General features: G+C 37.1%; 1 protein-coding gene across 4 annotated transcripts; it reads right to left on the minus strand.

The window, feature by feature from the left end:
* Positions 1-632: 632 nt before the first annotated feature.
* Positions 633-84229, minus strand: LOC149789194 (ubiquitin carboxyl-terminal hydrolase 15-like). Of its 4 annotated transcripts, none has more exons than XM_089975345.1 (23): positions 84125-84229; positions 79356-79483; positions 75096-75223; positions 66815-66959; positions 58262-58407; positions 55741-55796; positions 51447-51479; positions 46142-46286; positions 42488-42661; positions 41384-41542; positions 38317-38541; positions 37460-37543; positions 35010-35104; positions 30611-30682; positions 29052-29174; positions 27547-27737; positions 26555-26812; positions 24784-24854; positions 23293-23408; positions 21408-21557; positions 20227-20330; positions 10611-10699; positions 633-5907 (listed from the first exon to the last, which is right to left on the minus strand). In XM_089975345.1, exons 1-23 carry the CDS (start codon positions 84211-84213, stop codon positions 5761-5763), a joined length of 2928 nt encoding a protein of 975 aa, XP_089831471.1. In that variant the 5' UTR covers positions 84214-84229; the 3' UTR covers positions 633-5760. The 4 variants fall into 4 exon arrangements, with proteins under 4 accessions (XP_089831471.1, XP_089831473.1, XP_089831470.1 ...); XM_089975347.1 differs by lacking the exon at positions 66815-66959 and adding an exon at positions 71784-71928 and having other exon boundaries at positions 26555-26806; XM_089975344.1 differs by lacking the exon at positions 66815-66959 and adding an exon at positions 71784-71928.
* Positions 84230-130430: the final 46201 nt, after the last annotated feature.

Here is a 130430-nt window from a genome sequence, read left to right on the forward strand (position 1 = left end):
ACGATTTAACAGGTTCTATTTATGCAGTGTAATATATATTTTTACCATACAGAAAGACCATCTGTTTGTCGCTTGTGTATGATCGTGCTATGCATGTTTGACTGTATATGTATGTGTAATCTGAATACTGCAGCAGTCCAGCAATTCACATATAAACTGAAGAATATCTCCACTTACACATACTCTTACATGCATACACGGCTCAAAATATGGCCAGAAAATCACAACTAAATATAAGGTGTGCTATGGTCGCAAAAATGTATTCATTTCCACTTATTTTTAAAGCTGAATGACTTCATGACTTGAAATAACGTTTTTTAATAAAAATTGTTGAGACTTGTTCTTTGAAGTCAATAGATTAATTATCTTTCTATAGTAGGAATACACAATGAATTCTACACAGACTAAAAAAACACAATTACAACATGTTTTGAAACCCACTAGAAAACTTTTGTAATTCACTTTTTACCTGTTCAAATATTTCAGTCATCTAGAGGTTAAATATAGTCTGGGTCCCTGTAAATTTTTGTACAAGACATGCTTCCACACTCAAGCCCACTACTATCAATTTATATGCTATTTAAGCTTGCCTTTGTTTCCAAAGAACCAGACAAAATTTTGAATACAGAAAATTCCAAGTACCGAAATGATCTTTAATCAACTTGCTTTACATGTGTGCTGACCTTGGCTGAACTAGCCAAAACAGTACTCCACAAACTGGAGGTAAGCATTAAGGATACAAAAGATACATACATACATACAATTATCAAATCTGTGATGACTCATTCAACGGTACAAAGTCCAATAGCAATTTACATATATCAAACTAGAGTGAAATAAATACTGCAACAATAAATGATATACACATACATATTTTTATACATATACCCTAGCAAGCAGAAAAAAGCTAAGAACTCGCTTGATGAATTGTGTATCACATGCATATTAAATCAAAATTTCTTCATTTCTTGAAATACATATTTTCAAACTGCACTTCCACTCAACTATCATACTGATCATCATCATTCTAACCAATATTTTGGAATATACATCTAATCTCAGAAAATATTTTGTACCTATACAATATCATCTTGAGTTTGTATGAGACATCAGCAAATCTCAGTTTATCTCAATTTAAATTGTGACTACTGGTGGTAGGATCAGAATGCACTCCAATCAACATACCATACAGATTGTTCTTTTATTATGTACCTGTAAAGAATAATTCTTTTCAATTCATTGTCGGAACTACTTTTTACAGCCTAAGGTAATTAATAGGTGACAAGGCAAAACATATAATGTACAGATACGCTATTTTAGTTCTGAATGCACAATGTGTATTTTCATATGTTTACGTTTGATTTACTTGGAATCAGTGTCTGTGGTTTGAAACCTGTCGTTGCAGAGAATTTTGCTGACACAAGAGGTTGATAATGCTGTTGTAATTTATCATTTTTGTGCACCAGAGCATTTCACCACTTTCACCATTCAAAGTGGATACAGACAACATCAAACTGATAGATGGTCTAGATTCCCACAAACTGGTCTATAGTTCAGAATGCTTTTAAACAATGCCAAACAACTTTAGTTGCTGCACAAGTTTTGAAACTATGCATTTGAATAATATTGTTTTCAATCTATAATTAATCTCAACTTTATAACGACTTAGCAGGATATCAGGTTATTTTTGTGACAAAATAAAGTCGTTCCAGATTTTTGGATTGTGTGATAAGGAATCAAAAAATGCAAGCAGATGATACCAATCTCTTGAACAGATTGTTGGAAAATAATTAGTTGGAACCACGTATCATTTACAGGTACATAATAAAAATGAATTACAACCTAGTTTGTTAATAACAAAACCTTTTCCTGGTTATAAATTCATCCTTGATACTATTCTGTCCATAAATGTACATAAGGGTTCTGTGACTGATTCATTGTCTCATTATATATAGCAATGAAAAAGTACACATTCATTAATTCATACCGTAAACTGCTATTAATAGGTAATCATCAAGTGCACATGTTACATTCTATCGGAATATGCATATTTATAATATTACATGAATATAAAATCAAGAAGGCCATGTAAGGACTAAAAAGGCAATATTATATGCGAGGCTTCATTGCGTGTATGTATATACAATTCAGATCAACTATGCTGAAGTTAAAGAAAGTGCAAAAGTAGAACATCTTTTTTATTATTACCCAATTTTCCCATCGTAAAGCAAGTTTATTCCCTGCTTCCCCCCCCCCCCCCCAAACAATTTTACAGATTTTTTTTTGGACCTATCAATAGAATACATTTCAAGCAAGATTCACAAATTACGAGTAACAATTATTATTAAAAATGTTTAGCAAAGTTTAATGACAAAGGAGTGTACAGATTTTCAGCACCACATGAATCTAAAGTAGTTACAAAAATGTCTCAACTGATGTTATACTAGGTTCTCGTTAAGTTCTGTCAAGATCTAAAGCTGACTAAAACAAGTGCTCATTACTGGAAGGTGTTTAACAAGATACAAAATATCCTCCCGAGTGTAATATTTATACAATATTGTGAATGGTATGACAATCAGTTAGTTCACTGACACCATTTACTTTACAGCATCAGACATGTCGATTTACCCAATACCCTACAAACAGCATATGGGATGCAAAACAGAAGCTTACTTTGTCATTAAAGGTGCTGTTCTGAGTATTTGAAATTTACATTACGATTCCACAGAACCAAATTGGTAAACTGCATCTAACAAATAACAGACACAGATCTGCTGTTGTATTATGCAATGGCAGATCAGAATTTATGTTGTTAATTATTCTCTTTATTATACAATGGCAAATCAGGGTTGATGCAATGGTAGATCAGAGTTCATATTGTTCATTCTACTCATTCACCGAGTGATGATAGATTGGAAATCATGCTGTTCCGTCTACTCATTCAAAGAGTGACGGTAGATCTTAGTTCATGTAGTTTAGTCTAATTCACAGAGTGATGATAGATTGGAGATCATGCTGTTCCGTCTACTCAAAGAGTGACAGTAAATCTTAGTTAATGTAGTTAAGTCTAATTCACTGAGTGACGTTAGATCTTACTTTATGTAGTTTAGTCTAACTAAGTGATGGTAGATCTTATTTCATGTAGTTTAGTCTAATTCACTGAGTGATGGTAGATCTTAGTTCATGTAGTTTAGTCTAATTCACTGAGTGACAGTAGATCTTAGTTCATGTAGTTTAGTCTAATTCACTGAGTGACGTTAGATCTTACTTTATGTAGTTTAGTCTAACTAAGTGATGGTAGATCTTAGTTCATGTAGTTTAGTCTAATTCATTGAGTGACGGTAGATCTTAGTTCATGTAGTTTAGTCTAACTAAGTGATGGTAGATCTTAGTTCATGTAGTTTAGTCTAATTCACTGAGTGACGTTAGATCTTACTTTATGTAGTTTAGTCTAACTAAGTGATGGTAGATCTTAGTTCATGTAGTTTAGTCTAATTCACTGAGTGACGGTACATCTTGGTTCATGTAGTTAAGTCTAATTCACTGAGTGATGGTAGATCTTATTTCATGTAGTTTAGTCTAAGTAAGTGATGGTAGATCTTATTTCATGTAGTTTAGTCTAATTCACTGAGTGACGGTACATCTTGGTTCATGTAGTTTAGTCTAATTCAGTGAGTGACGGCAGATCTTATTTCATGTAGTTTAGTCTAATTCACTGAGTGATGGTAGATTTTAGTTCATGTAGTTTAGTCTAATTCACTGAGTGATGGTAGATCTTATTTCATGTAGTTTAGTCTAATTCACTGAGTGACGGTAGATCTTATTTCATGTAGTTTAGTCTAATTCACTGAGTGATGGTAGATTTTAGTTCATGTAGTTTAGTCTAATTCACTGAGTGACAGTAGATCTTAGTTCATGAAGTTTAGTCTAATTCACTGAGTGATGATAGATCCGAGTTCGTCATCTAATGAGCAATAGTGGAACCAAGTTCATGTTGTCCAGTCTACTACTTCGTTGGTAGATCATGGTTTATGGTAGATCGTGGTTTATCTGACGGTAGACCAAGGTTTATATGATAGCAGATCATGGTTTTTATCATGAATGAGTAGACGGAACAGCATGATTTCCAATCTACCATAATTTTAATTAATTTTTAATGTATTTGCTGTAAAAAAGATCTTTATGGTGTGCCAATCTAAAGTTGGGATATTGTTTAAATCATATGTAATGATACATTGGCCCCTCCATCATAAAAAACTTACTCAAACATTTTAAAAACTGTTATTCCCAACTTGAAAAATCTTGCTCAATATTGACAAAAGCTGCCTTTTGATTGGTCAGAAAGTTTTATGACAAAGAGGCCTGCCTGGAGTGTTTTGGCTTCTGCTGCTTCTATCAGTGGGATTCACTGGTGAATAAGCTTTTGATTGGTCAGAAATTCAAGTTTTATGACAAGGAGGCCTGGTGGGCTAAGCTTTGCTGCTTGTGTAAGACTGGTTCACTGGTGAATAAACTTTTGATTGGTCAGACATTCAAGTTTTATGACAAGGAGGCCTGGTGGGATAAGCTTTGCTGCTTGTGTAAGACTGGTTCACTGGTGAATAAACTTTTGACTAGTGAGTAATTCAAGTTTTATGACAGGTGTGGAGTGTTTACCTCTGCTGCTTCTGTCAGACTGGTTCATCAGTGAACAAGGTTTTGATTGGTCAGAAATTTAAGTTTCATGACAAACAAGCATGGAGTGCTAAGTTTTGCTGCTTCTGTCAGAATGGTTCATTTGTGAATATGCACCAAGGTATCACAAATTAAGAGGCCTTGAGTTCTTAGATTTGTTGCTCTTGTCAGTGTTGTTCATTGGTGGATAAACATTCAGGTGTTATTATTTACAGTAAAAAAGATCATCTTTATGATGTACCAACCTTACCTATTTTACTAGACAAGATGTAGGTAAAATATTTCACATTAAGGTTAATCCTAGGTGTGAGAAAAAAAAGGGGAAAAAAACCCCAACAAAACAAAGTAACAATGCATGCATGAATGTTCAAACAGTAAGGACAAAGAGAAATAATCCATGTCGTCTTTTTTGTTAATGATAATGACATTTACAACAATCATGCGTAACATTTTTACACCTACTTTTGACAGACATGTCGATATAAATTCTGAACAGTAATCTAATATATAAACAATTCTTTTTAATACAACTCCCAACCAGAAAGTGGAAGTGGAGTAAAAAAAAAAATCCAAGTTTATGTATCACAGAGACCTAGTTTGTAAAATTACCACAGAAAATATTCATGTCGACTTAACAGAATAAAATGCATTTTTTAAATTAATGTAACATCCAAAATACATCTCCAGTATAGTAGAGATGCATGTGATATTCTGAAATGTGTCAGCTACCAACTAGTTTTCAAATTAAATTCAAAGTTTCAAAAATATAAAACCCAAAAAGAACTGCTAACTTGCAGAAATCCAGTCAAGTGAAAAATGCAAAAAGGATTTCAAAAAACCATGGGAATTAACTTTACATATGTTTATCACAATAAATAAGGTACAGCCTTTAAACACACACAAAAGTTAACAAAATGATCAATTTCAAGAATAAGATTTTGGATAAATTTAAATACTATTTTCATCCTCTGTTAGAATTTTAGTCGTTCACCCCAATCAACTCAGGTGGTATTATCAGGAACATCCATTCTATCTCTTGTGGATGAGGAAGCTGAGATGGGTTTATGCTGTGAATAAGGTACACTGTTAATTGGTATCCATTTCCTCTTCAACTTTGACTCCATTTTGCCTGTCCGTTGTCTCAGGATTGGGTGCAGTGGCCATGGGAATCTGTTTGTTCAAATGTGGTTGTATGTTTTGTTTCATGTAAACCAGTACATATGCTGCTTTAGTCTGTAATTAAAATGATTTGGATAAAAAAAAAGTAATACAGTATCTCAAAATGTTCAGAAACCATACACACATTTTGTACTTATAAATCACAGTGTAATCTATAGAACCTTTTGTCTCAAATGTTTAAGACATTATAATAACAAACATGAGATGCCAGAAAGTTTGGTATACCTTGGTAGATAACTTTAGATTTATAGTTGTTTGTTGTTGGTATGGTTTGAACACCATTTTTCAGCACAGGACAGGCTATACATTGCATCCAGTATATCTGGTGGAGGAAGAACCCAGGAGAGCCCTGGGAAGAACCGTCGACTCACAGGATGCTACTGGCAAGCCTTTCATATGCCCATGTAGACTGAGCCCAAGACTAGAACCAGGCAGACAGGCGAGATGTCAGTGACATAAAAAGGTCAGCACTTTAGACCACTTGGCCATTTGGGGACCCTAGACTTGTAGAAATACTACAAAGTTTCTGTTGAATAAACCAACTGACACAGAAGATGTACACAAAAGATTCATGAAGCAGCTGACACAAACACTGATGAGAAAAGATGCTGATGTCTAACTGTTCATGAATAAAACAAACTTGATGTGTTACATCTGTCTCAAAATATGTACCAAAAGAAGCAAAACAAACAATATAAATAAAACCAACAAGCTTTTTATTTCTTTACAATACAAAGCAAAATTTCAAAAGACTCTTATGGTATTGTGAATTAATACCAAATATATCCAAGAAGTGCCCTATCACGTGTACAAAAATGAAGTGTTCTGAATGAATTCCAATAATTTCGAAAAACGTTATATAACACAATGATGCAATGCAGAATGCCTTTGAATGAGTTGACAATAATACAAAATAGTGAGTTGATCCAATAGTCATGAGCACTTTAATGATTCCAATAATTCCTCTCAAATTATATCTGAATACAACTGCAAATTATTATCATAGATTCCCCCAAAGTGATATCGCACAAGAATGAATTATTATCATATCGCTATTTATGCACATTTTCACCTGACCTATAATATAATAGAATGTAACGATTTCCAACCAAAAAAACCTAGTCAAACTGTAAATGAGACTAATCTTGAACTCTTACTACATATGGGGGTGCTCACCAGTTATTATGTACTTTTGAGAGAGTGACGTATGTAAGGTGAAGTTGTTTGCATTTGAAACATGCACAGTGGAGAGAATGTTGGCATATCTCTACGCTACTTTGATGTAATGTGGCTGACAATTCTTTGGATATTGTACTTATGGAAATTGTACGTGATCTAAACACACCGGTAACTAAAATGACTGCTCCCTGATGCTAAAAAGATCAGCTGGAATTAGTCTAAAGTACACTATCTTTAGCACCTATTAAAATAGGGAAAATGAATTTTTCCCAACTATACAATACCAGATTCTGAAAGTGCAATGTATGAATTACTACATATATAAAATGTCAAAAAAGTTACTTTTTTTTTTATTATACAATTTACCTCCAAAGTCCAGGAAGTGAAAATGACCAAGCAGAGCTAGCAGTTTCAGAAAGATGCACATCTGGAGTAAGGCCAAGCTGTATACTCTATAATACATATTATGTCCATCAATCATACACCAAAATAAAAGGAATTAAAGGCTCTTTGAACAATACCGAAGATATAAAAGGTCTTTTTACAATAGCCAGCATAACCAGTGAGGAAACAAGGGGAAATTCTTTCTCTTTAACCCTATGCAAAATAAGAAACTGTAGAGCGCCACCTAAACATGTTGTTTACAGCTTACAACCATGGACAAAAGTTACGCACACAATACATTTTAAATACACACAACACACGCATCAAAAAAAGTGTACTCTTCAGGTTAGAAAAGTTTTCAAAAAGGACCCATGTACAAATGCTTCAGATAATGACAACTACAGCATCAAGGCCTAATTATGCTACAAATACAGCAACTGTGAGTTCAAAAAGGACCCATGTTCAAATGCTTCAGATAATGACAACTACAGCATCAAGGCCTAATTATGATACAAATACAGCAACTGTGAGTTCAAAAAGGACCCATGTACAAATGCTTCAGATAATGACAACTACAGCATCATGGCCTAATTATGATACAAATACAGCAACTGTGAGTTCAAAAAGGACCCATGTACAAATGCTTCAGATAATGACAACTACAGCATCAAGGCCTAAGTATGCTACAAATACTGCAACTGTGAGTTCAAAAGGACCCATGTATAAATGCTTCAGATAATGAAAACTACAGCATCAAGGCCTAATTATGCTACAAATACAGCAACTGTGAGTTCAAAAAGGATCCATGTACAAATACAGAAACTGTGAGTTCAAAAAGGACCCATGTACAAATGCTTCAGATAATGACAATTACAGCATCAAGGCCTAATTATGCTACAAATACAGCAACTGTGAGTCCAAAAAGGACCCATGTACAAATGCTTCAGATAATGACAACTACAGCATCAAGGCCTAATTATGCTACAAATACAGCAGCTGTGAGTTCAACCTGACTGATCAATAGTACAAGATATGCAATATTAGACCAAGTGGCATTGCACTGTCAAGGGACTGCTCCAGTGGCCTAGTGGTTAGAGAGTCCACTTCAGAAGCGGGAGGTCCTGGGTTCAAACCCCAGCCAAGTCATACCTAGCACTTACAAAAAATGGTACAAACAGCTGCCTCGCTTGGCATTCAGCATTAAGAGATTAGTGTTAGGATTGGTCGGCCTGGTGTCAGGATAATGTGGCTGGGTGGGACATCATGCTACATGTCTGTGACATGATGCCCCAGTGCTAGACATCACCATAAACTGCCACACTGCAGACATCATAGTGATATGACTGAAAAATTGTTAAAGCTATGTTAAAAATCCTAATCACACACACACTATCAAGTACTACATACAACATGGTCAAATGCAGCAAAGTCTAAGCAGTCCTATCAGGTACAGCATGTACTGTCTCAATACAGTCATTGCTATCTCTGTAAACTTGTTAGGATGTAGTAATTAGATCAAGCTGTACAGCCTCAGAGTTTTCCAGGACTTCCAAAAGTGTTAGAGGAGTACTGTTTCTTACAGAAACATAAATTTCTCCATATTTTAATATGTTAACCACTGCATAAATTTGTACAAAAGCAGAAGAAGAAGAAGAAGAAGAAGAAGAAGAAAAAAAAAACGATCAAAAATCCAATTAGCATGCCAATTTATCTGGTAACTATTCTTGATACGAGTCATTTGAACCATCCAATTTTAGCCCATTATACTTATTTTTTACAAAGACATTAAAAAATTTAGAAGTTCCTAAATCATAAAGTCACATTTTACTCAGATTTACATTCTACAATAAATTCAAGAAGTTTTGGTAAGAATCCTAGTTTTATGTTTGCTTTGTTTTTTAAAAAGTCAAGGTCTTTTTAAGGATAAATTCAACTCTTTCTGAACTCAAGGAGTTTTCAAGACAAACAATCACATCGAAGATTTTGGAAGGTTATAAACAATGTAAATATAAGGAAACAACAAGATCACCAAGCAGAGATGATGCCAAATATGTTCTTATGATGGAGCTTCCTCACATCTACCTGCAGTGGGAAATAATAGAATCCCATGATCCAAATCTGCCAACCCTAATGAGAGAATCAAATTCAGGCAGTGAACATTTTTGTTCAAGCTAGATCAATTTTCATTAAGGTGTTATGAAATGGAAAATAAACATTTAATAAGTTCAGAAGTGTGATTTAAGAATCATGCAGCAGATACAAACATTATGTTCAATTAAAATTTTAAAAGTATACTTAGACCTTAATTATCTCTAATACACTTTCATAAAAATGCAGTTCCAAATCATATGGAATTCAATGGCTACTTGCTAGATCTCACAACTAGATGTAATCTTTCATTGGATTTTTTCACTTTCATGTGACAATGGCAACCATCTCTCTTGCCACAATATACATACAAAACAACACAAAACATGATGCCGAATAAACAGCTGTTGTCTTTCCTGTTGTCTTTTCTTTCTTTCAAGAATCGGGACATTTCTTTACATTTCTCTGCAGATTGTTGACACATTTTAAGAGGCTTATTATCACTTGTCTTTAACATGTTTCTGTTTCTTGGACAAAATTTCTAGACAATACTTTAAGCAACAGCTTAATCATGCAGGCAATCTGCATGATAAATATGGGTATTTTAAAACACCTGATGCACCCCTGTAAAGTTAGTCTGATTTCATAAAAGAAAAACGAAACAAATCCAGATCAAATATGGCAAGCCGGTCTCCAGATTTGACTGCAACAATTGTATTTTTATTGCTATTACTCCATTAGTCTACAATTAGAAGATCATTTAAAGGAGACTTTAAAGTAAAATCGCAAGGTTAGCAGGTTTGTCTGATCCCGTGACCTGGTAACATGTCGGACCAAGTCATCCCTTTTACTAGTTTAGTTACAGGTCCAACAATTCTCAGTCTTTAAGGTAATCCATGGAACCTGATGTCTTAACATGCAATCAATTCAATTCTTTACCACTCACACTGTGTATGACATGTTAAAAAGGCTTGTAAACAAAACTAAGAAAGAACCTTAATTTTTGTTCAGATGGAAAAGTGATACCCATATTTTATTTTCTGGTTAACACAGGTTCAATGATTTCATTTTATACAAACCAATAAGTCATTCTGTCTGATACTTACGACAGAACTTTCATCAGTTGCCTCGGAGACACTTGAGTCATCAAAGTAGTACCATTTGCCATCCTCACAGTTTTTTCCATAGGCTGTATCTAAAATGCAAAGATAATTCTGTAATTTGATATCTTAGAACAATCCACCAGCTGTATCTCAAATATTACCAAAGATAATTTCATAATGTAATGCTTTAGTACAAGGTATCAAATGAAGTCGATTTCATTTACAAATAGCACATTATTAAGTACCATATAAACCCAAGCAAACAGAGAACACAACAGTAAATGGCAAAATGCAGTTCTGACCGTGCATGATACCCTGACAAAAAATGGGTCTATAATGATCACTTGAAAATCATTAGTAGAATTACAAGTAAAGACTGGGTGTCAGGATAATGTGACTGGGTGGGACATCATGCTACATGTCTATGGCATGATGCCCCAGTGCTAGACATCACTATAAACTGCCACACTGCAGACATCATAGCGATATGTCTGAAACATTGTTGTTGTTGTTGTTGTTGTAGGGTTTAACGCCATTTTTCAGCACACAATAGGCTATATATGGCGGCCAGTATTAATGGTGGAGGAAGAACCCAGGAAAACCCCGGAAAGAACCACCGACCCATGAGAAGCTACTGGCAAGCATTCTCACATACCCACATTAGCCGAATCCGAGACTCGAACCAACGCAGATAGAGGTGAGATGGCAGTGATCCGTAACGGAGAGTGCTTTAGACCACTCAGCCACTCGGGGCCCCCTGAAACATTGTTAAAGCTACATTAAAAATCCAAATCACAAATCACAAGTAAAGACTGACCTGCCAATACATCACATGCTACCAGATCTGAGTCCATACTGCTCACTTAACTGAACAGCATATACCCTGATCAGCAAGCACATCATGCCCCACCAGATTGGAATCCATGCTGTTCACTTAAGATCATCAATGAACTAAACAGCATAGACCCTGATCGGCAAGCACATCATGCCCTACCAGATCGGAATCCATGCTGTTCACTTAAGATCATCAGTGACCTAAATGGCATAGACCCTGATCTGCAAGCACATCATGCCCCACCAGATTGGAATCCATACTGTTCATATGAAATCATCAGCAGAATTAACAAGATACCCTACTTTGCCAAAACATCACACCCTACCAGATCTGAGTCCATACTGCTCATTTAACTGAACAGAATAGACACTGATCTACAAGCGGATCATGTCCAACCAGATCTGAATCAATTCTGCTCACTTGAAATCATCAGCAAAACTACCCTACTCTGCCAAAATATCACTCTCTACCAGATCCATGTCCTTAATGTCCACTTGAAAATCATCGGCAGAATTAATAGGATACAGGTATTTCATTCTTCATGCTAGGTGCTAATATTAATAATTTTCCATATCTGACTAAAGGATAAAAGAACATTAACACCATATTATATGCAAAGAGTAATAACCATGCATTTAAGAACCATACATTTTACACACATCCTTAGTGATTCCTACCATGAACTTACAAAACATATATTAGATATAACCTACTTACTACAAATTTTACACTATTAGATTCATATAAATGTGAATCTCCCGACCATGTACCTAAAGGATGGGTCAAAATGCTTTTTTAAAAAAAGAAAATTTTTAGTAAATTATGTTTCTTCGAGAATATTTACCCGATCACATTAATGTTAGGGATATAAGCCTGCTACCTCTCGAATCCAGCCCTACTAAAAGACAAAAATTTGTCTTTTCTGTCTATCTCATATAGACCAAAGGGCAATAACTCTTGCCCCTTACCTCCCCTTGCCACCACCAGGTCTCACTAGTTTTTTAAGCTGAGCGATATATATTATATGAGGATACTCGCATAGCGGGGTGGTTGGGAGGGTTTTTAAGTAATGTGATCGGGTGAGTATTCTCGGAGAAACATAATTTACTAAAAATTTGCTTTCTCCTTCAAATACGTTCCCCGATCACATTAATGTTAGGAGAATAAGTAATAGGAGGAGGGAATGCTGAGAATCCTACCTCCACCCCGGGTACCTTCTAGGGAATGATGGCTGGATTCCCCATTTGAACGATAACCCGTTCTCCTAATTTCATCAGCAACACAGCCTAGGGTCCCGTGATATGTGACCATTATATACAGTTAAGAAGATAGTTATTGAAATCTTCTTACCTTCGAAATATCACTGGCGAATCCAGTGAAGCTGACAGGCTGTGCTGACTGTTTTAAATGGGTCTGGTGGTCATCTGGGCTGCCGACACCGGACCTACCAGATTCAAGGTTTGCCTCTGCGAAGCCAAATCTCCGAGATAAAAACTGGAGAAGGTTGACTCTGCATGCCAGCCAACAGCTTCTATTATATCTCGGATCGAAACATTGCGTTCGATCGCCAGGCTCGCTGAGATTGCTCTAATCTCATGAGCCGTAATCTTCATGAGGCGACTCTTATCTTGTGAGACCTCAGAGTACGCTGAGCGTATAACCCACTTCATCCATGAAGCAAGGGCTTGAGGGGTGATATCCCGTTTACCAGCTTTGACCGGAAGAAAGAGGCGCTTACGTGTGTCCCGACACGCCTCTGTGCATTTTAAATAGTGCTTGAGTGCACGAACAGCATCTTGCATGGCTGCTGCTCTTGACTTATCTATGGAAGAGAGTAAGCGAATGACAATTCTTTGATTGCCAATGGATGGTAACCTATTTTTGGCTACAAAGCCTGGTTGCATCAGGAGGACCACCGAACCATCTGATCTGAACTGAAGAAAGTTCGGGTCACTGGAAAGGGCATGTAACTCGCTCGCCCTGCATGCTGAAGCTAAGGCTCTCAAGAAACATGTTTTGTATGATAGTAGCTCTAACGAAGTATGGGCTAAAGGTTCAAATTTGTCTGAATTGAGCCATGTTAAAACCCAGGACAGATTCCATTTTGGAAACAGGGCGAGGGATTTTGGTCGATTGAAATCAAAATTGGCTAAAAGATCTGATACATCTTTGTTATGCCCAATATCACATCTACCATGATGGCGGAATGTGTCTGATATCATGGAGCGGTAGCGTTTGATAGTAATTGGGGCCAACTGTTTCTCCTCGAAAAGCCAGAGAAAAAAGTCGGTCACTTGAGGGATTGAGACACTCAAAGGGATGATGTTATTGATATGGCACCAGTCCCTGAAAACAAGCCACTTTCCCTTGTAAGCCTTCAGAGTGGAGGGCCTTCTTGCTCTTGAGATTCTCTCCACAATTGAAGGTTTAAACTGTTTGTCTCGCAAGGCTGCCCGGACAAGAGCCAAGCGTGAAGAAGAAGACAGTCCGGGCAGGGGTGGAACACCTGTGACCGCGGTTGTTTGAGAAGATTTGGGATGCTTGGAATCTTCCTGGGTAGATCTATCGCTAGATCGAGTAGATCGGTGACCCAGGACTTGTTCCATCTGAGAGGAGCAATCAGAATCATCCGACAGTTCTGGCCCCTCAACCTCTGGATTATTTTCGGTACCAAAACCGTGGGTGGGTAGGCGAATGCCAACAACCCCTCCCAGGTGATTGACAGAGCGTCCACGGCCCAAGCCTCTGGGTCTGGAACCGGAGAGACAAAGGTGGGCAACTTGCGATTTCTTTGTCGCAAAAAGATCGATCACCGGACGCCCCCAAAGTGTGCAAATCCGAAGCAAGACTGATTGATGGAGTGACCATTCCGTGTGAATGACTTGACCTTTCCTAGACAGAGTGTCGGCCAAGACATTGAGTCTGCCGGGAATGTGTCTGATTTGTATGTTGATGTGGAGGTTGTCGCACCAACGTATAAACTGCCAGATCAGAATGCACAGGTCTGGTGATTTGGTGCCCCCTTGTTTGAGGAGGTAAGTCACCACCACAGAGTTGTCTGACATAATGAGGACAGTTTTTCCTGAGAGTTGATCCTTCCAGAAATGAAAGGCATTGATGACAGCCCTCATTTCTAAAAGGTTGATGTGGAGAGGCCTCTCCCCTGGCTCCCACGTGCCGCTGACTGTAGCAAAGTCCGGCAACAGGTGGGCATCCCAACCATAGGTACTGGCGTCGGTACATACCGTTATCTCCACTTGGGGCATCTCCAGAGGAATCCCCATGGACAGCCAACCGGGGTTGTGCCACTGACGCAGGAACGATCATATCTCGGGTGTGATCATTATTGTTTGATTGAGGGGACTTGAAAAGGGGTGCATAAAAAGACGGCCAAGCGGGATCAAGTCCGCCGCCACATTGAATAATCCGAGGAGTTGAAAGAATTCTCTTGCTGAAATCCACGTCCTGTTGGAAATGGACTCGACGACCCGGATTACACGAGCATGAGGAAGCTGTACCAGATTCAGATCGGTGAGAAACTCCATACCCAGATGGACAAAACGCTGGGATGGACGGAGATCAGACTTTTTCCAGTTCACGAGAAAGCCTAGATGATCTAAAAGTGCTAAAAGATTGTTTCTGCCTTTGAGCAGAATAGAACTTACCATATGTTTCTGGAGGATGTCGTCCAAGTACACTGCCATCCCTGTAGATGAAGTCGAGCGGAACAGGGTGACGACGCAATCCATAACCTTGGTAAAAGCCCAAGGGCTGATGTTGAGGCCAAAGGGTAGGACCTGGAACTGATAAACTGCATCGCGGTAAGCGAATCGGAGAAATTTCCATGACACGGGGTGGATAGGGACGTGAAAATATGTGTCAGTCATATCTAGACTGACGGCATACTCGTCCCGCCGGATGGAAAGATGGATTGATCTCGCCATTTCCATCTTGAATTTCAGTGGTAAAATGTATTGGTTGAGGCGACTCAGGTCGATGATCGGCCTCAACTTGCCTTTTGCCTTCTGGATAAGAAACAGCCTAGAATAAAACCTCGGCGATTGCCTTTTTTTTTCACAATCTCCACTGCCCGTTTTTCTATGAGCGACCGTATCTCCTGTTGTAGAAGGGTATCCTTCTCCCGATCGGACGGTACGTCCGTGAAGAGGGGAGAGGAGGACAGGGGAGGGGGTTGGATCAATGAAATCCGAAGTCCCTCCGAAATGACCTGGATCACCCAATCATTCTGAGGAAAAAAGGTGGTCCAGTGGTCCTGAAATTGCAGGAGGCAGTGGTCCTTAAATTGCAGGAGGCGGCAGCCCACAGGTAGGCTGTCCGCGGGTGGTGGAGAGGGTATGTCAATTTTTAGAGTTAGGAGGCTTTAAGACGGAGAAGCTTTGTTTCTTACCGCCTCTGTATGGTAGCCTCCTAGCTTGATTAGACTGTTGTCTCCTGGCATTGGGTTGGGATCTATACTGCACATTTGATTGTAAGGACCCCTTGTCCCTGGTCTGCCAATCATCCCTCCGCTGTGGCCGGGGCTGACTTTTTCTAAACGCCTGTGAGGGTTGGGCGGCGAGTTGGAGGGGCAGTTCCTGACCTGCCTGCTTCCGAACTTCTTCAATTTTTCCTCCAAAGAGTAAAGGCGACCCACATGGAGTCATCCGTAAAGCCAGAGTATGATGGGGCTTGAGCGGCGTGGACCGCAGACATGCGTCACGTCGTATCAGGTCTAAGTTGGCAGAAGCAGTCAACGCATTAGCCATGGAATGGTGAGCTGCCCTGTTAATAACTCTAGCAATCCGGGCCGTCACTTCACAAGCATGGTCATTGTCGGATTTTTCTGGGAGTCGGAAAATGGCTAATGAAGCCAAGTCTAACATTGAAGACGTAGCGACTACGTTCCGGACTAGCTTTGACGTGGCATGGAACACATTTTTGTCCACTTTGTAAAACAGTGGAGCGGACATGTGAACTGCTGCCATATTTTTGTACAGGGCCGGAAGATCCGTACTGAAGGCGTCTGAATGAGTTTTGTACCAGCGACACGAGAACGTCGCTGGTACTTGGCTTTCTGAAAAGAATGCCTTAGCATTCCCCGGATCACCTATTCGTCCTGATAGACGATCATTGATCTCCTTAATTTTTGCCTACTGGGGAAGGAGCCGGAAGGACGGCATCTCTTCCTCCCTGTCAAGATCTACAGATGCCTTAACTTTGTAGTCTTGAGTGGCGGTAGGAGGTGAAGGGCATTCTGAAGTTGCCAACACCCTATAAATTTCTTCCACTGCCGCCTTGAAGCCAAACTCAGTCCGTTCCACGGTTGGATCTGTGTATGGCTGATTTGCAGGAGTTTCGTCACCCTCACTGTGTGCAGAGTCGTGTTCTGGAAAAGCTTGCATTTCTGGATAGAGCATACTAGGTGGCATAGATGACGCGATTCCGTCATCCTTAACACTGTCACTAACTCTCCCTTGTGGATAAGCCGTGAACATATGGACGGCTGGTTTGTCTGGCTTGTGGTCAGCCTGAATGTTGGTGACGTCCTGCTATCACCAGTACCGGCTGCTCCAATGGCCTGGCTGGACGGACAGACTTCTCACTAAAATCTCCGCCACAGTATTGGTATGTTGCCAGCGGTACAGCCTGATGGACGGATTTATCACTAAAATCCCCGTAAATCATATCTGGTCGGACCGTTTTAGCAATAGGGTCCCCATGCTGGGACAGCTGGATGGCCAGTGACGTAGAGGTTGTATAATGAAATGGATCCGATGGATCCGGTAAAAACCCCATGCGTCCTGACTTACAGGCCCGAAGGCCATGTTCGGACATGCGGGGGGACTTAACGCCCACTGGGCAGCCTAAAATTGGGGGAACATTTCCCCAAAGAGTCAGAAAAAGCTGTGGAAGCGAGCGAGGGAAATAAGGGTAATATCTGGCCTGATGTCAATAGCTGCGTCATCGTTTCCTGGACCAACCAACGCATCTGTTCCAAGGTGGACTGTTGTACCCTGTAAACATTATTTTCCTCCATTGCCGCCGATGTTACTGTGGCTGATGGTTGCAAACGATGAACTTTAGGAGGGGGGACCCCAACATCCCCCACAAGGCTCGCAATGGAGGCTGTCTTCGGATGTATACTGAGGGCATCAATGCTATCTTTCTTCGACTTATTCCGTCTATCCCTCCCTTTTGCTGCCTTCTGGACTACATCAGCCCACGTTCGCTCTGTCCAAGTATTACACACGCTGCATGGTATAGATGATGTACACTTGGTACATAAATACAAGAATCATGGTTGTCTTCTTTTGCTTTGAACTTTTTGCATTTCATGCATTTGGTTGACATTTCTACTGAAACGACACAAGAAAAGAAAAACAAAGCGCAAATTGGCAATTCAGCATGTTATTAATTCGCTAATACCACAACCGTTACTAATGGAGTAAGCGAAATTAGTCAGTGTCGTGTTAACTCTTAATTGACAACACGAGTTCAGCGATAACGTGTGTAACATGGTCTTCAGTAGACAAAATCCATAAGGGTGACAAAGTCACTCAATTTTGAAAAAAAATTGTTAAAATAATGTATACAACCTGTAGAAGAATGATTGTCCAACGCAATAAATCCAAATTTAACTTCGGATGGTCCAATTTAACGCTAAGATGGCTTGGATTGTTTGGAGGTATAATGTACGTGTTATCAGTACAAGCGAAGCTTAAAAACTAGTGACACCTGGCGGTGGCAAGGGGAGGTAAGGGGCAAGAGTTATTGCCCTTTGGTCTATATGCGATAGACAGAAAAGACGAATTTTCGTCTTTTAGTAGGGCTGGATTCGAGAGGTAGCAGGCTTATATCCCTAACATTAATGTGATCGGGGAACGTATTTGAAGGAGAAACACCAATTGTCCACATCCACAGACTACTTCAAATCACATCCCAATGTTAAAGTCTCTACATTGAATGATGCACGATGAATACTACAAACACATGCATCATAACATGGGAAGTATAACATAATCTCTTCTACATCTTCAAAATGGGTATAGCTACCACTGATTCACGACAATGTACCTATCAGACTTTCTAATTATGAAGCATGACTCGAGCTGCGGACATCTAAGCTTTGTGTACAAACAATATGATATAGAATTCACTATGGTATTTTGGTCTAAAATAGTCTACAAACACTGACTGGCTGTTACATACAAAACAAACACTCAAACAATTTATTCCTTCCAAATTCTGAAAATGCTAGAACATCCATTTCTCCCTACTTCTGACACAGTTGAGATTTGTAATCCCTAGAAATTTCCAACATTGCAATATACTGTACAATACCTAGATCCACTTAAATAAAACAATGAACTTTTGTCCCCTTTATAAAATTTTGTTAATTCAAATTCAAATTTTAAGGTCCGCATCTCGATTTTATTTCTTACAATGGCTCCTCAAAGGGTCTGACACTCTACTGGGTGAAAAGAATTTCCAGTAATTTAAGGTAAGACCATGTCATCCATTTAACTCTTGAAAATTTCAACTATCTCTGATATTCTTCAGCAATAGCAAGAAATCAGCTACTGTGATGGACATAGTGGATGTGATTGGCAACATGAGTTTATTTTTTAAAGGCCAAGCAGGCATCGTTCTTTTGGTGAATGTCAACATGACCGTCCATTCAGGGAAGTAGCAACAGCAAAATTTTCAAGACAGCTACTGTGTCAGTTATATTGGATATAAGATTGGAACCAATTTCTTTTAGGGGCAACTACATATCATAACAAATCTACCTCCACGCTGACATGACCATCCAACTACATATAACAAATCTACCTCCATGGTGACATGATCATCCAACTACATATCATAACAATTCTACCTCCATGCTGACATGACCATCCAACTACATATCATAACAATTCTACCTCCATGCTGACATGACCATCCAACTACATATCATAACAAATCTACCTCCATGCTGACATGACCATCTAACTACATATCATAACAAATCTACTTCCATGGTGACATGACCATCAAACTACATATAACAAATCTACCTCCAAGCTGACAAGACCATCCAACTACATATAACAATTCTACCTCCATGCTGACATGACCATCCAACTACACATCATAACAATTCTACCTCCATGCTGACATGACCATCCAACTACATAACAATTATACCCCCATGGTGACATGACCATCCATTCATGAGCAGTACCATAAGGTTTTCAAGATGACACCTGTGGTGGCCATATTAGATGTCTGAGTAGCACCTACCTCACTTAAAACACAAAAGATACCTCATACATAAGAATCTTATCAGACAACCACAAGAACAACATCCTATTAATGATGCCATTTGTGGCAAGTATGTATTTCCACTTATAATTTATGTGTTGTTGAACTGTGACAAAAGTCACATGACTAGATATTCATCATGACCAAATCAACCATTCTGAATGAGCAGTCACATCCAACTTATTCCTTGATGGAACCCCATAATTCAAAATGGTACCAGAAGGTAGAGTTGTGTTATTCCTTGTGGATTTATAAGATGTCAAACAACATATCTGATTGGGAAATATGTAGTACAGACTGATGCAAGACCCCTCTTAGTGACCATAACGTAAAAGCCATAAGAAATAACTTCAAGTGCCAAACACCTATCTATATGTGCATGCAAGTTTCACAAACCGCCAACATACCAATGGACGTTTTGGGGATGATTTCTTGGATTAAATGCCAATGAATAATGCAAAACAGCACTGTACTTACAATGTCCCCCACCAAGTCCACCAAAATGGTTGGCTACAGCTATCAGGTCATACAATAGTGGACCACTGTTGTCACCTATCACATATTTCCTCATGTCCAGGCCTCTGTAAAAGAATGCCAATAATTAACAAACTGTGTATGCTTCCTTTACTGTAAATGGTAAATGTTTGTATGCAGCAAATTATGTACGATTCCTTTATGGCAAATGTTAATATACAGCAAACTATGTATGATTCCTTCATGGTAAATGGCAAATATTTATATACAACAGACAATATATGATATCTTTGCTGCAAATTATGTATGATTCCTTTATGGTAAATGTTAGTGTACAGCAAATTATGTGTGATTCCTTTATGGTATATGTCAGTGTACAGCAAATTATGTACGATTCCTTTATGGCAAATGTTAGTGTACAGCAAACTATGTATGATTCCTTCATGGTAAATGGCAAATATTTATATACAACAGACAATATATGATATCTTTGCAGCAAATTATGTATGATTCCTTTATGGTAAATGTTAGTGTACAGCAAATTATGTGTGATTCCTTTATGGTATATGTCAGTGTACAGCAAATTATGTACGATTCCTTTATGGCAAATGTTAGTGTACAGCAAACTATGTATGATTCCTTCATGGTAAATGGCAAATATTTATATACAACAGACAATATATGATATCTTTGCAGCAAATTATGTATGATTCCTTTATGATACATGTTAGTGTACAGCAAATTATGTATGATTCCTTTATGGTATATGTTAATGTACAGTAAATTATGTATGATTCCTTTATGATACATGTTTAAACACAGCAAACTAGATATGAATCCTTTATGGTAAATGTTTGTCTATGGCAAACTACGATTCATTTATGGTCAATATCTGTATAAAACTGTATGATTCCTTTACAGCAAACCATGTATGATTACTTTATGGCAAATGTATACAACAAACTGTATGATTCATATATAGCAAACTATGTATGAATCCTTTACGTCAAATGTTTGTATATAGTAAACTGTGTACAATTCCTTTAAGGTAAATAACTGTATACAGAAAATTGTCTGATTCCTTTATGACAAATGTATGTGTTCAGCAAACTATGTATGATTCTTTGTGGCAAATGTTTGCATACAGCAAACTACATATGATTCCTTTATAACACCCTTCTTACCTGGTGGGGAATTCCACAAGGGTGTCTATTTTGTCCCGCCAGTATCTGTCATAGGAGAACCTCTTCAGATGGATAATAAGAATATTAGGAAGTGACCAGATGTCAAACTTCTTTGTGGCCTGCTGATGTTTTTCACATTTAGGGCAGTACCTTTTAAGAAAGATCAGACTTAATGATTCTAAATATAGAATATTGTACATATCTACTTTGAAAGAGAATTTAACTCCATGTAGCAGTCATATAAGGATCAATATCTACCTTATTCTCAGTGCTCTGGCAACACTTACAATGCTTGTGCTATAAAAGCAGGACAAAATTTAAAGAAATAAATTATTCCTAGGAAAATGTTTTTTCAAGAATACTTACCCAATCATAATACCTTCAGAAAACTACTACTAAGTTATTATGATAGGGTAATGTATTTGAAGAAGAAACCAATTTTTCCTAGTAAGATGTGTTTCTTCAAGAATACTTTAATAGTAGTTCTCCTAAGGTACTATGACTGGGTAATGTATCTGAAGAAGAAAGATGCATTAGGAGGTCAAGGCTGGCTCTCTATATTATGGCATGATTGATAAAACCCTGAATCAAGATGCCACAGCAAAGTAAACAAATCAGGAGTCATAGCCCAATCAAATGTAAATTAATGCATGCAAGGAATGATTGTCCCTCGACAATGTCCTAAATGTAAAGCTTAACCTGGACAAGTGTAACGCCATATGCCCATTCCATGTATAGTTGGACAAGTATAACACAATATGGGGGGGCCCCGAGTGGCCGAGTGGTCTAAAGCGCTCTTCGTTACGGATCACTGCCATCTCACCTCTGTCTGCGGCGGTTCGAGTCTAGGATTCAGCCAATGTGGGTATGTGAGAAAGCTTGCCAGTAGCTTCTCAAGGGTCAGTGGTTCTTTCCGGGGTTTTCCCGGGTTCTTCCTCCACCATTAATACTGGCCGCCATGTATAGCCAATCGTGTGCTGAAAAATGGCGTTAAACCCCACAAAAACAAACAAACAAACAAAATAACACAATATGCCCCTTCCCTTTGGTGGTTCAGATAGATGCAAGAAATGCCTTGACACAGTTTCATGAACATACCTACAGCTGGAGATATGTCTGGAACACAAAACTTTAATAATTGGGGTAACCCATGAATAACAAAGACTGTGACCTTTCATGTACTGGAGTTCCTTTCAAACAAAAACCAAAAATCATTTGCATAAAAAACATGAGACCTTTTTGTCAAGCCCACCTTGTAATTAGTGTGAAGGTAAAACAGCATTAACATGGAGAATCTAAAAACTTTAACATGACCTTAATCTAGGGACAAATGGATATATCGTAAAACAGACATGCATAGGGATGCCAAAGTCATCACTATATCAAGCCTCTGCCAAGATGAAATTGACAAAAAATATCTCTCTGTTCTACTTTTCTTAAGACGTGTCATAAAGATGTGAGAAAAACATTAATCAGGTTCCACTAAGAAAGGCAGCAGTAGTGGCAGTATATGAAAACTTGTACACAATTAACCAGACTGTGAATGATGCCAAAAATGCCTATGATGCTGAAACCACTGGCAACAAAGGTATATGGCATAAGCTCTCCATGTATACTTTGTACAGGTGAGGTAAACAAGGTGAAAACTGAATTTTACAAAGGTCATCTTGATATTAATGCTATATCAAATTTGGTTTAGATTCAGGAAGGTGTTTTACAAACAGGACTCCACATAATACAGAGTGCTGTGTAGGAATAAAGTACACTAAAAATATTTTTAAAAACACTACCCTAAAAATCAACACCCTATCCTAGCATCTGCTGCATATGGAAACCAATCAACAACATTCTTCTACTGTGCAACAGCAAACTATGTACAACTTACCAAGGATCCTTCTCCCCTAGTTTCTCAGTTGTTGTGAAGAGTTCAAGGCAGTCATTTATTTGTATCACCTGTTTCTTCTGGGGTTTCATTTTCATCGTCTCATGTTGTATGAATCCCTTAAAAATAACGAAGTAGGCACTGAAGCTTTGAAAGCATTTAACGATGAATGGATATCTTTTCTATAACTAATGATTATTTGATAGCAATACTGACTTTTGATTGGTAATTTCTGAACAATATGACTGATAAATAACACATTTAATCCTGGCATAGTGAAACAAACAATGCAAGAATAACTTCATCTACAATATATACTCTCTCATCTAATCAAGTTCAAATTCAAAATGCACAGACCCATAATGCAGACCACTGTATAATACAGTGGCAGATCCATTCATATGCAATTTGTTAGGAATAATTAGTAAAACAAACACTTTCGACTCTGGTCTTCCAGTGCATCATGCAACAGCAGATCATGGTATATGTTGCAGTTGGATTCCACTTATAATAAAATTATTAATATGAGAAAGGTTTGTCCCTCTGGTTCTATTCTAGGTTATAAAACAGAGGGTTTCATGCAATGTCTTCAAACTTGGGCTACATCCCTTCACAATGTTTCATGGTTCCAGGCACAACAGTACATATACTGTGTCAAGAAAACCTATTTTGTCACGAACTAGTAATATATCAAATGTAGGTCCCAGTGACCTTTTTTCTGTAAAGGTGGCATTAGTAAGCATCTAGTTTGATGATTCTAGCATGAACGTTGATATATTTTAATGGAATCAGTAAGTTTTCTATCTAGTATAAACTTACTCATTCCAATGAAGACAATCAAAGGACTCTCACAACAATATATAAAACAATCCTGAACTACTCATATTAGTGCTATGCCTAGCAGCACAATGTATTGCATGTAGATTTAAGTGAATGACTGGAATTAGTGAATTTCAGTAAAATAATATCCAGCTGGGGTGAGAATCAGAACTAGGACATACACAAAGGGAGATATTTATTCTACATTTTCACACAACTGCAAGAATTGAAACAACATTTTACCTCTCTACCTACTGTAAAATTATAATCTATTTTTCTCTTTCCGTGTTTGGTTAGGGTTGTATCCTCACTTGAGAGAAACATCCCACAAATTTACTCTGGGCTACAAACCTGACCCAAGATTAAATCAGATGCACTAATTAAAATTATTACATCATTAATAGTCCTATATCACACTAAATATCTCATGGTGTCAAAGGTACATATTAGTCGCACATACACAGGCACACAAGAACATATCTTATTCCCTCAGATTAGCTTTCCCTATCCACCCCAAATACATGGGGATGATTTTACAGATGTTTTAACATAATGCAGTCATCCTATGTGAAAACTGGCAATTCAACATTACTTGAATTTCATCTTTAACATCTCAAATGTGGGATGCAAAGAGCATTTCTAATCTGATCAAAGCTGAAATTACTCTTAAATTACCTCTGCTGCACCTTCATTGTAAAATCTTTTTCGAGCTACTGGGTGCCAGTCCACTGCAACATAGGATCGACCTGAAAATAATTGATGCAGGTCTCACATATAACATAATATTAAAAATATCTATAAGATACGTTTCATCTGTTTGTGTGTGTGTGTGTGTGTGTGCGCGCGCATGTGTTTGTGGTGTGTACGTGTGTCTACCACAATAACGAGAGAAACAAATCAGAGTTTGATGATGTATCATCTCGAGATTATCCAGCATGATATACAGTATCCGACAGTTCTGTATCTCCATTTTACTTTTTGAAAATTATGCATATTTGATAACAGTAAGGTGTACTGATTAGTATTTTCATATACATTCGTGCATAAATCAAAAGATTTTATAAATATAACAAACAAACAAGCTAACAACCATTATGTTTTGTTTAATGGAAAAAAACGTGGTTAAAAGGTCATGTTTCATGTCATCAAAGTACTGAGAATACTGCTATTCATGGTTCTGCTCTATATAAAAATTATAATACTTCCTAAATTGTCTTTTCTTTACATGTCACAAAAAACGTCAACTTTTGAAACCTTATTTGAAAATATTTGTAATATCCTGTTAAAAGCACTTTTTATTATATTTTTTGTATAATACCATCAGAACAATAGCCAAGGGAGATAACTACTTACAAGTATAATTATTTACCTAAATCTGAGTTGCATCCATTACATATAAAATTAACACAAAAAGACAAGAGGTTCCATAATTTGATGCTAACTTTAGAAAGAACCTAATATTTCTGAGTCAAGGATATCAGTTCTCCAGTTACTATAAATATGGTTCAATGTTAATGTATTAACGAAACAAGTTTTCAATGGACTTAGTGTCTCACCTGCACCCATGTGCTGATGTGTCCCAATCATCGTATCTCACTTGTAAAAACTTTAATCAAACTTTAATGCACAAATTTAACACTACTGCTAACACTTATGCCAATGCCAAGTGGTAAGTGATACGTGTCACAATGTTAACACAAGTGAGGCAAAAACCAGACAGGGTCTCACGATTCTTGCAGATGAAAGAACAATGGTGCTCCAAATATACCCTTGATTTTTAAACACAAGAAAGCTAGTTTAACCCAATATTCTTCAAAAAATATCCTTCCCAATATAATTCAAAACATCCAAGTTTACAATTTGTATGTTAATTTGTTAGCGACTGAAAACATTTAGTATTGCTGCAATGTGTTTGGGCAGTTTATGTTGGATGGAGTGGCAGCATGAAAACAGGCTCTGAAGATTTACTTGTTGTTGTTGTTGTTGGGTTTAACGCCATTTTTCAGCACACGATAGGCTATACATGGCAGCCAGTATTAATGGTGGAGGAAGAACCTGGGAAAACCCCAGAAAGGACCACCAAACCATGAGAAGCTACAGGCAAGCTTTCTCACATACCCACAATGGCTGAATCCGAGACTCGAACTGCCATAGAGAGAGAGGTGAGATGGCAGTGATCCATAATGGAGAGCGCTTTAGACCAATCGGCCACATGGGACCCCCCTCTGAAGATTTATAATGCAAAAACTGCTTTAATATTGGAATAAAAGGTTGTATACCATGCACAGGTGAATTCAGAACTGAAGACAAAAATCTCACTTCAACTTCATCTTTGCATCAGCCCTGGCATGCCTGACCAGCTGAAAGATACTGTAATTTCTATTATTGCAAAACTTTAATTTATATCCAACAACATAAGAAAAGTCAGAACAAGCGCAATTCTTACTGTTTAATTTCAATGGCTTTCCGTCATCATTCAATTTGTAATCCATATCTGCATTTCCATAGGAATTAACGAGAGTAAATTTGAATAACCGTAGCGGTTTGGAATTGTCTGTCCTAACACAGTCCTCTGAATTCTCTGAAGTTTGATCAGATCCATTGATGGAATCAGAGCCTTTCTCTTCGTCGGTGACATTGTTACTAGAGTCTTCACCATTACTTACTTCCATACCAGTGTCAGATGTACTGGGTTCATCTGAAACTAGAACATGCATATCCACATCAACTGAAAACTAATTTTATATCCCTGTGCATAGCTAATAGTAAAAGAAATAAAGAAAAACACAATTTTTAAATGGAAGAAGCAATAACATTTAGCCATCTTCTGTCAGTGATGATGTTAACACAGGCAGCAATTCAATGATTGAAGAAAATGAACATTTTTTAAAATTTTCACTAAATGATGTTGCAGAACATTGAAAATCAACTTTATTCAAGATCTGATCAATATAAAGCCGCATGCCAGATCTGAATGAAATCCAGCACACCTAAATTAATCAGATACAAATTAAACAAAGATGATCGGGGAACATTAACTCCTGAATATGATACTGGAAATCAAAACTTGTTTAAGATATCATCAATACAAAGCCTTGTAATAAATTTTGCTGAAATCCAACAAGCTTTGGTAGAGTTATGGAGCAGAACTAAAGTCAAAGGAATGGATCATAGGAAGCTAAAACTGTTGTTAACAATGTGAATGAATGTTAAAAAATAAATCAATTTAATGTCTTATGAATACAAAGTTGAATGTCAGATTTGGCTGAAATCCTTGATTTAGTGTTGCAATCAAATTTTAAAGGACTGGCAATAATGGGGTCATAACTCCTGTAAATGATGTTGTGGAGCACTGGAAATTAAATTCATTCAAAGTTTAATCATATAAATGGATGAAATCCAACAAACCTTGGTAAAGTTATGCAGCATATATATTACCTTGGTTGCTTGTTTCCTCTTCTATCTTTGTCTCTGCAGAATTTGAGTTGTTACCCTCGCTGTCCTCACTCCCACTCCCATTAGCAATTGTGGCCTGAGTGCCTTCCTCTTCAACACGGTTTTTACTAGTGGTAGGAATCTTCTCATCTATCCACCATTTGTCTGTCTCTGGAGGCACGTGCACAAATCTCCTGTAGATGTATGTGGTACATATACTCCTCTTGCGAAAAGATGGTACAAAAGCAAGAACCCAACTTGTCCAAAAATGATCACAATAACATAGAACAAAAGCCTCACAAAATGTTGTCTCAAGCCATATGATTAAACAGAGCACAAAGAACTAACCCATTCTGATTTCACTTCTGATAAATGCTGCTGCCATGCATGTAACATAAATTCTTGTGCAAACACCGTGGCCAACAACAATAGTATAGGACTATAGAATAGTAGTTGGCCTATGATGCACCTGCAGACTAGTGTGTATCCTTGTTCACAACTAAGCATGCATAATAAACAAGAAAATCTAGTCCCTAGTTTACGCTTGCCTAGTCAAGTAAATCTAGTCCTTAGTCAATGCTTGCCCAGACATGTAAATTTAGTCCGAAGTCAATCCCTGCCCTGACCAGTAAATCTAGTCCCTAGTCAATGCTTGCCAAGACATGTAAATTTAGTCCATAATCTATCCATGCCTTTACCAGTAAATCTAGTCCCTAGTCTATGCTTGCCCAGACATGTAAATTTAGTCCATAATCTATCCATGCCTTTACCAGTAAATCTAGTCCCTAGTCTATGCTTGCCCAGACATGTAAACTTAGTCCATAGTCTATCCATGCCTTTACCAGTAAATCTAGTCCCTAGTCTATGCAAGTCCACACAAGTAATCTAGTCCCTAGTATATCCCTGCTCACACAAGTAAATCTTGTCTCTAGACTGTCCCTACCCACACAAGTAAATCTAGTCATCTGGACTATACCTGCCCACACAAGTAAATTAAGTCCCTTGTCTATCCCTGCCTAAACTGTAGATACAAAGACAAACTGGCACTTGTTAGGATGGAAATAAAATGATTCAGTTACACATTAAGGAACTTTTTCCATTAAATAGTTACAAGTATATTTTATCTACAGAAAAGTCAATACATCATTAAACTTAAGACAAAATGGTGTCTGTGATATCATCAAGAACATTATGATCAATTCTAAACTGAAATTTCATTCCTGAAATGGAAGGGGGGGGGGTATTCTGTTTACAATAAATTATGCATTGTCATCTGAGTCATCATATTCATATTTTAATGAATCTTTCTCAAGTCTTTTCAAGCACCTTAGGATTTTAGTCCTTTTATTTATTTAACTTCATTTTTTACCCCAAGCTTAGTGGGATTTATATTACACAGTGTAATGAACAACATGCAGCAGGCCAGGTATCTGATGATAAAAGTTACTGTATGATTGACAACTGATTTTTATTTGAAAGCTACAACTGTCAACAAACACTACACTTACTGCAATCTCTGGAGTACTAGGTTGTACAGCTGATTATAGGAACAGTTCTTTTTTGGCACAGTCAACAGCAAAGGTTGTCCAAACAGCTGGTATGATTGGTACTGCTGGTAGTTGCTCTTACTCCTGTCAATATTTAACACACATCACAGTTTTCCTGCATGTCTTTGGATGGCAAAAAATAATTACTTTTTCTCTACCAAAAAACATCTTAAAATATTACTGACAGTGACCAAAACCAAATGAACGAGTTATATGCATGATTTAAGTTGTCAAAATGTTGGAATAACCACATCTGACTCACTGAAACTGATAAAATGAATGAACAAAATTTGTTCACAACTATATTACTTAACAATACATACAAAATCTCTGGTAAAACAAGAAAAATATGGCACACTTCACTAAAGATGGAAACAAAGTGAAAATTGTCATCTAGATAAATTTAACACCTACACTGTGGATAAGACTAGAACCTGTGCTCGGTCACGTTCAGGCCAATGCACCCCGGCTGCAAAACTTTCATAAGACTAATAGGAAACCAAAATACAATAAAATATAAAAAAATAATAATATAAGAAACAAGAAAAGGATGGGTTTTTTTTTAACCACTAATTTAAAAAATATCTACTGAAATCAAATTCCTCTATATGCGACCAGTACATAACTGGGTGTAGGTTATGGTATTATCCACAATGGAGATATTAAAGAAACTCCTCAGTATAAAGGATTTCATTTTAATGCTTATTTCTTTTCACAAAAAAGTGAGTCTTCTTATGATAGATCTGTTTTATCAACAGGTGAATGATTTAGTTCTAAACACATCATCTGTTATATCAAAGTTGGCAGGATAATAATACTGAAATGTGCTTCTAAACTTTTTTGACAATCTGGATCATACATATAACTTGTCAAGGCTCTTTCTGATGACAAGCAAGAAATTCCCAAACTTTCTGAAAGTGGTTTTTGGGTATCTAATCTGCACTGTTGTCTGAAAACTTAAGCAATTGAATTAACTCTTTAAATGATACCCAAACATTACAATGCAAGAAAATAATATTGTGGCCAAAAAATATTGTGACCTTAAATAAACGGTTTCAGAAGTCATACAGAAAATACAGCGTCATAAACAACTGTAGTCACATATATAAGCGATGCCTTTGTAATTATAATTACAAAATCCCACTTCCAAAGAAGGGTTTATCATTTGTTTATCTGAGTCCCATCTGTAATTTTAGCCACCTGTTGGAACTGTGAACTCCTAAAACAAATCATTGGTTATGTTCACTTCTAATTAGACCATATTAATCCATGATCACATATCTCATTTTATTGATAGTACATGACAGCAATTCATTACAAATCCAAATATCAGGGACCTGACATATTTTGGTTCAAATAATGCTGTTCTAATACTGAATTAACAATTTACCTCTTTATACCTATCACATTTATAAAACAAAACTTTTTACCAAAAGTGTCTTGTTTAGAAAATTTTGGAAGTGTATGTTTAGATAGCAGTAAAGTAAGAGGATGGTAAAAGGCCTAGCCTAAGTCCTCACCTCTGTTCTCGTAGGTAGATTGGAAGGATCAAGTGGTCTGAATCATCAGCACTGGTAACAGGTACTTGATAACTGCAAAATGATGAAAATTATGAAATGACAAATATTCTTTCCTTGTATCACTGTTCTGATTTTGCTTTAAGTCTATTATAATTAATTATGACTAACAGGTTTTGAATAATGCAAAAACACATGAAAAGTTAAACCATGCAAAAAGCAATATACCTTGCCCAGAGACGATAGTTGTTGGAGTAAAAGATGTTTCTTCCATAAGAATTACCTTAGGAGTTTGAATGGTACCTTACAATTCCAGCAATAAAAAATGCTAAAGGTTGAAAGCCTTAGAGTTTAATTGATCACCAATACCACACAAAAGCTCATCACTGATTGCCTAATTCTAGCCAACTGGGGAAAGAGCCAGAAGGACAGTGTCTCTTCCTCCTTGTAGAGACCTACCAATTCTTTAGCTATATTGTCTTTAGTAGCAATAAGGGGTGGAGAGCATTCAAAGTAGCCAACAATCTATAAAAGTCCTTGATGGTGGCTTTAAAATGAAAATTCAACATAGAAGATGCTCCAGCTATAACCAGTACCGGCTGCTCCATGGGCCTGGCTGGCTGGACAGATTTTTCACTGAAATCTCTGTCATAGTAAGGGTATGTTGCCAAAGGTATGGTTAAATGTATTGAGCTGTCACTAAAATATCCATAAATCATACATGGCTAGACCGTTTGAATGAACAGGTTCCCATGCTGAGATGGCTTCGAAGGCCAGTGACAGCTGTCAACTGTGCAGTTTTTTTTTATATCCAGTACAAACCCCATGCATCCTGACTTAAATGCCCTAATACCATCCTTGGATGTGTGTGTGTGTGTGTGTGTGTGTGTGTATGGGACTTATGCCTACTCCCATGATGGTTGGATGGCCAGTAATAGTGTGGTGGTATAATGAGTTGGATCCAATGGATAAAGTGCAAATCCCATGCATCCTGACCTACAGGCCCAATGGCCATGTGTGGACACACAGGAGGATTTACACCCACTGGGCTGTCTAAAATTGGGGAACACTCTCTCAATGAATCAGAATTGCCAACAACAAATTTTAGGTTGTCTTCCTTGTCTTATTCCATCTCTCCTTCCCTGAACTTTGCATTTCATGCATTTAGCAGACATTTCTCATGAAATGACACAACATTCATGTTTTGGCCCTTTGTGATCTCTGGTATATGGCCTTGGCTGTTTGCAATGGAAATAACCATCCATGTGGGGAAGATATTATTAAGATCATCAGTTTGGGATGGGTTATGGGATGTTTGAGCCATGTGACCTGTGAATATGTCTGGTGAGTGAAAGAGAAGTTAGCTTTTTGTTTAGCTCTTTCCCTCACTGTTCTGCAACAGGAATTGAATCAAACCCCAAGGAGAAAAGTTAGAGGGAATTGCAAATAATGCTGAGTCCTGTGATGGTGACTTGGGTGATGGATCTGTTTTAGATTGTGTCAATGTCTGGTGTTTCAGGGCCCAAGGGTAAAAGTTGATTTATCTCCCTTGTCCACCAGAAATTCTCACTGTAAGAAAAGTATAAACCTGTGTGCCTGCACATTTGATGTTTAAATATGGCATGGATGCAGAGCTATACCAAATGATGGTTACCTGGAAAAAAGTGATAGACCATCTCAATTACAATACTACCTGTAAGGAAGGTCAAGGATGGCATGTACAGGTAGAATCATTGATGCATGGCATTCCAAGGCAAAGGATGCCATGGTAAACAAAACTCATCTGTATGTACGAAAAATGACGGAATAAGACCTACATAAAGAGTTTCTTAAGGACATAAAGACATGCACGGATATAAATATTGTAGCCCAAACCTATCTTGTGATGTCAAATAGGTGACTCATGCAAGTGACTCAATGCTTTTTAAATATAATGGAATGCTTGTGCAGAAAAGCATCATTCAAGTGTTTATATAGAAACATGCATGAGCAAGATGCAACAGAGTAAACTGTGTATACAAGGCCAACCTGTCTGTCTGACCAGAGCAGAAGCAATACAGAAATGTACACGTGTCTACATTACACACAAAAACCATCACATCAAAAGGGAATTGAGGCACCATTATAGATACTTACAAAGTACGTATTAGGCAATTAATTGTAGGGAACAAGGCCCACATACTGAATGTACAAGTAAAATCAATGAAGTGAGCACCCGGACTGCAATTGCCTTGGAATAGAAACTCACCAATATGTACACATTCGATATCGAATAACACATATATTAGGAGTTTTTATAAGCACAAAATAATTATAGCCCAAACTGAATGTGAAGTTGCTTAGGTTCCCAATGCAAGTACCTAATGTGAATGACAACAAAAGTAAGCAAATCGTAAAGGCAGAACTTTGTCAGCAAAGGAAAAGTCTGAAATACAGATGGAGTAGACTTTTCTTAGTAGTGAAAAAAAAAAAACACCTTCAATTTGTAATGGTCTCTCTTCTGAATATTCTAACTTTCATGACAAGACCATGTTTCTTGGAACAAGTGGAAGAAGTAACTGAAAGGTTCTCAGCATGCTGCCAATTCTTATCCTAAGGGGAGATCACTCTTCCCAACTGCCAGTTGGCAGACAACTTTTAGCTTCCTTTAACTAAAAGTAGTATATGGGAGGGCTGGATTTGCAATTTAGTAGTAGTTCTCCTATGGTATTATGATTGGGTAATGTATTTAAAAAACTTCGGATAGTGTAAGTGAAACTTGCCAAGAGTGATGAATAACCATACAAAAAGTCCATTCTGACTAATACAATAATAAGACAAGTGAACCATCTATAGTCCTAGCACAGTATTGCTTATAAAGAAATAGCTGAAGCATATATATATATATATATATATATATATATATATATATATATATATATATATATATATATATATATATATATATGTAAAACAGGGGAGAGGCAGGCTGTCAACTAGTTCATGACTAATCAAAGTTAACAATACATGCTTACCTGTGCTGAAATAACTAGAAATCTGATTATGGACACTTACATTATTGTAATAAACATTTTATCATGTGTTCAAAAATGAAACTTACATTACATTTGAATACACCTCTTCATCAACAACTTGTTCACAATGGGATTCAAAAAATATAGACCACACTATAAGCGAGGGACCCCCATAACAATATGAAATGATACCATTCTTGCTCTACATTAAGAAAACCGCATGGTGGTGGGGGAGGGGTCAATATATCCAACCACTGAGATATCGTTAACATTATTCCAGCTGGTTTCAACAACCATCGTATGTATGTGAAAAACCTGTGTATTACATCACTGTTCTATGTTGTTCTTGAACAGTCTGGTTCCCTAACCAGTCTGCTCCCTGCTCTTACTCTCTATTCTTGTGGAATGCAATGCAAGGAGCATACTAATCAGGGAACCAGTGAAAATCTCAATCAAAACAAGATTTATTTTATTTTAAAAAACAGAGCAGTTTATGAAACAGCCAGCATCATCGAAAGTCAATTTTTAAATAAAAATGTTCTGTAGTAAAATACTGATGCCGTGATTTCATTGCAAGTAATAGTGAAACTTCTCATCCATGAGGAAATCTCCAAGATACAATTCAGGAATTACAAATTAACTACAAATTTTGAAACTAACTGTTCATTAATAAAAATGCATCTGTGTCCGAAGTACCCATTTTGATCGTGTTATCTTCATATTCAAATTTCTTGTACTTTCTAGTAAAAGAAATGGGGTTCCACGCACGCTACAGGCGGGTTCACGAGTTATCATTGCACGGGTTATTGAGGAGTGTAGTATCTGGTTAACCTCAAATAGACTGCACCTTGGTGTTTTTTGTTCCAAACTTTAGTGGTGCAACATTTTCTATCAGTATTATAGATACCCAATTTTTCTGGATTGCGTTTTTTTTTCAAAATAAAAAAGCATCAATTACAAATTGCGTATTTGCATAAATTTTGTCTCTCCTGTCATAATTTCAACCTCAAAATAAAACAAATTTTTGTTGCTGTAGGTGTGACTTTAATTTCAAAAATATATTACATTGGCGATCATCAGAGACTTTACATTACATCTCTGACAACTAGCACAAACCTTATATGTTTTCATTGCCAGATATATTGTTTAAAATGGACATCAACTGTAATCTTACAGTTTTAATCACTGTTATTGACTTTAGATATTGCTATTGTCAAACAGACATGGATGGACATTAATTCAATTTTTTTTCCCAATGAAAAATCTGCTCAGTGGGGCATGCATGTCAAGATGTGTGGGACAGATCACACAAACTTGTGGGGAAACCTACATTCCCAAACTGAAGGTGTAACACTAAAAAATGGCAAATGATTTTAAATTACACTCACATAAATATATCATCTCTGTCCATGATGTGGCTCAAGGATTCATCCCTTGCAAAAAACTTGTGAAATCTGAAGCTGTAAACATCTGTGACCACCATCTGGAAAAACACACCATTCAAGCCCGACATTAAATCTTGAATCATAAACAGATGCCAACATGTCAGAATAAATGTTCCATTTAGGAATTCAAGACTAAAACCAAACAGAATTAAAACTGATTCCAGTTACTACTTGATTTATCATGTTCCATTGTTTTGTAGTAATGTCCTTAACATAAGTATAGAACTTAAATACTTGCAGAAGTAAAGATCACTACCTCCAAGAAGATATACTTTAATATTACTAAATTTATAAACATGAATAGATATCAATTGGATTCACACAATTATAAGGTAGATCTCAATATTATCATTTAAAGGGGCTACATTTACAAAAAGTCCAGGGACATACGCCTTTCTCTCACTGCTGTTGTACCCAAAGCACTCTAAAACTTTTCTTACAGACAGGAAAATTAGCCGAAAGTACGATTACTGTTCTCACACTGTCCTTCTGGATAATACAATGTTCCAGTTATGCGATGCTGCAAATACTAAATGGATTGTTCCATTATTTAGACTAGACGTGTGTTCATGGAACATGGAAGTCCCACCACAAAGCATGAAATGGAATGATGGATAGAAAAACATACAGGCAGATAAGGGAACATCTCGAAGCTGATAAAAATCCAAATCACACACACACACACATTGAGTATTCAGTAGGTATCATCTTCACCCAGTATTCATTAATTATCATCTTCAATGACTGAGTACCATCTTCACTGACTGAGTATTCAGTTTTATAAATTCCATTATCCTTCAAGCTCTTAATGCTGCATTTGTCTGCCTATTTTTTAATGTAGCTTTAAGAATTTTTCAGTCATATTGCTATGTCATCTGCAGTGTGGCAGTTTACCGTGATGTCTAGCACCGGGGCATCATGCCGCAGACATGTAGCATGATGTCCCAACCAGTCACATTATCCTGACACCAGGTCAACCAGTCCTAAAACTAACCTCTTAATGCTGAGCGCCAAGCGAGGCTACTGCAAGTACCATTTTTGTAAGTCTTTGGTATGACTCGTCTGGGGCTCAAACCCATGACCTCCTGCATCCAAGGCAGACGTTCTAACCTCAAGGCCACCGGAGCGGTTCTGAATACTCAGTGATGATACACCTATCAAATACTCTGTAAAGATACCTACTTAATATACCTGTTGAATACTCTGTGAAGATACCTTACCTACTGAATACTTAATCATGAAGATGGTATCTACTCAATACTCAGTGCAGCTGATACCCACTGAATACTCAGTGCAGATGATACCTATTGAATACTCAGTGAAGATGATACCTATTGAATACTCAGTAAAGAGGATACCTACTGAATACTCGGTGAAGATGATACCTATTGAATACTCAGTGAAGATGATACCTACTGAATACTGAGTGACGATGATACCTATTGAATACTCGGTGGAGATGATACCTATTGAATACTCAGTAAAGATGATAACTACTCAATTCTCAGTAAAGATGATACCTATTGAATACTCATTGAAGATGATACCTACTGAATACTCTGTGAAGATGATACCTATTGAATACTTGGTGAAGATGATACCTATTGAATACTCAGTGAAGATGATACCTACTGCATACTCAATGACTTAACTATGTCCATGTAGTGCAAGTTATAACTTTACAACTTACTTCTTTCGTTTACAACAGGGTGTTCTCATTACCAAGATTCTGCTTGACCCTACATCTAGCCATGGACTAGACTACAACTAAGCTGAGCACTAGACCCTACATCTAAGTCATTTAATAGACCCAACATCTAGGCAGTGTAATAAGCTGACCATCTGAGAAGTGTACTAGACCCTACATCCAAGCATATGTATTAGATCCCATGTGTAAGCAACGAAATAAACCCTACATATAAGTAATGTACTAGACCCTAACTTTATGTCATCTAAGCAGTTTAACAGAAACCAACCAGAATGCAAAAGCTATCCAAGAGATACAGACAAACAAAAAGAGTTATCACTCCAAATAAAGTCTTATAATTCAAGAAAGGCTTAAAGATGACACCACTTTAGTAACCCATAGTTAAAAAAACATGGAACACAAATACCGTTGTGTTAAGAAGCTGTTGGTCAGAAGCTTTAAATAACTGACCTCAGCATCCTGTTTTAGCAGTAATATTAATAAATTTGAAAGTATGGGAACCTACAGTATATAGCACCCTATTCCCATTCTTCAGTAAGCTGGAATCATTTTAAGTTAATACCATGTTATTTGACTTAAGCAAGGTGGAATCATTTTAAGCTGATACCATTTTATTTAAACACTTTCTATGTACACATAATTAACCTGAAATATGGAAACTGATTTTACTTATGATCATACGTACATATTCTGGTTTGATGTTAACATATTCTGCAAGTACAATGCACATATCTGCAATACATCCCATCTTTGGCACTGTTAATTTGAACTGGAGAAGAAAATTATTTCCATTATGCATAAGTGTGTATGTGTTTGTGTGTGTGTGCATGCACACACACTCAAGCACATGCTTGTTTATATGTATTAGGGTCCATGAATTTTATTACAACTCAGACTAGAATATAAACCTTCCTGAAAATCTAATTTTGCGTAATTGGATTAAAAATGAATGGAAGTTCACCCTATTCTTCAAGTTTCATGTATAAATTTAAGGAGGAAACTCGCAAATTGAAATTTTCTTGCTGAAAACAATAATTTTCAGTTGACATAACAGTTAATCTAAGCACAAAATGTCATGTTCCAACTGTTTTGTGATGCTCATTGAACGGGGAAAAAAGGCAAAAGAGTGTGCCAATTTAAAGTTAAATTTGGTTTGAAATGTAACCATTATATATAATACCATTATCTGTACAAAACTTCTTGCATCGTCATTTAACAATAATAGAAAATTACCAAAGAAAGAAAATGTCTGCATATCAAGACACTAATCTTAATTTAAAATCAGATAAGTTGCAAATGAATCTACCTTAGGCAAAGGATTATATTAGTCATGAATAAACAATACAAAATCAATAAATAAAAGCAACACATTCAATCTTAAAACATCATAGATATATAATTAGGTATACAGTACAATGAGAAGTTAAAAATGGTACCTTGTATTTTAGATAAGGAGACACATTTTCCAAGATATGTTGGAAACAATAAGAAATCTTGTGAATCTTGCAACTATCAATAGACAAAAAGAGACCATCACCATACCTGGACTGGCTTTTCTAAAGGATTCAAGGGGACCCAAAATACATCTATCTGTCTCTCCTTTTTCACTGGCAAAGGTAAAGATAGGTAACAGAATGGATCAAAAGTTACTGAGATTTTTGAACACTCTGGACAGTGCACTGTGGACTTGTACAATCCATGGAAAATATCCACTATGATAGAATCATTTCTCTGTTTGTAATTGCTCCATGCCTCATCTGCCACCACCTAAAAATTTAATTAAAAATGTACAAATTAAATAGAAATATGAAGGATAGTACACTGGTAAATGTACATACTTTTCATCTCTGAGTTTCCGAGTTCAATTCTTGGTTAGAGTATATGTGAATACTTATCCAAGGTATGAGGTTTCCTCCAGGTTCTCTGGTTTCTTATACAAGAACACCCCAAGACAGCTAATCCACAGGGAGTGTGACTTTTTAGTATTTGTGGAAAAAATGTGTCAAGTTCAGAAACATGGATTTGTTGGCAGTAAAATGTTCTATACTTTAAATAATGTGTCATCCACTTATTCAAAACTATATAAATACAGATGATGTTATCTAATTCATATGAATACCTGCTAGTTTTAAGTCCTGAAATACAAGTTGAATTGCCTACTTAAGCAGACACTTCAATATAAAGAATACCTGCTTAAACAAGACAATATTTATAAACCCCTTCTTTACTAAAACTCTATATTTCACCTCAATAAAAAGGACACCTGTCCACAAAAAACAAACTTTATGTGTTTCCATGAATGGCCTATATAGACATGTCCAAATGTACTCATTTCAGTGAATAGACCATCCACAGGAAAATAACAGGAAATCAAATAAATTCAGGAACTCAATCTCTTGATGAGTCTTACAGTGATAACACCAACAGTTTGGCTCTAGAATAATACAATGTTGCACCAAGAATCCTAACGGCAATGGATACCATGTCATCCTTTCCTCCAACACACAACTTCAAAAGGATAATGAAATATACTAGACACTGCTTAACGCATTAGTTGTACTTAAAAACATACCCAGACACAATCTTACTTGCTCTCTTAGTCTTAGTGTTGCCATCTGAATGTTGCTATCTTTACTGCACTATCATCTTTATCTTCTACACTTATATTATTGTTAATAATGTTGATCAAGCACTCATGAAACAAACACAAACATTTACCTCTTTCAGGATCGGGTTTGCATGAAAAAAGCCCCAAAGTGGAATTTTCCATTCCAAATCTTGCTCTTAGTTAACTTTAATTTTCCATTAATCATCTACCAACATTTATTGTAACAATTTACACTTTTTCTGCATTACTTTTCTTTTCAAACCAACAACACATCAATTAAATGCCCTATAGTTTATTTCTGCAAGCCCTCTCCCTCACCTAATTTCTTTGTGTCATTAATTCAACCTCGATAATAAATTACACTGACCACTCCGGTGGCCTAGTGGTTAGAGCGTCCACCTTCGATGTGGGAGGTCATGGGTTACAACCCGGCCCAGTCATACCAAAGCGATGTGACTGAAAAATTGTTAAAGCTACGCTAAAAATCTAAATCACACACACACACAAATTACACTAGCATCACCTAGTGATTCTACACTGCAACTCAGCAGGCTAATACAAACCTTTGATGTTCTTATTGCCAAAAATGTTGTTTTAAAATGGAAATTTAACTACCATATACTATATTTATTTGCCTCAAGTGTCTGTGGCCATTGCAAAAACTAACATGTATGTGCATACATGCCAACCACCTAAGAGGTATAAGTGTAATTAGTGCTACTGTAAGTGGGCATACAAAAATGTAATCAATATATTACATGCCGGAATTACAAAACATAATTCTACAATGACTATGATCATATGCTCAGCATAATGTATTACATTACTCTCATACTCTTCTAGAGTTTATAAAACAGTGTTGATTTGTCCTTTTTTCTGATCTGACATGTTTTGAAGTTTGAAAATATCTATCTTCTCTAACAGTTTCCATCATATAACATCCACAACTTGCACTATATTTAGCATTTCGCTTAACATTTGGCACCATTTTCTTTAAAAATGTAGACTGGTTCACTAACTAGTTTATCAATAAAATGAAGTTGTGAGCAAAGTTCAAATGTGAAGAAACCCATCTGTTTTTTTTTAAAATGGGTCACATACAGTTGCTATAATAGCAAATAAGGAAAGTACTCTTATGCTATTCTTACAAAGCAGTTATCTTTTTAAAAAGAGAATAAAACGTAAATTGGTGTAAAAAAGCTTAATGATTATTCCTAAAGCATAATGGTTGACATGTATGTATATGGACAGATGTACACTTAAGAAAAAAAGGTTGATTTTCTGTTTACAGGGCATAAAATTCTGAGAAACTGAAAATCTCACATTGAAGATGCAACACTGCATTCACAATTCTAACAACCACTAGAATGTGTAAATGTGAATGCCATATATACCAACATGTCCTTCATTATACTTGGATAAAATACATCAAGGAATAGTCTTATTAAATTTCATAGCCTTTTCCATTATTGATGTTTTTGGCATTGTGCAGTTCATATTATTAAGTTCATGCCATATCAGTAAACATTTGTAAAAAAATGCATCTATAAACAACAAATTTCAATACTAAAAAAGTTAGAATGATTTTAATATAAATAAATTTAACTATTTGTTATAATAATCTAATGAAAATCCATAAAATGTGATTATATTCAAATGAAAAACCATAAAATCAGCACTTTATGTAACTTCACAATGACAAAATGTCTTTTTAACTATGAGTAATTTCATGTCCTAGCTGCACTTATCTCCCCTGACAAAACTATTGGCAATCCACAATCTATAGTACTGATGAAAATAGTCAATTATTACTAATAAAATCATTGACCACATAAGTATTATATTTCATAAACTTTTAGTCAATACATTATGTTTTCAAGATACAAGCTTCCGCAAATCGTTTGCATCTGAAATGAATACAATAATTAATCAAATAACCATCAGTAAATGAAAGGAAGGTATTTATGCATGTTTACAGACATGAAAACTATCTGAAAATACCTGATCAGGTCTTCCATCTGCATCTTTCATCTCTACATAGGGCTTCTGTCGAATCCGGTTTAGGTCTTCATGGAGACCGTCTAAAAGGAAAGCCATCAATTCCTGACAGTCATGTTGCTGATAGCCAGAGAACTGTGGTGCAAAACGGCCTACCGCATACTACAAAACAAAGATAACCTTTCAATAAGGTGAAACATGTACATATTTTTCCAAATGATCTGCAGTGCAACCTCTCTCAAGCAGACTGCAGAATAAGTCTCAAGCAACCTGAAAGAAAGTCGTGAGTAATCTGTAAAACAAGTCTCAAGTAATCTGCAGAACAATTCTCAAGTAATCTGCAAAACAAGTCTCAAGTAATCTGCAGAACAAGTCTCAAGTAATCTGCAAAACAAGTCTCAAGTAATCTGCAGAACAAGTCTCAAGAAATCTGCAGAATAAGTCTCAAGTAATCTGCAAAGCAAGTCTCAAGTAATCTGCAGAACAAGTCTCATGCAGTTTGCTGTTAAATATTGGGACAGAACTCTACTGTCTGTAAAGAATTTCCAGATACACAAGATAAGACATTTCTCATTTTTACAACTAGATGTTGAAATTATTGCTGATATTCTTGAGCAATACGATATTCAAATCAGCTGGTGTGGCTGCAGTATCAGATGTAACATCACCAGTTTTCATTTTGGACAAACTAAATATCATTAAGTGGTAGTAAGGTTATATCTATCATATACTTCATTATAAGCAAGTTCAAAATAAGGTGGTACACTATACAGCTCCTTTATGCTTCTGATTTGGTATTTTATTGTGCAGCAAAAAGTAGGTTATACTGAAAATGCAATTAGAGTAAAGTGACTTGCCTAAGGACCCAACAAAGAAACTGAGCCTGGCTAATCAAATGGTAGGATTCAAATCCAGATCTTTTCAATCACAAGTTCAGCTCATTAACAACTAAGGCCCTTGCCTCTATTGGTCACCTCTGAGGACAAGCAGCAGAGTACAGCTGACCTATTCTACATTCTCAAACCAACAGTGTCTCCAAGGGACAGCATTTAATGAGGGAATACTGCTCATCCAATACATCAACATACTTAATACAGCCATACTCACCTTAAAGTTTCTGGGTGCTGTATAGCTATTTTTGCCTGACCACATCGTCTGGATGAGTTCTGCATATGATCTTGCTATTTCTCCATGCATTCCAAGAGGGTTCTTCTCATTAATCTCCTCCATCCAATTCTTGTTAAGGAAGTATTGAGTCAGCAGGGGGACATTACTCATGCACTGAGAAAAAAAGGTACACTGCAAAAATTTCCATTTTATAAATTTCTAAATACACTGAGAATGAGAGAGATTCAAGATTAAACTTGAGATTTCGCTTGTCTTCAGTAGCTCACAGGACATAATAACGCACCTAGAAAAGAACTAAGATTTCAAATAAATATACACATTGTTCCCTTTGTCAACCAAATTTTTCAATTTACCTGTGATTTTTCTCAAGAAGAATGTGGGGCCCCATGTGGCCAAGTGGTCTAAGACACTCACCTTGAAAGATCACTGATATCTTGTCTCAGTCCTTGTGGGTTCTAATTTCAAGCTTGTATAAGTGAGAAAGAGTGCCAGAACCTTCCCATGGGATGGTGGTTTTTCCTGGGTTCTTCATCCACCAAATATACTCGCTATCATGTATAATCTAAATTCCTGGGATCTCCATCCACCAAATATACTGGCTGCCATGTATAGTTTATCATGTGCTGAAAAGGGCATTAAGCCCATAAAAAGCAACAACTCAAGGAGGAAGTAGGGCTAAGTAGCTAAGTATTGCCAGCTAAGTTGTATTACAATATAAATGAATGCATCACAGTATGTATAAATACATATTGCTACCAAATGGATCATTCTGGAAACCCATGTGATACAAAGTGTCCGCATGACTAAATGAGCCAGCAATTATAAAAAGCAAATTTCTACCGTGTTTCTCAATTTCTTTTGGGAAATCAAAAAGGATTGCATATCCAGATAAAACAATGGTTTGGCAGCTAAAATATAAGTAATGACCAACTTTCACAGACGAACAATGTGAATGTATGTGTGCAGTGAGATTAATACCACACTTCAGAATATCTCCAGCAATTAAAGTATCTATGGCATACTACAAACGACCTGTCATTTTCATCAACTTCCTTGTGTTTAAAGCCAAAATGAATCCAAGCAATTCTCTTTGCCTGTTTATTGAGTATAAGCGCTGGTTTGTGTTCATTTGACAGTGATTGGCTGTCAGCCATATCTAAATCATGCTTCTGACGGCTTACCATGTTAAGTATTATTTTGCGTAAACAAAGCTGATCTGACTACCAGTCAAACAGGCAGTTAAGGGTGAAAATCAAAAATAATGATAGTGAAGAATTTGTACTGATTTGAATTACAATATATTACCAATATACTGATATATCATTAACCATTCGGAGAGAGTCACATCTTACTTTATAATCAGCCACAATATTACAATCAAGAATTTCATATACTGTTCAGAAGTGCATTTACCCCCAATACTGGAATTATTTTAATTAGCTCTGACTTTTAGATCAGTCTTTATTCTTTTCTTTTGCAGAAACCACTTTTCTTATTTCAGTCACAGTGATCCATACACTTGACAGGTCAGATCAGGACATACCAGGAGATTTACAAGAGAGTTTTGACCTCAAATGACAGACGATTTTTATCGACCAGATTTTTAGCATGCAAATATATAAATATTACAACATTGAGTAAATTTACATTTTCTAATACCAAGATATGTAGACCATCGTATCAAATCAGCCTTTTCACAGCAACTTGTTTCCATTCATCTCAGGTATATATGTACATCTCAGGTATATATGTACAACAATTATTTTTTAGCATTTCATAGGAGATCACTGCCTGGATTATATTGGTGGCAGTCCTCATCACTGTTGATCTCAACACTTAAAAATGACATACAGTTACTAGATCCTGGCTTCCTCAGGAGTCAGCCTGAATTTTCCTCAGAATGGAAAATGTTCATTCAGTGTATGTATGCACTGTAATGTGGCAGTGTTAGGACAACTCTATCTATTTTGAACCCATCAAGAAGTTTGAACTGTTTCCTGCCTTTGGTTTGATTCAGATTGCTGACTGCTCAAGACTGGTACTGTCCAGAATTCACAAAAAGATTACTTTGCTAGTAATATAAATAAATACAAAGATGTCATTTACCTCATGCACTATAGATTACAATGGTAGTTAGTGATATGTACTTTGGTTTGCATTCATGCTTGCAAGCATTAAATCAAGGTCAGTAGTGTTTTTATATCAGTTTGCAGTATTCATAGAAGTGTCAAACACATAAGTTGTAAAATAATTCATCAAGTTCTGCTGGTGACCACTCATGACAGTGAGTTTATATAATATTGTTATTATTAAACTTTAATTTAAATGGATCCAAAAAATTATCTGCCAGCAGAAACAGGAGATTATGTTTAGTTGTAAAATTTGGCTAATAGTGCCTCACCGTGTGTGAATATATCCACATTTGATGACGATTCCGCAGAAACGGATTTCAGTAATAGAACATTTTTTGTTGTCCTGGTTAATATTCCGTTATAAGATGGGGGTTCTGCATGATGTGTGATACCATTCTTGCCACCAGAACAGATTTAAATAGTAGCTTTATAGGATTCCAACCACTGACATTCCTGTTTCCATCCATCATTTTATGGGATATTTCAGTTACTCAGATTTTGGTAATGGGAGCTAATGCACATTTAACTTCATTAAGCCAGTCAAAATTACTTTTGGTTATACACAGTACCAACTTTAATCCATCTCACCAACTTTAAGCACTGAAGAGGACATAAACTCAAAAAAGAATCAAAGTAATATTAGTTGTTTTATGCTGACTGAACTCTTTATTAATCTAACCATAATCAATTAACATTTTAAATTCATTTGGAAAAACCTCTGCTAACACAGAGTTTAATCCACTTCAACAATCTTCAACCAATGAAGCAAACAGAATGGGGTTTTAATTGTTTCATGTTGCTTGAATTTAGCAACTAAATTGTCTTGCCCAGTTTAGTCAAATGATCACAGCCTATACTACTGAAAATATACTACACGGCAACCAAAATGTTAAAATATTAGAGCAACTTTGCATATGTGGGAGATTTCAGAGAGCAACAAAGTGGGATGGGAGACACTCAACTTGGGAAACTCAGGAGAAAAACCATCCTGTCTGGGAGGTTGACATAACCTCAGAATTAATAGGCCTCTTCCTTACCACATGTGCAAGATATGTATCTGATGACAGAAACAATTGTTATACTTCAGATACATTGACCATGTCCTCTGACCTTTCCACCTAAAACCAAACAAGTTCTTCCTTACCCAACTGCAAACCATCCACAAAGTTTTGTAAGATTCCAATTGCTCAACAAGTGAGTGATCTGGGCCCATTCAGGAAGGTGTATGTAAAGTTCTATGACAAAGATTCCTAATAGTTTAGGAGAAATATCTACAAAAATCCTGTTCTAATGGAATCCATATGCTTCACAAGCTCTTCTGGTCTATGACTAAGACAACTAAAAATAACCTAATATGAATTAATGTCTACAGCCAGAGCAACAACAATGTTGTCAGAAAACTGAAGTGGTACATATGTCTTGCTTGCTAAAGAAAGTCACCACAAAAAAAGGAAAGTAAACTAATCATATAAACACTAAACATGCAAAGTCGTACCATTACCTGTATAGCTGAGTTCATAAAGCAGGTGTTTCCAAGGTTGGACAAACCACAAAGTCCTTGCCTTGAGGACCTTCCTTCATAAGAGTATCCCCCACTGTACCCTGAATCTACGCTACTACTGCTGCTGTTGTAGCTGTTTCCAGATCTAGAACAAATTAAAAGCAACAGGGTTTTTCTGACAACTTTTATCAAGTCTTGTCAAGGGTCCCTATATTATGTATATTACTTCTCAAATAGATGGGAGTCCCAAGCAGATACAGATACATTTCTGCAAGTTAAGGACTCTCTGTAAACAAAGTGAAGCCCTAATTTACGCATTTGGATATTTCAGAATCAGCTTGATAAAACAATAGCATTAAACTCCATCTTTTACAAGTCTTGTTCAGCTCAACACAGAAACAATTCTGCAAGTTTCATAAATTTTATATGTACCTTATATATTCATTTAAAAGCAAAGTCCAACAGCAAACAACGCAGACACTGATTTGCCATTGCAAAATGTACAGGCAGATATGGATCTATGCTGTTTGTTCTACTGATTACTTCACGAAAACTGCAGAAACACATATCCACGAATGCATTATGTGACAGCTTATCTCGATCTTTACAATCTGCAATTGGACTTTACATATATAATAATAATAATAATAATGAGGACTTTGTATAGCGCCTAATCTTTAGAAGCTCTAAGCGCTTTACAAGATTAGACAACACCTATCAGATAAAAATCATACAGAATGATATGATTACAAAAACAAACACCATGAAATTACCACATTAAAAAACATGCTGAGAATATTTAAGGTAGGAAACATTATTAGGTCTTTAAGTTTGTTCCTGCAGTCGAAATAAGTGAGTTTTGAGAGCACTCTTGAATGTGATCACTGTGTCTTTGTGTCTAAGTTCAGTGGGCAATTCATTCCACGTTGCTGGGCCCTGGTATGCAAAAGTTGTTGTTGTTGTTGTAGGGTTTAATGCCATTTTTCAGCACACGATAGGCTATACATGGTGGCCAGTATTAATGGTGGAGGAAGAACCGGGGAAATCTCCGGAAAGAACCACCGACACTCGAGAAGCTACTGGCAATCTTTCTCACATGCCCACATTAGCTGAATCCAAGACTCGAACCCACGCTGACAGAGGTGAAATGGCAGTAATCCGAAATGGAGAGCACTTTACACAACTCGGCCACTCGGGGCCCCATGCATGCAAAAGAATGCTGTCCATATGACTTTGTTTTCATACTTTGAATAATGAGTATACGATTGTCATAAGAGGAGCGTTAAGTATCTTGCTGGTGTGTACAAATAGGTGAGGTCGAATAGGTATGTTGGTCTAGAGCCCGACAGTAAACGTAGCACAGAGAACACATTTTGTGTTTGATTCTGGATCGAATGGATAGCCAGTGTAGGGTACAGAGCAGCGGGAAGGCGTGCTCTGATCGTGGTACTCAAAGTATGATCCAAGCAACTGTGTTTTGAACGTTTTGAAGTTTCTGGAGCAGATATTGAGATGAACCAGACAGAATTGAGTTCCAATAGTCCAGTCTTGAAAGTACTAATGAACATACAAGTGTTTTAGTGGCATCAACTGAAAGATATTTGCGAATTGAGCTGATGCGTCTCAGCTTAAGATATGCAGCCTTGCATATGTTCATGACATGTTCCTGCAATGTGAGAGTACTGTCCAGAGTAACACCTAGGTTTCATACTGATTGTGTGAATTTAATGTTGGTGTTGCTGATATTTATTGTTTGAGGTAAAGGACGTGAATGAGAAAGTCTTTGTGTTGTGATCAGAATGGCCTCAGTTTTATCATCATTCATCTGCAGCTTGTTACATGTCATCCATGATTTCACATCAGAAATGCACCTCTCTACACCTGGATGGTAGCATCAACTTCAGTTGGGTGGCTAGATTTGTATATTTGAGTGTCATCAGCATACAACTTATGAGACACTGGATGATAATCTATGACACTTGAGGGTGACTGAGTGTATAGAATGAAGAGAACAGGTCCAAGAACATACCACTGTGGAACACCACAACATAGATCAACTGGGCTGGAGTGTATTCCATTTGGAGATACAATTTGTGTCCTGTTGACCAAGTAGGACCGGAACCACAGTAAGGCTGTATCATGAATGCCAAATACATGCTGGAGACGGTGAAGTAATATTTCATGGTCTATTGCGTCAAATGCTGCAGACAAATCAAGGAGGGTGAGGACTGTAATCTTTGAACTATCCACCGCAGAATGTCATTAACTACTTTTAGAAGACTAGTTTCAATACTGTGGCAAGGGCCATATGCAGATTGTACATTGCAAAAAAGACAGTTTGAATTTTGATGAGATACAAGCTGGGATAGAACAACCTTTTCTAAGATTTTTTATATGATCGGTAGATTAGAAACTGGGCGGTAGTTCTTTAAATCGTTAGGGTCTAGTGTTGGTTTCTTCAGCAGAGGCTTTACAATGGCAGTTTTGAAAAATGATAGGAATTCCCTGGATGAGAGAGAGGTATTAATAACATCAGTTAGTGAAGGCAATACTAGATCTAAGCACTCAAGCAGCAGTGATGTTGGAACTGGATCAAGTTCACATGACTTTGGTGCACTCTTCATCAGGATTGTATATACGAAATCCATAGAGACAGGTTCAAATGCTGCTAATGGTTGCCACTCAAATTCTGTATCCAAACTGTATGGTGATGACGAGTCAATTGAAATTGTGGTGTCAAGCTTATCTCTAATGGTTTGTACTTTGTCACGGAAGAAATTTGCAAACATGTCCGGAAGGTCGACTGGAGAGAAGGTGGTTGGAAGTGGTGTTGAGTTGTTCCTTGACATTAGCTTGTTTGTAATCTCGAAGAGCTCTTTGCAGGTGGAACTTTCATTGATCTTAGTAGTGTAGTGGGCTGATTTCACTGCAGGGACTATATTTGTGACATTCTTCTTAGTGGCTTCATAGATTTGTTTATGAATAATGAGTCTGGTGGAAAGCCTCTCAGCTTTACGGTGGTCTCTTTTAGCAGTGCGAAGCTGGTCCGTAACACTGCTATACAATGGAGAACACTTCTGAATTGATACTCTGCACTTGGTAGCTGGGGCATGTTTGTCAAGCAATGAATGGAGGCAGTTATTGAGTTGTTCTGCTGTAGGAGGTAAGCAAGTTGTTAGGTTAGCTTGGATGTCATGCATTAGTTTGGTTCTATTTATCATATGGAGGTTTCTCTTAGTAGCAGATAAAGGTGGAGGGTTAGGGACTGATACATCAAGATGGCATATAATGCAGCGATGATCTGATGCAATGACATGGAATACCAGGGAGGACCGTAGAATGTTATCATCAGGTCTATGAAGAATCCAGTATAAAACGTGACCATGTTTATGGGTGGGTTGGTTAACTGTTTGAGGTTGAAAACATTATTGGACTTTATGAGTTTTTATGTATTTGGGTTTCCGGGACAGTCAAAGTGAAAGTTGAAATCTCCAAGAATAATCAGGTTGCCACCTATCGAATTTCCATAGTCCAGGAGGTTCAAAAACTGCTCCACAAAGAGAGAGTCAGCCAGCTTGTTTTTTCTACTAGGAGGAGGGCGGTATAGGCAGAAAAAATGGACTGACCTTTGCTTTATTGTGAGTGTGGTTTGGACTAGTTCAAACGATGTGTGGTCGAAATTGAATGTTATGGTGTGGTTAAGACGTTTGATTATGGAGTTCTTTGTGATGACAACAATTCCACCTCCACAAGAATTACAGGGGAACGACTTGATGGAGTAACCAGTGTGTGTTATATCCGCACACTTGGGCTCATTGCCTATGTTTTTAGCCATGTTTCTGTCAGGAAAAAGACATCAATATTCTGGTCGTTGATAAAATTAACTATTTCTGTGCACTTTTCTGGTGGTCCTATTGACCGGGCATTGAATAATGCAATACGCAGAGGTATCTCTTGCACAGTTGACACAAAGGTTGACAAATTAATAGGGATTGAATTAGGTTATCTAAATTAACGGTCAATTTTTTAAAAAATTGTTGAGCCAAAATAAGGGAGACAACTGGAATTCTTCTTCCTGTTCTACGCCGGCCAGCTTTGAAACTTTATATCATTTTTTCGCTTCTGTTTACATTTAGGTAATGATGAATGTAGTCCCAGTTTGTTTAGTCTAGAGCACAATATAGTCTGGAGAGTCAAGGAGTGATCATTTAAAGCAATTAATGAGGGTCCATCATAGCATAAACAGGTTGACTGGTGAATATCATGTGATGGCGGTTTGTTCAAAAACAGTGGAGCAAGACAGCTAAGAAAAAGTCTTATTGTTTTCATTTGCAAAACAAGGAGATGAAGAAACACATACGAACTGAACAGCCAATACATAATGAACACAATAAAGTAGATGAATACATGCAACAAGCACAAATACCATGAAAACGGCACTAAAAAATGGAACAGCTGCTTCAAGCCGGTTAAGCGATAGCAGCCATCTTCAATTATTCTTCAACATAAAAACTTGCTTATCTCAATCTTTACAACCTGCAACTGGACTTTACCATAAATACTTGCTTATCTCAATCTTTACAACCTGCAACTGGACTTTACCATAAATACTTGCTTATCTCGATCTTTACAATCTGCAATTGGACTTTACCATATATATTTGCTTATCTCAATCTTTACAACCTGCAACTGGACTTTACCATATATACTTGCTAATCTCGATCTTTACAACCTGCAACTGGACTTTATCATAAATACTTGCTTATCTCGATCTTTACAATCTGCAATTGGACTTTACCACATATACTTGCTTATCTCGATCTTTACTACCTGCAATTAGACTTTACCATATAGACTTGCTTATAACTCAAATCCAAGTGCAGATTGCAAAGATCCAGATAAGCTATCACATAATGCACTTATATTTTTTTGTGTTTCTGCAGGCTTCTACTAACAACCTGATGTTGCAAGCCACATAAATCACATTCAAAGCACCACACAGAAAAAAGCACACTGTACATCTTGATTCAAAGCATGTTCACATGAGTGATCAACAGACCTGTATTATCTAACAAACTACCATCGCAGCCACAAACATCTAATGCTCAATACAATCTGCCATAGTATTGGCCACTGAATATTTCTGATATCCTCTATGTTAAAATCTGAAGGGTTGGCAAGCAATCAATAACTTATGATCCAAATAAAAAAGAACTTCTGTTCTATGTAAAAGCTATTCAAGATATTGTCAAGCTAAGAGTTTTGTGGGATTAATAAATTTGTAAATTTTACAAAAATGTCTTACCTCAGTGATCCTGAGTTGCTGTATGAGCTTGTACTGTTGGCACAAGAAATATACCTAAGTTACTAAACTGCATGGTCACTAGGTATATATATCACAAAGTATGAAAACAATTAATTTTGATAAAGTCTTAATGGAAATAAGTCTCACATGTACAAGTTAGACATCTATTAAGTCAATAACCCCACGAGCCACATTTATGTGTCAGGAAGCTGAACCCTACTTCAAAGCTCTGTAACATCAACATCATTTACGACACACCCACCTTGCAAAAAGTAGAATTAGTTGAGATTAGGTGTAAAAAGGGGTCACGAGACAAAAATCTTAGGTCTAACAAGCCAAAACAGGCTCCAACTGTCACCTACATGTGCAAGTTAGCCAATTATATAAAAAAATGTCTTTTATACACCGAGGCAACCAGCTGAGCAACAATCTCTCAGAAACAGATGTGGTTTTGGATGCATTCAGAAGTAACCCCCAAAATGTGCTTCCTAACTGCATTTCAAGTGAAAATAAAAAGAATCTCCAGAGGACAATGAGTTATGGAATTTTTAAAGTTAATGTTATACCTTTCCACGAACAGCACTGAGGACTGACCATCTATAAAAACTATGAAATTGTGTTATTGTTGGTTTTTTTTGTTTTTAGGGTTTAACGCCATTTTTCAGCACAAGAGAGGCTATACATGGTGGCTAGTATTAATGGTGGAGGAATAACCCGGGAAAACCCCGGAAAGAACCACCAACCCACGAGAAGCTACCGGCAAGCTTTCTCACATATCCACATTGTCCGAGCTGGAGACTTGAACTCACGCAGACAGAGGTGAGATAGTGATCCGTGACGGAGAGCACTTTAGACTACTCTGCCACTCCCGGCCCTTATGAAATTCTGCAAACTCAGGAGAAAGTCTTCAACTTACAAGATCTTTTAGTATAATGCTTCTAAGTCAACTCCATGAAAACATGTCCCCTCAAGGGGCTTCTGCTCCACTGGCAAAAATAAGACTTTCTCTGGCAATCCAATATATGACCGTTTCCTCTCTGAACTTTGCTGTTGTTGTTGTTGTAGGGTTTAACACAATTTGTCAGCACTTGATAGGCTATACATGGCGGCCAGTATTAATGGTGGAGGAAGAACCCGGGAAATGCCCGGAAAGAACCACCGACCCTTGAGAAGCTACTGGCAAGCTTTCTCACATACCCACATTGGCCAAATCTGAGACTCAAACCCATGCCGACAGAGGTGAGATGGCAGTGATCCGTAATGGAGAGCGCTTTAGACCACTCAGCCACCCTCTCTGAACTTTGAGTGTTTAAACTATTTTAAGACAATGGATGTAAAACTGGCACTACTATTTTCAATAGGCACAACTAAGCATCATAAGTGTTCTTTTGCTGAAAGCCCCATGTCAATATTACTATCCACTCAGAAGCAATGGCAATAACAAGATTTTTTCAAGCCGGCTTCCATTGTGCCATATTATACGTCAGATTGGCATCAATTTTGTTTAGGACCTACCTGACACCATAATTCTTTTGGTATAAATCCAATGTCCTAGCAAACATTTCCACCAAGACTAATCAATATTGATTCAGCCATTCTGAACAAAAAGCTGAAAAGATTTTTAACATAGGCCAACCATGGAAGCCATGTTTGCTAAGGGCCATTCCGAACAAAAATTTTATGAAGTGTATAATAAGAAACATTTATACCCATCCGGATCAAAAGTGGCTTGACCAGTGTAAAGAAGACCCAATGAAGTTTTCCAACCTGTTTATAAATCACTCCATTGCCAAGGAAACAAACAGAGATATAATTATGATAACATGTGAAAGAACATTTCTACCAATTTTTATCAAAATTTAACGAACCATTTCAAGACAAGTCAAATATTCTTTTTCCATTAATGCCACATCATGAGGAACATTCATACTATGCTTGGCCCTGCAGATTTTGAAAAGAAATCGAAAATAACAATGCTGCTGGACAACAAAAATCCTGACAGATGACATATGCTGGATGCAGGGATACAGTACAATCTCACTTGGCCATACAACCTAGTGACTCTATAAACCTGTCCATTACATCTTAAAACAACCCACTACAAAAATGAAATTTTAATTTTGCTTTGTGCAGACAAATCTGATATAAAAACAATATAATCATTTTTGTCACTGCTGAATTTTTATAAACTGACAGATTTTAGTTTTTCAGAAAAGAATGTTGAACAATAACAACAACAAAAAACGACAATTCATGGTATGTTTTATACCTGCCCTGTGTTTAATAGTCCTCTGTGTAGGCCCTACTAAGGCATGGTCAGCTCTGAAGACTATAAATCATTCTGTCTCAATGACCTCAACTTTTGGTCAAGTTATTCTGTATTTAACTAGTTCTATGACACAGGAGCCATTTACCATGATCATGATCTCTGACCTTTAGACCCCAGAAATCTAAAGTTCTATGTGATAGCCATCAAGAACACTTGGGCAAGAAACTTTCCATATTACAATATTTAATCTGAAACATCCAATTATTCTTTCAGTTACAAGTGACCTTTCACCTTTTGGCCACCGAAAAATCAATAACTTAAGTGCAAACTGACCTCAAAACTTGGTCAGGAAATATGTCACATGCAAAAACACCATTTTTCACGCAGCCATTATTGTCTTATCAGCACCATTTTCATTTGGAACCAACTAGATATCACGAAGAGTCTTCTGGCAGAAATTCGCTGCCAATATTACTTTTCCAGACCTGCCAACTAAATGAAAACTGAATCCGGGACAGGGTTAGATGGGGTCGTGGTTTTGAGGTGGAGAATTACATCATAAGTATCGTCTTTCAAACTAATTTAATGAAAGGAAATTCCTCACTGTATTCCCTTCAGTAGTGGATTTTACATTTAAACTTTTCTTAGGCAAATGTTCATTGTCCAAATTACGTTTTTTATTCAAAAATATATTGGTTATAATAAACTGACCACAAAGCAAACCAAACATATTTCAAATTGACTTCACAATGGCTGGCAGCTGTTGATATCAGAAATGAATAATATCTAACTACTGAATTTAACTGAAAAACAGTATTTAACCAAAATGACTCACCAAACATGGAATGTGAGAACTTTATTGTATCAAGCAAACATCTTTTTTTGACATGCTAATCCACAATGTTCCCAGATAAATCGGGACAGTTGGCAGGTCTGCTTTCCATTGTGAAGAAGTGATAACAAGATTCAAGATGGCTGCAATGGTGGACACATTTGATATCACATTGACTTTTATTTAACTAGTCATCATAAGATGAAAACCCGATGTTGTCACAATTTCCCAATCATAAGGAGTATCATTAACAAGATTTTCAAGGTGGCCACTGTACTGCACCATTTTCTTCAAGGACAAACTAGACAAAACAAGAATTGATTTCAAGAATTGATTTAGTCAAAACCCCATTGATATGACTTTCCACTCTGAAGGAATGGCAATTACAAGATTTTTAAGATGTCCACCATGGTGTCCATATTGGACATCAAAGCACCATTTTCAGTTAGGACCAACTAGACTGGACATCAAAGCACCATTTTCATTTAGGACCAACTAGACATCATAAGAAGTAATTTTGTCAAAACTTTATGTCAACATAACTTTTCTTTCATGAGAAGTAGCAATAACAAGAATTTCAAGATAACTGCCACAATTGCCATATTGGATGTCAAATTGGCACAATGTTTATTTAGAACTAACTACACATCTTAAAAATTCTTCTAGTGAAAACTCCATGCTGATATGACTTTCCTTTTAGTATAATTATAGATAACAAGTTTTCAAGATGGCAACTGTGGCAAACATTTTGAATGTCTAACACCATTTTCATCTGGCCATGAGTTCAATGTATCTATCAAGTTTTATTGCAATCCTCCTAGTAATTTAGGAGTAAGAATAACAAATCTTGTGGTAATGGCTGGCAAGTCCGACAGAGGAAAACAGACCATCCGATAAGTACTTATTATTAGTAACAGTAGAGCTAAAAAATTAAAGCAGAGGCATTTTTGATATCACAAAATATATGCCCATAACTTATTCATTTTTGTTGATTTTAAAGCACATTTAACACTTTATTCACTATATTATTCCCAAGCAATGGAAGACCTGCTGTGCCTTTCCAAAAGGCACACCAAGGCAGCCAACCCAGGCTGACATAGGTAGCAAACCCATTACTTCCAATCCTCTACCAACTCAATATATGGAAAACATTAAAACATAATTACAGGTATATAAAAGGTTCCAATAGTTACCTTTTAGCTTGTCTTGGCCAGGTGCCATCATCATTCTTAAGTTCTATCACAATCACCTGTAAAAATAAATGACCTGCTGAAACTTTTCAAAAAATCTTCTCTATATGCTCCTGATTTTCGAGTATACAGAGTGACCACACCCACAGAAAAAAGACATGTGTTGGCCTGAGTATATAATGAACTGGATCTAGTGACCAGTGTTTGATGTGATAGAAGAAGATCACTAATCCAGTGTAGCATACACTCACCATGCCAACATATGGCACCATGACATGCATATAGTATTCCATCTAGAAAGTTATAGAGGGGCCACCACATTCCAATGCGCCAAAGACTTGCCATTCTGCCCCTGCTGTGTGCCCTTCTGCCCCTACTGTGTGCCATTCTGCCTCAACTGCCACTCTGCTTTGGTATCTTTACCAAGACTCACTGTCCACATGCCCTATTAAACTTGACCATGCCTAACCTTTTGCCAATCAGATACTACTCTAATTACAATTCTTTACAAACTCAATGTTTCCCCTATTTATCAATACCTGCCATATTATATGACATCAACTCTGCTGTCAGCTTTGTTTTTAATGAATACATAACAAGTATCTGCATGTAGATTTGACAGGGTTCCTGCCACAAATTTAGAAAAACATTTCAGACCTTTTCCAGACCAAAAAAATCAAAAATGTCCAGACCTAACTGAAATTAAAATGAACACTCCCTAGCACAATATAAAACTTAAATGTTGCGTTCTACAGTAATGCCCAAAGAGCTCAAAAAAGAGCAGACACGTTTCCGGTTTCTGTAACAACAAACATTTAAGACTTTTTCTAGACTTTTTAGTCATTTTAAAATTTGTCCAAACCTTTTCAAGGCCTGGAAAAGCAATTTTCAAATGCGAACTGTTTTAAGAATTCCAGACACACACAGGATTCCTGATTTGAAACATGACATTCAATTTAACATAATATAAATTTTTTTAATTATGTTTTTATGGCTATGATATCTATTTTTTTGCATCATAGCTGTTATTGCAAGTAGTGGTTGTAAAGAATACTTCCTGGTTAATGCAAATGTTTGTTATTATATTCTAACAAATGTCACAGGCCTTGACAAGAATAAAGAACATGAAATAAATATATTGTCCAATGTCATTATTTTTCATCATGCATGATCTGATCTTTCCACCAAGCATGACATGTTTCCACGATGCATGACATGATGTTTCCATCATGCATGACAATGTTTTCACCACGCACGATGCAATATTTCCACCATGTATGACGTGACCTTTCCACTTACAAGCTCAGTGTGATACACCCAATATTATTTAGAGACTAAATAGATGACTATTAGCAATCTCTTTTTGGCTGTTATATGTACATGTATGTTCACACTTTCAATGAATAATTAAATTTGTTTACTACACATGTCCAATGTTATTGCCGTGCACAAAAAACATGACATGAGCATAAACAGTTTGAAAAATAAACAATGAATTTGGAAATATTTCTTGAATATATAAATACTGAGTCCTAGTGAAACATAAATAATCTTTACTGTACATAAATTATGTATAAGATCTCAACATTCTTTGGTTACGATTATAAGGAGTTCAACAAACATTTTTATACAGCCTTGGAATTCCAAGTTTTCCTCTAACGTGTTTGAACAAAAATATATAAAATGATTATAGGTTGCCATGTTATGACTGACACACAATCTGGGATAATAAGTATATCTGATAATAAAAAATAAAATTGTTGTACATATAAATGCATTGATGACAGCACTCATAGTTTTGGCAAAAACAAAATATCACTATATCTGTGATTACAGTTTGTAGTGAGCAGTTGCCAATAAATCTGGGTCATTAGGATGCTTTCTATTGCATATACTATGAAAGAAATTAATCAAAGTCTCTCTAAATTTTTGTTTCTCTTCATCCAATTTGTATTGCACACTAGCATCATTTGTCAAATATTAAAGTTCCCTATGCCAAGAAGCAATGTGTTAGAGTTTGGCTAATTCTGTTCAGCATGATTTTTTTGAAAAGTTAAGTAAATATTTTCTACTTTAAGTTGTGGATTTGCATCAGTTGTACAAATATGAAAGTGCTTATTGCCAGGCTGCTTTCTGATCGAAGTCTGTCAGGAATTTTTCTTGAATAACTCCTTTAAACATTCTTTCAGCAACAGTGGCCATATTTGAAGGTGGATTCGCACCTTTTAAATAAAATTCACAGACTCTAAACCAGGATGATCGTGTCAAGTCAGGTCATATTCTACCCAACAGTTAGAAGAAGTGATTTTAAAACAAAAACAAAATTCTGCTCAAGAGTTATAAGTGATTTTACAACCAACAAAAAAAATCATGATGGCAGAATGTCATCATTTGTATGAATGTGATAGGTTTTCATGGCAGGAGGTAGTATTTAAAATAGCTTTTATTTTGGTCCATTGATTTGTAGCAGCACTTTACCTGTTCAGCTCGAAAACATTTCTTTACATATTGTAGGTAGGTTTACCTGTCCTTGGTAGAGACCTGCATCTTGAAGTGTGTTTTCTGGTTTGGTCAGCTGTTCATATGTGTTGGTGGTGTACCGATTCCAAAGTCGCACCTCTTTATTTTCAGCAATGTTGAATGTCCTACGCATTTCCTTCTCCAGGTCATCTTAGAAAAAGAAAAAAAATAAATGGCACAATTTTTAAATAAACTTAAAATACATATTTAAAAATTGACTCTGAATAATATTTTCTAAAAGACTGCATTTTAGTGAGATTGTGAACAGCTGTTGTTTCACTTTTATAAGATTACTCATAAGAAAAGGTAGAACAAAATGATGTGCACTGTATTTAACGTCTTTATGCACAACTTTTGGAGATTCACTGTCCAACAACCACGAAAACATGTGTAATATCTCCACAACAACTTCATAGTTAGAAATATATATATCTAATATCAGACTATATCAAAGTTTCCATCATATTTGGCTTGTGTTTTATATACATGTAAATAAAGGAACTCTTTCCAAGATAGCTATCAAATGATGTCTGGTTACACATTTAATCCTACCTCCCTCTTCAGACTAATCATATATTTAACCCAAACTACCTCTGCAGACTTGTCACACATTTAATCCCACCTCCCTATTCAGACTAATCATATATTTAACCTAAATTACCTCTGCACACTTGTCACACATTTAATTCCAGCTTCCTCTGCAGACCAGCCTATAAAACAGGCAAATTATAAATTCCTGGGGGACCACAAGTGGCTGAGTGGTCTAAAGCACTCACCATTACAGATCACTGCCATCTGACCTCTATCAGCATGGGTTCGAGTCTCGGATTCGGCCAATGTGGGTACGTGAGAAAGCTTGCCAGTAGCTTCTCGTGGGTCGATGGTTCCTTCCGGGTTCCCCCCCCCCCCACCGAGTTCTTCCTGCACCATTAATACTGGCTGCCATGTATAACCTATCATGTGCTAAAAAAATGGTGGTAAACCCTACAACAACAATAAATTCCTGACAATATCCAATGTAATCAAGTTTTAGAGATACACAGAAATTACATGAGATCCCTTTTTTGGTAAGTCAACCTATTATTTAGCAACAAAAATGACTAAGCGTTTGTTTATAAAACATGCATTCCCCACCCACCCCCATCACCTACCAACATACTAAAATGTCCAAGTCCAAAAGTTAAAAAATATATCAAATTCATAGTGACATCAACAAGCTTGTCATGTGTCTATCTAAAGTGATATGTTATTAATTGGGTTAATAAAATTCTTGTAAAAAAAACCCCATCTACATGCAAGTCAAATTTGTGTAAAAAGTTACACAATCAATAACAGTTACAGTCCATTGATAATAAATACGATGCATTCATTAATCTAATTATAGTGCCATAAAATCGTGCAACATTTTGGTAACCATGAACATTAATTTTCCTCATGAATTATCTGTATCTTTTTTCTCTCTTCACCTTTACTGCCATTTCTCGATTTTCTTTTACTGTGTAGCTGTCTTCTTAGTTTTTTGTATATTCAAGAACTACATTTTATGTACCAGTCTAAGATACTGGTACTGAATTTACTTCTGCATCCACATGGAAAATGTTTGTTCTAAATTTTCTGCTATAAATTTTGGACTTTCTAAATTTTTGTCTACACAAACTGGAATGCAAAATTTCCACTAAAATAGTTATTTACACAAACAATCCTGAATTACTGGCATCTCTGTGATCCATATAATTTCACTAAACAAAATGATCTGCATCACTGAGCACAAAGTTTAGTAAAGTTTATACATGTACATGTGATGGGTAGGGAATAGCTTCATAATATTTGCCTAAATAAAAAATGCTTACTATAAAATTTCTTTTACCTCAGAATTTTAAGAATTAAAGACTAAATTGTATTTGTAATTATCAAAATGAGATATGTTAAAACATATTCAAAGAACAAGATACTAAGAAAGCCAGGCAAGTGTCCATTTGTCACAGCCAAGGTGATGCAACTAAAGGAAAAGTTATATGCAAAATGGGTTCCATAATGCCATAAAATCTTACCATAAAAAATGAAAATCAGTTTCCACTATGTAATTCTTAATGCAAAATCTGACACCAATTTGCTTTAAATCCACTGAAAATTTTATAACAAACTAAGAGCAAAGTTTTAGTCAAACTGGAGCCACAAGTCTATAATTTCCTGGAAAACTGTAAATATCAAACTTGACCTTGAATGTAAAACCTAATTATTTTTTTTTAAAATATATTAAGTGATTCAAAAGTTGATCTACAAAAACAAAATGGAAAGCAAAGTTCTAGGTCAAACTTGGGTGATAGCTCCATAAAATTCTGGCAAAAAACTATATAAGCTGAATATCTCCAAGTCTTTAACTTGAAGCCTCATATCAAATTCCTTTCAAAAACTGCTGACAGAAATTTAACATAAAGTAATGCCAGAAATTAAAAAGTCATTATGTCCTACAATCATAAGTAACATGAAAAGTTTCGACAATATGCACATAAACATAGTATGAAAGAAAGAAAAGAATATATAAAAATAGGCACAGTAAGCACAAAAGATAAACAGTGTAATGTTATTTTTATAAGGAAAATGATATAAAACATATGGAACATGTCAAAATGTATTCAGATTTTGCAAAAATAATTTCATCTTTCAAATGAAGGCCAAAAGTTGTCAGCAGATAGCTCCTGCCACAAGTACACCCCATCCCTATTGTATGATGGGGTGTACTTGTACAATTTTAAACCAACACTTACGAATTGTGTGCACTATTTACTTAAGCATATCTGTGAATGTGTTTGCAACATTCAAAGATAATCCTCAACTGCAAGTTCATTGTCTTTTGGATACATGCTAAATTTTCTTTTCCTATACATTGATGTTACTTTCCCAACTCACAAAGTAATCTTTCTGATGCATTATTGTTTATATAATATTATGAATGCTAAGTGCTGAATAAATTCCTTATGTGGAGATAAATGAAATCATAAAGTTTTAATGTTTTATAGAAATATCAAAGTTTCTTAACTATGACATTTTATTACAACAAATGCATGATTTAGAATTTTATTACAAATTATTATTTAAATTTTAGATGCAATTAAATCTGAGACTTACAGATGATCAACAAGACTTGCCCTGTTTTAATATCACACCTAAATTTTCAACCCAAGGTAGAATCAATTTCTAGAATTAAATGTTTTTAATACTTACCCAATCACAATACATTAGGAAAGCATCCACTGCTCTTCCAGGCTAACTAACTAAACCATCACTACAACTTTTTGCTCATTATGACTGTACACAATTGAGATGCCTAGATTAACTGCACAATATCCCTTCTGAATGGCGTACAGAAATGATCTCAACATCTCCATCCTGAACCCTGGGTACCTGAATGTGCTAGAAGTAGGTAAGACCTATGATCAGAATGGAGCTTAACATCTATAAAAAAAAATGACAATTAATGTTGTGTACAATCTATACTGCCCTTCCCATGAGGAGAGTTTATAGTACACAGTGGAACATCAGCTTTATAAGGGTTCTCTGGGATCTTGGACAGATGGGGAGGATATCTGAATGAGAGCTGGAGGCCCTTGGAGATGATCTACAATAACCACAAGTCTGTACATGAACCAGATGTTGAATTCTTATCCTCACCAGGACACCTTAAAGGGTAGCTTCATTTTCAATAGGTAGGCTGCAAAGGTGACAAACTGTGTTGCAAGTGGTCCTTATTACCCCATTTTGTGATCGCTGGCTCTCTGAAACTGGGCCTTAGCTGAGATTAGCTTGGAAAATGGTCTCCCCTCTTTGACATGCTTTTGAGGGGTCTTTCTTTCTTCTTTGGTCTCTCTTGGAAATAATGGCTCGACTCTTGGACACTAGGTCTGCCTCTCCGGAGGCCTGTTTCCTTACTTTGTCTATGTGGCCAATGAATGGGAGATGAAGACAGAGGCTGTGATCTGAAGATGGCCTCATTATACTCTGTTAGTGTGCAAGACATGGACATTATGCATCTCTTTCTGCAATCTGGAGATTAACAGATCCAACAATGGCACTCGTAAGTTGAGTAACTCTGCTGGTGTGCTGAGTACATAACTCAGTTGTATTGGCCAGTGCGGTTTTCAAAAGAGGAGACTATAGTACAAGTCACATGGGCCATGTATGTGCATTTACACATTTAAATTAAATATAAAATTGTTTTTTTTTAAAATTTAACACTAATTTTCATTAACCAAAATCTATTCAATCCTAATTATTGAATGCTCTGCACCTTAACTGTCAACAAGAAACTTCCAGATGAAAATTATCTATAGATATGGATTTTTACAATGGTGGCTATGTACTAAACTTGGGTCAAAAGAAGGACGCATTGAGTGGAATCGTCACAATCGAGGTTAGTACAAATTTGTTTATCAATATGTGTAGCTTTCACTGTGACATCACAGCGCACGATATTCGATCTGGATTGTAGTGGATCACACCTTTAGGTTCATTTCATCCAAAAAATGTCTTTGTAGTTTAACATCGATTCTGCATCTAAATAATGACCTTCCAAAAGAATATGGATGTATACAAATCCAAATGAAGTGAATACATGCCACTTAAAGGTATGTAGAATCAAATTCTAAAAAATTACACCCATTACTGAAATAATCGGTGTTGAATGCCTACATGACCCCTATGACTTGTATTTTCAGGCATGCTTTGATACCAAGTCGAATACAGAACCAATAGCTAGAATGTTGTAATGCAGGTGCTGCATATAGATAATGAACTTTGGTCCCTGTACAGAGGAAGATTTCAACATTCCCAGCCCCAAAATGTCTATCATAACAACCAGAACCACCACGTTTGTCCTGTAGAAAGCAGGACGAAACCTGCAAAAATAATGCCCTATTGCTGATGGTAGCAGCGTACTATGTCACAGGTGGTATCATTATAAAGAAGGGTGGGCTTTTCCTCTTTTCTTGTTTTTTTTAAACTAAAAGATCAACAGATTTAGGAATTCAGTAAGAGACCACTGACAGAGCATGAATAAGCAGGCAGAACTCCAGAAATTTCCTCAAACGATGCAAAGACAAAGTCTTTCCTGGACATTTTAGGATCGAGAAAAGATGGTGCTTCTAAGCATGTCTTCACACCTGGAAGAATTGGGTGACAAACTATACATTTTCAAATGAAGCGACAAACAAGCTGCTTAAGCAGAAAGACAGGAACAATAAGACTAGGAGTCAACCTATGTTAGGACACAGTGATCTGCAAGCACTCACTCTGAGTGTCATCAAAGGTCCAAATCAGATACCAAGTGTCAGAGAATGGGAAATCACCAAGGCCAGTACTGGGAGTGCAACAGAGCCAGGATTGGAAATTGTAGAAGACAGGTTACCAAGCTGGTGATAGTCTAACCTGCAATATACCAGCAAATCATCTTGGTAATAGCCATATAGCCTGTGAATGCTCATAAGCTTTCACTGTCATTGTTGAGTTATAGCATGACTGTAACGGTTGGGGCACTTTCCTTCTTTTCACATGATACACAAAAAAATGCATACGTTTTACTCATTATATTTAAAAATCTGACTGGTCAGTCATTTGTCCTAATCCACCATGAGATCAACTGGCACCAGACCAGCAGGCTAGCATCAATTTTTCATACATGTTAGTACTATGAGATGACAGATATAAGTTAAGGTTGGCCTGGATCTTTCCCATCTTAGATACTGGTACTATGATGACAGACCAAGATTTAGGAACAAAATAAGTAGAGTATACACCCCTTTAGAAAACTCCAAAATCTCACTCAAAATAATGAAGAAAGATGTTACCCTTTTCTAAATATCATGCTGACCAGGCACAAGTGTAAATATTAATGCCCATCATTCATGTGGCATAGTGGTTAGTGTCTGCCTCGGTGCAGGTTCAAACTCCAGCCAAATCATACCAAAGACTTGTAAAAATGGTACTAGCAGCCACCTTGCTTGGTGGTCAGCATTAAGAGGTTAGTGTTAGGACTGGTTGGCCTTGTGTCAGGATAATATGACTGGGTGGGACATCATGCTACATGTCTGCAGCATTATGCCCTGGTGCCAGACATCACTATAAACTGCCATGCTGCAGACATCGAAGCAATATGACTTAATTTTTTTAAAAAGCTATGTTAAAAATCCAAATCACACACAAACAACACTAATGATATATAGGATTTGGCACCAATTCCTCTACCCAAGGTGAACTCATTGTTAGCTTGGGAGGCCTGGATATGCAAGATAGAGAATGTTCCAATGTATATTTTTGGGATAATATATATGAAGATAAATCCATTATGTATATACACATACACATAGCAAAAATCTGCCGTATGTATTTAATGTACCATAGCATTTCATTTATTCAGACTCCATAGAAGAATAAAAAGCATCTGGGAAAATGGGAGTTCTGAAGAACATTTTTGAGTTATACCAAAGATATTTCATTGTGATAAAAGTCATCTAATAAATAACATTTGGATAATAGAAGCTGTACTTTAATGACAAGCTAGGTTCGAGTCTCGGATTTGGCTAATGTGGGTATGTGAGAAAGCTTGCCAGTAGCTTCTTGTGGGTCGGTGGTTCTTTCCGGGGTTCCCCCCCCACCCCCGAGTTCTTCCTCCACCATTAATACTGGCTGCCATGTATAGCCTATCGTGTGCTGAAAAATGGTGTTAAACCCTACAACAACAACAACAACTGACAAGATATCAGTGATAGGTGCATCATAGAGGACCCTGCTAACTATAATTTATTCCTAAGGGTCTTAAACAAAGGAATTTGATTTGGGAAACCAATGTTAGGCAAAGATGGGCATTCAAGGGCTGTAAGTAAACATAATGATGATGCAGAATGATTGAAACTAGAGGTCACATCAACACAAGCAACTTGAAACGGATCAACATGGGCCATACCTCAGTTGCAAATGGAGTAAATGAGACACATAAATCTACAATAGAATGTTCACATCAAACTGAATGGCAATGGTCATGACTCTGCCCAAAATGGAGAAGAAGAGAAGATACTACAAAATGCACTTTTATGTCAATGAGACATTATTCATACCAAAATCCATGAAAATATTCTGAATGGTTCTCAAGATAGGACAACTCCAAAACAACAGTTGGAGTACCCATGTAAAGACATGAATGTTTCACAAGGAGTATAACATTCCAAAATGGAGCAGACACAAATAAAAACAAAGAAAGTACTTGTAAATCTATGAAACAACATTCATACCAAACTGCATCAAAATATACTGAATGGTTCCTGCACTATACCAGCTAAAAGCAACACTCCAAGCAAAGCTATCAAGCAAACTGTCACAGATTATACCCCTGTAAACAACAGTACCATTAAAAGCACATTATACCCTCAATTAAGTGTAAAAGTCCTTTATATGGACACTTGTGGGGCATGATTGACTGTACATCACACCACATTATACAACCAATTCATGTGTAGTTGTTGTAGGGTTTAACACCATTTTTCAGCATACGATAGGCTATACATGGCGGCCAGTATTAATGGTGTAGGAAGAACCCGGGAAAACCCCAGAAAGAACCACCGACCCACGAGAAGCTACTAGCAAGCTTTTTCACTTACCCACATTAGCCGAATCCGAGACTGGAACCCACGAAGACAGAGGCGAGATGGCAGTGATCCATAACAGACAGCGCTTTAGACCACTTGGGGCCCCCAATTCATGTGTAAAAGTCCTCTATATGGGATCTAATGGGACATGATTGAATGGTGAATACAGCACAATATATCCCCAATTCATGTGTAAAAGTCTTCTATACGGATACTAGTGAGGCATTATTGACTGGAGATTACAACACATTATGCCCCCAAATCATGTGTAAAAGTCCTCTATATGGATATATGATTAACTGGAGATTACAGCACATTATGCCCCCCAAACATGTGTAAAAGTCCTCTATATGGACACTAGTGGGGCATGATTGACTGGAAATTATACAGTACATTATACCCCCAATTAATATACCCCAATGACAAAACTCCATAAAAGCACATATAGATCTATTTATCAATGCTCATGCTGAATAGCAACAGAAAAATGCTAAACAGTTCTTGAGCTAAGCTGGTTACAAGCTTCAATGTAAAAATATTGAATTAATTGTCAAGGACTGTAACACCACTCAAAATGGTGATAGATGAGACAAAAACCATAAAAAGCACATCAAGGTCTTTGAGATAATCTACATGCCAAACTGCATCAAAATAGGTTGATAAGTTCATGGGTTATGCTGGTTACAGCTATCTCCTGCTGTAGTAGATTTAAAACTGACCTACGAACCTCATCAAATTGAACCTAAAAAAAAAAACAACTGAAATGACAGATCTATTTTGTCACTGGCATTTCAAATGGCAAGCATAAAAAATCACAAAGCTAGAACAGACGGACAGGTGGAAAAGATAAATCATTATAGGAAACCCATATCTCAATGTACAAATCTTGTAAGTTTTATTGTATCATGCAAATTAGATACCTATTGTGTCTGCTCGACTGAACGGACGGCTGACAGGATGTTCAAGATCTTTATTTTGACACAGCTTTAGTTCCACTGGGTAAATTTCAATTTTTAGTTGTTTTTGATAATATCCCTCTGTTATTACCTTCCTACCCACAGGTTCCTGAAAAGAAGGACCAGACAAAGACCTAAACATGCAAGCATCCACAGGCAACTAAGCTAAAAGGGGATTACTATGAAATAAAATGATGCAGGCTTCTTGGACATAGTAAACTGACTAAGCAATATTTTTAAAAAAATGAAGTTTGGAAAGGGTAAATGTCTGGTGAAAGCTTCTACATGTGCAATGTAAAATTCAGGCAAGCAAAAAACACAAAAATGTGACAATTAATAAACTTTAAGGTTAAAAAAGGTTATAGTATTGTCCCTTTGCCATCAAATAAGGGCAGGGTGCCATTTCCCTGTAAGGGCACATGAAATATGCTATGACCACTTTCATTTGCAAAATATTCGGTGGTTGCACGGGCAATAATTGCAACACACTGTTATTAGTCTCCTTTGTTTGTTTTGCCATGGGTCATTTACAAATGCATAAATTCCATGGAGAGTTGGGTACATCTCCATGCCATTTCTCACAAGGGAGACAACACTGGGTGAATTTTATACATGATGATGACCAAGATGACTCTTCCTTTTGACCTCTACTCTTGCCATATTTTATGACTGCTGGAGGTTACAACCATAGTTTTAGGGGGGAAAAAAAGGGAAGAGAGTATAAATAAGTATAAATTAAGACTTGGATGATTTATATTGTCATGAAATTTTGCATATATTTATCATATTAACCCATGTGCAACATGTACAACTAAATGTGAAAAAAATCAGATCTGCAATTTAATCATGTACAAGCAGACCAGGAATTTTCTATCCTCTGTGAACGTTTGTGGTAAATTCAGTTAATCATAATGTAGCCTTTGGGAACTAATTTAATGAAAAATAAATTTCACTTAATATATTAATCACAATAGTGAATGTCATACTCAAGCATCAGCCATGAAACCTAATTTTTGGTGGTGGTAAATCTAATTTTGATCAAGCAATTAACTACTAGTACTGCACTATTATCCTTTTTCCACAACTCAAAGTTCCCCACCCAAGCTAATTATTCCTTCCTACAATTAGTATCGGCAGACCAGAATTGAAAACCAGATCTAAGACCGATTCCCAAGTCACAGCCAACATATGGAATACTATCCTCTTCTGACTTGGACCTAGACTACAGCACATCATAGTGCTTGGACCTAAACTACAGGACATCACAGTACTTGGACCTAGACTACAGGACATCAGAGTACTTGGACCCAGACTACAGGACATCAGAGTACTTGGACCTAGACTACAGGACATCATAGTACTTGGACCTAGACTACAGGACATCAGAGTACTTGGACCTAGACTACAGGACATCAGAGTACTTGGACCTAGACTACAGGACATCAGAGTACTTGGACCTAGACTACAGGACATCATAGTACTTGGACCTAGACTACAGGACATCAGAGTACTTGGACCTAGACTACAGGACATCAGAGTACTTGGACCCAGACTACAGGACATCAGAGTACTTGGACCTAGACTACAGGACATCAGAGTACTTGGACCTAGACTACAGGACATCATAGTACTTGGACCTAGACTACAGCACATCATAGTACTTGGACCTAAACTACAGGACAGTGAGAAGAGGGAACCAATACAATTTGCATAAGTATTACATAATTAAAATTAGTTTACTGCCCATAAAAAAGAACATTTTACATAACAGCAGCAATACCTAACCTGCAGCAGCTCTCATGATATTATCTAAACATACCAACTGAAGGTAATGGATTCCTAGTAAAAACAACATGGGCAGGCAAAGAAACAAATAAGTTACCACAGTAAACAACTCTTTTCTAGTGACAAGATATTAAGATTGCTCTCTCTCCATGGGGACGCTATCGCCAGTATGAAAGGAGTCTAAAAGAAAGTTTCACTCAAGGGTTCACAACAGAGGTCTAACAAAAACACACAAAGGATCAATCTAGGCATTACCAAGCATAACAATGGTTGCTGAAGCTCAAAATACCTGACATGATCAAAATTACAAGCGCCTAACATTATGGCAGAACCACAAGAGTGTTTGTGTGTGTGTGTGCTTTGGACTTTTAACGTAGCTTTAACAATTTTTCAGTCATATTGCTACGATGTCTGCAGTATGGTAGTTTAGAGTGATGTCTAGCACTGGGGCATCATGCCGCAGACATGTAACATGATGTCCCACCCAGTCACATTATCCTCACACCAGGCCGACCAGTACTAACACTAACCTCTTAATTCTGAGCTCCAAGCAAGACATCTGTTAGTACCATTTTTATAAGTCTGTGGTTTGACTTGACAGGGGTTCAAACCCACAACCTTCTTTTTTTTTATTTGGGAATCATACTGGGCTTCTCCAACTATTGGTGACAAAATATACCGTCTTGGTTTTTTTGCCAAACAACACTGTTGGCTGTTTAAACTTGTATATACAATCTTGAGTTTTGAGTTGGGAAATTCAAAGGTACCATGAAAGGAAGCCACAAACTTGAATATAAAATACATTGGAATTTATCTCATGTTACATAAAAAAATCATTTGTTCCAAATGACAAACCATCGTAACAGTGCACTGTTATAATATCGTAATCCACTTATGCTGACATCTGGCCTGAATACTGCATGCTGTTATCACTCAAATAGTGATGCTACTGAAAGAGCTCCATATGACCAACCGCTGAAGGCAGAAATAGTGGCTACAAGCAACCAAATAACTGCTAATCTTCTTCAAATGTACCAAGAAAAAATTGCATTGCGGAAGTTTCAAAGAAAAATGATTACCTTTGAAGCACAAATCATTTTGTATAAATACAAAGCAAACATGAAAAAATGTCCAGTCTCAATGTTCCACAATTTTTGGATGTTGCCACAATAACAAACAGCCAATTGTTTTGTCCTCCAAAGTTGTTCTTTAGCAGTGATTTCAATAACACATGCACCATTCCTCAAAGAAAGCCAACTTCAATCTTGAACAAAAACAAAGCACCTGTCATCAAAGGAAGTCAGCACCAAACTTAAATAATAGGAACTGAATATGATGTATTGTTTCATCTTCCAAAGTGATTGAGAAATGTTTACTGTACCATGAAAGTTTCCCTTTGACAGGAAAAATGTTTATGCTTAAGATCAATAACTAGTGTAGCATAAAACACAAATTGAATTTTCACTCTTTTGAAACCATAGGTATCTGGCTGTCAATTTAACTGTAGCTGTTAAACTTTTTAATTTCTTGGTATGTTTTAATCCTATGAATAGTATCATCCCCTGAATAGCCTCGGCAAGAGGACAGCCATCTCCATTTGACCAAAATCTATGATAATTTAAGTACATGTAGTGTGTAAATAACGATAGCCATGTCCCAATGGCAACAAGGTCATAGTGAACTGTTTAGTGACATGGTTTTGTTGACAATGGGATATAGATCAAATAATGACTACCAATTTTGATTTATATATTTGTCATTTGTGTTTTCTAATGAGATGCAAATGATATGAATTTTATAACATGTAGTTTATCCTCAAATTCATGGATTCTTCATATACACGTACAATAAATACTTAATGCATTATGGATTGTACTATGCAGAAGTAAGTTGTCAATACACTATTGTATTTTAGTACTTTTATCTTCATTTAATCAAAAACATATTTTTGTTCCCCTTTTATTACCTCCCCTACCCCCAGCCATTTTTTGGGGTACATGGCATTATTTTCTTCAGCTAACTCACTTGGTTGCTAATAACACGGTTCTGTATACAACACAGTTGGGTTATATGGACCCCACACATTGTGTTATAGCAGGGTCACCTTGTAATGTATGTTTTGATTTTTAAAAATGATTGCATAACATTTGGATGAAGACTCTTGCTAAATAAGTAGCAAGTGTTTTGATTGAAATAATATAATAAATCTAAAATCCATTTAAATCACACTTAGGTAAACACATACTTCAGACAAAGAATTTACATCAGTTTGATCCAAATCAACATGTCAAATGACTTCCGAGTCTCATTTTCTAAGCATGACTTCCTTAGTACAACTGATACATTCTGTTAAATCACTGTGTTACACACAAAAGTAAATATGGTACATGCCCATAAATGAATAATTCATTATATTTTTGTGTATTTTGATGCCTAAAAAGTGGGTATCATTCATGGGGTATTTTAATGAAATGATCAAAGAAACTTGCATCATCTTGTTAGAAACAATTATTGCTCTAGACTTGTTTAGAGTTGTCTTGTTCCGACAATGACTGGCATATTCATTTAGTAATCTTGACAAGGATATATTTTCTTTTCTGTCAGATAAAAAAACAACAACTAGTGCCCACATAAGATCCCTTTTACAGATCTAAAGAAAGAACACTCCCTCATCAGATACCATTCTATCCTTCACCAAAGTAATGCAATATTACAATTTGATTCCCCTCCCCTAGAGGCCAAACTCTTCATAATAGAGGAGATATCTTTATAAGAATGAAGGGTGGGGGGACTGCAAGTCTCTTACCCAGCAGTGTCTTTTTTCCCCAGTGTCAAATTTTGCTTACATTTAATCTCCTAACAGCCAACTCAAAACACATTTATCTCCTAGTTGGTAAATAGATTCACAGTACTAACCAGAATTTAAAAAAAGGATCATAACTGGCGATTATGTGAAGTGAAATCAAATTTATTACAATTAGGAATACAAGATTATGCAATGTATATGCCATCATCATAGTTTTCTTTAACATTTTAATGCTAATTAGTATAAAACCCCATAACACAGACATACATATATATATAAAAAAATATACATAGGTGGACATCAAAGGAATGACAACTCTCTCTGTACTGTATATCAATATACCTATAGTATCTGTACGACTGAATTGCTTGAGAATTTGGTTGTCAGGATGCGAGTTTTCGCACAGCTTGAGATCCAAATAGTACACCTCTACCTTACAATGCCTGACAAACAAACCATGTTGGATCACTTTCCTTGCTATGGGTTCCTACAATAAAAATTGGCAAAAATAGATTACACTCAAGTTTTTGCTGGAGTTTTGTTAAGACCAGGGTAGTCAAATCTACATGAAAATGATGATATAAAAATAAACAAATGTCATTCCTGCAATAACATCACCACAAAACACTAAAGGTATAATGATTAAATAAAACATCAATAATCATGACATTATTGCCACGATAAACAATATGTTTGTCTCATCAAACAACACTCCTAAAAATAGAGCAAACCTTTCAAAAGGACATTTTCCAATGTCTTGAATCCACAACTTTTACATCATCATGTTAATATTACTAGCAATATACATCAGCAGCTAACATGATTGCTTGCAATGAAATAAAATCCGATTTCGTGTCAGCATCCATAGTCAATTTTGACGCATGGCACACACCATTAACCCTTGCTCATATACTGGTGTATGTGGATGCCTCCACCTTGTTTCAACATAAGCACTATTGGATGCCCTAGAAAAAAAACACCACAATTTGCATTATAAATTCACACCTTTAGCTAATCTGAATATCCCCCAAGTAAAAGGGGATTTCTAGAAATTGTTATGACATTGCAGCACATGCTAATTGATGAATCCTAAATAACCAATCAGAAATTTCTATGCAATATCTTTATGAGTATCTCATAAAGTTGTCTTTTTCTCATTATACTTAGTTACACCACATTTACAAGTTTGCCCGCATTGCTGTGTTCTGTTGGTGAAATACTGCGCAGCTTATAGTCCATTAAAACTTGGTAAAGTGTGGATCTATTATCAACTGTATTAATATAAATAAAGAGTCATCAAATATTCATTATGTTCAAATTGTATAACAGACTCAATGCAACTAATTCTTTAAAAATTTGTTTCAGATAAACATCACACTGAATTCTGATTTTTTTAAGCTTAACTTTAAATTTTTGCACAGAAAAATATCATGACATCTATCATATAGTGCCACATCATTAGTACACTACCCGACACTAACCTATTATCTTCCAACCTACCCATCAAAGGCAATCATTTACTTTATCCACTAAATTAAGTTTTAGTCTAATGATAACCTATTTAAACAAAAGTTAAACAAAGAATTCATCACTGTTGCAAGAGTCAGGCTTTACCTTATTATGGGTAAAATTCATTGGAATCCAAATATGTTCTAAAATTATGAAAGAAATAAAACAACCCCCATCTCATGCATCCCACCATAATCCTATAATGAATATCTGTCCAGAGAAAGAGAATAGAAAAACTGCAAAACTCTTAAAAAAATAAGCGTGATGACTGGTCAAAATAAACTTCTCTTATGATTGGCAAAATATACACTAAACACTGAAAACTGAAAGAGTAGTGGCATCACAACAAAATTATGTCCCATATTTTAAGACAAAAAGAGCATGGCTTCAAAAAAAAGATTTATGAATATATACATCTTTAGATGCTGACCCTATATTATATGTAATGCTTCAATAAAAAAATGCAAGACAAAACATAAGGGAGGTAATCTGTTGATATGAAACTATTCATACGATGACCACAACACATAAAAGTTTCATGTAAATCCACTGAACAGTGTGGCCAACATCATTCACATGATAACTTCACTCACCACACAGCTGCAAGGGAAAAAAAAGGCAATAACTTTTTATTAAAAACTACAAAAGCCAATTGATTTGTTGGTTTGCACATCTTTTGGCTATGACTATAATATTTATAGTTTCATGACAATCCATAAACAAGAGACCCAAGTGGGGTTGAGATGGCTCACCGGGCTGGCATGTGCATAATAGAGCAAAATGCATGAGCACTGGCAAAAATCTACATCAGTATGATGGTTCTGTAGAAATTTCTTTGAAAGCATTGACTACAAATGTTTTGAAAAGATTTATCCAAGTTTTCTCCAGTTTTATACCCTGATCAATATTTGATGTCAAGCCAACATTATTTGATGCTATGAGTTGGTCACATTCTGTTAAATGTTTTTCTGTTACACCATATGGCTACCATGTTTGATAGTGCAATGCATCATTTCTATAAATGTAAAAGGCCTTCAGTGTAGGATGCCTTCTCTCAAATTGGATCAAGTTATGTTATGAGGCTATCATGAGGAAGTTATTGCAAGTTTCTCTACTTTTTGCACAGCATCAGTATTCAATGGCTGAGTGAAATTATGTGTACAAATCCAAATGCCCATTATATCATGCTGCTTTCTGTCAAATTAGTCAGTGTTTCTTGGAAAGTCACATAAAGGATTTTCTGTTTTTTTCAGTAATGGTTGCCATCTATTTAATGTCAAATAGGCATTATTTGCACTAAATTATAAGAATGATTTTTGTCAAATTCTGTTAAGCAGTCTCCAAGAAGTAATTTACAGTTTCTTTTCTTTTTCGTAATGGTGGCAATTTTCAATGGCACGTCGGCATCATTTACAGAGGATTTAAAGGCTCTTATGCCAAAATGCTTTCTGTCAAATTTGGTCAAATTCTGTATGGTGGTACATATATTTGGAAGGTCATTCAAAGAATTTTCTACTTTTAATACTAGTTACCATATTTAATGGCAAAATGACACCATTTGTATCGGAAACATGCTAAAATGTTTGGGGGTTTTTCTTCAGTTTCAAGGAAGAAATAATCAAGTGTCTTTTCTTTTTAGTAAAATCAGCCATAAATCAGCCATACTTGATGGCAACTGGCATTTATAAAAATCTGAAAGACCCCTATGCCAGGAGACTTTCTATCAATCCGATCAATTACCATATCAGGTATAGCTGGTTACTATCGCATTTCCTTAAACAATATACTATACTCTTATTGCTTGACAACAGTAACCAACGTCATAATGCAAAATATTTTAAAACTGGCGTGTGCCAATAAAAAATGTTGTACATCTAGGATGCACACCACTAAATGATGCAGTATCATGCTACTGTACTTTAAACTATTTAAGAATTTAAACTGGTAATAGAGATTGAAAAAAACTAAAAACTTGTTTCATGCATACACCCCACATATAAAAATCTTTTTTGGGTAGAGCCCTGACAAAGATCAGTGGAAATGGCAGTAACATTTGGACTCCTATTCTAAATTAAAGTCTCAAGTAATAATGATTAAGTTTAGAAGGTGACCACAGCATACACATGTATACAACAGTTTACTAACCTGGCCCTCAGTTAGGCCATACCAGCCCAAAAGTTTATTCCATGCTTCCTCTGGAACAAGTATATAGTCTATATCATCTATCATGTGCTCCTTCAACTTCGGAGTCTGGCCTTCCACAAGAGTATTCTCTGGAAATCAAGCACAGACAATATTTACAAGTCAAATCAATCAATATTTTTCAACTTATTCCATAAAAGATTTTCGATCAGAACACAAAGTATCAAGCTTTAAAGAAACTGTCTAGATTTCTGTATAAAATGCAATTTTATGCAAGTTCAATATAGGTCATATGGCAGGGGTCATGCTACCAGTCAAAGTGGATAACTAAGTCGCCTAAATAATGTAATCTTCACCTTTTTCTGTTAAGAAAGCAAAAACACTGCATGACTGAAATGTTTATTTGTTCCCTCGGCTTTGCCAGTTTATAGTTCTGGTGTTGTGCTGTAGCTCAAGTCAAAATGTAGGCATTAAGTTATGAAAATAAACTGCGCCAACAAGCATACCCTTGCATATAGCAGGCATATGTTTTGATAGCTGACTGACCACGAGCAAATTTCTGTGTAAGTTAGCGACTACCACAGCCCCATTTCCACAAACTATCATTTGATGATAAAAACGTACAAACTTGCATTTCAAAACCTAATAGTGTGCGCGAGTCTGTGTGATTTGGATTTTTAACATAGTTTTAACAATTTTTCAGTCACATCGCTATCATGTATGCAGTGTGGTAGTTTATAGTGACGTCTAACACTGGGACATCATGCTGCAGACATGTAGCATGATGTCCCTCCCAGTCACATTATCCTGACACCAGGCCAACCAGTCCTAACACTAACCTCTTAATACTGAGCACCAAGCGAGGCAGCTCTTAGTACCATTTTTATAAGTCTTTAGTATGACTCAGCAGAGAATCAAACCCATGACCTCCCGCATCCAAGGCGGATGCTCTAACCACTAAGCCACTGAAGCGGTCAAACAACAGTATGTAAGTAGCAATTTATGTTTTAAGAATAGAACAGTGATCTGAATATTCTGTCATGTATACATTATATTCTTCATAAAATTAGTTTAAAAACATTAAGTGAACCTGTCATGGGGAAATAAGGGTGGACATCACTGTGCCTGGGAGGTACCGCCTAAATAGATTATCTGCTTTTGAAAATATACAGTTTATAGAAAGTAAAGTCTAAATATTATATTATTGAAGATTTAGCTTTAAAATGCAATTATGTAGGTCAGAAAGTTACAGTGATGTAGCTAAGATATTTTGGCCCCAATGCAAAGTTTACAAATGGACCCCTGCATAATCTACAGCATGTTTTTGTGGGTCCCTGTGCCATGTATAATCTTGATATATGGTAGCTACACCCCCAGACAGAAAAAGCATGGAACAATGCTATTTCTGGAATTTGAGAAGTGCTGTAAGGTCAAAGCAGTTTTATCACATCACTCATTTTTGTTAATATAAGAGGAAAAAGGTGAAAAAGCAGTGAATCAAATACTGTTTAATCAATGCCTAACAGTACTACATGCATGTAAATAAATAATAAAACCTTAAATCTGCAATTCTATCAATGGACTGTTGTAACGAATCCATGAAGAGAGTGGTTACATTAAGAAAAACCCTTTCTAAAAACAGATGCACTCACATGTTGGCTGGGTTGAGTCATGGAGAGAAGAGTTTGGTACATTCATATATATCGACTTTAATGCTTCAGTCTGTTGACTATGAATAATTATGGTAATGTTTTATAGGCAACGATGAAATTAGGATGAACAGTATGATCTGAAGATAAGAGTGCATTTGCTACCATGTATATGGTACAGGGGTTGTTTCAAACAAGTTCAGATATATTTTCAAGTGCCATTTTATAAAGAACATTCTGAAAATTAAAAAAGAAATTTTGGTTAAGGGTTGCTGATTAAGCACTTTTACCAACTTGCAGTTATAATACTGTAATCTTGTTGCTCTGTTAAAATTCATTGCGAAATATAGTTTCTATTGTTCTCTTTTCGAGTCATATGGTCAAAATACACTGCACTGCAATAATTTGTGTACATGTACGAAAACGTGTTTATAGTATACATCATAAAATTATCAACTTAAAACTTAAAGTATTACTTAAAACTAATGTTAAATGTTATCTATACTGAGAAACAGAGGGCATAATTCAAATAATAGAACAAAAACACACACACAATGCATTTCTTGCAGTTCTCCCTGTGCAGCATCACTTCTCCCTGCTCTGTCCAAAAGAAGCCACTTCTCCCTAAAATTCAAGTCTAGCATGACCTCTGATACAGACCTAGTTTTCATGCAAGACCACACTAAGCACTGACACATTGGCAATAATCTCATTTAGATGTCAATTTTATTTCCAAACATTAATTTTTATCAATTACAGATAATTATGTAAAACTACTGGTCAAACTAATTCTAAATTATTTGGGAATGATCATCAACTGTTCAGCTTTACATGAGTTCAAAACTTATTGTCCAATTTTCCAGTAAATATTTACACATGGAAAAATCTAGGATGATCATTATACTTACAGTGCTAAAAATAACAGATAAGCCTTTAATGCCCAGGGAATGGGTATATCTTATAGATCAGCCCTTAATGCCCAGGGCTTGGGTATATCTTACAGAGCAACCCGTAATGCCCATGGCTTGGGTATATCTTACAGAGCAACCCTTAATGCCCATGGCTTGGGTATATCTTTCAGAGCAGCCCTTAATGCCCAGGGCTTGGGTATATCTTACAGAGCAACCCGTAATGCCCATGGCTTGGGTACATCTTACAGAGCAGCCCTTAATGCCCATGGCTTGGGTATATCTTACAGAGCAACCCGTAATGCCCATGGCTTGGGTATATCTTACAGAGCAGCACTTAATGCCCAGGGCTTATGCATATCTTATAGACCAGCCCTTAATGCCCAGGGAATGGGTATATCTTATAGATCGGCCCTTAATGCCCTGGGCTTGGGTATATCTTACAGAGCAGCCCTTAATGCCCAGGGCTTGGGTATATCTTACACCGCAGCACTTAATGCCCAGGGGCAGACTAAATTTTACATGGTATCAAATTTTCTGAAGAAACCTACATGTATTTATAGAGAATCTTTTGGTTTTGTCAGGTAGTACACAACAGAGGTCTGCAATATCACTCTTGTACTGCGATACTCTTATCTGCTGGTACATACCATGGTACTAACTTTGGTAGCTTCTGGCAGCATGTAATGTGCAGAAATTCCGGAGTAAACTTGTTGTGCATTTGATGGTAGTAACTTCATATTCATATTTTACATGACAAAATAATTTTAAAAAAGCATTTTTTTTTACAACAGTTGCATTTGTTGTTCAACATGTGACAAATGATGACGTGGTCAAATGAGTTCTTTTGCATTTTTTTTAGGCCAAATCCAAATTAACAGAAAAAGGTATAATTTAAAAAATATAACAAAATCAAACGTCATTTTTAGTTATTTTATTAGTGCATGTTAGTGTGTTAAGTACAAATTTCATTGTAAGATTGCAAATCACCTGTGATTTTCAGTAGAGCAGTTGTTTTCTGTCGAATATTACATCATTTCTGAAGTCCACAAAATATTTCTCATTTGTTTTATCAAGTGTATTTTACGTTTACTGATCTTCTCTGAGAAATATATTGTTCAGGTGTAGGAAGCCCACTCAAAATTTTCACTGCCTATTTTGTCAATAGTGTTGCTTGTAAATTTAGGCTATAGTGTAAACACTTTCTATTTTTATCAACAAGCTCTTTAATGTCAGAAACAATGTCTTTCACAGCAAGTCAAATATACTGTAAGCATAATCATAACACTTTAGTACCAGCTTTAGATTACAACCACAAGCTATTGGCCATTTAATTTTCAAACGGGTGGACACAATTTCTTTTGAGCTAGGATATTTTATTTTAAAAATTGTTTTTTTTTCCTTCAAATAATATAATGGATATAGAGTGGTTTTATTCTGGTATAAATAAGAGCAAAATAATTTTTTAAACATCAACTGACAGACAGAAACATTTTTGGTAAAGTGCCTCAGAAAAGTAAATTGTTGGTCCATAATATGACTGCAGTGATACATACCATGGTATATTCAGAAATTCCACAGTACAAACTTTTTGTGGTACCCAACTCAAGTACACAAGAACTCTTAAGGACAATTACATTTTTTATATACTCTCAACCTATGTGAGAAAATATTTTACAGTGCACTTACTTGTATTTACATCCTACCTTTGAACATATTCCTGTTGTCAATGGGACCAGGATTTGCACTTTCTTCTCCAGCTGAACCAGAATCCCAGCTATCATATCCTACATACTTTTTCCACTGTTTAAACCATTTAGTGTCTATCAGGTACCTGCAATACAGGATATGTATTATGCAGAATAAAACATATGGACTCCCTTATCAAAACTGTAATGAACAGGTCTACAGTAACTTAAAAAAACAAGGCCAGGGTAGTTGACATATGTCAGCATGTGAATGTAAATTCACACACTAATAAAACTGTTGACTAGAAAGAAAAGCTTGGAGAGCACTGCTCATACATTATCTATTGATACTGGTGTTAAGTAGTGTCTCTGGATCCTACCAGATGAAACTTGATATTACAGTGTGACCCTGCTATAGAAAGATCCATTATAACAAGAATTCTTATATAACACAATCGTGGTGTAGCTCCCGAAATACATGTATTTTTTTGTGCACAAAAAAATCTTTCTTAAACTTGATATTACTAACAGAATTATTATAAATATGAATAAACAATTTTATCACAGAAGTTGGAGAACTTATATGGCAATAAAGTTTTTTGTGTGTCTGTTAAAATCATACTGTTTTTTTTTTCTTCATTTGTATTTACATGTAGGAAAACAAATAGTCAACTTTCTTTAAGAGTTTGACCATCATCAACAGGGTTAGCTTTGTGCCTCTCCTTAATTTTGTATACCATGCTTCTTGTGACCTCACATGCTTGTTTTGAGAATCTGACCTCATCCACCGAGTCAATACCATTTGTTGACAGTGACAGTTCTGGTTAAGAAATGACATAACTGAAAAAATAAGATTTTAATACTAACTACAATTCAAATACTATGAAACTGTCCAGTTGAACTTATGCCATATTTGCCATAAGTTTGTGACTTTAGTGTGTTAGCTATTCAAGTCAGGGAAGCTGTTTTCTTTACTTTTATTTGTTGTAAACCACTGACAGACTTTTGTGATGGCAAAGGCCAGATATAAAATTGGTTTCTATAACATGTACATTTTATAGCATGTTAGGAAAATCATATATAATGTAAAACTATATAGTACATATTTTTCATTAATAAGAGGGGAAAATACATTATGAAATAGTGTAAAATAAATTATTTTAACAATTCACTAGATCTGTAAATATGAACGTTTTATAGAAAAGTTTGATGATAAAAGAATGCATCGGTTTTTTTTGTTGATATTTTGTTGTCACTGTTTATGTCTTTTATTGCAGTAAATACACATGTGAAAGAAATGTATTACAGCTGCAATGAATAGAGAAACATTATAAATGACTGATTTCTATGCCTTGGCCTAAATGTCACACCCCAATCATAATACATAATGTTGCATAATGATTTATTTCTGGTACAGGAACCATGGATGTACCACAGGAGTCTGACATTTTACCAATTAAGTATGACAAAATCTCTGATAACATGAACTCACCTTATCGATACTATAAATTAACACAAAGAGTGCAAGAGTGCCCCCAACCCTCCACTTAATTTGATTTTTCTCACATGTCTTTTATTGCTTCAGGATTGCAAGACTGGAAAAACTACACATATCCATTCAAAAGACAGTAATGAACCAACACACAACTCTCGAACGACCATCGCATGAATCCAATTAGGCTAATTAACCTTTATTTTCACCATTATGGTCACAAACCCTTTCTACAGGACTCCATCAGGCGGAAGTAGCCCATTCTACCATGGGCTGAATAACATTATGAAAGTAATTTCACAGGATAAAATGTTGAATTTGCCTTTTATTTCAGACTGTATCATAACATAATTTTATATAAATTTCCAGAACACAAATATTTGTTTAAAGTTTGGATAGTAGAAATAATGGTTGATGACATCATCACACTTCAAATATTAAAACCTAGACAGATGCTTTACCCGTTAGATTTAAAAATGTGTTTGATCACCATCTAGAGGTTGCCATCTGGTAATATTATGTGTTGTTTATACTAAGGTATTTCATATCAGAAAATAAGATAAGTGTATGAGAGATGTACTTTTTATTATGATGCTGAAGATAATGATAAAGGGAGAGAGAAAAAACAAGAGGAAAGGGGAAAAGATGATATTTTATACCACTGATTAACCATTGATGATGATGGTGACCGTGTGTGTGAGTGAGACAGAGACAGACAGATGAGGCAGGTAAAACAAAATATTAAAATTATCCAGATTAATGTGTATACAATGCGAGGACAGTCTGAACTGTATGTATGTATATATGTATGTTTGTATGTGCAGAGCAGACAGTATACTTTTTACAACTTTTGAAAACAGTAGTAATATAATACTATAAAAAAACATTTTCATGATGCATTCATTATTCTGAGCAAATTCAACTGATCAATAAATTGTGCATTATTAAATTTCACTAGTATTACAACATAACACAGATTCTGCACCATGTTCTGTACGATTATTAGACCCTAATGCATATTTACTGCAATGCAGAAACTGGTAGAATGGGCTACTTCTGCCTCTATGAGCCCTATGGAAAGGGTTTGTGACCGAAATGGTGAAAATAAAGGTTAATTCGCAGGATTGGATTCATGCAATGGTCATCCGAGAGTTACACATTGGTATGTTACTGTCTTTTGAACATGATATGTGTAGTTTTTCAGTCTTCTTGCGATTCTGAGGCAATAAAAGACATGCGAGTAAAGGCAAATTGTGCTGAGGGAAGGGGTCATGCTTGCACTCCTTGTGTTAATTTATATTACCAATAAGGTGATTTCATGTTGTCATAGATTTCGTCATACTTTATTGATAAAACATCATACTCCTGCTCCTGTTATAATAATAATAATAATAATGAGGACTTTGTATAGCGCCTAATCTTTAGAAGCTCTAAGCGCTTTACAACATTAGACAACACCTCTAAGATAAAAAAACATATAATGATATGATTACAAACACAAACACCATGAATTAGAAAACAGAGAAAAAACATGCTGAGAATATTTAATGTAGGAAACATTATTAGGTCTTTAACTTTGTTCTTGCAGTCGAAATAAGTGAGTTTTGAGAGCACTCTTGAATGTGATCACTGTCTTTGTGTCTAAGTACAGTGGGCAATTCATTCCACATTGCTGGGCCCTGGTATGCAAAAGAATGCCGTCCATATGACTTTGTTTTCATAGTGGGAATAATGAGCATATTATTGTCAGAAGAGGAGCATAAGTATCTTGCTGGTGTATACACATGGGTGAGGTCGGATAGGTATGTTGGACTAGAGTCCATCAGTGAAACGTAGCACAGAGAACAAATTTTGTGTTTGATGTACTTTCAGAACTCAAGAATTTTGACATGCTTGGAAAAAAGAAAACAGTAGCTTGCAAATAATTTGGAGTTCATAAACACATTTCAAAAATGAATAAATTAAGTAAATATAGCTGAACATTTTCTATGGCGATTTTAAAATAGTATTATTCTGGAAAACGGCGGTAAATGTACGCTAAGGGCATGAACCAATGCAGGTAGTTCTACAATGCAAGACATAGTACAAGTTGGTTTTGTTTTAATGCTGTCTTATTACCCAAATATCGGCCTTGTATAGCATGTTCCGATGTTGGTTGACATCGGAATGAGTAATCAAAGTTTCAAGAACATCTCACATCCTTGGCAGCCTATATCGACACTCTTCCACTAATTTAAGTGTAATTAATATACTTACTGTGCTGTCTTTATCCTGGAGGAATGAAAATATGATATTAGCAAATGGATGCATTTTCACTTTCCGCTGACTTACATTTGAATTTGTTGCAATGCGACGGTAGTCGAGGTATGCCAAAGTAAGTTCAAGCAGGTTCAAGTTGGGGATATATTTCTTGAATGAAACAAACTGCTGCTTACAGTTCCAGTAGGCATAATATATTTTTATTCGCTTCGTTAAAGAACAATATTTCAACTTAACCCGTTTCGGCATTCCCAGTTTTCCAGCCAAATGAAATGTAGGCCAACCAAACTTGAAAACAGGTCCATTTCTTTTGTGAGAATTTGAATTTATTAGAGAAAAGACATCAGAGTAAGCAAAGTCTGACTAAAACATTATGACTTTACTTTGTAGAAAAGCATCTTTATTTTAGTTGTCAGTTGTGTGAAATATTCCTGAAAATTTGACTGTCAACATCAAAACACGCTACACAGCGCCGTTAGTTAGGCTGCAAGACCGTGACGCCCACAACATAAATATCAGCGTCGAGGTCTTACAAGTAGGACTAGTTGCAGGACTACATGGCAGGTTGATAAAAAGTGTCAAACTGCTGTCTGTATACTTGTCCCAGAACTAAAATGTGCACTACGAAACCAAATTTTGCAAAATCTTTATTGATTGTTGAACGAGTTGGCTTTTTCTTTCCAAACATTACAGAGTTTTTGTTTATTAAAAGCACAGTTCGAGTCTTGTACTCGGAAAAGTTACTGCAAAACGAAACTAGGTATATTTTCACAGCGACAATATTTCAGACGTTTTAACGAGACACTTCACACTGTTATCATTTTACAATTTAGGGTTAAGGGCAAATTGATGGGCATTAAAAGTTACAATGTCAGGACCAAACATAAAAATATATCATCAAACGGCGTGACAAATTTGTAAGAGTGTACAATACCCAACGGCACGCTTTTGAGGTGGACGCTGAAATTAAACTACAATCCTTCAGAGATAAGATCCTTGAAAATTATTATCTTTACGTAGCGCAGTATTCGTTTACCATGTATCTCCCTTCTTCAGAGACGATTTTAGTAAATTGTCAATATCTTTCTTTTGAGTCTCAAGGTCTGGAACACCACCTTCCGCCATTTTCGTGGATCATCGAGAAAATGAAACCAAAAGCGGTATCTTAAACTAAGTATTATTGGTTAATGTCTTTGTGACGTCATAGCTAATTGTACACGCTTGGTTATTTTCCTTCATTCTTAATGAACATGAGTGACTAATGCTCTCCAGGCAATCCCTCACGACAGAAAACACTTAAATATCATCTCTTTAATAAAATTATTATTATAATCATCATCGTTATCTTGATATGTGAAGAAGAAAAAGTTAAAGGAAATGCCAACAGCAACAATAAAAACTGCCAATGACAGTCATGCTAAATTACATGTACTGAAGGAAGATACACAATCGAAAACTTAACAGCAGAGCTAACGACAAAACTGCATGTATCTGACATAGGTAGCTTTGTATCAACCCTCGGGCATACGTTCATTAATGGGCAATTTATCTAAATGTTTCAAAAACAGAGGTTGGTAGACTAGTACAAAGTCACGATGAAAGTATTTTATTACCTTACAAATGAAACATGACTTTCACCTTTTCTTGCGTCATAACTGAATCACTGATGAATTTAGTTTTCGTGGGCGGTTGTTTGTGTCCCTGCATCTGACCGAATCAAGGGTCACATTTTGGAACATGAAGGACGCTGCAGTTAATCAAATTTTGAATTCACTTGTTTTGGAGGAAAAGAGAAAAACGACATTCAGGGCTGGATACAGACAAAAACCAAACAAACAAACGGTAAAGACCAACAAACGTACGGTCTCTTGTCACTTGAAATTTGACCATCGTTTTATTTTTGCCCACGTTTTTATTGGGTAGTATGCACACTTTGAGTAAATAAACACACAGACGTTTGCTTTCGTGCCCCTTCGAGGAAAGTCAATGCCCTTTTGACATTTTGGATATCACACCCCCACCCCTAACACTTGACCTGATCCGGCCCTGACACTGATGCATTTATTCTACTTTAAATAAACAGAAAAGTGAATTTAAAAAATAGAAACTTACATAATTTGAAGGCGGTGGTTGAGAGAGAGGGAGAGAGAGCTCTAATGTAAGGTCTTTTTATAAACAATGTACACCTACAACACAGGGAAATGAAGTTTATCTACAGGGAAGTGCAGTTTTGCTTCAAGTAACACGCCAAGAGATGGCACGATTACATAAGTAGTATATGGGGTCACCCTAGCGTCAAGTGGACTTACCATGCAAAAACAGTCGATTCACTCTGGCGTCAAGGGGAATTTAACATGGGAAATTTTAACATGGATGGAACTGTAGAGCGTCAAGGGGAATTGAACATGGAAATTGAACAGGACCGGTACTTTAACGTCAATGGGACTTTAACGTTAAAATATGGGGTTTGCACTTTGTCGTAAATGGAAATTGAACATGGGAATGTCACCTGGATGTCAATGGGAATTGAACTTTGGGTGACGTCATGAGGTTTATAGGGTCAAAACATTTTATAGGGATTTTAATGTATTTGTAAGGACAAAGGGTAGATAGGGACAAACATACAAATACACATTTAAACACACAGAAAAGACGACAGAAATGTTCTAAAACAAACCTCACAGAGGGAATAATGGCTCAAAAAAGAAAAGTCTATTGTATGGGTTCAAAACATTTATTCAAGTATATACATGGGCTCTCTGGCCTGTGCTTTGGTCTAAGCACTATCCATTTAATACATAAACATTTCTACATCAAACAAACCTATTTACTAGTTATTTAGTTCTTGGCTCTAGTAAACCTGTTTACATTTAATGTTCATTTATAAGAAAAAGCTAACACGAAACAAGTAACATGCAATCAAATAGGACAAAGTTCATGTTTCTCTCTCTCTCTATTCGTTTCACACGTTGTTAAAAATCTGGTCAGCTAGCACTTGTGTCCCAGCGTAGATATTTCCCATCACTTAATCCGTTTCATTCATAAATCGGCTGTTATATCCATCGTGCTAGGTACACTTATCAGTAAGCAGATCAAGTGCAGTCATCGTCTTCTTCCCATGGAGGTACAATGTATACCATATGAATGGTTACTTTTCCTTCGTTGATGTCAAATTTTCCTCTCATCGACTGCACGTCTTCAATAGCCCTAAAAAGTTTGGACGAAGTTATTTCTGCAGGTGTGCTAAATCCGAGACAAACAGGTGAGTTCAAACTGTCGCGATACATAGATAGGCTCAAACGACCTCGATCTTTGACTTGGCAATGACATTTGAGTTCCTCTAACAGTGAGTCAAGTAGGTCCGTAATGAAACCTGCTACTTCCTCGGCTGAAATGTCAGACGTGAAGTCTCTAAATTTCACCGTGTAGGTGTAAGTTGTCATTCTAATTTTCTTGAGGTCGCTGTCTGAGTCATTCGGATGCTAAAATACTCCTGTAGGTCTACTGAATCCTTTCCCTTCTTGGACGCACTTTGCTGTGACGGTATGGTAGTGAAAGAGGTCAGTGATGTTTGTTCCTTCTCTTTTTTCATCTGCGTAGAGTGATTCATCTTTCTCGTTGCTTGTCCTCGCAATGAAGTGTCGTTCTTGGAAGTCGTCCCTTTTTATACTGGGTGATATCAGTCTGTCCACAAAGTAATGTTTTGTGGTCTGGAAGTTTCACTAGCTGCACGTAGTTTGTCATGGCGTTAGTACATAAATAACTAAGATGTGTTACTGCATTGGTGATGTGATAGTGAGGCAAAGAATCACACCCGAGTTTCTCGTTGGACTTGAGTCTTACGCTCTATACTTGCTGTTTGAAGGGATTCATTTTTTCTCAATTGGTCTTAGTAGTGACAATGAACTGTTGGTCTTGGACTTTGTCCTTTTTTATATGCTGACCAATATTGGTGTGACCGTACGGCAAAGTAAAGTGGCTGGGAAGTCGCACTCGCTTCTGGTACACGATTTGATAGACTTTTTCCAAGGGTCGACTGACGATGTGGTGAGTGGGTAAACGTACAATCTTGTTCGGCTGGTAGGTGGTCACTTTAAAGTTTGCATCCTCTCCAGACTGCAATGCTTCTTTCAATACGCCAAAGTTGACCACACGACTGGTACGATAATTCAGAGTCAATCCTTTCACTTTACACTCTGTGTGCACTTCTCCTTGTGGGTCCCGGTATTCGTAGCCGTAATTTTTAGGACCGCCACTCGCGAAACTTAGAATCTTGTCGTCAGGATGTTCGTCTGTCCAGGCTCCTAAACGGTCTCCTTCGATGTTAGGGTGTTGCTGACCCGGTCGATCGATGTAGATGCAACTGTCCGTGTCAAAGTACAGGACGCGATCCCCTAACAGTTCTAAAGCTTCGTACAATTTTAAGCGAGCATGAGCTGTCACGTAAGCCGCAATGATGACATTTCCAAAAGGGTCGTCTTGTACAAAGTCCAGATCTTCTTCGTAATTGACCAAGATTAAATTCTCTCGAACGACGTCCACGTGTTTCATGTATTTGGTTTTGTCGTGAATCATCTGGAAGTAGCGGGAAGGTTCTGTCAAATATTCCGTCTTGGGTAAACACGGTCGTTGTGCCATTTTACCCCACAAGCAATTTAACATCACTTTGGCAAACGATCGCCTGCCTTCGTTTTTCTCGATGTGGTCTAAAGTGATGCCTTCTTGTTCCCGGTATTTCTCTTTGAATTTTATTTGGTCTTCGGGAGTGTGACACCAGGAAGGATAGCCGCTGGCTTCTTGCTTCAGTTTCAAAAAGACATCCACGTAGTCTGCGAAAATGCCTTTCTGAGTAGGGTCACCCTTGTGGTATTGTTGTGTCTTGGGAAAGTGGCAAATTTCGTACACTTCTAACAGTTGGTATCCCATGTCCATAGCTTTGAACAATTCTACGCTGACCCAGGTTCCCGTCAAGGCCCGTTCTTCCTGGGTGTGCTGACAAGGCTGATCTTGGTTGCACGTTTCGGCACAAGTACGGCACAAGGGAAACATCAGTTTGCTTTGACAATGGTGAGGTAAGACGGGATGGTATAGGTTCGTGGGAGGCAAAACTTTGCACTTGATCAAGCCTTCGTATTGTCGAATGTTGACTAGGTCGATGTGTTCCGTCAGCAATCGCGGGTGCCCTGTAGGAAAGTGACAATATTTGCACACGTAGGGATACAGCGAACACACATCCAAGTATTTGATTTCTTCTCCTTTCTCTTCGTCGGCTTGGTACAGCAAACAGGTGGCATTGGTCCTTCCTCCGTACAAACTATCCCTCGGGTTCAGGGGGTCCATCAGCTTGTAACTTTCCACGACACGTTTAAACTCGGGATCGATTTTCAAACGGTGATCGTATTCGTGTTCCCACATTTCCACCACTTGGTATCCTTGCTGTTCTAACTTCAAGCGTCGCTGACAAGTGTCCTGGTACAGGTCTTCCATGGTCCGTTGCAAAAACTGATTTTTAGTGTCACGGTCAGGGTAGCAGACGGGACATCCGTGAAATAAGCAACCGTTAAACTCATACACGATCTTGGGGTTTTTTAAGTCCCAGCCATCGACCGAATACGTTCCGATGGTCCTTTCGCCTCCTCCGTTGCGGGCATGCTGAATCCATTTGCCTTCCTTGTCGCACAAGTAATGTAACCAGCGTAGGGCTTTGACCGAGTATTGACGCTTGACATAGTTGGTCGTTTGAGGACTGATGACAGCCACGGTCTTTTGAGGCATGAATCGTTGGCGGTACACTAAGGAACACGCTTTGGCAATGGTGCAAGCTTCTTTCAAAGGATCGACCCCTCCGTGTTCCATGAACAGTTCTCGAAATTTTCCACAGCAACGTCGTAAAATGTCCACGTCGGAACGACAATACTTTAACATTTCTTCCTGAAAGTCGAAGGGGTCAGAGGCATGAGCCTGGTACCAAGCGTAGAAATCTTCTCGTTGTTCGGTACGCATGTTGTCGGGGTCGTAATAGTGAGCCTCAGGTAAATGGGGTAGAACAGCATGTTGATTGGCTTCCGTATTGAAAAAGTGTGGAAAGTACCCTTTAGCCATTTCTGTCATTCCAAACGTTTTAGGCATTCGACTCAAAGGCATGGCCAAGTAACTCATCGAATCTTTAAACTGCACTTGTCCCACTTGCATGAAAATGATTTTGGCTCCGTTCAAAGTGACTTTAGGACGTTCGGTGCCATGTTCCGTATAGTACCTCAAAAGAAACTGTCCATCGTATCCGGAGAAATTGTGAGCCATCACTGTGGCATGGCGATGACAATCTCGGTAACGTCCGATGTCCTCTTTGCTCCATGTCTTGTCGATGGGGTCTAAGACCCATTTGGCAAAATCGTCTAGCGTCTTTGGTCCTCGAAAGATTTTTTCACGCCCTCCAGGAATTTTGCTGCAGTGAGGGCAATAACTGAAGATAGGTTCTTGAATACACTTCTCGCACGCTCGATGAGCCACGCAGAAATTAGGAATGTGAATGCCAGTCTCTTGCATGCATTCGAAATCGAAAAAGATGAAATTGCCTTTCTTCTTGTGACCGTCCTCTTTCTCCGGTGGGGGTTGGTATTTTTGCACGTAACATTGGTGTTCCAAGTCCACAATGTGGTGACAAATGTGACATTTTTTCTTTCCTGAACATACGTGTGCCTTGACACTATTGGTACGTATGCCTTGTCCACACGCGGGGCACAATCTCAGCAGTTGACAAGCGCATTTCTTCTGTGAACCTTGCGTCTTCAAATGTTGTTGGTAACAGGTAGGGCTGACAAACGTGCGCAGACAAGTTGAACAAGGCACTGGTTCTTCGCTCAGACAGGGTTGAGAGGCCAAACATCCTGAGCATTTCCATCCACAATGTTTGTGTTGCTCTCGATTATTATAACCATAGTCACATTTCTCACAATAATAAACATATCCCAGGAATCCAGTGATACTGGTAATGGTATCGAAATGTTCATCGTGATGATAAAGGTGAATGTATTTTCCGTCCTTAAAATGTTGGCCTCGAAACAACAGAGGCCCGCGCATTTCTTGAGGGTGCACTTTCAAGGTGTAGCGTGGAGCTAGGGCATCTTGCAATTTTTGCATCTCAGGAATGCCACAGGGCGTGTCTTTGGACAGTCCGGCTTGTTGTAACAGGAGTTCTGCTTCATTTCGTTGTTTGGCTCGGTCGGATTGTTGAATAGTTTTCCAGGTTCTTTTCCATTCTACCGTGTCGTTCTTGTTGGCATAGGTTCGTCCCACCACGATGGCACGGGCTAAACACATCTGGTCATGAGGGTTGTTAATTCGGACGAGACTTGTTTTGGTGTTGCGAAGGTCGTCCACCAATAAGACCTTTTTGCGTCCTGTCCCTTGAGGAAGAGAGACGTGAGCCATTTTCAGTGTGGCTTTACCATCGGTGATGTCAAACTTGTCATTGGATTGTTGCACCTGTTGTATCTTGTCCATGACTTTGGAAGGGCTCAGTTCTGCGGGTCTGCTAAACTCGATCCAAACAGGGGATTTCAAGCTGCCGTGTTGTATGGATAGTGTCAAGCGATCGTCTTCTTTGGGTTGACATTGTCGCTTGAGTGTGGTGAGCAAAGAATCCCACATCTCGGTGATGAACCCTTCTGCTTTCTCCAACGGTACGTCGGACTTGAAATCTTTAAACTTCACCGTGTAGGTGTAAGCCGTGGTTCTAAATTTTCTAGAGGAGCGCTTTTCCGTCTCTCGAATGTGATAGTACTTTTCAGGGTTGACTGGTGAACTTTGGTTTGGAGTAGACTCTCTCTGTCTGGTCGCAGACGTGGAAGGTGTTGGTTCAAGTTCGCTCATGTCTTCTATTTGAGCGAACACTTCTTTTCGTGTGTGAGGCGATACGTCACTTCGCTGCCTCTTACGTTCTTCTTCTCTCTCACTGAAATCGTGCGATCGTTTCATCTCGATTGCTGATTCAGAAATGATTTAACCAAGTTCATTCTTTCCATATATACCCTCTCTACCTCTCGTTGTGACAATGACTTGGTATATTTCACAAGGCAAGTGAAAGCCAAGCATATAGGAACCCAACGACAGCGTTGCGTCTTAAACACCTTATGCATCTTGACGACCCTTCGATTCAAACCCTACCACGAAAGAAAATAGTTGCAAGAAAAATAAAACAGACAGTTGGTGTCTTCAAGAGAGCTAGAGACGGCACTGTGTCGCTGGGACACGTACGTACGTACTCCAGAAAACTACGCTACTCGACAACGTGAGTGTGCTTGTCAAAATGTTTGAATAAGATTAAAAATGTTTGTCAGTTTCAAAACGCGAACCAGTACTGTGTCCGTTTAATATTTGATGTGGCAAGAAGAAATGGTACAATACGCAACAAAGGGTTTGTACGTTTACACTCCAATCTGTCTGTACTGCAATGGTAACAGCGATCTTGCGTTGGCATTATTTTGCCACACTACCTTTTAAATAAAACAATGCATCACTCATCATAAACGATTTCATTGGCTATACTTATTTTCTTACCGCTTTCGCTTCGAATTGACTTCAGTACCTTTTCGCACAGCGACAAGATCGGACGTGTTTTTTTATTCTGCGTCTGGTCGCTACACTACTTGCCTTGAATTTACAACCAAACAATGTGTTACACATTGTAATTGACTTCATTGGCTAACCGATATTTTACACTTCTGTCTCTGTTGATGTGAGTGTGCTTGTCAAAATGTTTGAGTAAGATTAAAAATGTTTGTTAGTTTGAAAACGCGAACCAGTACTGTGGCCGTTTAATATTTGATGTGGCAAAAAGAAATGGTACAATACGTAACAAAGGGTTTGTATGTTTACACTCCAATCTGTCTGTACTGCAATGGTAACAGCGCTCTTGCGTTGGCATTATTTTGCCACACTACCTTAAAAAAAACCCAATGCATCACTCATCATAAACGATTTCATTGGCTAAACTTATTTTCTTACCGCTTTCGCTTCGAATTGACTTCAGTACCTTTTTGCACAGCGACAAGATCGGACGTGTTTTTTTTTATTCTGCGGCTGGTCGCTACACTACTGTCAACAAGCCCTGAATTTACAACCAAACAATGTGTTACACATTGTAAGTGACTTCATTGGCTAACCGATATTTTACAATTCTGTCTCTATTGATGTGAGTGTGCTTGTCGAAATGTTTGAGTAAGATTAAAAATGTTTGTCAGTTTCAAAACGCGAACCAGTACTGTGGCCGTTTAATATTTGACGTGGCAAGAAGAAATGGTACAATACGCAACAAAGGGTTTGTACGTTTACACTCCAATCTGTCTGCACTGCAATGGTAATAGCACACTTGCGTTGGTATTATTTTGCCACACTACCTTTAATAAAACCCCAATGCATCACTCATCATAAACGATTTCATTGGCTATACTTATTTTCTTACCGCTTTCGCTTCGAATTAACTTCAGTACCTTTTCGCACAGCGACAAGATCGGACGTGTTTTTTTATTCTGCGGCTGGTCGCTACTCTACTTGCCCTGAATTTACAATCAAACAATGTGTTACACATTGTAAGTGACTTCATTGGTCAGTCGATATTTTCCACCGCCTTAGCTTCAAATTGGTTTCACTTGTTATTCGCACCGTGAGATGATCAGACACGTTTTTCTGTACCTGACCATTAGTCACTTCACAAACAATAAAACTAAAACACAAATGATCACGCCATGAGCGGCTCATGGAAATTATGTTAGTCATGTTACGAAATATAGCACGACTTGTTTGGATATACTTTTCTGTGGTCACTCTTTAATTACATGCGTCTTCAGTTCACTCTTGTGATATTTTTTGTAAAGGGTGTATTTTTTCTATGGATGTGATTGTGTTATGTTCTATATGTTCTTTTATGTTTTCAGTGATTTTACTTTATATCTATATTTTAATTTAGATGTATAGACTATGTAGTCTGAAATAAAGAATTCTTATCTTATCTTATGTAAATGGAATGAGTGTTTCTTTGAAACTTTCATAAGGAAAATGTGCCATAAAAACAAACGTACGTGTCGTCATATTTTTAAAGTAGGAATACATGATCTCTCTCTCTCTCTCTCTCATTGTAGTTTTGATTTATACCCTAATGGAATATGTTCCCGTTTGAAGATACCTCTCCAAAATTGTGATCAGTAGTCACCATAATTACGTGAACTGTTCGTCATGTCATTTTATTCAAAAGTTTACACTCTAAAAAATTGTAGAACGATTTTTTTTCTTCCATCAGTAAATCTTTGTATGAAATAAAAGCTTGAGTTTGCACAATTCTGGTATCTTAACTTTATCCGGTTTCGGAACTGCAATATGTCACGCAATTTTTTTCTTTTAACGTTAGATTTACAGTTTTTCAGAAAAAAGACAATCACACGGCTTTTTTAAGAATGAAACAAATGACATTGCACTGTATAACCCTGCCTATGGTTAACTCTGAATTCTAAAGTCAAAACATGGGTTCAGGAAAAAATGTAACAATGTTCGTCCTATCCTCAGTGTAAACTGAGAGAATATAGGACGAACATTAGAACATTAGACCCCATCGACAAGACATGGAGCAAAGAGGACATCGGACGTTACCGAGATTGTCATCGCCATGCCACAGTGATGGCTCACAATTTCTCCGGATACGATGGACAGTTTCTTTTGAGGTACTATACGGAACATGGCACCGAACGTCCTAAAGTCACTTTGAACGGAGCCAAAATCATTTTCATGCAAGTGGGACAAGTGCAGTTTAAAGATTCGATGAGTTACTTGGCCATGCCTTTGAGTCGAATGCCTAAAACGTTTGGAATGACAGAAATGGCTAAAGGGTACTTTCCACACTTTTTCAATACGGAAGCCAATCAACATGCTGTTCTACCCCATTTACCTGAGGCTCACTATTACGACCCCGACAACATGCGTACCGAACAACGAGAAGATTTCTACGCTTGGTACCAGGCTCATGCCTCTGACCCCTTCGACTTTCAGGAAGAAATGTTAAAGTATTGTCGTTCCGACGTGGACATTTTACGACGTTGCTGTGGAAAATTTCGAGAACTGTTCATGGAACACGGAGGGGTCGATCCTTTGAAAGAAGCTTGCACCATTGCCAAAGCGTGTTCCTTAGTGTACCGCCAACGATTCATGCCTCAAAAGACCGTGGCTGTCATCAGTCCTCAAACGACCAACTATGTCAAGCGTCAATACTCGGTCAAAGCCCTACGCTGGTTACATTACTTGTGCGACAAGGAAGGCAAATGGATTCAGCATGCCCGCAACGGAGGAGGCGAAAGGACCATCGGAACGTATTCGGTCGATGGCTGGGACTTAAAAAACCCCAAGATCGTGTATGAGTTTAACGGTTGCTTATTTCACGGATGTCCCGTCTGCTACCCTGACCGTGACACTAAAAATCAGTTTTTGCAACGGACCATGGAAGACCTGTACCAGGACACTTGTCAGCGACGCTTGAAGTTAGAACAGCAAGGATACCAAGTGGTGGAAATGTGGGAACACGAATACGATCACCGTTTGAAAATCGATCCCGAGTTTAAACGTGTCGTGGAAAGTTACAAGCTGATGGACCCCCTGAACCCGAGGGATAGTTTGTACGGAGGAAGGACCAATGCCACCTGTTTGCTGTACCAAGCCGACGAAGAGAAAGGAGAAGAAATCAAATACTTGGATGTGTGTTCGCTGTATCCCTACGTGTGCAAATATTGTCACTTTCCTACAGGGCACCCGCGATTGCTGACGGAACACATCGACCTGGTCAACATTCGACAATACGAAGGCTTGATCAAGTGCAAAGTTTTGCCTCCCACGAACCTATACCATCCCGTCTTACCTCACCATTGTCAAAGCAAACTGATGTTTCCCTTGTGCCGTACTTGTGCCGAAACGTGCAACCAAGATCAGCCTTGTCAGCACACCCAGGAAGAACGGGCCTTGACGGGAACCTGGGTCAGCGTAGAATTGTTCAAAGCTATGGACATGGGATACCAACTGTTAGAAGTGTACGAAATTTGCCACTTTCCCAAGACACAACAATACCACAAGGGTGACCCTACTCAGAAAGGCATTTTCGCAGACTACGTGGATGCCTTTTTGAAACTGAAGCAAGAAGCCAGCGGCTATCCTTCCTGGTGTCACACTCCCGAAGACCAAATAAAATTCAAAGAGAAATACCGGGAACAAGAAGGCATCACTTTAGACCACATCGAGAAAAACGAAGGCAGGCGATCGTTTGCCAAAGTGATGTTAAATTGCTTGTGGGGTAAAATGGCACAACGACCGTGTTTACCCAAGACGGAATATTTGACAGAACCTTCCCGCTACTTCCAGATGATTCACGACAAAACCAAATACATGAAACACGTGGACGTCGTTCGAGAGAATTTAATCTTGGTCAATTACGAAGAAGATCTGGACTTTGTACAAGACGACCCTTTTGGAAATGTCATCATTGCGGCTTACGTGACAGCTCATGCTCGCTTAAAATTGTACGAAGCTTTAGAACTGTTAGGGGATCGCGTCCTGTACTTTGACACGGACAGTTGCATCTACATCGATCGACCGGGTCAGCAACACCCTAACATCGAAGGAGACCGTTTAGGAGCCTGGACAGACGAACATCCTGACGACAAGATTCTAAGTTTCGCGAGTGGCGGTCCTAAAAATTACGGCTACGAATACCGGGACCCACAAGGAGAAGTGCACACAGAGTGTAAAGTGAAAGGATTGACTCTGAATTATCGTACCAGTCGTGTGGTCAACTTTGGCGTATTGAAAGAAGCATTGCAGTCTGGAGAGGATGCAAACTTTAAAGTGACCACCTACCAGCCGAACAAGATTGTACGTTTACCCACTCACCACATCGTCAGTCGACCCTTGGAAAAAGTCTATCAAATCGTGTACCAGAAGCGAGTGCGACTTCCCAGCCACTTTACTTTGCCGTACGGTCACACCAATATTGGTCAGCATATAAAAAAGGACAAAGTCCAAGACCAACAGTTCATTGTCACTACTAAGACCAATTGAGAAAAAATGAATCCCTTCAAACAGCAAGTATAGAGCGTAAGACTCAAGTCCAACGAGAAACTCGGGTGTGATTCTTTGCCTCACTATCACATCACCAATGCAGTAACACATCTTAGTTATTTATGTACTAACGCCATGACAAACTACGTGCAGCTAGTGAAACTTCCAGACCACAAAACATTACTTTGTGGACATACTGATATCACCCAGTATAAAAAGGGACGACTTCCAAGAACGACACTTCATTGCGAGGACAAGCAACGAGAAAGATGAATCACTCTACGCAGATGAAAAAAGAGAAGGAACAAACATCACTGACCTCTTTCACTACCATACCGTCACAGCAAAGTGCGCCCAAGAAGGGAAAGGATTCAGTAGACCTACAGGAGTATTTTAGCATCCGAATGACTCAGACAGCGACCTCAAGAAAATTAGAACGACAACTTACACCTACACGGTGAAATTTAGAGACTTCACGTCTGACATTTCAGCCGAGGAAGTAGCAGGTTTCATTACGGACCTACTTGACTCACTGTTAGAGGAACTCAAATGTCATTGCCAAGTCAAAGATCGAGGTCGTTTGAGCCTATCTATGTATCGCGACAGTTTGAACTCACCTGTTTGTCTCGGATTTAGCACACCTGCAGAAATAACTTCGTCCAAACTTTTTAGGGCTATTGAAGACGTGCAGTCGATGAGAGGAAAATTTGACATCAACGAAGGAAAAGTAACCATTCATATGGTATACATTGTACCTCCATGGGAAGAAGACGATGACTGCACTTGATCTGCTTACTGATAAGTGTACCTAGCACGATGGATATAACAGCCGATTTATGAATGAAACGGATTAAGTGATGGGAAATATCTACGCTGGGACACAAGTGCTAGCTGACCAGATTTTTAACAACGTGTGAAACGAATAGAGAGAGAGAGAAACATGAACTTTGTCCTATTTGATTGCATGTTACTTGTTTCGTGTTAGCTTTTTCTTATAAATGAACATTAAATGTAAACAGGTTTACTAGAGCCAAGAACTAAATAACTAGTAAATAGGTTTGTTTGATGTAGAAATGTTTATGTATTAAATGGATAGTGCTTAGACCAAAGCACAGGCCAGAGAGCCCATGTATATACTTGAATAAATGTTTTGAACCCATACAATAGACTTTTCTTTTTTGAGCCATTATTCCCTCTGTGAGGTTTGTTTTAGAACATTTCTGTCGTCTTTTCTGTGTGTTTAAATGTGTATTTGTATGTTTGTCCCTATCTACCCTTTGTCCTTACAAATACATTAAAATCCCTATAAAATGTTTTGACCCTATAAACCTCATGACGTCACCCAAAGTTCAATTCCCATTGACATCCAGGTGACATTCCCATGTTCAATTTCCATTTACGACAAAGTGCAAACCCCATATTTTAACGTTAAAGTCCCATTGACGTTAAAGTACCGGTCCTGTTCAATTTCCATGTTCAATTCCCCTTGACGCTCTACAGTTCCATCCATGTTAAAATTTCCCATGTTAAATTCCCCTTGACGCCAGAGTGAATCGACTGTTTTTGCATGGTAAGTCCACTTGACGCTAGGGTGACCCCATATACTACTTACATATTAATTTGTATTCAATGTAACAATGTATTTTCTTCTTTAACATCAGACGAAGAGTTGTCATGGTCATGTTTATACATGAATGTGCCTTTTTAATAATAATATTCGTAATCCTAATTAGTATACAACTAATAGTACATGTACTGTAGTGAGAATACGTCCTCACAGTGAAACTTTTTAACTAGAACAATCTTTATATTGCGTATGTTTAGCCCATGCGTCAATTTAATGAAATTAACATTCCAGTACTCTCAATAACCATAAAACTGACACATTCCAATGTTTCGGATTAGATGTAGATTTACAGATCACATTAAAAGATAATACTACTGAAATCAGAAGCGTCGAGTTGAGGAAAAAATAAATCAGTATTTAATATCGGTAGATACAGATTTGCATTCAGCCAAATTTGAAGCTTTTGTAAATTAAACATTCATTTATTATTTACATTAAGTTTCGTTCAATATTCCATACTGGTTTAACGCAAAAGCGACAAGTCAACATAAAGTTATACGACTTCCATGTTTTCCTCTTCCTGTTTGGATTTTAGGCTGTTGGATTGGCATTGAAATTTTAAATGACCTTATACCATTCAGTGATGAAGTTTGCATGCATCATCAATATTTGTTGACACGTTTGGAATCGTCGAGGTTTTATTGTTTTATTGTATCCCCAGCAACATACTAGTGATGTCAGTCTATTCTGAAAGAGTTCTTGTAGGTCAAGCAGCAGGAGAGCGAATCCTACAACTTTTAGAAGGCTCCAAATGCCGAAATAAACCCTTTATAAAACCGCGATGACGCTTTATGTAAACGCAATTGTCGCCGTCGTTGCTGCCCTTTGTTGTCGTTGCCCTCCCTGCTGCTTCCTGCGTCCCTTTTCAAAAACTAAGGTCTTTATCGATGTACGAAAAAAAAACATTTACATGTCTGTTGTCATAAATTAAAAATTTAAGTTAACAATAATGGCCAACATTGGAGAAGCACATTCCGCTAGATTAGCTCGAGAGCGACTAGAAGCAATAAAGAAATATCTTCCCGTGAGAGATTCTGTAAGACAAAAGTTACAAGCGCGGCAACAAACACAAGTTGAATATGCAACAGGCGTAGAACAATTATTTAAACCCGTTACAACAGCTACTGAAAAAGCTGCGGCGGTCACTGAAAGAGCTTTATTGGGAGATCCTAAGGACGAAACAAAGAAAGGTATTCTTCCAATAATAAAACAGACCGCTGAGCAGACTGAAAAAATAGCAGCGAGAAATAAAAAAACAAAAAAACGTTTACGAGACCTTCCAACTGATATAGCTGCAGCTCAGCCTCCGTCCGTCGGCGAAGAAATACTTGAAGGTATTGGACAAATTCGCACTGAACTTGCATCTAAACCAGTAAAGGAAAATATTGGACTGATTGCAAAATTTAGGGAGGATTTTATCGAAGATATTAGAAATACTAAAGTAGAAAAATTGCCTGAAAAAAAATATTAATTAGTATATTTAATAAATCTAGTATCTTAAAACCCGGTTCTAAAAAAGTAACTGATGATAATCTTATTAAATGGATATATCGTATATATAAAAACAAAAAACAAGCCAGAGATGATGATTTAGAATACAGAAGTCTTGATGAAGAAGTAAAGAGACTTTATAAAGAAACGTTGAAACAACTAGAACAACAACAACTCTCCCAGCAGGAACCTTCATATCAACCTCCTCCACCTCTGCAACAGATAGAACAACAACAGTCTTCTTCACCGCAGCAAAAGTTGATGTCGGAACTTAAAAGGTCTGAAAAGGCAAAAGGAGAAAGATCACCCTTAAGACTATTTAAGAAAACAACAGAAGAAGGAGCAACTGGCAGTGGTTTGGGAAGTGGTCTTACTTGTCCTAACAATATCATCAATGACGTATCACGGTCAGAAGTTCTCATAGGAGGAAAGCGAGCTGGGAATAACTCACCAGAAATAATTAATGAAGCAGCTGATATCTGTCGGCGATTATTTCAAGTTGGTATCATGGATGCTAGTATATACCGAGAACTTATTGATGAGCTCGCGGACGGTGTCAGTGGCTACTACAGCGATTAGTTAAATAAATAACTAATTAAATAAAATGATCGTACACAATTCACATCGTAGACCAGTCATGGACAGGGTTGTAAACTCACGAGTACCCGTATACAGGATGACTTATGGAAATGGATTCGGTGATTTTGTTCGGGGTTTATTCGCGAGGATGGCTCCTAAAGCAATACCAATCGCAAAACAATTATCGATGAAAGCTATTGACGTTATTAAAGATAAAGTTACTGGCGCTGTTGGTAGCGCTGCCGGTAAAGCATTCTTGGCAATTAAGGATAGACTAGCACGATTAATACGCAAACCTCAAAGAGGTTCGCCGGTAAAATTACCAGCCACCGCAGACATGCCTGCAAATGTTAGTAAAGTAATAAATGAAGCCGCAAATCAAAAACTAACAGCGCTTATAAATCAAGGGGCTTAACAAATAAACACAAGTCTAGTGGCGGGAAGTGGTCTTCGTTTTAGACGATAACTTTTATAATAAAATGTTTAAACGGGAATCCGACCCAGCATTCGACATAGACGAACCGGTTCTTAAAAATGAATCAGTGCGTGATTATCAGTATTATTCTTATGACGCACGAGAACCAAATAAACAAGGACGAATTGAATTACAGGTTCAGGATACAAGTAGATATTTTTTACCCGCTGAAGCATTTATTGAAGTAGAAGGTGAAATTATAAAAACAGATGATACAGTATACGGGGGTAATGTTAAAATCGGTTTTGTCAATAACGGAATTATGGCCTTGTTTAGTAGCGCCATATATATGACTGACGGAAAAAATATCGAAACGATTCAGAATGATGTCGATGTTGCTACAACAATAATTGGTCTAGCAAGATATTCTGATGATGATACAAGATCAGCTGGTCCATCAATGATGTTTGCCAAGGACACTTCTGATTATCCTAACAATGATCAGTACAATATTAGACGACCAAGAAACTTTGCCAACAACGCTGACGCTGATGTGACGCCGGTGGTTCATGGTGCTAATGCAGAATTTAATTTAGGTTTCGCTACACGTAGATTAATGTTGAGCGGGGATCGTAGAAATTTTTCTTGTGCCATTCCGCTGTCGCATATCTTTGGATTTTGCGGAGATGTCAGAAAGGTAATTTTCGGAGCAAAACATACGGTCGTGCTTGTTAGAAAAAATGACGATAATAATGCTTTATGGCGACCCCTAGGTGACGCTGGTAAAGTAGAAATAAAAAAAACTATCACTGTGGATGCCAGTAATGACTCCGGCAATTCCTGAAGAACAGCGACTGCTTTCTTTTATGGATCAAGGTGGTAAATTGTTGTTATCGTGGCTTACAACAACCACAGATAGTAGTCAGAGTAATAATAATGGTTTATTTACATGGCATATAGCATCACAGCAGGGAGTTTCTGCACCGCGACATATTTTCATTGCTCTTCAAGATGTTACACGAACAAACTCACAAACACGGAGTCACATGATATTTGATAAACTCGGTGTCTCAGAAATTTCTTTAAGAATAAACGGGCATCAAGAACCATCTGAGAACATACTGTTAGATTTTGATAATAATCATGTTGCACGTGCATATCAACGATTGACGAAATATCTAGCGCGTGATCTAAATATTGATACTGTTTTGCAAATATCACAATTGGATTTTATAAATTATTATCCAATCTATTACTTCTCACTAGAGCATCTTGATTTAACTAGACAGTCTGTCGTTGATGTGCACTTTCGGGCTAATGTGACAAGAGGAGCTACAGCTAATTACAGAGCAATCGCTGTTATACTTTCTGATAAAGCAATGTTACTTGAAGGTGCTGGCGGCCGAATGAGATTCGTTGACGCACCAGTAGAAAACATGTAGACAATTAGATCAATCTCGTATTAAATAAAATATCATACAGTCACGTTAATGTCACTCTGACTTCTGGTCAGGCGAAAAAATTACAATCGAAAAACGCGAGCACATGTGGGGCAACGATAACACTAAAAAATGATCAAATTACTGGCGGTCCAAACAAATGATCGCTGATTAAAACACAACCTAATCATTTCAATAAAGCAAAACAAGCAAAAACTGGGGTTCAACTTAGTTTTGCTCCAAAAGCCGTCAAAGACATGATTAAAACTGGTGGTATATTTCCTCTTCTCGCCGCGATACCAGCACTGATAGCTGCTGCTGCCCCAGCTGTCGCTAAAGCCGCCGCGTTAGGAGCTGTTAGAACCGCTGCTGGAATGGCATTAAAGAAAGCAACTGGAAAAGGATGCAAAAAAGGACGCGGCCTAAGACTTCCAGGAACTCCGCCTTCATGGTACCAAGACGGTTCTAGACATCACACAAGGTGTTTTGAAAACCAACGGTTTTACCCCGATGTCAAAGTTTGATTTACTCCATGCTGTTAAACAATTAAATATAAAAAATTTCAGAGGCGTCTTTATGAGAGATCAGTTACCACCACAACCGAATAATCCAGAAACTGGAATTATTAATCTCGATAACAGCGATGGTCCAGGAACTCACTGGGTTGCTTACGCGATACATCCACGTGGAATTATCTCTTTCGATTCGTATGGGTTAGCACCACCAGTTGAATTCCTCAAATATGTGCAAAACACTCCATCCACAGTCTGGTACTCAACGCTACCAACACAAACACTGACCGATCCTCCGATATGTGGTCGTGTTCTCACCGCGATATCAAAATCAATCAAACCAACTCACAAAGTCGTGCATGAGTATACCACCGGTCAATTTAAACAGTTTCCTATCAAATAATGGTTGATATTTACGGAAGATCTATTCTCAACAGAAAAGTGATTTATCAAAATATGCGACCAAAGATGAAATCGATAATCTTTTAAGTCTGACCGGGATAGACCCAGATGAGGTTGTTATTTTTCAGGGCCGACACGGAAAACTAAAAACCAGCGATATCAAATGGCATGAAATAATTCGTAGGGTTATTGGAGCTACTCCGGGTAACATCCCTGTGTTCACTGACAGCGGAAAAATCAAAGATTCGCTGATATCAATCGCGGTGTTAAGAGATGATACGCAAAAAGCTGCAGGGGAACGCGTAAAAAAGACCGGTGATACAATGACAGGTGAACTTAGCATGAACGGTAACAAAATAGTGGTTTTAAGAAATCCAACATCCCCGGAAGATGCCGCGACAAAAAATTATGTTGACACCGTTGACGGTAAATTATCCACGTTGTGGGCAGAGTATGACGTTCACGTAAACGCGTTTACAAATCTCCGTAGAAACTTTAGAAAAATTAATGAACCGCAGAGGAATTATTTGGTACTCCGCCCACCGCTCATATGAAGCTTTCTGATATCAAGACCAACATTGACACGATCAAACAAACACAGCAAGATATCGTAAGTGGGATTCCTGAGATCGTTAACAAAACCAGTTTGATTAAAATCCCATCTGGAGTTACTTCCGGGCATATTACCAATATAGTATACACAGTATCATCTGGATTTGCAACATGGTCTAAACAAAACAACACCATCAAATATACAGCAACAGTCACTGGTGTGTACAGGTTGTCTGTGTTCAGTGCCGCTAAATTCAAGATATTTACAACATATCCCTGGCGATATTCCACCGACAAGTTTTCCGGGGTTGTGACTATCATATTAAACAAGGGAACCGAAGAAACATTTATACTGGAATCCGCCGACAAGAAATTAACCGCAACATCTTACTGGTGGTGTTTGGAATTTGTAGCTGAAACACCTCAATTGGTTACTGCGTAAAATAATAAAATGGCGTCAGAGTCAAATAATAAAATGGCGTCAGAGTCAACGACTACACTGGATGCGCAGCAATATAGATACGATCAAGTATGCGAATGGCAATCAGAGTTTAAAAAAATACCATTAACGAATGCACAATAAAAGTAATAAAAAATACAAGCGGCGTGTAATAATCCGTAGGCACAATAGTGTATTCGGTATCCGCGATAGTTGCATCTACGGGAGAATTATTATCAGCGCTAACACCAGTGACAACTGCAATCGCAATCACAGTTACAGTTTCAACATCAACGACAATTGCAGGCGTTGCTAATATTATCGCGAAAGAAATATCCTCATGCGCGCTAAAAAAAATTGCACGAATATGAAAAGTTAAACAATGCGGCCACGAGCGCCTACTCGAAATTATCGTCGCAGATATCATCAAGCCTAAACGACGAAATAATGGCAAAGATATACGAAGATTACACCAGTCATTTTAAAAGACAAAAGATAAATAATGACGGAATTGATTCATCGAGCTCTGCTTGATATAGTCGCAAATACAAATCCGGTGAAGACTTCTTCGATAACAGTAATCTCGACTAAACCAGAATTCAGTATTAATTTTCCAACTGCGATTCCAGTAGACAAGATCGCGTTAGCACAATTACGAGTATATCACAGTTGGCCCAATATCAGATCAAAATCATTTGGTGGATTGCCAGCGAATAATTCGTTTGTGTTTGCACATAAAAATAAACCCGATGGTACACCAGACTGGAATGTCATTGGGTTACCAACCGGGTCTTATCCAATCGAAGAAATCGATGAGGAATTACAACGTCGAATAAAAAATATCACAGGAAAAGAATCTAAGATAACAATAACTGTTCATGATCCAACGCTGTCTTCTGCAATCGAAATAAACTCTCCAGACTACGCCGTGGATATATATAATAGTTCGATGAGAACAGTGTTAGGATGGCCTAAAATTGTTCAGCCGACGCCAGCGGAGAAACCAATACCACCAGAACCGAAAAAATCCGATTATGTCACTGACAAACAATCATACCATGAAATTACTCCAGATTACAAACAACATTTAATTAACATAAAAACTACCATAACGGTGGATAAAAAGTTCACATTTGTCGACAAAAACGATATGGGTTGGGCTTTGTATTATATATTCCCTTCCACCTCCCAGGAACCCTTCATCTTTGGTTTTAAACTAGATTATATTACCAGAAGTTTTGAAGAAGTTAATAAATTACTTCAAACACAACTACAGAGGTTACGGCAGCATTTTCAAGAACATCTCTTTGATTTACAAAGTTCACGCGAAGAAATTATCAAACACGTTGAAAAGTTAAATCAGCTTGTATCCGATATGGAATATCTCAATCAGCGAGCAGTTCAGGAAATAATTGACGACAAGAGTAACAATAAGCAAAAATTTCTAACCGCCTACTCGTTAACAGAAGCTACACTGCCGAATTTCAAGTTTCCCGGGTATAATGCAACCGAGCTAAGAAAATCCGTTACTGACCTCATCAATGAGTTCCTTGATGACATACTTGCACAACATAGGCGATCACTACCACCGCCAACTATCCTCCGATACAACAATAGTCAAATCGGAGACGGACGACAAGTATTCCCGGATATCGTAAATATAACCGAAGTGGTCGCGGTCAATCTTGTGTGTGATGTAATCGATGGCAGCTACAGCACAAACACGACAGTATCAAATCAAGTCCAGCAAGGATTTGTTCTTTATTCATTCACCCCGAAAGATATACCACCTGGATATCTAATCGTGCAAGAGCCGATCAATCCAGTCTATCTACGATGTCATAATCCGTGGCTGACCAGAATAAATTTCAAACTAACAGACCAGTCTGGTCACCTTCTTGATTTTCGAGGTGAAACACTACATATTAATTTACTTTTGAAATCCTAGAATCAAAGATTTTCGGGGTTTTCAGTCTGAGAGACTTTCAGTCTTAGAAGATGAATAATTTTATTTTTGCGCACGAATATTTTATTTATATATATTTTGTGCACACTGTCCGATTTGCTAATTTTGATAGGGTATTTACTAGTCAAAATCATGCACTGTCCGATTTGCTAATTTTGATAGGGTATTTGCTAGTCAAAATCATAAAAATTCAACGCTTTTCAGTAAAAAGTAAAAAAAATATAATATATTTATTGAAATCTGCAGGAAAATTTATTTTTTACTGACTGACAATTAATCAAGTGAGTATTATATAATGTACCACCGCGTAAAATGTTTCATACATAACAAAGAACTTCTTGATGAAGCTGTCAAATTTATAATTTGTCTGAAAACTTAGTTATATAATCGCGCTCACATTTTAGCGCATCATTGTTATTTTTTTTGTTATAATATCTTTTAAGTTCACGGTATCTCTTTCCCCCGCGACTTGCACATAACTGTGTCTTACCCCTGACCCCAACACCACATCGCAGGCAGGGTATTGGTCCTAAACTCCCCTTTCGTATGCTTTGGGAATGTTCGCCGCAGAATTCTTTCCTGCAGGATTTGTTACAAACAGTTACAGATGCAACTTTAAACCACTTGCATTGATTCATTATATATATATATATATATATATATATATATATATATATATATATATATATATATATATATATATATATATATATATATATATATATATATATATATATATATATATATATATATATATATATAGATAGATAGATAGATAGATAGATAGATAGATAGATATAATATTTCTTATTTAAATGTTTGTCTTAAATATAATATGGAGGAGTTTGAAAGATCATCTGCAATCAAACCCTGGAAAGCTTCTAGATTCGATCTTGACAGACTAACCCCTGACTCGCGGAGACGAGCTCTGACTGATCTGTTTTATTTATATTATCAGGAACGTCAAAAAGGAATTTCGTAATGATGGAGCATCTCACGTATTGTCTACATTCAAAATTATACGCCTTGACAGAGTCAAGGACGAAGTCAATGTCGACGAAGACATTGATGCTACAATGAATGATGCACGAGCGAAAACAAGTATCGATTATCTCCTCCTTGATGAATATCAAGGTGATCAGATATATTTTTTCAGAATAAAGTTTATTGTGCAAGAAGATTCCGATACGTGGATTATCCGTGATAAAAATGACCCTGTCCTTGCTAATGGAAAAACCGTTCTGTTAAGTAAAGATTCCAAACCAGGAATGTTGACTGGGATTGATAAAGCATAATACGCTCGAGCGTATCCTGTAACAGCGGTCATTTATGGAATCTATCCGATAAAAACATCAAAAATCAATAAACTTTCCCGGATGAGATTCTCAAAGCTGAATTGTGTAGCCGAGAGAGTCTAACTGATCTAAGACGTTTCAAGATAGCGGCGTGGGCTGAAAAAGTCAAGGATACAGGAGCGTCAATAAACGATGTTGCCGAGCTAGAAAAAGCACTAAGATTTCCCATAACCGTAACAACGATAACAGAGGAAGTATTATACAAATCGAAATATAACCGGAACGGAGCTCCAATAAATATCATTGATCATAACGCTCACGCTTGGACTAACGCAGTTACGATATTTCCGCGGGATCGTGTTGTGAAATATTATTCGTCTAAGGGAAATATGTTTGATTTTATTAAACAGATAAGCAAAAACGACACTGTGTCGGTGTGGTTGTTTAAAAGTTCCGAAGATGGCTTTGTATGATCAATTTGTAAGATCTAACGGTGAATTATACCGGACGGAATCTCTGCAACAGGAAATGAAAAAACTCGCACAGAGACATTCAGAAAACACTGAGCAGTTATTAACTAACGGTTTTACAGTTCCGAGTGTTGCCGCTCACGCCGCTAGAGAAAGAAATTCATGGAAGCCAACCCGAAGTGAGTTTCTCGAAGATATACAATTGAGTTGTGTCGAGTATGGACATGGCGGTTTGTGGAATACCAAGTATGGCCGCAGCGAGATGATATCAGTTGATATGATTACGTGTTATCCGGGAAGCTTTCTTGGGATGGGCGAGTGTAGTGGATATTTTAAAAGATTTGGACATCCCACGAACTCGCTGACGCGAGTTGCTATAAATGGTCCATTTCCCGATTTTGACTTGACAGGATTTGCTCGTGTAACGTCGTTTGCACTAGCTGAAAAACTTCATCCAATTTGTTATGTTTGGTTTGGCAGACATTTCTCAGAGAAACGTTGGGCACCAATAGTGTTGTTGCGATATATGCTTGACAGCCGAATACTGGTATCGTTGACGGTCAGTGAAGCAATCATATCATATCGACCGCAGACTTCGGTTTGATTACCAACACCGGAGCGTATCAGTGTAGACGAGGTCATTGAAGAATAAGCAAGAGAGTGTCCGAACCTACCCATGGATGTCATTAACAATAACGCTCCTAATATTCTTAAGATTAAACTCAGCAATAGTGAAAAAACAGCAAAAGATCTCGGTAGAAGAATAATCGGTAAATTTACTCAAGGTGGTGCATATGATCATAAACGACATCACTCACGATTGATTATGGATGATGCTGAATTAAATTTTATAATTGCTGATGCCGTTGCGAGAAATATATTTTGTAATCGGGAGGACACTTTCTTGTCCGACGGAACACGGTTGGGCACAATTGTTGTTATATTAATGGAGAATCACCTCAATACACACATTTAAGATCTTCGATGCTGGCTTATGTTTCTATAAATTTGCTATCAATGATAAATAGATTTCCTGACACTGCAGTTAGAGTTGCAACGATATCATTTTATATCGATAAAAGATATTCAGAATCACTGGCTCGTTTTACAAGCACTGATGAATCATGAAGTTCGTGGAGAATAAAAAAGGAAATGTTACATTGTTATTGTGAATCCGCTGATGTTGAAATTAAGGATAATTATTGCAAATCAGAATTATCGGAAGTGTCGTTGGCACTGTCTGTGTATGATCCAGTCACCAGACACAATACCGTTTATTTGAACGGGGCGGGAGTTCTGGTAAGACAACTCGAGCGATTGAATTATTTCGAAATTCAGATTTAATTGTGCTAACACCTACACACAGACTCGCCAGGGAGATGAAACAACGAGGAGTCAATTCTTGTACTTATCACAGCTTTTTCAAATACAGTGGTGGTGTGTGGACTCCAGATCGAATGGGGGAGAAATATATTCCGCGGATTATTATTTGGGATGAAATAGGCACAGTGTCGTTAGATATATTAAAAATATTTCTTGACTGGCTGCTAACAAAAACTACTGCAGTGATAATGTGCGGCGATCACGGTCAGCCACCACCTTTTGTTGGTCCATCTCCGCATTTGTGGTTAAAAGATTTTGTTGATTATTATGAAGAAGTGTCTGATGATTATCGATCTCTTGATGCAACGTTGAAGGAATTTAAAATATTAATCAGATTACAACCGAATAAAATTCAATGTGAAATTATGCGCAAGGTGATTTCAGAGACTTCAATGAGTGACTTTCTGCAAACGTGGAAACCAAACGATTTGATAGTGGCAAGTAGAAAGATAGTCAGAGACACACTTCAACAGCAGTTATTTCAATTACAACGGGAGAAGTTTCCAATGTTGCCAGTGCCGTTGTGTTATAGACCGAAAAACAGAATTTAGTATTAAATGATGTTGTCACAGTTGATGTCAATGTTGTTGAAGATGCACTGCGCGCTGATAAATCACCGTGGACGCTAGGATACGCAATTACGATTCATTCATCTCAAGGATTGACTATTTCTGATACAGTTGTTTTGATCGTTGATGATCGCATCGAATGGTCAAACTTAGTTTACTTAGCTGTGTCCAGAGTCAGAAGAATATCTCAGTTGCGAAGAATTGTCTTGGAAGAGTCAATGGCTGATGAAATTAATAATGAAAACAACAGTGATATAATAAGAAAAAAATTAGCCGGTTACAAACAGGGTGACAAAAAAAAAATAATCGCGATTTTGACCTCGATGTTGAATTTATCATGACACTGAAACAACAACAGAATAATCACAGTGCGAGCTGTAATTGTATAATGTTGTGGTGTTACACTAATAAAAATCCAAAACAATTTACCGTAGACAGAAAAAATAATAGTCGCGGTCATACACGACAAAATGTGATGCTGACATGTCTTGAATGTAATCGAAGTCGTGGTGCTGACACCCTTGGTGCTAGTTAAGTGATCTGGGCGGTAATTGTGTGTCCTCGGGAATTACTTGTAATTGTTCACGTGTGAATTCACGTTGAGGAGCAGTTGAATCCAGTCTGTAGATTGCTGGTCTACCAGTAGATCTAGTTATGTTAGATATCTTGTGTGTCGTGATGCTCCAGATAGGATCAGTCGTTCTTTTTTTACCACCTTCAAGTTCACCTCGTTCATATAAATATCTTACAGTGACATCATCCAGTATTGGTTGTACTGAAAAATCACGTCGTTGTGGTATATTTTTTTTGGTAATTGCATTATTAGGTTTCATGTTGGTTGTTCGAGTTATTTCATTATTTAATGCAGTTATCACGCTTGGTAATCTTGCAACCCATTCACGCGATCTCTTGTCCTGAATGAATTCCTTCGCGTACTGATATCCAAATAACCGCTCAGCAAGTGTTCGATTAAATTGTTCAACAATTGCCTGATCACGATGAATCTCAGTATGCCCTCGTCTAATGGTGACATTATGTTGCTTCATCAGCGATGATACTGCACCCTGAAATTCTCTGCCAGGATCAACTTGTAATAGATTTGGCCATCGCAGACCACCTCGTTGATAAATTCGTTCAAAAGCAGAAGCAACCTCAGATGCTGTTTTAGTCGTTAACGGTTCTGCATCTTTGTATTTACTTGCAACATCAACTACAGTTAACACGTATTTATATGTTCGACGACGAACAGTATCATGTGGCAGAAATAATATATCAGCCTGATGAACTTCATTAGGAACACTAACATTAAAATGTGCAAAATTAATTTTTCTAGGACGCGGTAGATAAATTTGCCATATTGCCTGTTTGGATAACCAATCTGCTGCAGTATCACGTGTGACTTTTGCTGCACTGGCAAGTTTACTAATTGCTGCGCTACCCCTCCAGTATCCTCTTGGGGAATAATAAATCGATTCCATTATAATTAATTACCAGCACCTAATACAAGCTTAGATTTCATCGCAGATTTTATTAACCAACTAGCTAACCTCTCCTTGAAAGATTTATCAGTAATGGAATTTAACGCGTGAATTAATTTCACATCCGCGAGATGTCGCTGCTGCAGATCCTTACTTCGGTAAGCTACATCATGAACATGGCATGCTTTATCGATAGTATTTATTGGTTCTTCTCCGGGGTTTGGTCGATCTTGGTCATCAAGTCTGATATCAAGTCGGGTTCCAGGACCACAATAATTATATCCTGGAAGATGTTTTTCCCCTGGATATTTAGCCACGGAGCCCCTGGTAATTTTGCTAACTTGGCTGCGATATCACCTCCTTTTTTTATTACTTGGCGCTGACTTTGGTTTTGGCGCTGACTTACCACCTGACGGAGTCAGGGAGATAAATTTGAACTTTTTTGTACCGCATCGCTCACACTTGCCTGTAACCGCAGATCTGTTATTTTTTGTTGTAACAGTTGTTAGATCACTTGTTGTGGTACGTGCTCTACATTTCACACAATATAAATCCATATTTATTTTATATTATATCTAATGGAAATCACTGACTTTTCTGCTACAAGGAAACGAGAACCTGTTAAGCATCACGCAGCGCTACCAAATTCTGTTCGTATAATTATAATTGGACCATCTGGGAGTGGTAAGACACAGTTGTTACTTAATTTAATAATGAAGTGGATGAAGTGGGACAAGTTGTATTTGATAGCTCCATCTGTAGACGATCAACGATGCTGCAAAGTGTTAAAAGATTTTAATGGAAGTGCAAAATCATTAAATGAAAACGTTGATGATGTTGTTGAATTTATAACTGACATTAATGAAGCGCCAATTATTGATGATATTGATGGATTTATTAATAATTTAGTCATGTATGATGATGTCATGTTGGATAAACAATCAAATCCTGCCAGGATATTTTCCAGAGGCAGACACAAAAACACTGATGTGATTTATGTAACCCAGCGATATACACGCATTCCTAAAGTGATCAGGGATAACTGTAATATTCTTGCAGTGTTTAACGGAGTTGATACACACACTTTATGAAATATTCATCAGACTTGGTGCAGTGGTGATATGGATATAAATAAGTTTAGAAATTTATTTAGTCATGCCCAATCAACCCCGCACGGATTTATAACAATAAATTTACATGATCCTCGAACACGGTATCGAGTCGGGGTTAGATACGATTTTTTGGATAATTTTTCGTACATCGATAAAGACTTTAGTTTTCGAAAAGGGACGCATAAAGCAGCAGGGAGGGCAACGACAACAAAGGGCAGCAACGACGGCGACAATTGCGTTTACATAAAGCGTCATCGCGGTTTTATAAAGGGTTTATTTCGGCATTTGGAACCTTCTAAAAGTTGTAGGATTCGCCCTCCCTGCTGCTGGTCATGAAATTTGTTAGATTCATGCTATAATTTTCTTCTTAAAAGGTTACCATAAGGCAAGCAACTACTGAATCATGTTATTTAAGTAGAATATTTATTTAGTGACTTTTTTGTATTTGAACCTCAATAATTCCCATTGTTTTATAGAGTCGGATATATTTATGCAAATGGTGGAAGTACGGGACTTTTTGGAAGGTTCACTGGGTCGGTATCAGGAGCTTTCCGCTTTCCATAATCTCTAGACTTCCAAACTTATTGAAAACCTGGATAGGGTCGTCATGTCCATTCGGAAGTCTAGTAGATTCTTTAATTCTCTCTTTATTCGAGTTGGGACATGCATTCCGACTGCTTTTTTATCATCATGTTGCGAGTAACCGGCTTGCTGCAAATGCAGTTGGGTTTCTTATATATCAACTGTTAATAGTGTGAAAACTCGGACCTTTGTTTTGCTGCCTTTTCACTTGCGGGATTTACCGGTTTTTCGCTTATAGCTTTATTTTTGTATCTGTCATACTTTGAGGAAGAACAATTGCCTTTTATTCTCCACCTTAGGTTTACGTGTTTGCTTGTATATATTGTCCAGGTCTCATGAAACGCATATATAGGTACTAGCAGAACTTGTTTCTTCTGCACCTTAGGTGCGCTGGTGTAGGACTTAATGCAGTGTTTAATGAAGCTTCAAAATTCGGAAAACTTTCTGGTGTTAGGGAAGTTTAGTGCTTTTACGTGCTTTACTGTTGTAGTTCCTTCTCCAGCTTTCATTTATGGAAGTCTCTAGAGTGAGAGATATGGTCCCATTTGCTATTCGCAAGAGAGATTTTCTCCATGCATAATGGTCATCCACATAAAACTCTCTTGCGCACAGCTTGGGCAAGCTGGTTTTTCTTGCAGGCATCTTTTAATGGCGACAGTTTTAGCAATTAGAACCGTATAGGTCTGTTGATAAATGTGTCTATTGGGATATGCAAATCCCGACTTTGATCAATGTTGGTAAAGTGGCGCATTCGAACGTCAGAATATTTGTGTTTATATGAATCAAATTTAGTGATCATTCGTTTCTAAGATATGAGATTTTCAAACATTTCAGTCACTGCAGCCACTGAAATCTCCAGTTCGCGCGAAACATCTTGAGGAGTTAAAGAGATTTGTATTGATGTGTGAGTATCTTCATAAATTGCTTTGAGAGAAGTAAATTAATTGCTTGAGCTTTGCAGCTACGCTCTATAAATACCTGTCCTGACCTTGACACTCTTTGGCTCTCCAGGAAAACCTCGAAGTGCTTTTTCTGTACAAAAGGTACTAGCTTTGCTAGCTTTTGATTGTCATATTTCGATTCAGTGATCATGAATATTGGTGAGTTTCCTTCACCAGGAAGAGTTTCGTCCTCAGGGTCACTGGTTGAATTATTCCTGGTCCTTCTGAGACTAGGCCTCACACTATAGATGGTTTTCATGGTTTTCCTACACAGAAATACTATATCTGTGTGTGTCACTCGTTCTTCCCACCCGCTTTGGAGTTCAGCATTGGGACAGAGATGAGAGATTTGTGCTGATTAGTTGCATTACCCATGTTAGGGCAAGATGCGTTGGTATAAAAAGAAGCCTTACTTCAATGGAAAATACGACATCGGCCGTTGCAACAGCAATTGTCTTCTTTTGCTTCAGACCTGCGCAGAGCTCGGACTGCTCGTCACCAACACTGTGTTCCGCCTCGGTACCCACAACAGGGCGACATGGATACATTTCATCAACTAAGTGATAGCCAGGAAGAGGGACAGTGACCAAGTCCATGTTTGGTGCTAAATATTGGACTGACCACCGCATTGGAGTCTCCAAGCTAAACATCCATATCAAGCCTAAGAGACGCTCCAAAGACAAGAAGATTACAAAAACGGCTGAACATCGCCAGGCTGAAGAACTAAAACTCCAAAACGACCTTTGTCAGCACCCTAGACAACCGTCTTCAGCCGATCCTTCTGGGCACCCAGAATGTGGAGGCAGCCTGACCGACCCTTAGAGGGCTGGTCTACAACACCGATACAGAGATCTTGAGGCCCTCCTCCAGAAAACACAAGGACTTATTTTATGATGAGAATTGCGACGCCATCAAGTATATGTTGCCTGAAAAACATCACCTCCTCAAAGCGCGCATAAATGCTCGAAAACCTACCTCAACGAAAAATGCCTTCAGTAACACCTGTAAGAATTTTGATAAGAAACTACGGCAAATGCAGGACTCTTGGGTGAGTAACAAAGCCGATGAGACCCAAAGCTATGCGGACAAGCATGATATGAATAAGTTGTATCACGCGCTGTATGAAGTTTATGGCCCCTAATCATTAGGATCAGTCCCTCTCCTCGGTGCGGACGCGAACACTCCGATTACTGACAAAGAGAAGATCATTGAAAAGTCAGCTGAGCGCTTCAACTGCGTCGTGAACCTCCCAACACCCATCAATGATGAAGCCATTCATCGTCTGGCCCAAGTGCCAGTCCTTGAATAACTGGATGACCCACAAAACATGCTAGAGACCCAGAAAACGATATATCTGCTCTCTAGAGGCAAGGCTCCTGGTTCAGACTCAATCCCAGCAGAGATATACAAGGAAGGCCATACAGTTCTGACTCAAAAGCTCCATCATCTGTTTCAGCTCATGTGGCAAAAAGAAACGATCCCACAAGAATTCAAAGACACTACTATCATACACCTGTATATTCACAAAGGATATCATTAGGCCTGTCACAACTGCCGAGGTATGTCTTAGCTCTCCATCGCAAGCGACATACTCGCCAGGATTCCTACCAGGAGCCCAGTGCGTCTTTCGTAAGGGGCGTGGAACAGCCGATATGGTGTTCACTGCTAGGCAGTTGCAAGAGAAGAACCAGAAGATGAATGCTGAACTTTTCTCCATCTGTGTCGACATGAGAGGGCTTGTGTAAGATCATTGACAAGTACGTATGCCCAAGGAAATGTATCAACATGGTGCAGCAATTCCGCGACGGCATGGAAGTTAGAGTCCAGGACAATGGTGATACGCCTGAACCATTTCCTGTCTCGAAATGAGTGGAGCAAGGCTGTGCACTGGCGCTAACACGTTTCAGTCTCATGTTCTCAGCCATGCTCACTGTTGACAAACTGTAAACCTCAAGAGGCTTTAAGCAATAACTAAGGTCACGACAGACATCGTCAGAGACTTAATATTTGCTGATGAATGAGCCATCAACGCTGGCTCTGAAGCTGACATGCAGCGCAGCGTCCATAAGTTCTATGATGCTTGCACAAATATCCGCCTTACGATAAACACAAAGAAGACTGAAGTAATGTATCAGCCCGCCCAGAATAACCGTTTGCTGAGCCTAACATTATAGTCAACGGCCACAAGCTGAAACGAATGAACAAGTTCACCCATGTCTGCAGCACTCTGTCCCAAAACGTCGTATTCGATGAGAAGTAAATGCCTGAATTGAAAAGCCAGCGTAGCCTTCGGCAGGCTACATGCCAATGCCTGGAACAGAAGAGACATTTGTCTACAGACAACGCTGAAGGTGTAGGAAGCGATAGTACACCCTACGCTATTATACGACTGTGAAACCTGGACACTGTACCAGCGCCATTCGAAGAAGTTGAACCACTTTCACACAACTTGTCTTAGAAGACTCCTCAACATCAAGCAACAAGACAGGATCCCGGATACTGAGGTAATGAAGTTTCATCTAAATGATTCAACATTACAGGGTAGAAATCAAGACATTCGAAAGGAACGTGTTTGACTGTCAGTTGACAATGGCAGCGTGTGCACTCTCCCTGAGGTTTACTCTTCAAGAACTATGCAAGAGTTAAATATGTGTCATATACGTAACTGACACAATACAACAACATCTCTGCGATTTGTTATGTATGAGAGATGCCACTCACCAGTGAGGGGTTTGTTGTACTGAAGGTTCTCTGCGGAGTTTCAGTTCCACATATTTGCAAAGAATCTAGCGAGTGAATATTTAAAGTCAGTATCTCAAATATTATGTGCAAACAAAATGAATGACCGAGGGCAGCTTTAGTTCTTCATTTGCCTTTTTATTGCCTTTAATGCCAGTGTGACTTGTGTTACGTGTTTAGGCTCGAATAAACAGTAACACAGAAAGAGTGAAAACAACAAGCTTTTTAAAAATTTAACAAATAATTTATTTTCCTGGAAAATTCTGTAAAAATGAAAAAAGAAGAAGAACTTACGGTTTCAAGAATCAAATCCATAAATAATCTAAGAATAATCCACGAATTAAATTGCAAAAGTCCTAGTAATAAATATTCTAATAATTTCAAATTCGAATCCTGATGTAAAATCCAAGATGGATGACGATGACGTATGCTGTTGTCAGTACTGTACTTATCAACAGTTCCTTGTAGAAATACAAATAATGGCACTCCTGCGCTGGAAATCCAAATTAAATTTGTAAGCAATGTCTTTCAAAACTTCTGTGTGAGCACTCTTCAAAATATTTCCAGAGAATATAGAATTAATCCTTTTGAAATCCAAATGATCTGAAGATAATTAACTCAAAATCTAGCTACAACAAATTAACTTGACATCAGTGTGAAAAACCGAAAACTGCGATTTCTCTCTCTAAAACAAAGATTATATTGTATCATAAGACGTAGTTTCGCAATTCCCCCAAGTTGCGAACTCAGAAGGGAGGGTCACATGATCATGTTTATATCACGTACACAGAATGTATCCTTGATTAGACCAATAATTTTCTCTAAGAAATAAAAAAAAGTTGTTTACATCTTAAATGTAATCCCATCATGGCCTTGGAAACAACCAAATCATTTTTTAAAAAATAGAACTTTGTTTACTAATTTTGAATCAAGGTCAGAATTTAGATCAACACCTGGTGTTTATAAACTAACAGTCAAGGTCAAACAATTTTCTGAAAAAGTATCATCTCTAGTGACAAAATTTACATTATAATAGAATGTAAGAAAAATAAAATTTAAAACTGACAAACAAACAATTAAATTAATATATATATATATATATATATATATATATATATATATATATATATATATATATATATATATATATATATATATATATATATATATATATATATATATATATATATATATATATATATATTACATCAGATATACGTAACACCTTCCCCCATAAAAAAGAAAAATTTATATGACAAAGCTTTCTTTTTACCATAGATTAATACACGAGTTTTAAGAAAAACATTAGTACTACTCTTATGAATTACAAACAGTGTATATTAAATAATACATTAATATGCACAGGAAAGTGCATCTGCTATTAAATTATCTTTTTCCTTGATGTGCCTGATGTCAAGATTATATTCCTGTAACAACAAACTTCACCTTAGTAGTCTTTGATTTTTATTTTTCATCTTGCCGATGAAAGTAAAGGGGTTGCGGTCACTAAATACAACAATCGAAGAAGGAGCTGAACTAAGGTAAACCTCAAAATGTTGTAATGCCAATATCAAAGCCAAACATTCCTTCTCGATTGTTGAATAATTCCTTTGGTGCTTATTTAATTTCTTGGAAAAATAGCACACTGGATGATCCATACCACTTTCATCTTCTTGAACCAAAACTGCTCCAACCCCAACATCACTTGCATCAACAGACAGTTTAAAAGATTGGCTGACATTTGGAGCTGTAAGAACTGGCGCGCTTTTAGGTATGGTTTTCAACTTGTCAAAGGCCTCCTGACATTCTTCAGTCCAAAGGAATTTGTTTTTCTTATCAATAAATTTGTCAGGATTCAGCAATGTTAGAAAAATTGGAACAAAAATTTCGCTAGTATCCGGCCATACCCATCAATTGCTTTTTATGAACAGGCACGGGAAATTCAGAGATTGCCTTGACCTTAGCATCTATAGATTTAACTTGTCCATGTCCCACAATATGTCCTAAAAAAGATACACTAGCACGACATAGCTCACTTTTAGAAAAATTGTCTAACATGCATCTGTGAGTCTGTCAAAGAATTTCCGAACTGTTGCTAATGTTCTTTCCATGTGTCGTTGTAGATGATGACATCATCGATGTAAGCATCACAATTGTCTAGGCCAGAGGTAATCATATTCATGAGGCGTTGAAATGTACTTGGCGACCATTTCACCCCAAACGGCATTACTTTATATTGGTAAAGTCCATCTGGAGTCACGAATGCCGAAATTTCCTTTGCTATTGCTGTTACTGGAACCTGCCAAAATCCCTTCAGAAGGTCAAATTTGGTGACATACTTGGCATTGGCAATCTTATCAATACAGTCATCGATTCTTGGTAATGGGAATGAATCTGTTTTTGTCACACTATTCACCTTCCTATAATCAGTACACATAAGTTTTATCTGGTTTTGGAACAAGTATGCATGGTGAACTCCAGTCACTTTTACTGGGCTCTATAAAAATCTTTCTCCAGCAAATGTTGAATTTCCTTTCTCAACTGTTCCTGTTTGAGAGGTTCATCCTGTACGACTGTTGTTTGACAGGTTTGAAATTTACAATTTCAACGTCACGGAAAATTTTGTTTGTTCTTGTAAGAACATCTGGAAATAAATGCTCATATTCAAATAATAACTGTTTAAGTTCATTTCTTTCTTGCTCTTGCAAATGTGAATGTTTCTGGTCCAAATCTTTCATAATTTCTGAATTCCGAAGATTTGTTATTCCAGCGTCACTTGAATCTGATGATATTCCTTCACTTAAATCTTCACTGAGTGGGACAGGTACAACTAAATTAATCGCATGTTTAACTTGGCTATCTCTTCCAATATACTGGTACTCCTATAATTTATTTAGATCCCAGGAGCTCTAACATTACAATTTAACTCATTCATTTTCTTCCTAACCTTGCAAGGGCCGTAATATCTAAACTGAAGAAAAATTTGAAAAATGAACAAGAGAGACAGAACTCCATCATTGCAAAACTCAAAAGTTCTCTCTATTTTAGTTCTGTCAAACCATAAATGCACTTCTGACTTGTTTGCTGAATGCCAGATTCGAGCAATATAAGCTGGAAAGTTCCAAACCTAAAATTTAACCATTGACCCAATTGGATAGAGTTAGAAAGGCCAAATTGAGTGAAAGACTTTATCAAAGCTTTTACTATTGTTTTAGATTTTATATTCCTCAAGGGTATTGCTTCTGGAAACCTTGTTGACGCACACATACGGTTTCAAGAATCAAACCCATAAATAATCTAACAATAATCCACGGATTAAATTGCAAAAGTCCTAGTAATAAATGTTCTAATAATTTCAAATTCGAATCCTGATGTAAAATCCAAGATGGATGACGATGACGTATGTTGTTGCCAGTGCTGTGCTTATCAACAGTTCCTTGTAGAAATACACATAATGGCACTCCGGTATTGGAAATCCAAATTAAACTTGTAAACAATGTCTTTCCAAAATCTGTTTGAGCACTCTTTAAATATTTCCAGAGAATAAAGAATTAATCCTTTTGAAATCTAAATGATCTGAAGTGTGAAAAACCGAAAACTGAGAGATCTCTCTCTAAAACAAAGGTTATATTGTATCATAAGAGGCAGTTTCGAAATTACCCCAAGTTGCGAAATCAAAAGGAGGTCACGTGATCATGTTTATATCATGGACACAGAATAAATCAGATATACGTAACACTTGGCAGAAAACATTACACAACACGTTTTCCAGATATCATGAGCAAATCATGTTTCTGTAAAATATGGAATATTGACGGGTTGACAAAGTTAAGGCTTTGCAAGGCTTTTTGCATATAAAGGGACCGAAAAAGTTCGAAATTTGCTTCTGAGACGATTAAATAAAACTTAACGATTTTAGTATTGCTTTGCTGTCATTTCTGCAGCAGAAATGGAAGCTTGCTCGGGTAAACGGTTCTAGATCATGCAGTGGAGCGTTGCATCGTCTCTCCATCTTTCGGAACCTCTGTACACAGGGACTTGTGGCCACGAAAGAAGATTCTAGTTTCATTGAAGATGGTTCTTTGAGAATACAGTAGTGTTGCAGTATTGCATGACTGTCATATTTTGCTTCTAGGCAATAACGAATTCGTGTGCAAAAATGTGGAATAAATTTTGGTTTGTGAGCATATAATGTTTAGTCTTTAGGCATAAAGACAACATCAAATTATGGAGTATACTTTGGTATCATACTGAAGAGCGAACTATTACTCCTCTAAGATAAAGTGATGGCTTGTATGCCTCAGTTTACATGTTTTCTTAAGGGAAATTTCTACCTGCTGCTAAACGAAGTCTAAATGCATAATTGTACATCACAGCAAGCCCAGGCTGCCTCCACATCCAGAGAGGTGGATTGAAAGCGGTTTTCTCGAGTGCTGGCAAAGGTCGTTTTGGAGTTGGAGTTCTTCAGCTTGGCAGGTAAGATTTACAAACAAATATGCATTTACTTTTGAGCAATAGTGAACATTACATCTTAAAAGTGTCTTGTGTAACAGGAGCAAGACCTTCCAGCCTGTTCCCTAAGCTATGTTTGACACGACCCGTTTTAAATTTAGTGCATTTTTACATTTATCCCTGGGGTGTCTAATATATGTAGGAAAAAAGTAGTTTAAAGTCAAAAGTAAGTCATAGAAGACTGGTCTCCACCACATGAGGGGACCGTCACGATAGAGGATTTGGTCATCATGAAATCTTTGTAATAGGCAGAAGTATATACGAACAAGTTTGATTTTGAACGAATTCTCTACTGCTCATTCTATCATTCTATATAAGCATATCCCCTCCTTAGCTAAAACCAATACTCTGCAGCAAAAAAAGTGCAGAGCGACCGTTAAGGTCGCTCTGTAGCGTAGCATGTACTGGTGACAATTCAATAAGATGGTTAATATCAGATGAATTAACTGGAATGCATGGGGAAAGGTACATTTGGCAGAATGTAGGAGTTTTGTATGTGGCGACAAATGGCTAAACTGTAACCAGTGTGCAGCATGTAGATAAATGCATCCTCGGTAGCCAAGGTTTCGATGTGTTAACCATATATACACCTTGGCGGACCGTACATATATTTCAGAGCTTTGTCCTAGTGACATCTATTGAATTTGATGAGTTGTCTCCCTTACTATGTAATGTCAACTAACCAATAGCGTGCAGCGGCGGTGTGTTTTGTGTCGGCTCAAAAATGGTGGAGGCAACTGACTTCAAAAAGAATACTTTGTAAGTTTAACATCGAAAGTATGACTATATACCAGAGAGAAGCCATTGCATATGTATTTGAGGGACAGGACGTATTTGTACAAACACAGACCGGCAGTGGAAAACTGCTTATTTATGAGTCAATTCCAGTCGTGTACTCCACTTGCCTTGATCTTGTAGAAACAGTGTTCAGCGTTGAACAGCTTGACTTTGACTGGATGCGGTGACTTGCCGCCGCATCGAATGAAATTTACAGACCCGATGCACCGAAATGTCTGAACGATCTGCCAAGGTGTAGATAGGGTTAACACATCGGAACCTTGGCTAGCGAAGATGAGATAAATGTGGATGTGAAAATATTTATGAAGACTGGCATATTTTTCCTCTAACATATTAGAAACCTCAGAGGAAAAAAGGGATGAAAAAATGGCTGTGAAATTAAAAATGAGTAACCACCAGGACTTAATAGGAGTCGTAGGAAACAGATTGGGAAGCAGACCGGGACTAACTCTGAATATTTTAGACTTTTGTATGATGTAAACTTGACTATGGTTTGGTTGCGTAAAGATTAATTTTCAAATATCATCTGCAGATAATTGATTCAATACAATGTCAGAGGCAAACACATTGTCTGTGGACATCTAGAACATATCCTTCAGCAAGACTATATATTCAAGAAAATTAACCATAATAAAGGAAATCGATTCGTTCGTATCCCACCAGGCATCTTATTCACATAATCCTGTATATGATTCATATAATCCTGAATATGATTTTATCTTTAAGCTGGTACAGCTGGCTCCGGAAAAAAAGCTGGCTCTGGAAGACATACCGGACGAAATGGATAACTACAACAGGAATAAATCTAGTTCTGCATATTTTATGTCAATTTTGAAAGAGTGATACTATAAGATATAACTCTTCACATTTTTTAAATTAAAAGTTACAACACCGGAAAAGAAAACGAAACTGCCAGATGGATCACTGGGTGGGGCCTTTCAAAGTACTTATGAGGATGTGTAAGTTTTGGTCGATAAATTAGCCCCTCACCCGTAATGATATTGATGTTTTGATTAGGGGCTGGTATCACCTATTCATTAAAAGCTGCAATTACTTGCAGCCAATTTTGACTGCACACATCTGTGTACATTTTATGCACTTGCCTGTATTTTTTGTGAATATTTTTTGTGGCTGTGAAGTTACCGTCGGCTGAAGGGTTCTTGTGGTGGCATGTACGTTATATTTCTGGAGCAAATCCGACGTTTGTAGACTTGTAAATTCACGTGGAATAACACAACCATCTGTCATGTAACCATTTTGAATTACGGTATCTGTCAAAGGGTACGCGTAATTTTTTCGGAATGATCTGCATGCATCAAAATTGCACATTTTAATGAACAGGTGACAATATATTCATACATCGCTCATCAGTATCGACACAGATTGTTTATAACAGTGTTGCATTCTGCGTTAGTCTGCATTCTAACTGGAATGCTATATTACGTCACAGGTTGTTTTACACTGTTATATTCCCCCTTTGATCAAATTTTAAAAAATAACACATTCCGAAACCCTTCACATGCATATGAAATTCAATCCTTGTGAACTCCAACAAGATCTATTTTGCATCGACTCCATAATATTTCTTTCCCAGGCGTAGAAGAGGACATGTTATCACAAAATCCGATAGTTAGGCATTAGAGGCTATTGAGCTATAATTCGTGTTCGTGGTATATAATTTAACTGCCCATCCTTTTATGTTAATAAAAGAAAATACCTACTGACATATCTTAGAATTGTGATGAATGGATGAATTAAAAATATGCTGTATTTGTGGTAAACTTGACCAAATCACAGTAAAGGAGAAGCAGAAAATCTCTTTTCTGGCGAAGTCTTATTATAATGTGGATGCAATTCAATCCTGTGCGATTTCCTATGCATGTGAATTTTTGGAAATGTGTAATTTCATTCAAATGGAATTTATGTCATAAAAAACGTCTGTCTTGATTTGCATGTTTTAATACGAATGAGATATATTCAATATGCGCAATATTATAAAATGGGGTTGGGTACAAGTTCTAACAACTTTATTTGCTATCTAATTAAATTATACAAATGTTTGACGATATTTAACCTGGAAACAGTTTATCAAAAAACAAAACAAACAACACCTGATATTGCAAAAACATGATCATTCAAGGAAGCAGAAGTTTTGAATTAAAACAAATCCTGTAACTTTAATTGTTGTTCTTTCACGTGCTAAATCAGCAAAATAGCAAATAGTGCTCTCTATGGCACTGCCTGGCATTCCTACCATTATCAGCAAGGAAGATAGACCGTGTCGTACTATAAATACTGCTCTCTGAGACAATACATATCAGAAAAAGCAACATTTAATTCAAATAACCATTTCGAAACCTGGGTGTCACCCTCAGCAATACACTCTCATTACACCAGCATGTCATGAACATATGCAAGGCTGCATATCTGGAGCTGAGACGCATCAGCTCCATTAGTAAATTTCGTTCTAGTGATGCCACCAAAGCAGTAATGTATTACCTAATAGTTCCCTGACTTGATTATTGTACTTCTCTTCTATTTGGCTCGTCTCAGCACCTACTAAAGAAACTACAAAAAATCGGGACCGCGATTGGCCGAGTGGTCTAAAGTGCTCACCGTTCCAGATCACTTCTCTTACCCCTGTGCATGGGTTCGAATCTCGGGCTTGGCTAAAGGTGGTACGTGAGAAAGCTTGCCAGGAGCTTCTCGTGGGTTGGTGGTTCTTCCTCGAGTTTTCCTTGGTTCTTCCTCCACCAGTTATACTGGCCGCCATCTATAGTCTATCTTGCGTTGCAAACCGCAAAACATCATCAATAACAACAAGTTCAAAACGCTGCTGCACAGATCGTGCTAGAGTACCAAAAAAACTGACCACTAGCCCCCCACCCCACCCCCACCATTGGCTACCCGTAAGCTCCAGAACCAAATACAAACGATCTTCTCTCGGCTACATTATTTTGACTGCCAATAATCCTAAATACCAACCAGACCTCGCACATAGAAAACTTACGCCCTTCTTCTGACAGCCCATCAATTATATTTTTCCTACCATCAACTTCTGATGGTTAGTAATCATCAAATGCAAAATACTTATTAACTACTAATTTTATTCAGGTACTTTATTAAGTCATCCATAGGAAAACACAGTCCAGCAATTTGTTTCACAGCGATCAGTTTCTAATGGCTTGAAATGAACAAATAAAGTTTGTTAATAGCTTCTGAAATCAGCATTTGGAATTATATCGATTTAGTTACCATAGAAACTGGAAGATAAAACGATTGACCCATTACTTTTTATATCTCGTAACCTTTAACTTATAAGGGCTAAAACTGAATTAATACGCGATATATATATATATATATATATATATATATATATATATATATATATATATATATATATATATATATATATATATATATATATATATATTGATTACTTTGATGATTGTCACGGCATATATGGATTCAAATGCTTAAGACTGTACGTGAAAGGAAATTAAGGTATTGCTTTAAAGTTGCCTTGACAATCTGAATCAGGCTGAAAGTCAGTCTTATATATTTTATATCATATGCTTAGATATTCTAAACATCCGAGTATAAAAATAAAATTTATGGTGTTCGGTTCATCTTAGTATTTTAAGCTGCTTCATCCTCTTAAATTAGTAAATTGCATTGTAGTAATGTGTCTCATAGATCGATCTTGTCATGGCTCATTGAATAGAAATATTTTCATGGCTCATTAAATAAAAGTCATGTCATGGCTTGTTGAATAGAAATAGTGTCATGGTTCACTGAATACATATCTCTTCATGGTTCATTTAATAAAAATCTTGTCATGGTTCATTGAATAGAAATTTTGTCATGGCCCATTGAATTTAAATTTTGTCATGGTTCACTGAATAGAAATTTTGTCAAGGCTCATTAAATATAAATCTTGTCATGGTTCATTGAATATAAATCTTGTCATGGTTCATTTAATAAATTTTTTGTCATGGCTGATTGAAAAGAAATTTTGTCATGGTTCATTGAATAGAAATTTTGTAATGGCTCATTGAAAATAAATATTGTGATGGCTTATTGAATAGGAAAAGACAGTGTTAATTACAGCCAGTTAGATGTCTTAAAACTTAATGCTTGACCAAAACAAAAACAAAAACAAACAAACACACAGTTAAATGAACGACAAAAACAAATGTGTTGGATGCTGGAAGAGTTATCATAATAGATTGTTTTACTGTATTTCCATAATTTTTATTAGGATAAAAACAAAATTGTTAACCAAACAAATAACATTTCCAGGACATAGTGACACGCTATCATAGTTTGGGACATATCCGCCGACTCTGTGAGCTACGTGCACAAGAATCGCTGTTGACACCATTTCTTATGTAGTAAGTTGTGTATTGTCTATAATTGCTAATGAAACAAAAAGAACTACTTTGCTCTCATTTGCTAAATGTACCAATGTACAACTTATTATTATTCTAATTACATTGTAAAAGTAGTAGTAGTAGTAATTACAGTGAGCACGAAACATGCATATTAACATTGAAGTTTGCGTTGTAAATCTTCCTCAGTCTTTGAAAAAAAACACAAAAGCAGAGATATTTCTAATGTAGAATGGTATACTAGCGTCTTCAGAGAAATTTCTAGTGTAGAATGGTATACTAGCGTCTTCAGAAAAATTTCTAGTGTAGAATGGTATACTAGTCTTAACAGCTTCCATCCGCAATCAGCTCTCAGTATGTTTCTCTAAATGCACATTTTGTGAAATAAGAATTAGTTATGTGTTTTTGTGGCATCTAGTGCTTATAATATAAGTTTGATGGGACATATAGTTAGCGTCAACATCAAAATTCTTATTTTTAAGAAGCGCTACTGCATATTATGAAAAACAAAATACAAATTTAACGAAAATATTAAGGAATTTTAGTCATCGTAAAAACACAATTTTCTGATCCATAAACTACTGTCAAACTTTGGGTTTACATAGATTATCGAAGTCAAACTTTCAAATTTGTATCGTTTTAATTTAATTAAAAATTGTGCGCAGAAATAAGATAAACATATTGGAACAGCTGCGGCGGTTACCGTAGAGTCATAAACAGAAGAATGACGAAGACCCACATAGCAGAAGAGAAAACGTTTTGTGGAAAAACCGTCTGTACATATTGTATTAGTTTCATGACGGTGAAATTGCAATGGACACTATTTTTTAACTGTATGTAAATATTGTGGAGACTACATAAATGTATGTAAGTAAGACTTTAATGAGAAATAAATGTATTCACTCTATAGATGAAGTAATTTAATGTTCTCATTTTGCCAGATAAAAGTTTGATATACTGCCGTAAACAGTTCTCGTCAACCACATTCACGGCATTGTAATAAAGGTGGCACTCTACAGTTTCGTACTTAAAGATTTTTAAAGAAAAAGAATTTCCCCGGTACTCCTCACTGGTTATGCTGGCTATTTAAAAAAAAAAAAACCTTGCATATTTTGAGCATTGTTAAACGAACTTTTAATTCCCTTTAATGTGATGAATGATTGATCGGTGTAATATGGACTATATAGTATACAGCTGGGCTTTAATTTTGATGTGTATCTATCTAAAAACTGCTAGCTCCACTTGATCATTTTCACTTCCTGGACTTCAGAGGTAAACTGTGCACACAAAAAAACCGGTACATTTTTTTAAATACATTTTATGTATTTGGTGATTTCTTCATTGTACTTTCAGAAGCTGGCATTGTCTGGTCTGGCAAAATTAATTTTCCTTATTTTAATAACTGTTACGGTAGTTTACTTTATAATAATTCAGGCTGAGTTTTTAGCATAAGGAAGCAGTCATATTGGTTCGCTGTCTGCTTAGATCATATACATTTTCCAAAATCACATTATCCAAATACATTTCAGCCACAGTACACGAAAGTAAGATATATGTATGCCAACAGTCTCCCCACTGTTGCATGTTGCAGATGTAAACAACTTCACCGTTGACCTGTCACTTTCTCAAAGTTCATAATATCTAAAGAGTGCCCCCAAATTAATTTTAACAATTGGTTTGATTTCAGTGAATGCATTTGTTTCTTTGTCTACTCGGTTGCCTAAAAGATCATGATGGTGTCAAGAGTCACTGCTGATCTATAAATAACCTCCTAACTCACATCACTGGCTGTCCAAATTTGTATGTAAACTGCAAGACGTTGGACATTGGCGATTGGGGCCCCGAGTGGCCGAGTGGTCTAAAGCGCTCTCCGTTACAGATCACTGCCATCTCACCTCTGTCTGCGTGGGTTCGAGTCTCGGATTCGGCTAATGTGGGTATGTGAGAAAGCTTGCCAGTAGCTTCTCGTGGGTCGGTGGTTCTTTCCGGGGTTTTCCCGGGTTCTTCCTCCACCATTAATACTGGCCGCCATGTATAGCCTATCGTGTGCTGAAAAATGGCGTTAAACCCTACAACAACAACAACAACAACATTGGCGATTGATTAGTGTGTGCTGTAGTTTATTTTGAATAATGACATTCAGTAACTTTCATCAGTATGTAATGTAAATATTATGAAATTAAGTTCAGAAAAGCCATCCAGTATTAGTATTTGTTGACAAGACTTAGTGGGACAGTAGATTAGTTGACAACTTTTTTCTTATTTTTGATAACAGTAATAATCATTGGCGTATTGAAAGAGCCTCCTATTCAAGTGGTTAAGACACAAAGAAAAATTAAATATTGATACTCGCGTTGTTGTGGAATGGAAATCCTTTGGAAAAGAGCTGCTTTATTTTCGTTTGACTAAAATGGATAGATGTCTCAGTAATGTTCTTTGACATCATATTGTATGTATGTATGTATATATATATATATATATATATATATATATATATATATATATATATATATATATATATATATATATATATATATATATGTATGTGTGTGTGTGTGTGTGCGTGTGTGTGTGTGTGTGTGTGACGTCAATGTTGTTCTTTCCCTAATTAAGTCTCTGCGCATTCACGCTGACCGAATTCATGAGGTCCAGTTACACGCACGTACACACACACACACACACAATATATATATATATATATATATATATATATATATATATATATATATATATATATATATATATATATCTGCGACATTAATTTACTTAGGTTTTCTATGGCTACCTTTAACTCCGATAACGTCGTAACAATGTATATAAAATAGTGTTGTTTGTTATTATTTCCAAACAGAAACGTACATGTGTCTGTTTTAATATCCGTAAAGTGATAATATCTTAAATTTTAAATTTCATACTAGATACTTAAAGTCATGTTCTTACATTGAAAAGTCCACTTTTCTTCAAAAAGTTCACCTGCAAGTCGAAAAAAGTTCGGCCTTAGGTCAGAACGCAGTAACTCGATTCTATAAGAGAAAAGAGGGACTAACTGGCGGTTCTAAATCAGACCCCGTCTGTGACACCATGCTAATTGTCGATGCTCCCTTAGAGAGCTAGAATAAACGAGGATTCTACAATTCGTATTTCAAAAGGTAGTCTGTATAAATCTTTGTTAGGTTTATAAGTTAAAACTGTATGTCAAAGTTTGTTGGTCCGAGTTTCTTCTGATCTTTCCTCTCCCATTTTATTTGTTATGACATTTATATTGAGCGGAGAGATCAGAGCTCGTTGCCTATTAAAAGTTGGAATTCGCTGAAACCACCTGGTGTCGGAATAAGATAACCGCTTACTACAGGGCCTAGCAAACTCGAACGATCTTACATTCGTTGTACTTGCAGGAAATCGATTGGAATATTTGTTCCAGAAATTGCCACTAAAAGACTGGCGAAGCTGTCAAGCCGCCATTGTAGTACCATGTCCATCGAAATACCTATTATGATTTAATCATTCCATTTTTAAAGTCTTACCATCATGAGACATGTTTTGTTTAAGGGTCGTGCCTATTGTGAAAACCGCACAACGAATACACTGCTATAATGAGGGATCTTCTCATGCTGCATTCACTGTCACAAAATCGTCATTCTCTGGATTCAGTATATAAAGTGTCCAACGTGAATGAGGTATTTGTCATTATCTCTTATTAAGTTTTGGTTAGGTTTGGTTGGGTGTTCTACGTAGCGGCAACATAGGTAGGCTATATGGGGTTTCACGGTTGCAACGGAGTTACTGATCGTAGCACCTAAAATTACCTCCCTTAGCTCCAATGCGCATGCCCACAAAAAATTTCCAGTTCCGGATAGTTCACCGTTCTACACTTGGATGTTCACTGTTCTACACTTGGATAGCGAAATATAATCAACAAAGGAAGGTATCTTAGCTGTACTACAGATCATTATGTTTAAACCAATGAATCAATTATATATGTCAAACATCTTTTGTTCATACTAGCAGAATAATTATAGACATTAAATCAGATAATTAGATTCAGTGTCGCACTTAAATTATATCAGATAATTAAATAATATTTACTTTCCATACTTAAATGATATCAAATAATTTAATTAAATACACTGTCCATACCTAATAATATAGATTCATTATCCATAATTTCGGATACATTTGTAGGAACATTTCACTCTGCTCTCTGATTTTAAACATTTATTGCACATTTTTAGTTATATAACTGTAACGAAAACAAGCTCAACAATTTGCATTTTTCATATGTTGATATATCTTTCTTTCTCAGTTACTTTCGCAAGGCTAATAGTTCGTTTATAACACGAGTTAAGAAAGTTATAACATAAGTTCGATAAGAAAATTATAACACGAATTCGATGCGTCAGCTGATTTGTAATGATGAATTTTTTAAACCAGAATTTTTTATTTATATTTTTAAAAAATGGAACACAGTATTTTAATGTATTCAGAGGAACTTAACAAAGCAATAATTACATTAGCTATCATAACGACAAAGGAGTGTAATTAATGCAGATGACATATT

Source organism: Sinohyriopsis cumingii, chromosome 11 (assembly GCF_028554795.1).
Source record: "Sinohyriopsis cumingii isolate HCF-2022 chromosome 11, ASM2855479v2, whole genome shotgun sequence".
Taxonomy (NCBI): domain Eukaryota; kingdom Metazoa; phylum Mollusca; class Bivalvia; order Unionida; family Unionidae; genus Sinohyriopsis; species Sinohyriopsis cumingii.

Coding starts and splice junctions, on each gene's coding strand:
- LOC149789194 (XM_089975345.1), bottom strand. CDS start 84,213: ATGGCGGAAGGTGGTGTTCCAGACCTTGAGACTCAAAAGAAAGATATT. Junction 30,683..35,009: donor GACAGAGATGATATATTTAT/GTGAGTGTAATT, acceptor ATCATTTTGCAG/TTATCAAGTACCTGTTACCA. Junction 29,175..30,610: donor ATCTACCTACGAGAACAGAG/GTGAGGACTTAG, acceptor AAATATTGACAG/GAGTAAGAGCAACTACCAGC.